We start from the raw sequence: 136,960 nt of genomic DNA on the forward strand, positions 1-136,960 counted from the left end.
AAATGATTGCAGTTTTTACACAGAAAATTGGAATTCTGCAGGAAAAGCGGCACTCTTCAAAATTGAATGCATAATGGTTCAAGAAGCTTTTTTTAGCAGTAAATGGAATGCGGAATTAGAAAACACCGCCAAAAATGAGAAAAATGTCTGGGAAATCTATGGTCAACGAGAAGTACACAAATGAATAACGTTCACGAAGAATTTTTTCTGCAGGGAACATAGGTGTCTCCCCTTTTTTCTTCTGCCCAGCACTCTCTTTACGATGTCTTCTGTAGAAGAAAGTTCCCCACATTCACACAAACACACACAGTAACGAGCAAGAAACGAGCGGGCCGAGCCACGCGGGAAAAAAGAGATAGAAAGATGGGGAAGGAGGGAGAAAGTCTCTTAAGTTTTCATTGTCTCAATTGTTAATTACCCTATCAATCACCCTCCGTTCTCTTCCGAAGAAATATACGTTGAGACACAAGAAGAATGTATTTACGGCGGATGGAAGGAAAATTGAAAAAAGCAAAGAGAATTCCGTTTATTGAAGGGGGGGGGGGAGAAATAAAGGATTGAAAAAATCAGCAGTCTCATCAGAAGTAACCAGGTATGTCAATTCCGGAGATGTGAATTTATAAACAATGTAAACAGATCGATCGAAAAGAGAACACAGTGTATCCCCGCAGAGTCATTAAAAAGCCATCCACGTATATCTGCTTCTCTACTTCTCTATTTCTATGTCGACTGTTCTTTTTGAAAAAGGACACATTCTCCCCCTGTTGGCTTAACGGAATAGCTGACACTTATTTTGGTGGTTCGTCTTTAACGAACCAAATTTATTCTTTCAAAATTCTAAAATCTATTATTTATTGTGTTTGTGTGTGTGCGAAATTAAGGTAACTTTAATTTCGCTTCGTGTGTTTCTAACGTCAAACGTTTTAGCATTTTTAACAGTAAGAAGTAAAAGAAAAATGAGAGCTTCAGTCGCAGTAAGTTAGTTTTTTGGGTCTTGCCAAAGTCTTTTTCTGGGTATTTGCAGTCTTTTTCAAGAACAACGACAATATGATGCAGAGAGTGTCAGAAAACCGGATAAATAATGGAATTTTGTATTTGATTTTACTAATTATCGACCTAATAAATTGTTGTGAATTAGATGAACTTCAAGTGTTGAATTTTGTTCCACAACTGTATCAAAACAGGATAATGCATATCTTCAAAGTTATCGATTGCTTAATTGTTGCATATCAATATATCTTGGAATGCTTCTTCTCAGAATCACCCGACCGACGATGGCCAAGTGGAATTCTGTAATACTGTTCTATGAAAAAAAGAACAGTTTTTTTCAAACTCAAAACAGTCAGAAAATTCGGATTGAAAAACATAAACAATCAGAAATTTCAAAAAAAGGCAGATTCACTTAGGCTTGGAAAAGTTTTGTGAGAGAAAATAATAGAAAAATAGAGTAAAAGTACATGAAAATAATTGAAATGTCCGATCAATTAAAATTAATTTAAAATTGAAAGTTTCATGAACTTTTTTAAAATTTGAACAGATAGTTCAAATTAATTAACCATTCTCTCAAAACGTTTGTTTGAGTAAAGTACGCGGCTGTGGCCGTGGCCTAGTATTCTTTCCCGAAGCAGTCCTCGTCATGTTGGCGGTGATTCAAAACGGATTGTTTATCGACTTGAGGTCTTTTTTATTGTAAACAACTTTTTCCGACTCAATTGTTTGCTGTTGAAAATTAACATTTCGATTCAAAAAGCTCAAGAACCCACATACTAGTTGCAAAAAGTAGTTGAAAAAACATATTCTCCTGGAAAACAGGTCGAATCTGTGAAAGAAGCCTAAATAACTTTGAATTTGGCTGACTTCAATTGGAAAAAGTGGTCGGAAAAACAAAGTGTAGGTCGAAAAAATATAGTGCTGGTAGAAAAAAATTGAAAAAAAAAACGCTGTTCAGCAACAATCATACTCAACTCATTGTATATATCTGTCATCATTCAGTGACATTTAATGATTGTTGGAATGCCGTGTGTTGTGATGTAAACAGAACAAAGAACAATTAATAACGGAGTAGAATCAACACCAATGAAGAGAGAGAGAAAGAAAGAACGATAAATATTATTGAGCACATGTCTGATGAGAAGAAAGAGAATGGGATGGGTGAAGAAAAAGAGACCAACAGACAATCTTGATTGAGAAAATCGGCAATTTTCTGTGCTTCCTTGTTTTTGTGTTCATTCATACCCAGATGAAACAAATCACAATTGATCTTGAAAAAGACTGCAAGACACGTCAAGTCAAGCAAAAGAGAGGAAACGAGAAAAAATAGGAGTGCTTCAACTGAGAGCAGAAAAGCAGAGATTGGAACCAATTGGAAAAAAAAACGAAAATGAAATGGCTGGAGACAAAGTGGAGAATATCTGACGTTCTGGTAATAATATAACTGTAACTGAAAAAATGGACAAACAAAAACGTGGAACTGATTGCTGTGGTCTTTTTGTGTTGGAAAACTGACTCTTTAAAACTATTTGCGCACCTCAATTTTCTGTTCACACACTTTTCCCGTTTTTATTCGTTGATTTCTTCCCACTTTTTTACCGGTGTTCTGCTGGTTAAAAACAATTAACAAATAGAAAATGATCTGTTGAACTCATACATTAAATATTTGTAATAAAAAAGAAACAGATGAAATGAGCATGAAACATCTTGAAAGGAAAATGTTTTCCCCTGTATTCGTTTACCTGAAGAACCAGTGAATATTGTTCAAAAACAGTTTGTCACTGGTTTTTCTAAGATATGAATCGGTGGAAAGACCTCCCCGAACGGGAATGTTTTCATCGGTGGGCTTTCCTGTCGCTTTCAGTTGTCCTCTTTTTCCCTCTCTATTACGTGACCGCCGCAGCCACTCGCTCTCTGCTTTTTCACCCTCTCCAAGCATGCCTTCATTCACCGCATCGGTGGTTCAGTGGTAGAATGCTCGCCTGCCACGCGGGCGGCCCGGGTTCGATTCCCGGTCGATGCAATTCTTTTTTTTTCTCAATGAGTAATTGGAAGATTTTCTTTACCTTCATATTTTAGGTAACGCAGTTCTTTTTTTTTGGCATTTGATGTTAGTCGTTCGGTAAAAGTATAGGGATTCTTTCAATGTGCTACCCATTATTCTACTAATCAAAGTTATGTAATCCAAGATGCAATCATTTTTCTTCGAATTTGAAAATTGGTATCTAGACAAAAAATACAAACCAACTGATATGTTGATGTTCAACTTAATAAAAATAGTGAAAAGTTTGAACCACAAAGATCGAAAATTCACAAGGCGTTTTGTAATCGGTACTAGGAATGAGGGTTTTGACGATCATAAATACATCTCAAGACGGCCCCGCCAAGCCTGAACCCACATCGAAAAACTCGGAAGAGATATCGATTGATGGGTTAAACATTTTTATTGAATATGCCGACTTTACAGTTGCTAGCTTCTCAACATTAACTTCTATACAATTTGTTCCAATCTTTTCAGTTGATGATTCGAGTTCACCCACCTGTCACATAATTCTATCATCATAGCTCTCAAAGAGGTTACAGACAGCGCATCTCACATCATCCATATATCATCGATCAACAACAATCTTTCACTTTCTTATTTGCAGTTGATGTCTTACATAGAAAGCATATGTTACCAATGGAATCGTGAATCTCTCATGATCACACTCAATGCTTACCTGTGTAAGATAGATGTTTATATTAACTGAGACTGGAAACAATACATCATTCATTTATTTACTTGCTCTTTAAAAATTTTAGTACTACGCATGCCAAAAAAACTGAAAAGTAAGGCTAAAATGGTGAAACAAATTCATGTGAATTCATGATCCATTAGAACAACTAACCGTATTTAATACAAAATGTGTCTAATCCTATCGGAAAATATTGATTTGATGGAAGGACTCAAAACGAGTAATTAGAAGTTCTCCTCATATTTGGGTAACAAAAACATGAAATATTCAATAAAAGTTGTTTTGACAGCTTCTATCGATACATCGTAGTCCACTTCGATTTTCCCAGGAGATACTAATGGCGTGTCCGCAGTTGTATTTGATGCTTTTCCGGTGAACGCATTTGCACAGAGTTTGGATGTTGGTTCGGCACAATAACATTTGTGTTGGTAACAGGTTGGAATACGATCAAACTGAAAAAGGTGGAATACAAGTCAGAATCAACAGGAAACACTGATTTTCGAGTTGTGGGATAACATCTATCGGATTAATCATATTATTTGTGTTAACAAAAGACACCAAAATTTTTAAATATTATTGTGATCAGCGGGGAACTCAAGTTTTGTCTCATAACACTTTAAAATTCCATCTACGAGTAAAACGAATTAAAAACTTACACGCATCAATTCAGCACACCACTCTCTGCATATTTTAGGACCTTTACATTTTATCCTCTTCCTACTCCATAAACCAGGAACGAAGATAAGAAGAAGTAGTAAGAGAATAGAAACTCGTAAAGTAACCATAGATTTCAATCAACCGGCAAAAACTGAGATGCGAAATGCGAAATTTGAAATGAACTTCCACAGAAAAATGGGAACGCAGGGAGTGTATATAACTCACGCAGTTGAAAGGTGCGGAAATTCCTGGGCAGATGTTATTTATGTATTCCAGATGTGTCCTAGAGTTTCTCGTGCAGGAACATTTTGTATGTTATGGTCGAAAATCCTAAAGTTCATAATCTTCTGAGCGCTACTGTATATTGACTTTGTGAACAATAATTTTGAAAATTAAAAACACCTGAACAACAACATATTTTTCTTCATGATGCTCATTTATTACATCTGCAAGAAAGCACGTGGAGACAATGTGCAGATTATGAAATATATTTTTTGACTCATGACCTAGGACACTATTTAGTGACAAAGTGAAACAGGTACATCTTCAAGCGCAAAATGAGACAAAAAGCTAGTTGAAGCATGGATCTTATTTGTTTTGTCGGATTCTGTCAATGAATAATCTAGTAGGAAAAGAAACAGCAGGAAATTCGCGGCTATGCCGCGATTTTCGGGATTATTTGAATTCCCTCCGAAATTCAAAACTTTTTTCAAGAAGTTTCTAGAATTTTCTGGAATTTCTGCATTCTAGAATCGGAAATATTTCTGGAAGATTCGGGAAGTTTCTAGAAAATTCAGGAAAAATCTAGAAACTTCCGAACCTTCTGGAATCTTTTGGAAGGCTCTGGAAAAGTCAGTCTGGAATTTTCTTGACGGTTCTTTTAATTTCTTAAACTTCCTAGAACTTTCAAGATGTATCTGGATGTTTTTAGAAGTTTTTAGAAGTTTCTGGAACATTCTGGAAACTTTTGGAAATTTCTGGATGTTGCGGCCAAACTGGCTCAAATTTTTCGGAGTATTGTCAATGGAAAATCTGCAAAGTGTCCCAAGGAAATGTACGGGACTATAGAGTTTACAAATTTATCAACGTACTCGCTCAGTGGGGTTCTGTACCTTCCAAGATATTCAGGTTCGACTGTAAATGTTCAAAACTCTGGAACTACCGTAATCCTACAGTAACCGGCCAAACTTTTTTTGGGTGTCATACTGAGGGGTCAAGGTTGTTACCACCTCAATCTGGTCTTCCCTCGTTCTGTTTGGAACCCTTTTTTCATTTTTTGGGTTACGGTAGCTACAGTAATCCTACAGTAATCTGACACCCAGGGTCCAAAAAATTGAAGCGCTCGGAGGTTCATGGTTATACCCCCAAACATCTTTTGAAACGGTTCAGAAAGAAAAAAGTTATTCAGGGAGAAGCGTCGGACACACACACAGAACTATTCCATTAGTAGGCAGAAGATTGTATGTGTTCGGCTTATCTGAAAAAGGTACACTGTTTACCTAAACTACTTTTTCTGCTCAATATTTTCTACAATTGTTATGAAAACGGTATCAACAACATGGCAAAGATACTAGACGCTGTTGAGGAGTACTGAGTATTTAGTTTTAAATAAAGTTTATGTGAAATAATGTTAATGATTTCACAAAAGAGTTCCTGTATTTTTTGAAAATAACAATGGGTTTCTCCATTTTTCCAAATTCCCAACGTCCATATTCTAACATCAATTAGATAGTCTCCTTCATATTTCTCCATTTTTCTATCCGTCGTTTTCTCCCTACGTGCTCTGCATTGAGATGGATATGTCTTATATTACACTGAAAAAGATAGGAAATGACTCCCGGGAAGATATTTTTAATGGGTTCCAAGGTTCGTTGGCGTCGGGGTATGAGAAGTACATTGAGATGCAGAGAGAATGAAAAGTTTTTTTGGTTTGTCTTCAATTTGGAAGCCTTTTTTCCCAGGTGAGAGACCGTACGACACTAAGAAAAAGGCAGAAAAGAGAAAAGCTGTTAAGAAAATACGTGACCAAGATGTGGATGTTTCGGAGAACAGTACAAGATATTACAGAACGTATAAATACTCTGAAAAAATAATCAAGTTTTGAACCAGGTTCTTTGAAATGTTCTTCTAAACGAAAATGCATTTGTTGGAGAGAAGAAATGTGACTGCTGAAAGAGAGTCAGCATTTAGGCGTAATGCGGGGGCATCCAATTGGGAAACGTCCACTCTATTTACTTTTCCAATTCAGAAAATTCTACAAAACGTCGGATTTAAAAAAACAGTTTTTATAAAATGGAAGACTGGACAGAAACAGAAAAAAACCTATCAGGGTATCAAAGTGCATTCAGGCAATGAAAAAGGAGGGCAAGATGTTGTTATTATACAGTTTCGTGCTTTTAAATTTTGGATTTTCGGTATTTCATTTTCAATTTTCATCTTTCTTTTCAATTTTCCTGGAAAAAACGTTAATATTTTTTAATGCGGTCTTCTGGCGATGCTCCTTCCTTCCAAAAAAAAACCTGGAACTTTTATATTTGACGCAAAACTTTTGCCGACTCTTTTGCTTGGACATTCTCTTCTGGACATCGCTTCCCGATCATATTTTTTCACGTTCCCATTTACCATTTGACGAATTTTATTGGTCCTAAACAGTTCGTCTCCGGCATCCCAACAGAGGACTTTATCCGACATTTCTCTTCTGGTTGTTTTCACGTAACCACCTTGCTTGGTTCTGCTGTCTCCACATTTTGGTTGACTTTTTTTGCAACCTGAAGGTTGAAACTCTCTCTCTCTCTTGAATCTACCAATGCTTTTTTTGTGGACCTGTTGACAAAATAAAGAGAAGTCGAAAGCCGTTCGTTTCGTTGTCTCTTCTCTATTCCCGTCACATTTTGTCTACTTTGTGTCCGCACTTTGAATATTCCCATTTTTACAGTTTCGAGATTTCGCTTTTTTCGTCGTTCTTTTTTTTTTGGTCTATTTTTACCGATTTTTCTGGTTTTCATTAGGAAAAACTTTTTCTAAACGACAATTTTCAACATTTTTGTTGTATCTTCTCTTTTTCCGTCACATTTTGTCTACTTTTGTGTAAAACCAGAAAAACCGGGGAAAATTGACGAAAAAATGACAACGTCAAAAAAAAAAACAAAATCTCGAAGCTGTAAAAATGGGAATTTTCTAAGTGTGGCCATAAAATAAAGAAAAATAAAACAGCTCATCCGCACAGTAACTGTGATACGACATAGGAACGACGGCGTAGTGGGCGGTTGGTGTTGATGTGAAAGTCATGGATCACGAAAGTGAGAGAAAAATGACATCAGCTCAACAAAAGACTATAATTCAGGAAGTTTCAAGACGTTCTACATCTTTAGCGACTTAAAATGTTGAAGAAATATGTGTTGAAACCAGTGAGAAAATTGGTTAATATTCTTTTGATTCTGGCTCAATTAGAAAGTGATCCTCCAGATCTAAAAGTATCTGAAAAAGAAGCAAAAATATAAAATAAGGACTCCGTCCGTTTATAGTACTACAATAATAATATATAGTAATATAGTAATATAGTAATACAAAGAAAACAGGTACTTTTCTTGAAATATTTATTCAAAACATTAAGTATGGAGGGGAAGGGGGGAGGGGGCAACAATCATAATGCTAGGGAGTTTCCGTACAAAAAAGTTGTCAACTACAAAAATGAAGCTCTACCTTTGTTCTGTATGGTTTATACATAATTTACTTTGTGGGACAATCAGTAATACCGTAACATTCTCTCAAAGTTAGTCATTTTTAACTATAAAGGGCAAATTGTATATCTTACTGCACGGTACTGCAGTTAGTCAGCGTATAGAACTCGCTGAGATCTACATTTTGGTATATTTTTCAGCTCATAATATTCGCACGGCATGCTTCTTACAACCGCGCTCCACCGAAATGCCCTTGAAAAATGCCTATTCTTTTTTGCGTTTCTCAGTTTCGCACACAATTTTCTTTGGTTTCGGTTGAGCGTGGTTGTAAGAAACGTGCCGTGCTAATGCGCTTATTATAGGTTCGCGAACACATGCCGGAGGTGTTAAAGGCGCATGGAGCTTTTCGGATGGCTCTCGTAGTTGGAAGCATGACAAACAGTAGTGAAAACATTCAAATTTTAACTACGAGACCCATCCGAAGAAATTCCATGCACCTTCAACACCCCAGACAAGTGTTGGCAAACCGATAACACTACCTTACTACCCTAGGCCCACCCTAGAACATTCTAGACCTAAAATAGTCCAACCTAGATGGTAGAGAAAGGAAAAGGGGGGGGGGAGGGAGTTAGGATTTAATAAAAATCAAAGTAAACATATCTAAAATTAATATTCCCGAAATGCCGGCGACAAATGACGATTTGGGCGACGAAGAAAACGTTGGAGACCAATCAGTGACGACGGAGGGCTGGAGACGGCACATGAACTTCATTACTGTAAATAATTTTTTTTTAATCAGAAAATTGAAAACAAGGAAAAACACATTCCTACAACCTTAAAAAATTGATAATCAGAAGATTTTTGCGCAGAGAACTGTATCTTTCTGCGTTTGATCCTCAGAGATGATTTCAAATCAGAATGCTCACCTTTTCTTCGATTTCTTCTCATACTTTTCACTTTCACTAACTCATTCTCAACCAATTTTTCTCCAATTTTCACATTGTCCTCAACTTTTCTCGTGGGCCAATCCCTCTCCGTTTCTGCAAATTTAAAAGATTTCGAGTTGCTCAAAATCTTTAGAACTGCTGTGCGCAGAATCAATCAGAGGAGTTTTTAGGAAGAACTGCTTCTAAAGGCTTACACGTCGTTGTGTTTCTGTCATTTTGGCCAAGTATTCAGGTCTCATCCGTTGACCAGACCAACCTCTCGAAACTCGTACCCGATTTGTCAATTTTTCAAGGCTTTATACACATGTTAAGCTTAATTGAGGTTCAGTTTCTAAGTTTTTGTCTTTTAGAACAGGAATAAAAAATTGATCATCCGTTTCTCATAAATTCAAAAAATCTGTTTTTCGACAGCTTTAATTGGAAAATGCTGAACAATTTCTTACTTCCGAACTTAATGTGAGTGAAACCACTTTTGTTGCTCACACCGCCCTATCAACTTGACTCATTGACTCGTCGCGAGCATTTCCGGTTGTTTCTCCAACATGTGTGGTCTCAAAGGTAGAATTTTTGCCTAGCTTAACCTATGACTACTGGAAAAAAATTTAACCGAAAATTGGAAAAATCGACACTTTTATGCCTAAAAACAAGGCTCAGCGATGTTTTTCTACTTTGAACTTGCTCGAACTTTTTTTTTATTAAAAATTATTTTATTGTATATGATAGTTTTGAGAGGCATTGCAAAATCAAAACACTTACTCTGTCTCCGAGTCCTTCTCCAATCTATCCAAAACTTTCAAAACTTCCACATTCATCCACTTTATCGCACACTAATTGGGAAATCTGAAAATTTTATGAGATTAATCACTGAATAAATACTTGTAAACAAAGAACATACATTAATTTTAAATATGTTGGTTGGCCTGCAATCGGCTAGCCTTTGAATATTAAAAATGGAGGGAAAAATATAATCGATACCCTTACATTTCGAAATGATTAATGAATAAAAGGGAAGAGAAGTGGAATGGGAGAAATAGTAAAAGAGACACAGGCGTGTAGAGACCAGACGTTGAGGTGAGGGAACATGATTGATTGAGAGGGTGCACTGTGAATAAGAGCCAAACGAGCACTGTCGCAGGTCATCGTGTTGATAGCGGTGTGCTGGTCGATAAAAGAGCGAGAGCAACGGGGAGCGGTTTGGGCGTGCCAAGTATTGCAAACTGAGACGTTGACAGCAGTTAGAGGATAGACGAACAAAATAATACTTTATAAAGCTAAACTATTGTCTGAACGACAATTTGAAGTCATCTGAAAAGGAAGTGAAAACAATCAAAATATGTATTATGCATAATGCCCGTTCGCATTTTCAAAAAATTATGCAGTTGTGGAACAGAACATTAATTCAAAAAAGAGAACTACTTGGAAGAAAAATGTTTTTTGTTGAGTTTCTGGTGCTAACAGTACTGCATTCAAATTTTGCTGTTTAGGAAGACCGATCTAGCGTGAAATTGAACCTAGTTTAACAGACATGAAAAAAAAAACAAAACGTCGTATTATTCGCCACCCTGTATTAAAGATTTTTGTGATGACTCGATGATCGCTGTTCGTTACGTTTTTTCTAAAAGAGTGTTCATCCGTTGTTGAAAATATGAGAAAAACGACAGAAAATAATCAAAAAAACAACGTTGTGTTCAATTTTTTACAGGAAAACCGTTTTTCCAAAAACTCATCAACATTTTTGAGCTGTGCGTGTTATGAGCTTTTGAAAAAGCACCCACAAGATTATTTTCTGTGCAATTAAAGTCTCGTGGCAATATCTACAGCACCCAGCAACCTTCGTTATTGCGGTGAGACTCTAACTGCATGAAACCTTTTCGTGATTATATTCATTTGAACCGTCCTCAAAAATTGAATTCCAAAATGACCATGAGAACGAAAAAGTGTAGATCCGTTGTTAAAAATATGAGAAAAACGACAGAAAATGATCAAAAAACAACGTTGTGTTCAACTTTTTACCGGAAAAACCGTTTTTTCCAAAAACTCATCAACATTTTTGAGCTGTACATGTTATGAGCTTTTGAAAAAGCACCCACAAGATTATTTTCTAAAACATTTTTAAAAAATGTACAGATTTTTTTTATTTATTTGCTCACTTTTGACGTTTTTTTCAAAAATTGAACCAATTTTTACCGATTCTGTTAACTTTCCCCCCCCCCCCCCCCCCCCAAGCTGGATTTCTGTTCAGAAGCGAATAAAAACTAAATTATGTTAAAAACGTGTGTTACTATAGTGTCATAGTGAACTCTGGTCACTATAAAAATGATTAATAAATATTGAAAAAATGGATTTATTCATAATATAAGAAAGCTGGAAATTGGAAATTTTTATTTTAGTTCTATCTTTTTAGAAAATTCGTAATTTTTATGTAGGAGCCCAGGAAATTCCTCAAAATGAAATTTTCAAGCAAAACTGGGAGAATCCTGGTCTGTTAGCGTTAAAAATCAAGAAAAAACTAAAAAACGAGAAAATTGCGCCTATCGTGAGATTATTTTTTAAGTTTGATTTTTTTATGTTACACATTCTTCTTTTTTTCAATCGTTCATTTATTTAAATTAAAAAAAAACATATTTTTTGTTGTACAACGGAACAGGCAGGATTGCCAGTTTTGGGGAATGTGAGAAAAAAAAAGAAAATACAAATTTTTTGTTGTACAACGGAACAGGCAGGATTGCCAGTTTTGGGGAATGTGAGAAAAAAAAAGAAAATACAATAAAAATCACGTGAACTATGAATGAAACAGGAGAAGCACGTATGCCAGAAATGAGTGAAGAATAATCCGTCCTCGTCTACTCTTTATGAACTGGTTTCTTCGGAATGTGACCCGGAGATATGCCGCTTTTCTTGAGAAATTCAATAATAGACATATGCATCTCTCCTCCGTCTGACATGCTCAAGGATGGAACTTTAGGAGAAACGCTGTTAATCCGACAAATTAGTTCTCGGAATGCTGAATAATTGAAACACGTGGGTATGAGGATGGGTTTTTAAACCTACATTGGTGTCCATATTGATCAAAAAAAAATCGGAAGTTTCTTTCATTCTGTGCAGTCATGATTCCACCTGAGAGCTTTACCAATTTCTTAATTTTTCCTTCTATTTCTGAATAGTCCGGTTTTGTGATCAGAGGATTGAAGTCGGAAGCATAAAACTCATCCTGAAATGATGAATCAGATATAATGACGCACTGGCAGGAGCGTCACCTTGAATAAATCGAAAGAGACACTCTTCCTTTCGGCTCCAATCAACTCGCCAGCGTTCATGGTCAACGATGATGCACAAGTAATTTTTCCTAGAATTGTGAAACTAAAAATTTTATTCAACAATCTGCCTACCTGTTGATGTTCGACCTATAGTTATGAATCCGTTCGAGCAAAGATTTGGAGGTTTGTGCATCAATTTAGTGATTTCAGTGAAATCAAAAATTGTAGAATCGGGCACGACTTCTCCAACAGAATCAATTTTTTCGAGAAGGAATTTACCAAATTCTGAAGTCGTGGATATATGCGAAATTGATCAAGAAATGTTACCGATTGGATCTTTAATATCTGCTCCACTAGTTGATTTTGATATTGTTCCAAAATGTGCGTCCACACTCATATGAGTGTGGCCCACACTTGGATACACCAAACAGATCTGTATATGAAAATTCATTACACATTCGTGGATTTCGACAGACCTCCTTGATGTGTTTCAGTTTTGTCAATGCGAATCCCAATCCTCCAAGAAACATGAACGATTTGTTGTTTCGTGAACTGTCCAGTATTATATACAAAATGGAAGAAATCGATCTGAACTTAGAAATACCATTAAGCAATACAGAGACATTATAATTTGAATCATGATGATAAGAGCCTTGCATCATAAAATATTCGACGTTTTTGAACTGGTGCACGCCTGAAATTCAGAATGTTTCAGTAAATTATTGTTGTTTACCTGTGTTCTCAGCCAACTGAACCGTTGTCAATGTGAGGGGAACTCTATCTAAGTCACTTATGCTTTTAGGTCTGCTTGCCAACATTGGAAATTTGGTGTAACGGTTCGCCATAGCATCTGCTAAAAGAACAGAAACATCCGTATCGGAATCCCGAGAGAGTTTTGTCAAGCATTGCACAATTACCCTCTGTTGACTGAAAATGGAAGGTGTCTTAACCATAATGTTTCATTTTTACCTGACGAGCACATGATGCATTTTGAGAGTGTTTTCAGCATCCATCTTTTCCTGTTTGTTCTTTGCCGTTGCAATCATCTCCGGAATTGTGGTGCAGCTTACGCATCGCGTAAGAGAATCTGATTTTCTTTCACGCAGTTTTAAATTCATCTTTTTTCTCAATATTGAGATAGGGACTTCTAATGATTCTTTATTGGTGTTTCTGAAAATCAATTCTGTAGTGAGAAAATAATCATTAGAAAACCTCATTGAAAATTTAGGAGGAAGCATCAACTGGTTCAGAGAGTTGAATTGCACCACTTTTGAAAGATTACAAATTGCGGATGACATTTTTTCAATGGATTTTTGATACCACGGACGAGAAGTCACGTCTACATACGGGGTCTCCAATGCATTCAACAATCTTAACATGGGTAAAAGTTGAAATTTCGAATTGTAAGACTTTGAACTAACACATTCAGAGAGAACCCAAAGATTCAACTGAGAAGTTCTCCACATATAGAAACCTCCATATTGCAGGGAGCAAACTGTAATGAGTCATTGGACACTCGTACAAGAGTGGAGATGAATAGTTGACGAGCTTTCCGCTTTCCTTCGGTTCCCATTGAATTGAAAAATTGTAAATAATGAAAACGAGAGCACAAGATGTCAACCCTACAAAACTGTAATAAAGTCAAGATGATTATTTGTTTCAGCAACCTTCTAACAAAGAATACACATTTCTTCGGGCAACACTCAGTTCCTAAGATGTCTTGTGAAGGATAAGAATGTGAAGGCATGCACAAATTCAGGAATTCCTTCTCTGCTGCTTCCAGCCTATCGAATGACTGAAATATAAAACCTGCTTTTGAACCATCAGTCCCGTACAATCTCTGTCTCCATTGATAGTGATCTCCAAAAACCGAAATTGACTCCGCGTAAAAATAGAAATGCTCTGTGTTAACCTTGTCGATCGCTTTATAGCGTGGCAACCTCGGGAAAAAGTTGTTGTCGTGTTTTCTCATGTGAACCACGTGTGAAGCACAATCATCAAAAACACTTTATTGCGAATTGTAGTGTTCTTCGAATGTTGTCCGAACTGGTACTAGGTGATGTCGTTGTGGTATGCCGTCAAGAGGCACCGGAGTATCTTTCATCTTGCTTTCGAAATGCAAAGCTGGTATTTTTGAACGATCGGGAGAAAATAAGGCTTAAAAACTACGAGCAAGTTCGTTTCCACCCAGAAATTATATCATTTTTCACACTACTTTTCAGATAAAGGTCCCTCGAAGTGAACCTATTTCTAACATTTTCCTTGATTTAGAAGACCGAAATCTTTATCTGACCAATTTCGTTTTGGATCAGAATCTTTTGGAAATCCCAGTGAAAGCTATTGCGGTTTTTGAAAATAAAATTGCGGTAATAACTGGAAACTGGCATGAGGTAATTGTGAAATTTTAACAGATTTTCATTGGGAATAAATCACTATTGTTCGATCCTGATAGATTTGGAGATGGAATTCAAGATGCTCAGTTTTTCAAAGACATTTTTCACAAAGGAAAAGTGCAAGATGTGCAGATGAACATTCAGAACAAAAGAACAACAAAAAAATATTATGAAGAATCAGCAATCACATACAGTGATTATTCCAACTCTGGAGAACTCGGAGTATTCACAATTGAAGAATATTTATCAGTCGATCGAGTTGCACAGAACTTCGAAAAAAACTTAGGATCAGACGATATAGATGGAGCCAATTCCAGTACAAACACTTCTGTTCAAAACATGCCTATTGGATTTGAGAAAGATTGTCTTAATGAAATCTACGAACCGACTGAAAACCCTGGAAAGATCGTCCCAGTCGTATGTAGAAACAGAGATGAGAACATTTATATAAGTTTTTCCAGAAGCCGATCCCAATTTCTGCACTCGACTCTAGAAAAGTTAGAGAAATCGAGATACTTCGGTACATGCAAAAAGTGGACGAACTGTTGAACGGATTGACAGTGAACCAGAAAGAAGTCATGGTTTCTGCTGATCAAATCACGTTGTCGAGAAATTTTGCTACCTCTGACAGTACCGTAAGGAAGATGAAGAATCATTTGGCTAAACATTCGGAGCTACCCCACCCAGATCCCATCATAGTTGTGAAACAGTTAGTCTTGTGTCTATTAATCTGGCCAATAAAAACTACATCAGAAACGAAAATCTTCAAGTTGTTTCGGGTAACAGAAGAGTGTCTGCATATAAAGCAATGTCTAGAAACAAGGTATTAGAAATTTAAACCTTTATAAAAAGAGAAACAGGAAGTTTCAGATTTGGGTTTCCGAGATTGATTCTGAAGACTTTTTGAAATTCCGGCTCAATAGTTATTTCGGTTCAAATGTTGATGCCGATCACGAACTCATTGTTATGGTAATGTTGTGAATCAGTCAATAAAAGGAGCAAGAACGTTTCAGAAGAATATAATCAAAGACCTACTATCATATCTGAATATTTCCAACTCAATGCTAAAAACATGGACTGCTATCGAAAAAAATAGAGTCTTCGGAAAGTTATTTCAGTCCAAGGTACATAGTTCCGTCTATTTTTAACTTTCATTTTGTGATTAGATGAAACTTCGACACCTCCTCGACATTTATCCACATGAGCGTTTGATGGAGACACTGATGAAGCTCAGTTCTGATGGGCTAAAGTTTAATGGATACTCTCTACGAGATATTGGGAGGAAATATCGGAAAAACCCAAAATCAACCAACTCTGCTCTAGAAGCCGTAACCACAGACGTAGAACTGAAAAATGTGAGTTATTCTCCTTCAGGTTGTTTTCAAACTCCAAATTTAGGCAATTTCTAAACTAAGGCCAGATGTCAAGTTTCTGCTGGAAGAGAAAAACGTTCCTGAAGACGTGGCTCAAGAATTATCTATAATTTATGAAGATGATCTGGAATTCCTCAATTTCGCCAGGTATAACAAAATGCTCTAGATAGTACAAACTACGATTCTTCCAGAAGCTCAGATCTACGATGCATCAATAGAGCGACACCATTGTCAGCGGTTACTGACAAGTTCCATGTCTTTCTCAATAAGAAAAAGACTTCTCCGCCTTGCTCAAAAACGAACTTCATTGTATCTAATATCTCCGATACTGAATTTGACATTCTATTGACAGCCAATCATGAGTTTGCACTTCAAGCGACAAAAATCAAGGAATCGATTTTTATATTATCAGTGGGATCATTACTTTCGAATTCGGATCACATTCTATTGCTACCAGATCAAATGGGAATCGAAGACTGCAACGGAAGTAAGTAAGATCCACAATTTTATCATTTACTACGCAAGTTTCAGAGCTGAATAACTATGTGTCTCTCGAGATAATAATAAAAGTGGATGGAGAAATACTTCAGGGAAGAGCAAAAACCACATTTTTATCTCGCTGTGGGATAACCAACCGAATCATTTATACCACTGATCAACTGTTCGGACTATCCCAAGAACACAAAACCTACTACATAGACTTCGGAGGACTAATTTCAGAAGGTTAGCAGACTGAATAATGAACAGTTCACTTCAAGAACAATTTCAGAGCTCGCAAAGCTACTCATTCCGCCAGATGCTACAATTGTTGTCAAGACCGCAAATCAGCAACAAAAACTCCAAAAATATTTCACCAGAAGAGTTACCGAGAGCCTTACGATTGCGCCCACCAGATAATGCAAAGATGATCCGTATCATTTTAGTTACTTGATCTCCCGAGCGTTTGCTGACACTTAATTGTTTTCGTTTAAATTATTCATAACTTCTTTCCCCAGAAATGGCAGTCTTGCCCTTTCCGCACTTGAATTTCTCTTTTTTTATTTTCCTCGTTGTATTCATCAGAAACGGCAGCATTGCTAATCATGATAATAAAAGTTCACAAATAAACTATTTAAAGGTTCACGTTTTCAATATAATTTCATAATAAACATTATAAATTAAAAGGTCAACAAACCCAGGGAATAAAAAAACCTTGCAAAATGGTAGGGAAATAATATCCTCTTCGCGAGCATGTAATTTTGCACATATTACTTCAATTCGCAGCGATACAGACTCAGAAAAACATTCAATTTTTAATAAATTAACTTTTTCTGTTAAAACCCATAAAACCTTCAAAATTTGATGAAAACACTTTTTTTTTGGGGAGCTGAACAGAATTATATAGCTTTTTTCATGTTCACAACACTTTTTAAAAACTTTCCAAATTCCAGCTTTCTTATATCTCTCCTTTGTTAGTTGCTTCAATGTTGGGACGTGTACACGTTGGAATTAGCACTGATGGATTTTAGTTTGAAAAGAAAAGTTCAGAAACGTCTCACGACCCTACTGACTGTCTCACAATAAGAACTCTGTTTTATTATACTAATCAGGAGTAGATCTCTAATTTTGTAGTAGACAACTTTTTTGTTCGAGCACTCGCTAGATATTTACAGTCAGTGAAAGCAAAGATATCAAAAATGCTATACGGATTTAGGTCTCTTTTAACAGTCGAATGATTACTGTACATTTTCCGATAATGTACATTATTTGCAGGTGAAGCCGCGGCCTCGGCTTTCTAAAATATAAACTGAAAACATGACTTGATATACTTCTGATTTTTGGTAGCAATCTGACCACCAGGGTTCAACCCCCACTGGTGCCAAAACTTTTTTTTTTGTTTTTGACTTCTGGATGCTAAAGTCCTTACTTTTCTGCGAGATTCAATTTCGAAACATCCTTCGAAAGATTCTTCGAAAATTGTATCAAAAATATCGAAGATATAATAATCCGAAATTCGACTCTCAAGGCTAATAGATGATAAAAACTGTAATATTGGTTTTGACACCAATTGGAACCGAACCCTGAATATCAGATTGGCACCAATAAGTCAAAAACAAAAAACAAAAAAGTTTTGGCACCAGTGGGGGTCGAACCCTGGTTCTCAGATTGTTACCAAAAAGTCAGTGGGAGAACCCTAGATGTCAGATTGGGAACAAAATTGAAAAACCCAAAAAATCTTTTCAAAAACAACCACGTATTTCAACATTATGAAAAGAGCCGCGGCCGGCTGTGCGACAGCGTTGCATAATGGCAGATGTTTGCGTCGGAAGCGTTGAATGAGTTCTGATAGAAAAACCTTACAAATTTCATAAAAATGATGGAAAAACTAGAGAACAGCTGCACTCAGAAAGCAAATATTGTCGATGTATTTTTTTGTTGGGTGAACACCTGCTATTTTCAGAGCCTCTTTGAATAAGAAGAAAATGGAAAAATGATCAATTAAAGGGGTGTTATGAAAAAAGAATAGAATGCTCACACATTCACCTGCAAATAATGAACATTATCGGAAAATGTACAGTAATCATCCGACTGTTAAAAGAGACCTAAATCCGTATAGCATTTTTGGTATCTTTGCTTTCACTGACTGTAAATATCTAGCGAGTGCTCGAACAAAAAGTGACCAGAGTTCACTATGACACTATAGTAATACACGTTTTTAACATAATTTAGTTTTTATCCGCTTCTGAACAGAAATCCAGCTTGGGGGGGGGGGGGGGGGAAAGTTAACAGAATCGGTAAAAATTGGTTCAATTTTTGAAAAAAACGTCAAAAGTGAGCAAATAAAAAAAATCTGGCCATTTTAGAAAAATGTTTTAGAAAATAATCTTGTGGGTGCTTTTTCAAAAGCTCATAACATACACAGCTCAAAAATGTTGATGAGTTTTTGGAAAACCGGTTTTCCGGTAAAAAATTGAACACAACGTTGTTTTTTTGATCATTTTCTGTCGTTTTTCTCATATTTTTGCCAACGGATGAACACTCTTCTAGAAAAAACGTAACGAACAGCGACCATCCAGTCATCACAAAAATCTTTAATACAGGGTGGCAAATAAGTACACGACGTTTCGTTTTTGCACTTGTTGGCACTGTGCCAAGAGACATTTTCGAAATGTTTCGAATATTTTCGAAAGTCAGAGCTTGGCAAATTTGCTCCAACCACCCGCAATGAGACCCTGGAGTTCCTATTCAACAATCAGAGTGGTGACAAGAAGAAAATTTACCAGGAGCATGATATGGTTTATGTTAGAGATTACCGTAATCTTAAAAGCCCTAACTGGGTAACAGGCATCATCACACGACGAGGCGGACACACTCTATACAAAGTGCTAATCAACGACCCCGCTAAACGTGACGAAAAGTTTATTCAGCTGTTCGGAACAGAAAAGGGTCAATAAAAAATGAGTTCTTCGAACTGGAAAATAGAACAAATAGAGCTCATTTTCATTTTCTACTCAAGAAAGAGAAATGAGAGCAAGCTGTTCTATTTTCCGGTCAATGAACTGAATTCGTGAACATTCACATAATATGGAGCATCTGGTAACCTCGAAAATTGTCCATTTTTATCATACTTGCTCATTCGTACTCCGTTACATAAACTTACCATTGAATTTCTCAAAACTACACTATCGGAAATGCCAGATTTTTGAGCAGACCACGTTTCCGAGATATTCCTAGGGGAAGTCGTACGGAAAAATTATCAACTACAGTAAGAAAGCCTTGCTTTTGATCTACAACATTGATTTAATTTTGAGCTCAAGACACAGTCACTGACAACGTGGCTCCTTCTCAAAAGTACACCAGATTCTTAACGAAAAATCACAAATGTCGCAATGTGTATGACCAGTGCTTTAGTAGTGAGAGTCCTGATTGGCGGCATACAGACTTGTCAAAAATCGGGCCGGACCGGGATTTTCCTTGACCGGGCCGAAAATTCTCTTGGCCCGGATTCAAAAATGGGTACCCATTTTTACCAATTCTTTTTTGAAATTTTTCGAAAAAAAAAAGAGTAAAAATGCTTAAATCATCATACTTATTCACATTTTGATTCAATTTTAAATGTTTATTCGAAAACTATATTTTTTTCAAAAAATTTCAAAAAATTTCCAAAAACTTCCAAAAAAAAGTTCAAAAACACAAAATGTTTTGAAAAAATGTTTCAAAACGGGCCGAGCGGGTCGGGCCGAGATTTTTCTTGATTTGGCCCGGCCTGGCCCGGCCCGGCCCGTGACAAGTCTGGCTGCATATCTTTCGTGGAGTTTTCGTCTGTAATGTTATAAAAAGATATTTAAAATTTTGCCCGGACAACCGCCACCAGTCTCTTCGAGTACAGCCTGAAAAACTTCGTGTATTCTTTTCAGCATAGTTCAACCTTTTAATGACAAATAATGAGGCTTGAAACGTCGTGACATCACAGTTTTTTGCATATTTCGGGTGAACAGAAAGAAAATGTGAAGAAAGGGACGCTTATCTTTTTAAAGGACATCGAAACTGGAAGAAGGCCAAAAACACTTAATTCAGAAAATAGATGAGTCATAAAAGTTTTATCAATTTGACAGAATCTTCACAGTCGACCGATCATACTGTAAAACATAGTTCATTGAGTATTCACTAACTCCATTCTGTTTCATAATGTTATTTAATAATATATCACTTATGAAAAACATTCTCATTCTTCATTTCACTCTAGGACCCCTCAATAGTTAATGTATTTCCCCACGGAGGATTCGGTGCCATCTACCAAAATGGCAGATGTTTGCACCTGGAGCTTTCAAAAATCTGCTAGAGAACAACAGAAAATAAATTAAAAAGTATACCAAAAACTGGAGTAAAAAAGTGAACATCTGGACTTGTGCAGTGAGGAAATGTCATCGATGTATGATGTTGTTACCACCTGCCAGTTTTGAAGCGCTCGTAGATGGACATAAACGAGAAAGAATAGTTTCTTTTGATAGGGGCGAAATGTGAAAGTGTGATGAAATTTTTTTGACAAAGAATTTCAACTCCGACAAATGGATAGTCTCCGTCAGAAGACGTTTAAAGGAAGAAAACATTGTTCATCAAAAAATGACTGAAAATTATTCAGTCGTTTGAAACACACGTTTACTTCATTCCCGCTGAATCCACTTTTTCGACGTGAGGAGATCTGACAAAAGAAATCTTTTTTGATCAAAATTTGAACATTTCATATATTAGTTGATACAGTAACCCAAGAACAAACAAGTGTTTGACTTTTCACACGATTTCAAATCCTTTCAATTATATGCAACTGATATGAATCGAAAATCCGTACTTCGCTGAAAATACATATTCTTGACGTTTTTTTTTTAAATTTTCTCCCATCCATTCGACAACATCTGAATAATTTGGAACAGTTGGATTCGGTTCGATTCACCATAATGCAAGGCTGTCAGAAATTGCGGCCGGAATAATTTTGTTTTTGAGCTCAAGACACAGTCACTGACAAGGTGGCTCCTTCTCAAAAGTACACCAGATTCTTAACGAAAAATCACAAATGTCGCAATGTGTATGACCAGTGCTTTAGTAGTGAGAGTCCTGATTGGCTGCATACAGACTTGTCAAAAATCGGGCCGGGCCGAGATTTTCCTTGACCGGGCCGGGCCGGGACGGGCCGAAAATTCTCTTGGCCCGGTAAAAAAAAATTCAAAAACACAAAATGTTTCAAAACGGGCCGAGACGGGCCCGGCCGGGCCGAGGTTTTTTCTGATTTTGGCCCGGCCCGGCCCGGCCCGTGAGAAGTCTGGCTGCATATCTTTGGTGGAGTTTTTGTCTTTAATGTTATAAAAAGATATTTAGAATTTTGCTGTAGATCAAAAGCAAGGCTTTCTTACTGTAGTTGATAATTATTTAGTACGACTTTCCCCTAGGAATATCTCGGAAACGTGGTCTGCTCAAAAATCTGGCATTTCCGATAGTGTAGTTTTGAGAAATTCAATGGTAAGTTTATGTAACGGAGTACGAATGAGCAAGTATGATAAAAATGGACAATTTTCGAGGTTACCAGATGCTCCATATTATGTGAATGTTCACGAATTCAGTTCATTGACCGGAAAATAGAACAGCTTGCTCTCATTTCTCTTTCTTGAGTAGAAAATGAAAATGAGCTCTATTTGTTCTATTTTCCAGTTCGAAGAACTCATTTTTTATTGACCCTTTTCTGTTCCGAACAGCTGAATAAACTTTTCGTTACGTTTAGCGGGGTCGTTGATTAGCACTTTGTATAGAGTGTGTCCGACTCGTCGTGTGATGATGCCTGTTACCCAGGTAGGGCTTTTTAGATTACGGTACTCTCTAACATAAACCATATCATGCTCCTGGTAAATCTTTTCCTTGTCACCATTCTGATTGTTGAACAGGAACTCCAGGGTCACATTGCGGGTGGTTGGAGCAAATTTGCCAAGCTCTGAGTCTTTGTTCACTTGTTTTGGCCAGTTGGATCTGATAAAACTTGGGAAATGCTTGAATCCTTTTGTGATGAGGCGATGACCGTTTCGACTGTTATGGGGTAGAAATGAAGTTGGGAATTACATCAACTTTTACATGAGCAATCCCTTGATTCTTGATTTTTTTATGCTGGCTTTGCTTGGCTATGACAAAGTCGTTGGTGTACTCAAGGGAGAAATTCTAGTTGAGCAGAATAGTAGCCCATCCTTGTAACCTATTGCATTGAAAATTGGAATTCCTTTCTTTTCTCCGAAAATGGATATCAGCGGTTTGTAATCCGTTCGGAGAGTAAAGTGACGCTCATGGATGCAGCGGGGGTGTTTGGTGACGGCAGTTATCAGACCAAATGTTTTTCATCAATCAGATTGTAGTTTCTTTGAAATAATGAATCAGCTACATTACCTCACAATCTCGCGATCATAGACTCCATAACTTGTTGAAAGATAGCAGTTGCTGTTTAACACCAAATGGAGGACGATTAAACTAATTAAGACCGCAGTGGGTGTCGAACTCTATTTGGATTGCGACTTAAAACCACTGAAACAAGTATCTGCGAAGTATATCAGTAAAATTATTTGGAATGACAACTCATCATTTTCCGAAAGATTCAAACAGGGATCACCAGATACTTCAAAGCAGAGAGTGCTGAAACGTGATGTGCATTACGATATCCAGATGAACCAGAGACACTACGTATCTGCAAAAATGGTTCCTCCTATCCAGCACGCTGGCATGAAGGGGCCTTAGTTTATCAAGCAAACGTCTCTAACGCGATCGGTCAGCTAGAAATACTGCAACCTTCCACAAACGGACGGACCCGTGTGTTCAAAGAAAAACTTATTGAACTGGAAAATAGTACATTTGCTTATTTCTCATCATTTTGTAAATAGTTGGACAGAACAGCTGGAATTCAATTCGTTTCTTACTCTTCAATGACAAATGTGAGCAAGCTGCTCCGTTTTCCGGTCGATGAGTCGAACGCATTACATTTTACAAATCTGGAAGGAAATTTGAGAATTTTGAAATGTATGAACTAGTCGGTTGACGCAGCTTACTGCTGTTCAATCTCCTTCCCTACACCACACTTCTCAGTTTTTCAGCGCCTGCGGGGCTTCACTAATGGTTCAAACAATTGAATTTTAAATGTTGACTGATCGGCGGCGATACCGCCTCCCTCCTCTGATCATGGACCATGTTTTAACAATTTCTCATTCTTGACTTTATTACTTTTTTGTAAATCACAGAGCTACGATGAAGTTCCTTATTGACAAATCACCATTACGTTTTGAGTAGTGTTCTTTCATTCATTATACTCCTAAAAAGCTTCTGTGTGTAACTTCTGTGCGGCGGTGACATCCGAGGTTTCAAAATTAAATGTACTAAATGCAGGTGAAGTCTATTTTGGCTTATGACTGAGGAAACCATTTCCGAAGGCATTTTCTTTTAATTAACATCTTTCCACGTAAATCGACGAGGGGGCTTTGGCGGAGTGTCGCTGCGTATTTTTGTGTTGGCAACAGGGTTATGGGGTACCAGTGTTGCGCGGAATTCCGACTTCCTACTTCCGGTCTGTTTTTTCACTTCCGACTTCCGGCTTCCGACTTCCATCATTTTATAACGGTGGAATTTAGGAAAAGTAAACTTTGCAGAAATACAAGGAAATATGGTCTAAAAAGACAGAAAATAATTTTTACTAATTTTTTTCACTAATTTTTACGAATTTTATAACCTTTTCTTTAGGAGTTTTGGATCTTTGTGAAAAAAATCTACTTCCGACCTCCGACTTCCTACTTCCGTTTTCAAAATTTTGCTTCCGACTTCCGTTTTAGAGAAAATCACAGCCGCGCAACTCTGGGGGGTACCATGCTACTTCCAACTATATTATAGTTTTCCACATCGTACGATAAATCAATGTGTACTAAAGTTCATCCGAATTTGTTCGGTCAAGCGAGTATGATGAAAATGGAAAATGATCAACTGTTATGCTTTCCGGTTCATCAATCAAGAAACTTTACAAATTTGCGAACAGCTGGATTAGCAATTTTTCGTCTGACTCGTTAGTTATTCTTCTTCCAATTCGCTCACTTGAAAGTTTCTCTGTTTTCTATTCCTGCCCATTTTATTGTTGTAGATCAAAAGCAAGGCATACGTTCTCTGTGATGTCTCGTACCTCTTCTCTACAGTCTCTCGATGGCAACAGGTGCCGAGCATCTGCACTTTCTCCTCCCTAAACTAGTTCTACTCTGTATTGGCTCCACCCACCAAATTATCCTCAATTTATTCATTTTCAACTTGCATTTCATTGCCTTTCTTGTACATGCAATTTTCATCTTTATTATTTTATCATTTTTATTTTCAGCAGGATGAAGGTGGTTATTTTGCTTCTCTCGCTGCCAATCTTCGTCTCATCATATTATATATGTGGTCATTTCGACCCAAACAGTATTAAAACTCTATGGAATGTCGGTGTCGGGGAAACTCTCCAGATCACGGGAGGATTCTTTGAACAAAGAAACTGCTACAAGCTGCCCAAATTTATAACGACCGCAAATGGAACATGGTATGCATCTCCCCAAGAAGGAGAGGCGCAAGACTACTATTTGTTGGTAAGTGGGTGATTCTAGATTTTATGAGATCAGGGTTAGGGACAAAATTTTAGTGACACCCCTAGTGAAATTCTGAGGGTAAGGGGTTCGATTCCGGTTGCAATCAAAGTTGTTATTTCCTTTTTGGTTAGTTTAGTCTTAAGGGTCACGATATCGATTAGAGAACCAGTCGAACCATTTTTGACACTATGGAAAAGTCCTAACCAGATTGCAGCCCTGGTACTGACATTCTGAAAACACAGATTATTAGAATATTAATATTCAGTTTGTGGTCAGTTTGTTTTGCATTCGGACGGTCTACAACGGAATTTTTTGGAAAAAAGACGTTTAGCATCGGCCTGCTGAAAACTGGTAATTTCGGAATGTTGAAAGTTTAGTTTATCTAGAAAATTTTAGCACTATCAAAGGTCAAACGTTGGTTCTAAGATTAAAATGAATTAGAAAGACTTTTTTAGTATCCAAATATCGCAAACTGAATTTCCGGATCACCACATTGATCCTCAAAACTATGAGCTTAATTTCCGCAATCTTAAAATTTTCTTTTTTGAGTTTCGATAAGTTAGAGAGAGAGAGAGAGAGAGTTAAAATAATTTAAGGAGAGAACGACACTCACTGTTACCATTTCAGTGGCAGAGAGATATATATAATAGATCTGGATTATTTCGTATGAAGGTGCATAATATTTCGAATGAAACCACGTTTAACGCGGGAGTCGGACAGAAGAACACATCGATTGTTTCGTTGGATGAAGACCCGATCATTTCACTACTGAACAACACAACTGTGCGAACCGAGATTCTTGAGACAGAGACTCCAGAGACTCCAGGTAACCATTGCCGAGGATTTAAAACTCAAAGTAAAAATCTTTTTCAGAACTATTCGAAATGCCACCAATCGAGTCTGACGAGGAAGTGGATCTTCTTCAAGAACTCAATCTCTTCGTGGAAACTCCTGAAACCACTTCACCTCTGGAAACCCCGGCAACTCCAAAGATTCAGCCTTCAACTACCACCAAAGGTCGAATGGCAGCCGTACTCCTTGCATTGATTTTCGTGGTGGTTATTCTCATCGCTCTTGGTTACTACGGATGTGAAAAAACAAAGAAGAAAGGTTAGTTGGATGAGCGTAGTGGTGATGGGATGGTTAGATGAAAAAAAACATCAGAGAGCAATAGTGAACTCAAAAATATCTTTTACATTTCAGCTACATCCGAAAAAGTTCACATGGGCTCAGTTCTTCAGGAAAAAGTATAAATTTGGATTTCAATTCGATGCAATTTTCAGTAGGGATTCGGATACTAATACCTGAAGTTAATATTTTTTCAGCTGTGTTCTAACTATTCGCCTACAATGTTTTCAATCAAGAACTAATACGCCAGGATTACTCTACAAATACGCTTCTTCTTACACCGAAACTTCGGAATCGTCGTCTAATTTCTTTAATATCGCTGCTCATAACATTCAAGAAAGCGCTAACACAATAAAATTCTAAACTAGAAAAGTGCACATTTATAAACACGACCTCACAGCTGAAGAGAACCGTCGAAAGGCGAACAATGAAAAGGGAAAAAGATGGGGAAGACTTTTTTCGTTTTTTGTGTGACTATGTTCTCCAGAAATCGTATGTATTTTATTTTCTTTGGAGAAAGAGACACAGAAAAGTTGGGACAGCCGATTGCGTCAAAGTGTCGAAAACTGCCATTAGGCGACGCAAACCAATGGGCACAGCAAAATAACGAGTGAGAGAGCGCGTGTCAAGAGAAAAAAAGAATAGTACTGATTGGTGTTGAACAGTTGTTTTTTTTTTTTTGCTTCACACCTCAAGATAAAAAAGGAACTCTTCGTAACAAAAACTTTTGGTCAGTCAAGGCAGTCACGTGAAAAATAATTCAGTGAGAAATAGATGAATTCGAATTTCCAAATATCCACAACTGAGACGGTATTTATTGTATGTTGGATGTTTCAAATTAAAAATAATCAACTTTGAAAACTTTGCCACCTCCCTTCTTTAATGTGCTTTTCCAAGATCCCTTCATTCTGGTGTACAGTGTATTATAAGAATAAGACACATTCTCTGTGAAGCCCAGATACCGCCAGAGAAGTAATATGACACCGGCACTATTTTAGGGTTACCAAATCGGCCTTGCAGTGCCAAAAATGCCTCAGTTTGTTTATGCGATAGGATGTTTATTTCCGGCCAATTCTCGGCCCGTCCTTATCAAAAACGGCCCGCATCAAAGGAGGGTGCAGACATAAACCAGGCGGTTCTTTCCTCTTCTATTCCCTCTCCCTATAAACAATACAGAGAAGGGGGCACAACGAGTGGCGTGAAGGAAAGAACCACGGAGACTTAGAGAAAGAAAGAAACAAAAAAACAAGCAGAACTAGTACCCCGCCCACTTTTTTTGTGGTCTTCGCCATTCCGACTTGAGACGGCCTACGAGTATGGCTGTCAAACTAATTCTTCTGATTTTATTTGAGTTCTAATGGTCTTATTGTTTGTTTGTAGATATTTGGAAGGTGAGAGTCGTGTCTATATAGTTATAAAATTTTTGAGTTTTTATGAAATTTACTGAGTATTTTGATAAGCTTTTTATTCGTGAAACTTTCTGTGTTTTCAGATGGAATCCACCGACAAAGATGGACACGTTGATGACCTGCCGCTCTTCCCGACGTCTCATCGTCTTGCACATCATGCCAATGATTATGTAAGTTGTTGACTCCTATTAAATCTGCTAGACAACATGCCAAAATGTACGATTGCCTGTTCACCTGCTAGAGGATTTCTAACATTCAGGCCCCCAGGGATATTTTTTCGTTGAGCCTCAATGTCTATCCATGGGCCTAGTTGATGGATCTATTATCTGTCTCCCCTTGTCAATCTGAAATCAAGTTTGAAATTTTTGTGTTTTCCAGGGCACAGAGAAGGACATCTAACGCCTCCTTCTGGAAACGGTGAGTTCCCCTTCCTGTAATCGGCTTGTTACCGTGCAGAAATTCCTGCTAAGATTCTTGAATAATCAATGTTTTTCCAGGCACAAGACGCTCAAGATGATGGACTCCAGGAGAGAAAAGGAAAGGAGCAGAGATTCACGGAAAATGATGCTGTAAGTCATTGTCTCTCTATCTGTCAGTTGGTACGTAAAGGCGTGAGGCCCGCAGCAAACAGATTTTACCGTAAAATTAGAATTTGGCACTCAACTACGTCTTTTTTGCCACAGTGATAACCGTTGTGCGACGGAGCGCGTTTTCGCCACCTTACGCTTTACATATGATATTATATAAGTATCCCGATGTCCATTCATTTACGTAATCAAGTTAATTTTCAGATGACCGATGAAGTATACCGGGTGTTTCTTCATAATTTGGCGTTGGGGGAATTGAAGAAGAGAAGTCCTCTTCGTTACGGATTGCTCACATTGAGCAATCCTGAGCCAACTTCTCAGCCTTCCCCGGTTCCAGCACGTCATCCATGGTCTCCCTCCCCGCCGAATCCCGAGGTAATCAAAACATTATTCAAAACATATTTCCTAGTTAAAAACTTTTTTCAGCAGCCATCCACATCAGGCTACACTGAGGAGAACGCAAGACGAGCAAGTGAGCGATTTGAAGAGGAGATGTTTCAAGCCATCGAGGAGAGCAAAAACAGAAAGAGAAAGAGGACAGGGAAATAAAAGTGAGTAAAGAGAAAGGGATGGGTATGAAAAGGGTAAAAAAGTAGTTACAAATAAAGACCGGATGATAGCAAAATCACTCGGTGAACTGATATTAATGAGGAAATTGGGCCAGACCTAGACAACTACAAAAAAAAACAAAACGGGCACGCTACAACGGAAAACATGAACATATAAAAACCGATAGCTGAAAAATGTGATCATTTTAGCGACCAGAAAAAAAAAGAAATAAAACAAACTACTCAAAGAAGCTTAGAGTCACGTCACTATTCGAATAACGAGTCAATTTTCAGTCTCTACGCCTGCTGCTTCCTACTCATCAACGTCTGAGTGCTTCTAAATTTTAAAATGTTATTAAATGTATTTTCCGGTGTTTCTAGATTATAATTTATTGATTGTCTAATTTATTTTACTTCAAAAATAAAATTCGTAGTTCAACCCTGTCATACTGAAATCTTGTTAGCCATTTTTCCTCTCCCATGTGCCCTGTGGTTGCGCAAGATGGGAGGCGCACAGTTGTGTTCTCAGAGTGATGATGTAACAGAGCTAATTTCGGAAAAAAGTCATGAGAAAGGTCTCTAGCCTCGCAAGGAAACCTGGAGTTTCCCTATCCGTCGAGTGTTTTTTGTGCTCATTCGTGATATGCTTGATGACAAATCGAATGAAAATACTCAAAACACATTGTTTGCAAGAATTTCTCCAAAAATTCTTATTTTAGCATGTTAGACAAAAAAAATTTACGAAAATGACGTTTTCGGTAGAAATTTCTATTTTTTCACTTTTTACTTCATAAAACGTCGAAGATATTGATCCGGAAATCCCAATTATTCATCCGGAATACCCCGAAAACCGATTTTGAAAAATTGCGACAACTATGCCCCAGGCCACCTCAAGCCCTCTCACTGATTCGAAGGTCCTACAATTCATTTCAAACAGGACAATAGAAAACAGAGAAACGCCGTTTTGATCAGTTTGAGAACGATGATTGGTGGACGGAAAGCAAAGTCTTTGACGTTTAGACACTAGAAAAATACAAAAACAAAAAATGAAAATCCAATCTAAACATTAAAAAAAACTGCAATTTTTGCTTCAAAAACTAGCATCTTCCTCCATAATTTAATAAGTTGGGTTAACTCAAAACATTTTTATTCCCGTGTCGGAGAACATGTAAATCCATTGTGAATCCAATTTTTGACAAAAGAATCTCAAACCATCTTGTTTTTATGAACAATTAATTTCAAAAATGACAAGTCTTTTGAGTCAGATTTATGCATCAAGTGTTGAGAGAAACTTCATATCTGGAAATATCTGAAAAGCGAAGCAAAGATATAAAACAAGGACTTTGTCCATTTACAGTAATAAAAAAAACGAGGTATTTGTATTAAATAATTTATACAAAACATCAGGAGAAATTACTTTGTCGATATGTAACTTGCTAGGGAGTGTCTGTACAAAAAAGTTGTCAACTACAAAAATGTAGCTCTACTCTATTTATGCTCTGTTCAGCCCATACAAAATTTAGTATATCGGACAATCAGGTGACACCGAAATACACTGTCAAAGTTGGTCATTTTCCACTGAAAACAGCCAAAGTTGATAACCTTTTGAGCGGTACTGTAGGCCAAGATCTACATTTTGGTATATTTTTCAGCTTATAATATTAGCAAGGCATGCTTCTTACACCCGCACTCTACCGAAACCGATGAAAATTGTGAACGAATTTGAGAGACTCAGAAAAAAGAGACATTTTCAAGGGCATTTCGGTGGAGCGCAGTTGTAAGAACTGTGCTGAGCTAATATTATGAGCTGAAACACATACCAAAATGTAGATCTCAGCGAGTTCTATGTCGCTGACCTACTGCAGTACCGTGCAGTAAGATATACAATTTGGCTTTTTTAGTGAAAAACGACTAACTTTGAGAGGGTGTTACGGTATCACTGACTATACTATTACCTAACCAGACTCATTCCTATACCTAGCCTAAAAGGTCTGAACCTATGGGGGGGGGGGGGGGGGGGGGGAGGGGAATTAGGATTCAATAAAAATATTAAAATGAAAAACATATCTAAAATTGATATTTTCCAAATTGCGGTGACGTTCTCGACGACGACGGCGATGGTGGCGACGAAGACGTCGACGGCTCAACAGCTCCTACTGTAAATGCTTGTTTTATCAATTTAGTAGCTCGAAAACAAGAAAATATACTCCAACACTTGTTGAATGCAATAGCAAAATTCACAATCAATTTTAGAATTGATATGGGCAAAACTCATCAAGATTTTCAGTAAAAAACTGCTGTACAGCAAAACACGCAGTTTGTTTGGCATTTTTATCTGGTCTTCATGCTTGAGCCTCTGAACCACACCAAAGTCATCCAATTCAAACACAATATGCCGATTTTCAAAAGTTTCATGTTAATTTTTTCTAATTATAATCCAGTTTCTCAGTTTTCATCTTTCTGGGCGATGAATTGGCATCTGGAGCTGATTTGCTACAAGTTTTATCCACGTCGTTTTATAAATTCAAAGGATCGGGCACTGGCCAGCTCTGATTTGCAAACTAGAAAACAATTACTCATTATAGTAGGGGGGTTGAAGGCTTGGCCTGCCTGAGAAACTAGCTTAACAAAACTCATTCGAAAAATGAAGAAATTATCATGAAAATAAGAGCTCAACGATGTTTGTACGTTGAAATTTCCAGGCCCCCGACTTGCCTGACTAACTAGCTCGGCCAAATTTATCCTGAAATTTGAGAAATCGTCATTTTTATTCTTAAAAATAAGACCTCAGCAATGTTTGTACGTCGAGATTTTCTCGAATTTCCGCATGAGAATATTTATCAATATCTATGATAGTTTTGAGATGTTTTGCAAAATCAAAACACTTACTCTGTCTCCGTGTGTTTGCATCATTCTTCAATCTATCCAAAATTTTCGAAACTCCAGCATCCATTCACTTAGTCGTCCACCAATTGGAAAATCTGGAAATTTCATGAGATTAAACACTGAATATCAGTATTTGTAAACAGAGAACTTACATTAATTTTAATTATGTTGGTTGGCCTTGCAATCGGCTGGCCTGGAATATTAGAAAATGGAGGGAAAAATATAATCGATTCCCTCACATTTCGAAATGATGAATCAAAAGGGGAAAAAAGGAAAAAAAGAAAAAGAGGCACAGATGTGGAGGTGAGAGAGCATGGATGTCAGAGAGAGTGCAGAGTGAATCAGAGCCAAGCACTGTCGGAGGTCAACTTGTTGATTGCGGCTTGCTTCTCAGTGAGAGAGCGAGGGCAGGTGTGTGTTTCGGTGGGACGTGCCATCTGTGGTAACTTGTGACATGGACGACAGATAGAGGGAGAAAAAAAGAGCAAGATGCAGTTGAAGTGCTCTTTGAACGACAGTTCGGTCCCTGACACCATCAAAAGTATGTATCGTTGTCGAAAAAGTTGTTGCCGAACAAATCTGATGAAAAAAAAAAATAGCGATAAAACGAGATGTGCGTGTCTAAATATTGCTATTAGTTGGGATACTCTGGAGAAGCCATACCCGTGTGGGACATTATTTGATTTTAAGTTCATTTCCGATGGTTCCGAACTGGAAATAGTGGTTTTCGTAGGGTATGTATGACAATCAGATTTTCGATTTTTTAATTGAATTCGAATTTCATTAAAAAGAAACTGAAAACCAGGTGATGTCCGATATTTCTGAAAAAAATCGATGTTTTCTTGGAATTCCATCGGAAAAGAACTGAAAATCAGATGATGTCTGGAGTTTCTGAAATATTTTGATTTTTCTTCGGTCAAGGATCTGGAGCGGCTACACTTGATGCGCTAACTGGTAATCTCATAACATAGTAATACTAACATACTGATACATACCAATCTGACAATCACACTACAAGTTTTATTTCGGAGCTCCCACTCTTACTCATCTGACCACTTATTACTCTCATGAGTCTTCTACCAGCAGCAAAAATGTTGATTGCACGCAACTACAACACTTCGCAACTGCGACGTTTCGCAACTACGTCATTTCGCAACCGAATTGTCGCGGAGCCAAAAATAAAGGCTTTAGAGTCAGCTCTATGCCTCAAGTGTTAAGAGGAACTCCACATCTGAAAATATCTGAAAAGAGAAGCAACGATATAAAATAAGGACTCTGTCCGTTATGAGGAATACACAAAAGGTACTTTAGTTGAATTATTTATTCAAAATATTATATATGGGAGGGAAGGGGGTAAAGGGAACAATCCTAATGCTAGGGAGTGTCCGTACAAAAAAGTTGTCAACTACAAAAATGTAGCTCTACCTATGTATATTTGGAATCAGCGTTTTCTCAGCTTTCCAATGATATATGTCACGTTCTATAACTCTTCGGTCTCGCTGAGATCTACATTTTGGTATATTTTTCAGCTCATAATATTAGCTCAGCACACTTCATACAATTGCGCTCCACCGAAATGCCCTTGAAAAATGTCTCTTTTTCTCTGTGTTTCTTAACTTCGTACTCAATTTTCTTTGGTTTCGGTAGAGCTCGGTTGTAAGAAGCTTGCCTTGCTAATAGTAAATAATTTTAACAATAAAATCTTACAGTTCTATTGCCTAAGCAAAGTCATTCCTAGACCTAACCTAAGAAATGCTAAACCTAGTCTAATTGTGAGGGCGGGGAGTTTGGATTCAATAAAAATAGTAAAATGAATAAAAACATATCTAAAATTGATATTTTCCCAATATCGGCGACGATTGCGACGACGACGACAATGGCGATGGTGGCGACAAAGACGACTACGGGCGCCTGGAGACGGCACAGCAATTACATTTCTGAAAATGCTTCGTTTTTTAATTCAATAAGTCAAAAACTGGAAAAATGCATATCCACGCTCGTTGAATGCAATAAAAAGATTGATAAACAGAGAAATTTTGAGCAGTGAGAGTGTATTTTTCTGTTTTTGATGCTGAGAGACAGTTTAAAATTTGAATGCTCACCTCTACTTTCAATTCTTCCTTCTTACTGCCCACATTTGCTCCTTCTTCTACTTCCAACCCTTCTCCAACTCTCAAATTGTCCTTGCCTTCGTTCTGGGGACATTTGATCACCGAATCTGCAAATTTGAAAGATATTTGAATGTTCAGTGACTTCAGAATTGATACGTGCAGAAATATCAAGAGAATTTTCAGTAAAAACTGATGTACAGCAATATTTTTTTTTGTTATTTTGCTTTAGTTTTTATAGCTGGGCTTTTGAATTACACCAACCTCTTCTATTTCAAACAAAAAAGGCCGATTTTTCAAGGCTTATTGTTTATTTTGTCTAATTGAGGTAACTTGATATGTCGGGTTGATCTGCTACAAAATTTCTTAACGTCTTTTCATAATTTCGGAGAATTAAGTTTTGGGTAGCTTGGATTTGGAAACTAGAAAACAATTCCTTATTATAGTTGCTTGGCTTGCTCAGCCTGGAGGCCTGGCCTGCCTGAAAAACTAGCTTAACAAAATACATTCGAAAAATGAAGAAATTATCATTCTTATTCCTGAAAATAAGAGCTCAACGATGTTTGTACGTTGAAATTTCCAGGTGCCCCGACTTGCCGGACTAACTAGCTCAGCCAAATTTATCCTGAAATTTGAGAAATTGTCACTTTTATTTCTAAAAATAAGACCTCAGCAATGTTTGTACGTCGAAATTTTCTCGAATTTCCTCTTCAGAATTTTTATCAATATCTATGGTAGTTTTGAGATGTTTTGCGAAATCAAAACACTTACTATGTTTCCGTGGGGTTCTATCATCTTTCATTCTATCCAAAACTTTCAAAACTTCCATTCATCTTCCATTGAAACATCTATTTAATCGTCCACCAATCGGAAAATCTGGAAGTTTCATGAGAATAAACACTGAATATAAATACCTGTAAACTGAGAACTTACATTAATTTTAAATATGCTGGTCGGCCCTGCAATCGGCTGGCCTTGGAATTCTAGAAAATGGAGAGAAAAGTACAATTGATAGTACTTTCCCTCACATAATTTCGAAAAAAATGATGAATCGAAAGGAAAAGAAAGAGAAGGAGAGAAAGAGAAAAAGAGACACAGATATGGAGGTGAGAGAACATGGATGTCAGAGAGAGTTCAGAGTGAATCAGAGCCAAGCACTGTCGGAGGTCAACTTGTTGATAGCTTCTCCAAGAGAGAGCGAGGGCAGGTGTGTGTTTCGGTGGGGTGTGCCATCTGTGGTAAGATGTGACTTGGACGACAGATAGTGGGAGAAAAAAGGCTACATGCTGTTGAAGTGTTTTCTGAACAACAGTTTGGTGCCTGAATCTGAAAATCAACTGATAACAATCAGAAGTATCTATATTTTATTATCTATGTCCATGTTCCCAAAAAAAAAGTGCAGTCGTGGGAACACAAACTTTATTCAAACAATTTCCCAGACCATGTCCATTTTCCCAAAAAATAATGCGGTAAAAATAATACATACAGTTTAACATTATTAAAATTGAAAATCTGGATTTTCAGACACTTTTTATTGAATTTTTTCTCTCAAAAACTTTAGTTGCCAACTAAAAATAACATCCCACTAGAATTTTTGAGACTGGAATTCATCCCACTCGAAAAGCCTTTGATCTTCACTACAATCGCACATAGAAAAGCAAAAATACTGTTTTTTGCCTCCGGTATCATATCGCTTTAATGGTTTCAGAGAAGTTTTTGTCGCATATACACCCACACTCGTAAAATTCCGAGCGACAACGCCCCCGAACTCTCGTTGTTAATCGTCCGGGAGGAAAGTGTACAAAACGGGAGCTTGACAGCAGAGAAGTCACAAATTGATCCAGTCGACACCGACAGACAACCAACAATGATCTTCGAGGTTCCAACAAAATACTTTCCACCGACGACTGATGCAGCCAAAGAAGTCAAGAAGACTGCCTACGTTAGTCCATTCGAAAAGTTCTTGAGAACTGAGATGGCTTCGATGAATAAATTTCTCGGAGGATCGTATAATGGTATGTACATTAAACCAGCAAACTACAGTACTCTAACAAACAATTTTTCCAGGAACGAAATCTTCTCTCTCTGACACCATTAAGTCCACCATCTTGTCATCATCCAAAGTCTTCAACTTTTCTTCTGGCATCGGGTTGACCTCGGCATTAGCGGAGAAGATGACTAACATCTTATCGGATTTGACGGCTTGTTTCAAATTGACCTTGTGAACCTCTGGAAAACTTGGCGCGAGATTCCGTGCATTTCAATGAATTTTTGAATATTCCGAGTTGTTGATTTCCGTCGATATTACGCCTGTGTATGTACAAAAACCGACAGACGAGTCGTTTCTCATAAAAATATGCAAAAGTTGAGAAAAAAACAAATTTATTGAGACACAAAGCTGAAGATCTAAGAAAATTAACACTTTTGATGATTCTGGTCTAGCGGCATATTCAGAATTGTCCTGAGAAATAATCATGCTATCAAAAAACAGTATCAAATGAATTGAACACAACAAATAATCAAGACAAAGGATTATGCAGATTCGTTTCACAGTAAATAAAAAATGCTTTGACTTTTCAGTCCTCCTACAGTATCTCAACCTCACTACAAATGGTGATTGCACTGTTGTTAGCTTTCTCTATTAACAGTAATCAAAACGAATCTTTATGGTGAAACAAACTGTTAGAATTATCAGAAAATTAGTAAACTTTTCGAAGAATTTAAAACAAATGTTTTGTGAAAGTACAACTAAATCTGTTTCGGCCACTATCTTGGACAGTCAAGTCTAAATAAGTTTTCCAAAATGAAAGAGGGGCTGGCCTCGTCAGCAAGATACCCTTCTTTCAGTAAAATGGTGCTGACGCATTTCAATAAAACTAGTTTCTAATTTCTGTTTTAAATTTAAGACAAAGGTTAAAGAGTATTCTCACGGATATTTAGTTCTAGTTAAGGAAAACGTACCCTTACACTGACCAAACAATGTTGAGAACTTGAACAAATTCATGGTAACAACGACAGCTGGTAATCGACTGAAGTTTGAGTCATCTTCTCATTTCACCGTGTTTTCCAGCAATTTCAGCAACGAGGGTATCTAGAAGAACATGAGAGAAGCCGGTTCGTCTGAAAATTGATATGTCAAGTTTACGGAGAGGCATTACCAAGAAAAAAGGAAGGTCTATGCTTCTAGCAGAAACTAAAGTAATCCTGAATTGGGAAAAAAAGTCAGATCGGTGCTACTCAAAGTGGGATTCTGCTTTTCGTAGCGCCGAAACTTGTAACAAATACTTACATTTTGAGTTTGCCATTGTTGGTTCCTTCTTCCGACACCTGAGGTCAGGAACCGTATCGTATCCATAAATACTAGATTGGAAAAAACGACATCTACGCAGGGCCAACTTAACAGCTGAGGTAGGATTCCTTTTTTAGCTTGATGATGGTGTAGACAAGAAGATGTGCTCGCCTGAAAAATGTGAGTGATCAAATATCCAGATCTCATATTCACATTTGTATCATCACGTAAGCCACCATTATCCCTTTCCCCCGTTTTGCTGTTCATTACTCACCAATTCTCCATCGTTTACCATCGTCTCTTCCTTTGATTGTCATTCATTCGATATAGTTTTTAAGTCTTCTTTTCCGTCTCCGCCGTTTGCAACACCACCTCATTCACATGATCCTCCAGACAACCAATCACATTAATATCGACGCTTTCGCAAGCTTCAGAAGCCCTTAGCCATAGAATTTGACGGTCTTTGGGGGCGTACTTGTTGGTAGTGCACGCCGGATTATGACCTCTCAACGATTCTAGAGACACGACGAGCACTGTATCCGTATGAGGGAGCATTCAATAGTTGCGATAGAATATATCGGTTCCAAGGGGGAAATATCAAATTTGGAGATTGGCTTTGTGGATTTTCTGGTTGATATTTTGAGCCTCCTGATGCACTCTACAATTCGTCTATTTTTTTGTTGAAATGTCATCTACTTCTTTTGCTCCGTTAGTACTTCACACTGACCAAGTCCCGGGGTGAACTTCCGAAGCTGGACATTACCCGAAATATTGGGAGAAGCAGTTCTGGCAACTGGCGCCGCGCTATTCTTTTCAGGAGTCACTGGCCTTGTCGGTGGCTCCGAATCAATCTCCAGATGTTGTTCCTCTTTCACTACAGCCACCACCTTCTCATCGTTCTTCTTCTTACTCCTGGCAGATCGAAGCGCTCTTGTTTTTGCTTCTCTCATATATTTCTCTCCTTTTAGCATCGAAATTTCCTCGAGATTCTTTTCAATCTCCATGACAACGCTACGAGAGCATACTAGTTCATAACAGCGGAATATGAGACCTGAGACTTTCTGTTCACCGGCTAAGGCGAGGAAATTAGAGAATTGAAGTGGTTGGGAGACTTCGATTTCTCGTTTTTCCAGCAATAGATGCATCACTTCGGTGGAGTTCTCACGGTCGAAACCCATTTTTCCGCCGCCTTGACCGGATCTGGAAAATATGCGAAATTTATATTAAATGGGTACAGTAACCTAAACGCGCCAATCACATAAATGCCATTGTCTTAGCGTAAAGACAGTGAAAGCGCACTAAAAAAACCACAAAAAAGATACTCAAGTACAGTAACCCAAACTACAGTATCCTCAATACTGAGTGTATCAATTTTGTTAAAGATACGCACAGTAATTAAAATTTAAGCTACAGTAACCTACACGTTTGTGAACTGAAATGTCGCAATAAGATCTAAATCATCTTGGCAGTAATGACTTACGCTAAGGTAGACTAAGCTACAGTAACCTTAACCATTGTATCTCAGATTCTACTATGATTCTTGACTACAGTAACCCTAAAATTCTTTAAACTACAGTAACCCCTATCTCTACAGTACTCCCGCTTACTTTGATATTTGATATTTTTATTTAACTATTTAAATATACAGAAAAAGTCACTTCATTTCCCGTTCCGGAAAACTCTAACGCTCTTTTATCTCAATAGTTGCCTAGTCCACTGCAAAAACACGCCGGCCTTCTCACGATCGCTCACAACGCTTCCAGTTTTGGTGTCTTTTCGAAGTATGGAATATTCAAAGTGTTTGATTTTACTGATGTTCAGCGTAAACTCACCAATTCTTAAAAAATCTTCCAAAGCTTTGCATGAATTCGTGAAACATCAGAGCGCCGACGAATACTTGCGCTTTCTGACACTGATTAGTTCTCCCCCAGAATTCGGGTACGTGTCTCACTTCGTTAAAGTTGACCAACAAGGCGTCACCCTTTCGCTTCCTCTCACTTCACACTTATCCAGTTCATTCGACATTATCTGACTATGCACAAGCTCCTCCCCGAAGTCATCGTGGAGCTCCACATTGTCTACTGGCTCATCCGACTCTTCGACTTTTGGTGGTGAAGATGAGGTTTTCTTGCGTGATGTGGTGGAGAGCCAATTTTGTCAGGTACTGAAAGATTGAAATATTTGGAATGAGAAAATTATGTCTGTCCGGGTGGCCAGAATCCTAATTTTTTGATTTTCAGATACTACAAAAGTTGGTTAATTAAAATTTCGAAATTTCAGGAAATTGATAAAAAAATAAAAATTGAAGACGCTATCTTTATGTTTTCCTAGATCTTCAGAATTCTATAAGTCTATTTTTGATTTTGGGCTTTTTCGAATATTTTGCCTGTCTCTCTGTCTGTGTGTCTGTCGGTTAGGGCGTTTGTCCGGTTATCCGGATGTCCACATTTATACTGTTGAAATTTTTCACATCGTCGGAAATTTTGTGCTTCGAAAATTTCAGATTTAGCAGAGTTCCATGTTCTTGATTTTGTACGATTTGAAGATTTCAACCTGTCTGTCCGTGTGTCTGTTTATACGGTGTCCAGATGTACACATTTCTACAATTTTTGTTTCATGATATATTAATAAGGAAATTATGAAATTTCCTGATACATGAATGCATGTATTTGTCTGTGTGTCTATATTCCCAGATGTCCGCAAAAGGGACATCTGCAAACGGACACATGGACCGGCGCTGACATAAAAAAGTTTCTCCGATTTTTCTGTCTTCCTGTAAATCTCGATGCCCAGACTACAATTTTTTCTAATTTTTTCAATACCAACTCACCCTGACAACCTTCAAATAAGTGCTCAACTTCCTTCCATCCGGTGCAAAATAGGAGACATCTTTCTTGACTTCAGAAGCAGTGACACCCCGAGCACATGTCTGACGTTTCCTTCCCATCTAGAGAGGCAGTCGAAGCATAGCCTCATCGTCCATTTCCCCTCCTCGGGATCCTGTAATTTGAGTGTCACCTCGTGTGCTGCAGGGACATTTTGCAGCGAGTGCCGCCTGCTCTTCTTGCTTTTTTTGGTTCGTTTTCCACTAACTCATCCATGAGAACATTGTCTTTCCATAGTTTGTGGAAAATTTTGTTGTGACTGATTCAGGCACGACCAACATCAGAGTGGTCAGTGTTGACTTGACGGCAATTGGCAAACATCAACTCGACGTCGTCGGCAATGTCTTCTGGAGAGAGTATCTGGAAATAGGGATGTGATCAATTGAAATCTTCGAAAATGGAATTTTGGCGGAGTCAAGATACCCAGAAACTGTGAAACATGCCTCTCTACAAGTTCTAAATCTCCTGGCTTCAAAGTTTGTCAGCCTGAACGTTCAGATGTAGAGATGTTATGTTTTCAAAATGTTCTAAGACGCTATTTTCATGTTTTGCTGAATATTCAGAATTCAAAAAGTATCTTTTTGATCTCGAGTTTTTTAGAATATTGTCTGTCTCTCTGTCTATGTGTTTGTCGCTCCTGAAGTCCAAAAAAAGAACATCCGGACAAACGGACACATGGCCAGACAATGACATAAAAAGCGTATTTTGATTTTTTTGTCTTCCCGTAAATCGGGATGACCAGACTAGGGTTTTTCATTACTTTTATAATGCCAACTCACCCTGACAACCTTCAAATAAGTGCTCAACTTCTTTCCATCCTGTGCAAAATAGGAGAAATTTCCCTTGACTTCAGAAACAATGGTACTCCGAACACAAAGCTGACGTCTCCATCCCATCTGAAGAGGCAGTCAAAGCATAGCCTCCGTCGTCCCTCTCTCTTCGGGATCTTCTGATTTGAGTGCCGCCTTGTGTGCTTCAATGACTTTGCAGCAAGTCCCGCCTGCTCTTCTTGTTTCTTTGGATGCATTTTCTACCAACTCATCCATGTAAACGTCGTTTTTCCATCGATTGTGAAAGAACTTGTTTAGACTGATTCAGGCACGACCGATATCCGCGTGATCGATGGCAATTGGCAAACATCAGCTCGACGTTTTCGGTAAAATCTTTTGGAGAGTCGTATCTGAAAACGGGCGATTTTGAAAAAAAAATGGTCGAGCCAAGATGTCCAAAAGCTGTGAAACATGTCTTTCAAGGGTTCTAGATCTTCGGTTAATGGTTTTTTCACAAAAAAGTTTTGTCTGTGAGTCTGTGAGTCCGGATATCCAGTTTTCCAAGTGTTTGACTGTCTGTCCGTCAGTTTCTTTGAATATCCGGATGTCGGGGTTTGAAAACATCTAAATTAATACCGACTGGGTATTGTTATAGTAAGGCTCCATCATTCAACTTCTATCTGTCCACTTGTTTGTCAAAATACCGGTTTGTCCGAATATCTAGGTGTTCATGTCCAAATATGAATGTCCAAATATCTAGTGTCAATACTTTGATCCCTCTTGTCAAGAATTTTACGAGTTTGTTTGTCTGTCTGTGTGCCCCACTGTCCAGGTAACCGATTTTCCAAGTATCTGTCTTTCTGTGAGTATTTCCAAATTTTCGTATGACCCGGTTTTAAAAAATATACATAGATTGCCAAAAATTGAAGCTATTGTTTCAAAAAGTATATATTTTTTATACTTCTGTTTGTTCAGATGTCCGAATGTCCCACCTTTTGTCGACTCAGGCAGGGATTTTGAACTCCTCCTCTTTCCTAGACTCCGCCCGCATACACCTCAAAACCAAAAATTCACGTAAATTCATCATTCATCTGCCCCGTCTTCAAGTCCATCGGCTTCAAAATCGGTTTGGGTGCATCTTACTTTGACTTCGCCACGTCAGACATTTTCAGATGACTTGGATGACCCAAATTCATCGATCCCACCTTTGTCTATCAATCAGTTCCAAGTCGGGAAGTCTCCGACTTTGTCCAAAGTGAGGATTCCCAACTTGATGTCGTGAAGGACCCATTATTTAGTGAAAGTCGGTGAAGAGCTCGTTTGCGGATTCCGCGCTTGAGCATACAGGAGCAGAGAGATTCGATGGAGTTTCTGGAAAAAAGAACATTTACATTTGTATCATCACGAAAGCCAACATTAAATTTCTTCCCGTTTTGATGGTCATCATTCTCCAAAACATTAGTTTTTGGAAACTGTGAGTATTCTCCGTTCTGTGTTTCTTGTATTTAATACATTTCGAATACTTTTTCTATTTTTCAATGCCCTGTTTACATGGAACAAACTTATTCTTGTTTTAAATGTTTTTTTCTCGAATTTTTTCAAAAATAGTTCTTTTTAGATGAGAACAGGAACTTGAACACATGAAAAGCTCTAACAAGGGTTCAATAACAATAAGGGTTTTCTATGAGGAACTGTGTTTTTTTAAATCAATAAATCTGAGTTGACTAGAGTTTTTGGAGACAAATCTTGTTCAAAGAGCCGTTTTTATATTTAAAGAAAAGATTTTTATGTGCTTTTTAATTTTCAGAGCAGATGATTAATCCGAATCATTCAAAATGTTTTATTTTGTCCAAATTGAAAAATTTCACTCGTTGGCATTGCATGTTCCTGGTCAAAATAAAGAAAGCATACCCTTTTTTACATTTCCTTCTTCCTTGTCGCATCGAAAAACTGAAAAACACCGTCGATATTAGTGAATATTGCAAATCCATAGTGACTTGATAATATCATTTTTTTCTTGTACATTTGTCGTGCCGAGACCTAGATTTGCAGGTGCGACGCGGTTGCAACGCGGTCTTGTGTTGGCAAAAGAGGGCAGAAAATGCGCACATAGAGATGAGAGGGATGCGATAAGCCGTAGAGACGCAGAGAAACGGGAGAAAATGGCAGGACGGTCTTGGGGCGGTGTGCGATGGGTGGGGAAGAAGAGGGGGATGAAGAGGAGGGGAATAAAGAAATGAAGAAAAGGAAAATAAGACAATAATAAGGAGGTTTGAAGTTGATGTGGAAAGTTTTTGATATTAAACTGCGGGTGCTTAGGATGGTACCGTTTCTGGAAGGAATCCGATGAGATGAACAAAAATCATTTATTGTCTGGTGCTAAAAATTTGATGTAATGGTTTCCTCTGAATAACAAAAAAGCAGTCTGTAGTGTCAAGATTTTTTTTAAATCTCTGTGAGCTTTGAATGAAATTCCATAAGTATGAAAAGATCCACAATAACCGCTCAACCACAGGATGCCCTATGGGTTTTCAGGAATTTAGTAGTAGAGATGGTTTTCGATTTGATTTTGAAAAAGACACGTTTTACTCGGAAAAGTAAAGACAGTGTTAAAACCTTCAAAGAACCTTCATCAAGTCACGTCATCTTTCAAACCTGAATAAATGAGAAAATTGTCGCAATTTTCACAAAAATGAAAATTGACAGTCATAGAAGATTTTGTTGAAATACACTTTCCTCAAATGGGAAATAATAATGAAAATATCGGCAGAATAGCATCGCTAAGTGGTCTGGAAGACGGTAGTCTTTCAAGCTATTGAGTAGCGATTCATCTTAAGTTGCATTGAAATGATCCGAAGCTAGAATTCAAAAGGCCATCATATGTGCTTCTTTTGAGCCATAAATTTCATTATTAACATTTGAACAGAGAATTGCAATCACTGAGGAACTGGTCAACAAAAAAGTTGATGACTCATAATTTTTTCCCAAAACAGATACATTTCATTAAACTTTTCATTGAATTTAATATATGTGGATTCTAAACGAATTGCAGAAGCGACTATGTTTTTCGACATTATCCACTTTTCGCTTTTTAAATCAATAGTTGAATTTTTTCTCTACAGCTTCAACCACGACATCTTTCCTTTTCAGCACGAACAGAAAGCGTTTGTTGGTGTCTTTGACCTCAATTATAAGATCTTGATCAGAAAAATAGATATCAATGTTTGTGAATAACATTCATTCACGCGACATACAATTATCTTCTACTTTTTTTCTTCTTCCACCTAATCACCTGGAAAATTATACATCATTTCTAAGAGATGACGTTTTGGTCAGTTCCGAGTCTATTTATTTAAATGAAAGCCATGTAAAGAGAAGAAAGTCAGAAGAAAATTTAAATATAAAGAGTAGTGTTGTAGGTTTTTTGAAAACATAGAGGTAAATAATTTGAGAAAAATTTGAAACTACATTGGAACATGTTATTAAGGTATTTGGTTATCGGAGTTCAAATGAGATAAGTCTTGAAATCGTTTCCTGACGTCTTCTTGGCCGCTGATGAATCAGTTGCAATTCGCTGAAAAAATTGATAGACTTTTGAATTCTAGATATTTGTAATGTTTTTACTTGGTTTGAATGGAGTAGCGGGTGATCAAACTCATCAGAAAGCTTGAAAACAATTTGAAAACAATTTTGCGTTAGGAAAGAACCAAAAAGGAGACGTAACCCAGTTATTATATTTTTCAAAGTGAAAGTGGTATTAAGCGTATCAAGTTATACGAGGAACTTCAAGATATGACATGACCACCTAAACTTTTCATGGGTCCGAGCTATTTTACGGAAATCAAAACGCACACACACAGTCTTAATTATTACTTGAAGCAGATTACTGTACCTTGTCCTCCTTTGGAGTCGCCGGCGCCCTGTGTTTCGGCGGTACCTCCTCCTGAAATTATTTTTTTGAAAATGTCAACACTTTTTTTGTATTACGTTGGTCACATCTTCCTGGACCACAGAATTCTGGGGAGTTCGTGGACTCTTTTTGGTGCTGATTGCGCTGCCCATCGCGCCTATTTCTAAATTCAATATTAGTTGGAAAGAAGAGAGAAAACAAAAAACTTGATAACAGTGAAAAACTGAGAAAAATGAACAAACAATATTTTCTGCATTCCAAGTTCTTTCAGGTCGACATAATTACAGCATTGGCGAACCGCCCATTTTTGTAGTACTACAGCTGGTTTTGAAATTGAGATGTTGTTTTCAAGATCTAAAGATCTCCGAAACCGCGACTCATTAATGAGAAATTAAAAAAAAAACATAATGATTGCTTAAAGAGTATTCTCAATTTTATCAAACTGCTTTAACTGAATAGTGGACTTGAAAATATACTGAAAGTATATTTTCGTGTTTTCTCAGTATTCATGAATTGTGGAGATTCGCCGGGCTCTAAGACAAGCTCTTAATATCCCCAATGCATCGAGTTTTTAAAACATATCGAAACTAGAAAATCTGAAATTAGATAAAAAGAATGCGCAAATAAAAAGACTCACATTTTTTGCTACAGTTGATTGTGAATTGTATGATAGGTTCACGCATTCAATATGATATTATTTTGCGTAGGATGTCTTGGTTTTTTTTTTAAACTACATAATAAAGAACAAGCACTATCCATGTTTAAGATTATGATCAGTATTGGTAGATGTGATTGATATTCAACATCAAATCGGCATACACCTGGAAAAACATTTTTGTAAATCAGTCATTCATTTGCTTGTACCTAAAACGGTTTTGCGGTAGTACATCCTCGTGTTTCTCTGGCGACCAATGTTCTCATCATTCATTTTGTGTTGATGTTCAATTCCGTCATGAGCATACATTCTAATTCGAGAAGGTTGGTCTATTTCAAAGAATTGGAGAATCAAATGACAGAAAAATACATTTTCATTTGTAATTATATAGAACTTTATGCTCACTGACGCACGTGGATGATGATTGAACAGTAATTACAGACTTTGAGTTTTGTTTACCTCATGCTCTAAGACAAGAATAGATTTCGAAAATGTTTTTAGTTTATGCGAACAAAACCAAATAAACAAGAAATCTGCAATAGGACATGGTCAGATTAAAAATGTGTAAACCCAGAGAAATTTTCGAATGTCTAAAAGTTCGATTTCAGACGGTGAACATTATGCTTGCCAAAAGAATGTACGAAAATGTTGACTGACAAAACATGGTCTGATATTTATGGAAGATTTTTCAGAGTATATTCTAATTCTAATAGATGCTTGAAAAGTTTACTTTTTTTTAATTCGAAAAAAATTGAACTTTGGCACCAAGTACCCGGGCCGGGCCTTAACCAGTATGGATTCAAAGATGCGGAAAGCGAACTCTGGCTCGTAGCACGTGTACATTAGGAAGGAAGAGTCAAACTTGCTGTGTGAATGCTTTGAAATTCTGCATCAGTGAGTGAAATTTAGAATTAAGATTCAGCAAATTTCCAACAACTGTATTACAGGACAAGGACATCATAGCCAAAACAGAAGCAAAAAAAGAGGAATTCAAGAAATTGACAAAGCTAATTGGGGATTGCAACACTTTTTTTTAATTCTATCTTATGTTTCAATAATTCGGTATTACCTCTGACAGCCTTTATATTTTCAAATTTTCAAGATTGACACCATCTTATCAAACTTTAAACCCATGAAGTTACGTTATTTTTTTTACCCCATTTGCTTTCCTCATCCAAGTTTGAAACTCCCCACATAACTTCTATCACTAGTTTTCAAAATTCCTTTTTAAAACCATTTTGTGTTCCCCTTTCCGCGATTTTTCTTCTTTCTATACTATTTCCCATGCCAATTACACATCTTCTTCAGGTTATCAACCCTTTCTCAATTTTTTTGTATTTACTCCGTGTATATAAGTCCATCTCGTGATGGGTTGTATTTTGACTTCCCTTGTCATGTGTTTCATAATTTAATTCTACTTTTGTCAATAAAAATACATACGTGTAATAAAAATTTTTAGTTCATTACAAAGTTACGACGTTAAGAAGTGGACATTATAATCTTGGAATGATACAATAAAATGATACAATTAATAATACGATAAACAAGCAGTTTTATGCGATAAAGTCTTCAAAATAAAGCAGTTTTTTGTATCACTTTACATGTTAATGTTGAAATTGCACGGTAATAAGTATAACCGCTCGAATTTCTTCAAGTTGTCCATATTTGACAGAATTTAAGAAAAGTGGTGATTAACTAGCGGTTACAACAACTGAGAGGCTTATGAAAATTGCAGATATTTTTAATTCAATATAGAACTTGCAAAATAGAAGGAACAAAAAGTGAAGTTGTTTAGTGAGTGTGAAAAACAGAAAAGGTTAGAAAATAATTAAAAAATTATGTAAGAAATCTCTGGAGATTTATTCTAGTTACAAAAATTTAAAGCCAAAAAACAGCAAATGGATTTTTGCAAGTGAAATATGGAAAAAACATTTGTTAAAAATTTTGAAAGAAGTTCTGAGTCAAGCTGAATATTTTGAAAACTATGAGAGATAAAAAATACAGATGTCCTTTCTCTTTCATTTGAATGCATGGTTTGGTTGTTTCCTAAAAATTTGACATCTGTCCTATATCTGTTGCATGTATAATGACGCGTCAAAAGTGTGCCAGAAACTTTGGAAAACATTAAAAATAAGCACTTTGACGGAATTTTTATATCATTTTGTGCTTTTCACTTGTCGAAACGTCAAAAACTGCGGTATCACAAATTTTGAGTCAAAACATTTATAGAAATGGTCAAACTTGAATTTTTCAGCCATTGTGGAAAAACGCGTCAATGTACGTAAGACAATGCTCAAAAACGGTAGACTTGGACAGTTTTTTTTCTGGTGGAAACACCAGTTTCATAAGAATCAGTTCAAAAATTTGAGAAAATCACCATGTTTGGTCGAAAACCAACAAAATCTGTAGACATCAACCTATTTTGAAAACGCGTTAACCAATCGTAGTGCTTTCTGGGGTGTAGTTGGCGCGTTTTTGAATACTCAAAATAAAATTTTTGAGAATCCCAATGAACAACTGATGAAAACCGCAGCTTTCGACGTTTTGAGAAAGCAGGTGTTCAATAATTTGTAAAATGCTTTGTTCATCCTCTGTTTCTGTCACACAAACACTTATTGCAAGCTAGAAAAATTTATTTACTCAAATTAAAAAGGGTAGATCTTCTGGTCATCGAATCGAAGTGTCCCTCATTGTCGCTCACTTCCATCTAAAAATAAGTTTTATCAACAAAGACCGTTCAATTTATATTACCGGTGTGTTCAGGCAGAGTAAGATCGGCGCTTGTGGAATTTTGTGTTCCGGCTGAAACATTATTTTGTAAACATATCTTCTCCCAGCTTCTTACCTCTTCATATCCTTCATCAATAGAGTTTCTTTGTTGTGGTGCAAATTGAACGTCCTAAAATGTAGAATATTGTAAAGAATTGGTTTTTTTTTGAATTCACCATCAAAACGTCCTTGTGATCCACCACGAAATCTTCTGATGAAAGTGAAAATTCATCCATCGGGAAGTGGCTCCTGTGCAGCTGGAATGGTGTCGACGACTGGTGTGGTTGCTGGAGTAGCTTCTGAGACAGTTGGTTGGTTCGAAATGCCTGCAAAATTAACTTGTTTGCAAATCAATTCCTCTTAAAAACTCACGATTTCTCAGCATGATGATTTCCGCGTAGACCAAGGCACCTTGCTCTCTGATGTATTTTCTCGCACTATCGACATTTTCAGCAGGCACATTTCCATATCTCATCTTCTTCTCCTGTTCCTCTATCTTCTTCCTGACCTTTTCGATCTCCTCATCAACTTGTTTCTCCTGTTTTCCTTCTTCGTCTTCAACCATTCCTCTCTGACAACTCTTCTCATCTCTTTTGCACTGTCTTTCGAGTGAACACAGTTCGTCGTATGAGACCGTCCTCATCTCCAATTTTATAGCGTTGAACTCTGAAAAGTGATGAATTTTAAAGCATTTGGGTGGGAATTTCGGCCCGGCGCGGCCCGTTGCAACTCTGTTTTTTTCAAAAAGATGCTACAGAACAGAAGGGAGGAAACTCGATAATCTGATCAGGTGGAAGTCTCACTACAGGTTCTTAAACTTACATAAACCTTATTTTCTCCAAAACTGACATGGTAGCCAAAATCGAGCCGACGAACTGCTGTTGACGGTGCTTGCAGTGGTGGAAGGGGTGGTACTGTAGCGCCTAAAGAGCAAACATAAATAAGCTCAAAAGCACGCGTTCGGGTATCATGACGTTTATGAAGGTGCAAGGCGGTAGTCTGTTAGTTTCTGTCTGCATATGTACCAGTGCACCCGATCTTTTGAATACTATTGTGGGAACAAGCCAGTAATCTTTTTATCCTGCCCCTTGCATTTGGAACTCCACATAGTTCTATTAGGTTGGTTCATAATTTTCTGCAATTTTCGAGCTTGCCGGTTGTCGTTTTGTTTTCTCGGCACAGGAGTAGTTTTTCGATGTGGTTGTTTTTGTGTTTGGTAGAACTACTCAAGTACTTGTTACAGTGTCAAAGTTTTACTCCTCGCTTTTTTTCTCGCCGAGAACGGAGCTTTGATTTACACGCAACTTTTTGCGTTTTTAAAACGTCGTTTTGTTTTCAATCGTTTCTGGTCTAAAAATTATTTCATTCAAAAGGAAGTTGCTGGTGTATGTTAACAGAGGTCTCTTTGTTTCAACGCAAATAAATTTTAATTCCAAAGATTTGACAAAAGAAACTTGGATCTGACTGAAAAAATTCGTCTCTTTCAGCAGTCAGTGCTAGATTTGGAGTTATTGCAGGGAATCGTAGAAGCGGATCTGTATCAAACCACCCGTAGGTTGTTAACTTCTTTAAGGGTGACTCATGTAACTGTAGTTCATGGATGGAAACCATATATCGGAATGAGAAAATACGTCGTTACATACCACACGTTTTGAATCAATATGAGATGGCACATGACATGGACCTAAGTTGGTTCTTAGTACTCTTCCACCCAACACACGTATGGTCAAGCAGTTTATTTATTAGAAATAAATAGTTGAGTTGTTACTCTAACGATGTGAGGAAAGTACAGTGTGTGGACTAAGATTTGCGCGTTCTGGATGTTCTCAAACCGAAAAAAGTGGTTTTTTAAATCTGGTACTCAGTACTCTGGGTGGAGTAGTGGGAACTCCTGAACGAAGACAGGGAAGTAACATCAGATGTTTACGTTTCTTATTTTGATAAATTTAAAATCATGCGACTTCAGCACGGGGAGATATAACAAAACGGCGTTTTCAGTATGACAAAGCTTTTTCATGTGTTGGGAAAGTAACCCACAACAAACTGTTTCCATCTGGCTGGACAATATTTTTTTATTCATCGTATTAATCCAACCTTCTTCTCTTTAATTACAAACATTTTGCCTGACTTCAACGATATTTTAATAGTAAAGAATCCAAATAAAAAGGGGATATCAAAAAGAAGCAATTTTCCATTTCCAGTGATCTCAAATAGATGGTATACGCAGAGAGAATCAGTAAGCTACCAAAATCTTGTCAGAAGACTACCAATGCTGATAAACAGTATTTTGAATTTTAAAAATCTTTCTGGGTTTGAAAAAATAAAATCAAAGTTTTATCGAAAAATTGCAGAAAATTATTTACCAACCTAATACGTGTAGCAACAACCAAATAAGTCAGTAATTTAGGATAAGAATTTTAGGTTTAGCCCTGATGTTGACTCACAGTCTTGGTAAATCCCGTAGTCCGACACGTCGGATTGATTGTTGTCTTCGTTGTGTTGTTCATTCATAATGACAATCTGAAATATCATACACTCAACAACTACAATAAAAATAAAAGTTTTATAACTGAGGATTGACTCTCTCACCTTCCAAATGTCCACAATCAAACAATAAAAACCATTAGAATTAAAAAAAAATCAGAAGAATTAGTTTGACAGCCATACTCGTAGGCCGTCTCAAGTCGATATGGCGAAGCATACAAAAAAGTGGGCGGGGTACTAGTTCTGCTTGTTTTTTGTTTCTTTCTTTCTCTAAGTCTCCGTAATTCTCTCATCCACGTTACTCGTTGCGCCTCCTTCTCTGTACTGTTTATCGAATGAGGGAATAGAAGAGGCAAGAACTGTTCGGTTTATTTTTACATCCTTCTTTGATGCGGGCCATTGTTAATGCTCATCTTTCACTCGTTCCACCGGCACTTTCAAAAAACAGTGTACCGACGTCCAGCCGGAGATAAACAGACGCATGAACAAACTGAGACAGTTTGGCACAGCGAGCCCGATTGAGTCCTAAAAATAGTGTCGGTGTCATATTACTTTTCTGGCGGTATCTGGGAGATTTCCATCAGAGCTGAAGACCTATAAGAATACACTGTAAACCAGAGTGAAGAGACTTACTTCAACGTGTTGGGAGAGAGCAAGACATTGAAGTTTGCACTAGAATAACGTATTCCTAGTAAAAAGTATATGATTTTTAATGCCATTAAAGTGGTTTGTATCGCTTGACAACACTATAGAAAATGTTTTTCAGAAATTGTTTATTATTGAAAAATGTTATCATCGGAATCAGAAATGACTTTGAATAGTCGTATTGGCTTAAAGTCAACACTGTTTATCGCTCTCTTTTCTCCAAACCAATCTTCCATTTGAAGTGATTGTATTCCGCAAGAAGATATTTTCGCCCGTTTTTTCGTTCTCGTTTGTTTCCCACCTCCACAATCTGTTTGCTTTTAGAATCTCAAATAATATTTTTCGAGAGATTTTTTGGATTCGAAAGAAATTGAAGTGTTTGTTTCAGAATGTTAACGGGTTCCCAGAATTTTTTTTTAATACCAACAGAAGCGCAATGGGAACGGGTCAGCAACGTTCTTGCATTTGCAAAATGAAAATGTTACTGTGTATTATTATGAAATACTGAAACTCATTCTAATCGTTTTTGGCTGTCCCTTACTTTCTATATCTCCTTCTCTCTTTTTAACTGTCAGATTTTTAGTGGTTATTTTTCTCCACTCTCTTTTTCCATTATGTGAAATGTGAAAAAGGAATCCCTCTTACTTTGGAGGACGAAAGTGTTCGTTTGACGGAGAATATTTTTGAAGGACGAAAACTTCTTGTGTTGGCAATGTCCTTTGTTTCTAGTCTGTGACTAAGATAAAGTATCAACTCTGCAAATCCCAGAGTACCAGATTCCACAGAACCTTTGAAGCAAAATGTATAGGAGTAAAAGCTTATCGTCGTGTGAGTTGCCAGAAAACACTCAGATTCTGTAAAAAACAAATAACGTCTTGAAGAGGAAATGACATTTCTTTCTTTCTCTAATTCTCCGTGGTTCTCTTTTCCACGTCACTCGTTGCACCTCCTTCTCTGTATTGTTCATCAAAAGAGGGACCGTTTTGATGTTCTCTTTCTCTCATTCCACCGACATCTTTGAAAACAGTGTGCCGACGTCCAGCCGGAGATAAACAGTTTATCGCATAAACAAATTGACTCATTTTTTGCATAGCGAGACCGATTGAGTTACCCTAGAATAGTATCGGTGTCACATTACTTTTTGGCGGTAAGGGAGATTTTTTGACGAGAGCTAAAGCCTTTTTAGGATTTACTGTTAACCAGTATGTAGGAATCTTGGGAGAGAGCAGCACATTGAAAAATGAAGAGGGTTCGCACTATAATTTCGACAAACTTCCATTTGAAATAGTCTTTTTCAGCAAGAAGAGGTGTTCGTTCGTCCGACAATTTAGTTTTGTCTCTTTCCCACTTTCACAATCCGCTTGCTTTCAGCATCCCAAATAACACTCTACTCTGGATCCGAGAGAAATGGAAAAAACAGAAACGGCTATGAAGAAACAACTTCAAAAACATTTCCAACAAATTCAGTTTATTGCGAGAATAAAACTGTATTCTTTGCTTTAAATTATTATTTTTGTTTTAAACTCTTCACAGCTATCTGTATAATAGATGGTTCGAATTGCACAATTTCCCATCTGCTAATAATTACTCCTTTGGGGGACAGTAGAAAAGAGAGCTGGATACATTTATTCTACGGTATCTTAGTCCTATTATTGTGGGTTTTTTAAGTGACAGATGGGTTAGCTGTTCCAAAAAAGACGTTTTACTATAATAAATTTGCCAATGATCATTCAAATGTTGTGAATCTTGAGATCTTTCGGATATTCTATTTTAGATTACACTACAAGACATTTATCAACTATACGAATGCACAAATCCCAAATCTCCCTTTCCCTCACTTTTCCCGCTTTACTAATCACACCTTCTTTCTAATCCTAATGCGTCTTCTCCCTCCCGCGCAATGCTTTTCCACTAATCTAATCCACATGAGTGCACTCCAAGAAATTCCAAATGTGTATTATCCTAATTTTGTAATGTTTGAAAGGTTGGCTTGGTGATTATCAAGTATAAACTCCGACTCCGCCTTTCTATGAAAAACGGGCTCCGGGACATTTCGACACCAGACATTTTGACACCATTGAAAAACGAGTAAATTTGTCTCAAGAAGAAGGTGGTTTTACGGTTCGAAGGGTCAGGGGTTCAACATCGGGTGCTTGGGAAAGTGTTTTATTTTATTTTTGACTTCTTAATACCAATTTGACCACCAGGGTTCGACACCCACGATTGTTACTTTTTTATATATGTTTTTGACATTTTGGTACTATTATGACGTCAGAGGTTCGACTCTTGATGCTGGCCAATCTTTTTTGCATTTGATTTCTGATTTTTTTTTCATTCAAGCTAGACAAGTGTGTTATTGCGATGAAGGAATTTGGCTACCAAGAGTACGCGCCGTCTTTCTTTTTCCCTTTTTCTTTTTCATCTATATAGTGTGCGTCGGACGCGACCCAGACTGAAGAACTTTGGGGGATTCTCGGGTATTTTGAAATTTTAAATGGATATGCTAGAATGCTCAGTCTGGTGCGTCTTCGGCGCAAACAGATGGTTTATCCAAACTTTGAATTGTGGTATCTCAACAATGGGCGGAGCTATCAAACAATTGTTCTACAAAAATGTAGCTCTGGTTTTGATCTACAAGATAAATTTGAATTTTACTTGACACGGTGCCAAGTTTTACTAATTTTTTACTACATCACTCATTGACACCGTTATCTATGTATTTACATATCGCCGCCGCTCTACTATTCTCTCAACATAAAAAATTGCGATTTTTGTATTTTTTCAATGACAGACATCCAAAAAAAACATTTTTTATTGATTTTTCAAAAATTTTTCAGTAAAAGACATTCAAAAACAACATTTTTTATCACGGATCCATCAATTTTGCATAACTTTCGTCAAAAATTCCATCTGAAAATCCTTTCTATTTTCCTCTTCCTTTGTGTTTCTCGTCCACGGCCCCCACCCTTTTTTTTTTAAATTTTATTTTTTATTTCTTCTTTCGTCATAAAATACACCAAAATATATAGGTTTTCGTCTTTTTTTTTGCAAAATATATAAAAAAATCGACACTTTTTCCAAAAATTCAACTATTTCAGCCATAAAATGGACTTCGACCGCAATTATTGCTCGGGTTTCTTCCTCGGTCTTCTTCCCGACAAACCAAATGGGAATAATCTGATTAAAGTAGCATGCTTCGCGACGGGAACTAATTTTCGACGTGTTTTGGACCGTTAAACGGAAAGCGAGTGCAAATTTGCTTATGGAGAAATTATTCATTTCATAACACAGTGAGTTTTTGGTTTTTCATCGATAAAAAAATAAATTTTAGCTGAAAATATTCATTTTTCTTACAGAACCGATCGTTTGGGACCAAAATCGGTTATTATGTTGCAAAAAACTGATCTTCAAATGTATCATCACGATAAAAGTATCATTCATGAGGTTCTGGTAAGTACATGGTTAATTTTGAGGCAAAATCAATTTAAAATCATCAAAAATAGCAGAAAAAACAGTAAAAATTGAAGAAAATCAATAATTTTCCGCAGGAAAATGCGAAATACGTGGTTTTAGATGTTTTTGGGACTTGAAAAACAGAAAACAAACGATTTTCAAACGGAAAACAGAGAAAATCGATAAATTTTACCCCGAAGACTGATCAAGGACTAAATATATTCAAAACAGACAGAAACTATGCCCAAGTTAACAATGAAAACAAGTTCTGAGAAAGTGTGCGGGTTTATCTGCATTGAAAGAGATTTTACTAATTTTAGGTTGATTTTTACTCTAAAACCTATTTTTCCACCGATTTACTCCTAATTTTCCCAATTTTCTTTTCCAGCACACGATCAAAAATCTCTACGTCGACGCTATCAACCTCCCCGCATCCGGAAATTTCAACCATCCGGATTTCGGTGAAATGATCGACACGACGTCGATAATGACGGTCGGATCATACGTGTTCATTACCTTCATACTTGTCCTACATGAGAGAGACGACTCATTTGATCTTCAAATACTTGGAGGTCAGACGATGGAGGAAAGCCAAGAGAATGTTCGGAGAAATGAGGAGACTAAACAGTTTTTGAATGACATACATGAAGTCATTGCTATTGAGCATGATAAGAATAAGGAGGTGAGTGAAAACGAGCTCTTTTGAGACAACGAGCTGGAAATGGGGAGATTCCAAGCTAAAACTCGTGAAAAATGAGTTTTTCAGCGCGGATTCTAGTCTCAGGCAAAAATGCAATGTTTGAAATTCTAGACTAGATTTTGCACATTTAGAAAAACGCATTTCTCACGAATTTTATCTCGAAAATTTCTCATTTTCTGGAATTCTATTTCTCTTCAAGCTCCGCCCCATCATCATCATCATTATATTACAGTCAGAAACCGCCGCGTGGGAGGCCATCGGATTGTTCGTTCTGAAGGGATACAACGACAAAGAAGTGACGTCAGGACTCCGCCCAGTTATGGAATTAATGGACAAATCGAAACTTCTGTTGTTCTTAAAACGAAAAGAGAGTACGTATAAAATAAGCGGAGCCCACTTCGCCCCTCCCTCCACATTCTTTCCCCATTCTATCTCCCATAATCCCATAATTTGCTCAAAAATTACCAAGGAGAAAAAGAAGCTTTAAACTCCGCCCATTTTTCACATATTTGGTCGACAAATAAAATTCACCCACTTTCGTGTCTTTGTCGATTACAAAATCGGAAATTCGAAGTGAGGGGGGTTTCAAAGTTTTCGAAGATCCTAGTTGACGAATCTTTGTACATTCAAATCTGTCGAAAATCAGAAAAATGTAGGCGCAGCCTCCAGATTAGACTCAGTCATACTTGTCACGGGCCGGGCCGGGCCGATTTCCAAATTTTCGCCGGCCCGGCCCTGCCCGGCCCTGGCCCGGCCCGGTCGGCCCGGGTGAAGCGACTTTTTTTTGAAAAACATGTTTTTTTCAGCAGTAATTTTTGAAAAAGTGATTTTTGGGGCATTTTCTGCAAAAATTCGACTGAATTGGCGATTTTTATTAGTTCTACAGTGAACTTAGTGATAAAAACGCACTTGAAAATTATTTTTGGGGTGCAAAAATTTAAAAAAAATTTTCCACCCGGGCCGGCCCGTCAAATGATAAGTATGGACTCTTTTTTTCAATTGATTTGCCCTATTATGTATTTAAATTTTTTTTGTATAAGGAAAACCAGGCCCCTCGCGGTCACGCCTACTCCCATTGTAGCGCTGCGTTCAAGTTTTGATCACTGCCGCTATGAAGAAAGAGCAAATTCCGCCACTTTCAGAAATGAACGTGTCTCTTGATTATGTCACGCCCATTTTCCAACGATTCAGAGTCCGTCGGCTTTAATCATTCGGTTTTGTAACTGGCAAAGACTCAAAAGTGGGCGGAGTCTTATCGATGGCCGAATATAGGAAAAAATGGACGAAGCTTAGAACTTTCTCTTATTCCAATTCTCAATTTTATGTTTGTTGTAAACTTTGTGCAAATTATGGAATTATATTGAGATTAGACTCCACCCACTCTTTCTTATCACTCTTAATTAAACTCGAAATAATAATTTTCAGCCGCTCCAATTGTAATGATCAAACAAAAAGAAATGGATGGAGTCTGGGTGGATGATGATGATGAGAACCGAGGACAACCACAATACGGATCTCTCTTCCCCAGAATCAAAGTGGACGCAACGAAAAAGAAGCGTCCTATTTCGGGAAAACCGCAAAAAGCGCAAGAAAATGTGGACGACGTGCGTTTTGACTTTGGGCAAAAATTACTTCATAAAGCGAATTTTTGAGCTGAATTAGCTCAAAATTGTCATTTTTTGGCCTGAAACCTTCGAAAGTTGCATTCCTAGACAAGAAATCGCATTGTCGAAATAAAAATGAAGTATTTTATAGACGGAAGTGAGAGTTTTGAGTAAAAATATGGGATTTCGGCCCACAAATTCTCAAAAATCGTGGTTATGAGCTAAAAATCGGATTTTTGGGCTCAAAAACTTCCAGAAAATGGATTTGTTAGCTGAACATTGAAATTTCAGACCCAAACCCTCTCAAAAATTTCACTTTTGCTCTGAACATCGACTCGTTCTGTCCAAAACCTGCCTAAAGTGGAATTTTTGAAAGAAAGTCATGTCTTTGTACGGTAGCAACTTTCAAAACTAATACTGCATTTTGCAAATCTTTTGATAGTACTTTAAAATCTAAACCACTCCAGTCAGTCAAAAAATTTCTCATTCATCAGCTCAAAACTCAATCAGTCTGCCCATCCCTTCAATATGTTTTCTACTCCTATCTCTTCTGCTGTCTTCTTTGTCACAACAATGGTCTCCCATTCTAAGGTCGATAAATCTCTCCGTCACTCATTTCTACGTACTCTTTTCATTGATAAACATCATCCCTCTCGGTTGGCACTCCGCACATTCATCGTCTCTTCTCCTCTGCCTTACTCTTTTCGCACTGTATCCCTCACAATGAATGCCGGCCACCTCTTTTTCTCTTCCACCATTTCTCTTCCATTTGCTTAGAGAATGTTCTCGAAGCTTTTTTTAAATGTGCGCTTTCAGTTTTCTTATGAAAATGTTTTGAAAAAATTTTAGATCATAAAATATTAGATTTTTTTGCGGTTAAAATGAGACCCAATTCATCAAAATCCACCCGATTAATCTCTCACCATATCATGAAATGGAATTTTTGCATGTTTCTGACTGTCAAAAATTCAATTTACAGGTATTTGATGCTTTTCTATGACCAAAAGTAGGTCATATCAATAAGGAAACTACCGGAAATGAGGCGATCCCTAGAAAATGATGTAACGATGGAGTATTGGGAGTTTTGATGAATTCACTCAAGAAGAGGACAGCTATTCCAAAGAGAAAGTAAGTTGTTCTTTTATTTAATAAATAAACTACTATTTCAGTTCTGTGACTCTGTTGGAAACAGGATAACTGGAATAATGCTGGCCCAAGCGACTTATGAGAAAACTTCGAAGAACATCCAACTATTGAACCAAAGGGGAAACAGACCAAATGTTAGATTGCATATAATACTGTGATCCGAGGCAAGTTATTTTCAAACAAACACCCTTTTTTTCAGAACATCTCCAGGTCCGGTTACAAAGCAACCAGGAGTTTTGCGCAACTTGGGAAACATACAAAAACTGGTGTGTTCTTCAAACAGTGGTGAACTACCGGGTTGAAAAAACTAAATGTTCACCAAGATGATGACCAGCCAATCATCATCTCTAAAGAAAAGTCGAAACAACTAAGAGAGCATCTACAAATCAACTACATCGTTCCCAAAACTTGCTACCCAACTGGTCTGACAGATGAGATGCGAAAGGGCTCCAGTACGATGAAAACAATCGCGCAGCACACTCGAATGTCGCCACAGCAGCGCTTGGAAAAAACGTGAAAGTTGATCACCGAGTTCCACAGCTACGAAATCGTGGAGCCTCAACTACTGGAAAATTTGTTTTTCGGAAAATCTTGGCAACGTCGATTCTCGAGTTATCAAGTCGGAGCCGTTGCACGCTGAATGAACTAAATGTAAGAAGTATGAAGGAAGAAACGCGAAGTGGTCTCGTGGAGTCAAGGAAAGCGGTGTCTATCGTGGATTAGACATTACTAATTGGATGGTTATTGGACCGAATACTGGAAAATCTGGAGTGCTCATTCAGAAGTTCATTGCAGAGTCTGGTAGTCTTGACAATTTGTTCAATTAGGAGATCCCTTGCGTGTTCCGATACAAGAAGTTTCTCCAAACAACCACAGGGAGGGTGTCAAGAATGCAGTTCATCAAGACGCTGGTGCTGATTTTCACATGCTCGTTGTGATGCTTGTCGATGACAACAAGAGGCGCTGCAATTTTTTAAAGTAATATCTCTGTGCCGACTCCCCAACACCCAATCAAAGCATCTATCTTCGTACTCTTGCCGGAAAAGCAAGCGATGGTGGAGAGAACAAAACTTTCGGATCTATTGTGTTGAGTATCTTTCTTTATATGGATCGCAAAACTGGCGAGATAGCTGTCTAGTCAAAGCTGCCGAGTCTCAGAAAATCGATATCACTGAAGTTTAAAAAGTGAGTATTTCTATTTGAAACCTAAAATGAGAAGTTGTTCTTTATTGAGCTTTTAGAGAGAAAAAAACATTCATAGAAAATCATTTGTTAGATATTTAGCAAACCTTAGTTCAGCATCAAAAACATTATTCTCAGAGAAGTCGCAGCTTGCTGACGAGACCAACGACTTCTCTTTTTTTAATCAGTGGTAGTTGATACTGTCCAAGCATTAAATGGTCGAAACAGTCTTAGAATCAGATATATCTTTTTGAAAGTTAAACAATATTGATTTCCCGCAGTTCATTGATGTATTTCGAGTGTCCCCAAAATGTCAATTGAGAAGATTACGATGAGGAAGCCGGAATGATTATTCAACTGTTGAATAATTAGGTAAATTAACATATTCTTAATCTATAACACTGTGTTGAAATCATAACATACATATTTGGTTGAGAAAATCCTTCCTCAATTCATTTTGAAACTTGACGTGACTTTTCGCAACTGACCAGAATTTAGGATTCTTAAAAAAGTTGGGTGACTTTCGTCTGTAGCGTTTTATTTTTGAGCTAAACACGTGAATGCTATGAACTGGACAGTATTAATGATTGAGCTTTCAAACGTGAAAGCATTTACTGGGTGAGATTTCAATGTACAAATTCAAAAGACATATCTACAGAAAAAGCCAAGTCGTCACTGAATCTAATACTATCGTCATCGAATAGATGTTGTCTGCCGGTGACGTCGGTTTTATATAGCCAGTGACGTTTTTATCAGTTTGAGATTTATTTTGGCTCCCAGCCGGGGTTGAATATTTCAGTTTTTACGTATTTCTATAGTTTTGTGTTCTTCAACCGCCTGTTCTGTCTGTATCGAGTTTTCGAATAAAATTTTCCATAGAACACTTTTACTGAATTCCAGTCGGCTATTGTCAGTGGGAGATGTCCTGTGAGAAAGCATTCTACATATTAACCTGCAACAGTTAAGCAATTGATAACTTCAGAGGTAGGTATTATCATGTACTGTTGTGAATAAACAATCAACGCTTGAACAATTCAATTAATTTATGATAATTTATTAGATAAAAATTAGAACAATTAAATTAAAAATTCCATTATTTATCCGGTTTTCTGATACTCTCTGGAACTTGTTGTCGTAGTTTCTGCGAAAAAACTACACATACACTGGAAAATGCTTTTGGAAAGACCCAAAAAATAAAACTTACAGCAAATAAAGCTTTCATCAGATGCTTATAGTTGGCGAGTGGTTTTTCCAACTTGCCAAAATGCTGAAATCTTTGGGTTAGGAACACACAAAGCGGAAATTAGGTTAACTTCACACACTAATACAATAAATAATAAATACTAGAATTTCAAAAGAATCAAATCGTTTCGTGAAAGACAAACCACCAAAATAGGTGTCAGCCATTCCGTTAAGCCAACGGGGAGAGAATGATTCCATTTTCAAAAAAAACTTGGCATGAGAAAAAAAGACGCAAAAAAGCAGATATACGTAGATGATTTTTTTATTACTCTGCGGGAACTAACATCGGTTTTCTGTGTTCTCTCTTCGATCGATCTGTTTACATTGTTAAGGAATTCACACTTTCAAGAATTGATCAAGATATGTGGTTGCTTTTGATACGCGAAATCTTTCAAATCGTTTTTTTCGCTTCTAATAAACAGCAATCTTTTTGTTTATTTAGTTTCTTTTTACACGTCACATATACCTTCTTCTTGAGTTTCCAAGTATGTTTCTTTGGAGCAGAATGGATGGTGATTGATAGGTAAATGAATAAATGAACAGTTGAGACAGCGCAAACTAGAGGAACTTCCCCCCCCCCCCTTTCTCTATTTCTTTATTTTTTTCCGCTCGTTTCTTTCTTGTTTCGTGTGTATTTGTATGGTTGTCGGGAACTTTTTGCTACAGCGGGACATGTATGAACCGAGAGTGCCGAGCAAGAGAAAAAAAGGGGCGCATGTTTCATGCAGAAAAACTTTGTCGACGAAACGCGCTTGTCTTCTCCTCTCTGACATTAGATATTCCAGTTTTTTCTTTGTTTTTGGCGGGTTTTTCTACCTCCGCATTCCATTTACTGCTCAAAAAGCTTCTAGAACCATTATTCATTGAATGTTGAAGAGTGCCTCTTTTGCTGCTAAAGCCCGATTTTCTGTTTCAAAACTTTTTTTATTTTTCAGATCGTCACATTTGTCAATGTGAAGTAAGAAACCATATGACATTTTGAATCAATGATTCAGAAGTATGTTTTTTCACTATTATAATTGAGGGAGATTGTGAGTAACAGTAATTTCAGCCCTCACGGCGAAAAATGTGTTTTTTTAGTGACTAAAATATTTGAATGCCGAATCTACGTTATGTTTTCAGATAATCTGCCCAGCTGACCAACATATTGATAAACATCGGTACCCACCAGCCAGATAAACGATGTGTTGGCAACATATGCTGAAAATAAGAAATGACAACTTGAGACGAAAGAATTCTGGAGTGTGTCGCGGTTAGTGAGGATGACGAAACTGTCGTTTTCCTCTCCGCCAAAGTTTGGTCTATAGGAGGAGAGTTGACGATTGGGCCTGATGCTAAGAATAACTGAAAAGTATTTGGATAGTTAAGTTATCATTACTGACCATTCAAAAACTTCTAAGAATTGTAATGAGGTGCTCGTAGTAATGATCTGCCCTTTTAAGACTGTTTCTTCTTTTTGAAATAAAATGAATGCAAAGTCAACTATTATCATAATTGCTTTTTTTTCTTTTAAAAAAGCAAGCAAGAGTTCAGAAATATTTCAAAGAGTTCTTTCTGAACTATGAACTGTAACATGTCAAGAAGTAAGTATACAAGCAAAAATAACATTTCAACTGGAAGTCTTCTGCAGCCATCAATTAACTCCACCGTATTCACTTTTTCAGTATTCAAATCTCTGAACCATTTGCTGAAATGATCTGGAATAATTATCCATACTCCGTGATCCTGTAACACAATTTTTGCCAGATAGAAACACTGCAGTTTCCTTATCCCAAATAACCGCAAGGCATTTATGTGTTCCTTTTTCCTGTTGTGTTGACTTTGTTTCTATCCGATACCACTCAATGAAGTGGGATTTTGTTCTGAAATAAATAACGTTAAAAATTTGAAATTAGTGAGTTTTTTTGGTATTGATGCTAGAGTTTCCGACGACGACGGTGTTATTTTTTCTATTACTTACTAGATAAGGCAGTCAAATGCCTTTCATAAACATACACGCGTGGAAAACAAAATGAGCAGAAATATGAAAAAAACATTTGTTTGTTTACGAAAGCAGACAAAATCGCGAAAAATTGTGAAAAAAAAATACTATCTAGAATTTCTCTATCACTGTATCCGCTAGAAAAAGCTCAAAACTCAATGCGAAATCTTTCATAAAATGCTGTCTTACGGTGTGCAACCTGACTGGAAAAGCTTGATGTGAACCGCTATAAACAAACGGGGGAAATTCAGGAAAATTTGAAACCAATTCACTGGGAATTAATGAAATATATTTTGCTTGTTCAAAGTATAAGTCGATATGTACGTTCCCCTTTCGTCTCCTCTCTCGGTCATTTTCTCTTCAACACATTGTTGGCAGGAGGAGGTCACCGCTAGCTGTACACACTAACACACATAAACCGATCGAGTAAGAGAAACCACAGATAGGAAAAATAGATAGTGATGAGAATGTCTGTTGCTCTCAGTTTTGCATTATCTCTATCGGTAGTTCACTGACCGCCACTTGTTCTTTCTAAAGAAACGTATACGGAGACACGCGGAGATAGCGTAAGTATGGCAAAAAAAGATGGAGGGAAACGGACGGAGAATAAGTATTGCCGTTTCGTAAGGAGGCAAATTGAGAAAAAAGATAGGGAGGAAAAAGGTTCAGCAAAATTTCTCATTATTTTTGGAATGATTGTATGTGTATTCGATATAGGTTCCGTTAGATGTGAAATGCAAATAACACATCTACTCTACATCACATCTATGTATATCTGTCATAGTTGTACGGAATAAGATTTTTTTATTTCCGAAATCCGGAGACCGGATTCCGGACAACTATGATATCTAAATGTATCTAAAAATTTATTGACTTCAACTACCTAATAACACCACCTTCGGGTTAAAAAGTTTCAGAAAGTTGAAAAAAGCGTTCATATTGCTAGATGAGTACCAACAACTTTTGAATCAACAGAAAAGACATTGCCGAATGTAAAAAAAAAAACGCTACAAAATCCATGAGAGCTTTTCGACAATGTCTGAAGATGTTTAGCAAAGTTTTAGTTACTGACATTGGTAATATTAGTCAATATAAAGTTTAAGACGATGTATCTTTTACTTTCCATCATCTACATGATTCGAAAAGATTTTTATCAATTTTTAAAGTGTTTGGAATAAAAACTCGCCATAGTTTTAAAATCGTGAGCATCATTGTCATTGAGGCATTTGTTGTTTTTCTAGATTGCTTCCATATCATGAATCTGCCTCCAACTGTTATCATCTATAACTTCTGGCTTGAAAATGCTCGATTTTTAACAGGTTGGTCGTCCATGGAGTACCAGGGTTTAATTTTTGCAAATATCTCATCTGAAATCTCAATTTTTAGTAAACTTAATACTTAAAGTATGTTGAAATTGCGGAAATTCAATTAAAAAATGCAAATTCCTCTGAAAATTTAGTGAGAATCACCTGTAATAGTTGAAAATACAAAACTCGCAAATTTTTTGTAAATTCTCGAGCTGGAATTTCAACTCTAATAAAAATGAAAAGATGTGAACATAAATTTCTTCAAAGTTTTCACATGAAAACAGGTGAAATAGATCAGAAATTGAACAAAAATACGAAAAAATAACTTCTACCCTGGAGAATTTTACGTTGCGGCTGGCCTAATTCACCACCTCGGCCAGCCGAGTCATTTTGGTGGGAATTCAAAATGGACTGTTTGCTGACTCGCTTTCTTGCAAGTTTTGAAAGAATTTTAGTATTAATTTCACAGTTTTGCTTTTGAAAAAGATAACGGTAAATATACGTGGTAATCCACATGAAAGTTTCCTGAATAATCGGTAGTGCATATTTTGTGCGAAAAATAAAGGAAACTTATTGAAACTGTAAAAGGGCAAATCTGATACAAGAAAAAGCTTCGATTAAAAAAAATTCTTTAACTTTTGTATAGATGCTGGTAGTAGATGGTATATTAAAACTGGGTGTGGGTAAAGACAAAACGTTTTGAGATGTGTACTGGTTATGTCGATTTCTGAAAAGTACCAACAATAGTTCAACTTCAGATACGGACTCTAACTCGAAACAAAATCACTGAATTAACGAGTAATATACTTTACTTGTTAGAGGTATTCAATAATTGATAAGAGACTATTTGTTGAGGTGCAAGCACAATGAAAAATTATGTGGAAGTGAGAGAAGAAAACACTAGTAGAAAGGAAGAAACGGCGATAAGAATCTATTAGGGAGACCAGCCAAGAAACTGAAGAATGAAATGAATGAGCGAGGTAATCAGGACGACAAATGAAGTTTTAAAACACCATTATTTTATTTGACTAATGTATAATGAACGTCTATAAAAATTTTAAAAATTATAAAAGTTATATGTGTTGAACGCATTTCGTTTCTTCTTAAAAATTCAATTCAACGACTAATTGACTTTGTTTTTCCTTTGACGAGTCATATTTGCATACAACTTCTTTAAAAAACTGTGAAGAAAAATAGTATTCATCACAAATTCACGGTCTGCTGTCGGAGAGTGTTAAAAGCGGATCTAAATTATTTGAAAATTCACGGAATGGTCTCGTAGTTGAAAAATACCAAATACAGTATTTTTGAGCTTTGCAGGTTTCAAAAGAACTGCAAATCATGTTGTCCGCTTCGAGACAATTTAGAAAACATTAGATGAGTCCGGTGGCACACTGTGAATTTATAATTATAAGTTAACGGTTTTTGACTATTATTTATTTTCAGTTTACCCCTCTTTTTTAATTCTAGTATGTCTCTTTGTTTGGGCTTTCAAGAAATTACTTTCCGTACCAAACTTTTTTTTTCGCTATTTTGAGAGTGCATATTTGTGCTATTGACTGTTTCCAAAAGGTCGCTTCTGCGTGAACTGTGGATCGAACCTAGAGCTTCCCTTACGTCGTGGACAACGTTTTGTACAAAATCATCTGTTACAAATTATACACACGCTCGGTGTCCAAACATTTGCTGCCACGACCGCAGTTTCAGATTTTAGTTTATCGGAGTCCGGTGCGTCAAATATTTCTGTGTCTGACCCTTATAGACGAGTTGATACCCTTATATGTAGACGAGTTGATGCATAAAGAAAAGTGGGTTGGCAGAATTAAAAGTCAGATAAGAACTAGTCGGAATTTCTGATATATTGCTTACCGTTTTCGGGAAATACACTATATTATGTACAACATTGTCTTATATTTTATTGAAACTACATTAAAAACCTGATCTTGATAAGAAGTTACATCGGCTGATTGTACTGATCTTAGTTGTTATCATATGCTAATTTCGTATTTTTGCGATATAAACTTTATTGATTTTAAAGAAAAAAAAACACGATAAAATACGAGCTCATTCAAAAACGAGGTCATCGAAGGTGCCTTCGGAAGAGTTCTTGGATTCATACACTTTTTTCCCGTTATTCAACAAATTGAGATGAGATCTGTAAATAATTATTGAATAAATTGCTTGGAAAAATTGTCAACATACTTGGTTGTCGAACGAAGGTTTTTGTATACCCTCAAAATTTGTCCGTTGGATGTACAGTTGTGCACTGAAACTAATGATATGACATCGCTCTGAAAAATGAAATATTTTCATACAATTTGAAAACATTTATCTTACATTCTGGAGTGATTGGTCGCATTCAATGCGAGAAGATAAGGTAATGGTTCTTAAGGTGCAACTGAAAGGGATTTTTTGTAGTTCCTCATCAGCCTTTCTGAAAAAGTTGAGTATTTTTAAATATCTCAAACATTTTTAAAACTTACAGCTCTTCCTCAAGTAAAATTGCGCCAGCAAAACAAAATGTTTTCTCAAGATGACAGTTTATATCAATTTCAAAAGAAATCTGGTCAGAAGTGCCACAGGTCACCAGAACGGTGAAAATAAGAACAATTTCAGCAAACGTCATGAGAACTTTGTTAGGAGGAACTAATCTGATTTGTTCGACCGAATTTTTATCACAAATTTTGAAGGGGCGGATCCAATTCGATTCGTTGTCGGAAAACTAGACAAGTACTGATAATAAGAAATAGATATGCCTGATACGAGCAAAGTCCACTAAACAAACCACGCTGAGAAGAGAAATCGGCTAACACATAAGTTGTTTTTTCTTTTCTGAAAAAAAAGAATTTAGGAAGAATTTAGCAGAGAAATTTTGTGAAACTGATGGCATGGGAGAAATTCTTGTAAATAAAATTTAAAAAACTTGAGAATTTCTTCAAAAAAACATTTGATTGATATACTATAAAAACGCAATTACCCTGTAGCAGTTCTCTCAATTTCTGTTAGAATTGATGTTTATAGAAGAAATGCAACCCTCAGCTTTTTTGTTCAGTTCCTGTTTGTGAACCTAATGAGAATCTAAATGTGCAACTGTCGACTATCTCAAATTTTCATAGTTTCGAATGTTTTATGGCTAGTTTCAAATGTTTTATGGCTAGTTTCTAATGTTTTATGGCTATCTGTTAAAATTTCAATTACCTAGATAAGAAAAAAATTTGAATTTTAGATGTCACTATGAACTATCTAAACGTTTTACGACCATATTCGAGTACGAGACGACAATTTGTTTCAATACAATACAAGTTAGAAAATTGAACAGTATTGTGGTGTCATTGAATTAGTCCTACATATATGAAAAAACTATTTCACGGTTTTCAAACTGTCAGCATAATAAATCAACACAATTTTTAGTTCACTGTATCTTATCAGAACTAGACAATGCGTTTTCTGGGTCTAAAATACCTTTCATATCAGTAACATTCTTATACAGTTCAACTTGTTATTTTTTCTAAACAACATTATATCATTGACCTTTTTTCATCTTTCAACTTGTAATCACCCTCCATACATCACATTCATTTTGGAATTTCCTGGAGCCAAACTGCGTATAAACTGCACGTAACAACGACTGCTTCTTGCACAAAATGTCAAGAAATTATATTTTTATCGCCTTCCGCCTTGTTGTTTCTTCAGCACCGGTCGAAAAGTTTATGGTTCCGGCTGTTTTCAAAGGAAAACAGCCAATTACATCGCTTCTCATTGCAGACCAAATTGTAGACTGAAACTTCTCAACGTGAAGTATATGTAGTAGTAGTGTATTTAACTGATCACAGATGTTTTGACTATTAGAGGATTATCAAGCAGCAATAGTTAGTAGACGCAACTATCAAAAACGGTTGTCTAATAAATAGTGAATTAGCATATAAACAAGAAAAAGTTTTCACTTTTCTAGAAGTTTTGTTAGTACTCCTTTTTAACACATCTGTTAGGTTTCACTAGCAATCATTCGATTTGAAAAAACCAGTCTGCTGTTTCTTAAAAAAAAACAATATATTCAATCATTAGATTCATCTTTATTTCTCCAATAATGTGAATCGTTATCAGTTTTGTGCTCAATTTAAAAAAAAATTTCGATTGTGAGATCAAAAAGTCGCGGGACAGAAGAATAGGGAAATTTATTGACAAAAAAAGAACGCCATCAAAATGTTCATATTGTTTTTTTATAACATAATACATATATTTTTGGACCAAAACTGAAAAAGACTGGTCGTCTTCTGTAGTTTTGTTTTGTTTTTTCTAGCTTTGTCGAACTTATTGGTGCTAATCTTTTTCCACCTAACTGCATGACAACTTCTAAATCTGAACTTCTTCTTCTCTGGTAGCAAAATGAAGTAATATAGATGTATCCCCCCATTCCTCCAGTCGTAAAAATCGTTATCTATTCAGAACCCATGTCAAATGACTCCGACGTCAATATTAAAACTGTGAAATTGGGCAGTCATAAAACTGTGGCAAAAGGTTTTGATTGACATGTCACGAACAAATTATGATCAACAATTTCTGGAAATCTACGCATCAATTGAAGCAGAAGTAGTATTTTTCCGATTGACACGTCAACAGTGAAGGAATGAACACGAATGTGAGCAGAAAATGATGTGGAAATTTTTTTATTCCAGATCTCAAGAGTTTTTTTTTTCAGTTCCAATTTCGACATCACTGAAATTTCAATTAGTTGATGTTATCAAACTGAACCATTGCTTTGGTTGCTTCCAGTTTGTTATTTTATCATCAGAAGATGGCTAGCATGTAGCGTGAAACAAAAAAACCGTCCTGGTCCTAAAAATGTATGTAAATTGCCACCGAATTGGTTACCAATCATGTCATATCCTGAAATACGTTGTTCTCTGAGGAAAGTGTGATGAAATGCAAAATTTTTATATTTTCCTGTTTATTTTTGACACTTTTTGTGTTTAAACGTTGAGATAATCAGCGACTTACTATCAAAAACGAACTGTAATGTGATATGGGTGAATTGTTCTGTTTTTTCGGTTCTTACGGCAAAACGAATATTTTGTGAGTTTGAAAAGTGTTATAAATTTTAACAAGAGCTTCAATGTTAGCTACACTAGAGCAATAATAGTCCAAATACCTCTATCGTGTTCAAAAAGATTAGGAGTCATCAAAACACACGTCGGGTCTAAAAAATGTGGACCTCGTTATTTTTAAACAAGTTTTACAATTTTTGGATGCCACCAGACAACAAAGAAACAAGGCAGAAGACCCCACAATGGGGTATTTGTGCGATTGATGGTCCAAACGTGATGGTGTGTATTTATCTGTGTCTATTCAATAGTAGTCATATTTCATGGTACGTCCTCAACGTTTTCAGAAAGCAAATCGACGTCCAAAGCACTCAGCATCTTCATCGCAACATATGTAGAAGACACAGCTTCTCTTTGTTTCGCATTAAAAATACTCTCAACACGGTTTGTGACTCAAGGTGAAGAAATGACTGAATTTCAGAAAGAGTGTAATCCCATGGTTTTCCCGTGTTTTGTCTAGGAGAAGTTCTGTAAAAATGTAAAACCTTACATTTTTGCGTGTTAAATCAACACGCCAAAAAAAGTTTTCTACATGATTGATCCCGCAATTGATTCGTCACCCTGATATATGGAAAATTTGTCCATACTACCAATTGAACTGTGCTTCCTGACAAGGTTGTGCAAAAGCTGGTTCTGTGAGTAAAGTTTCGAAGCAAAAGAAGATTTCGGAGATAAGATGCGTTTACAGAAATCTTTCAACGGGAATAGATAAAACAAAAAATACAATTTACAGTGACACGAATTTTGTGTTGATATTTGTTCTGTCTGCTGATTAGAGACGTTGACAAGCTTCCGTAGCACTTTTTCAAAAACAAATTCTGTTACACAGGAAGCTCCCAGACGATACATTTTCTGAAAATGAATCGTTTAAGACAACGTATCCAAAGAATCAAAACATTCCAAGAGATGTCCTGTTTTAAAAAAGACATTGTGATAATATGGTAAAAAAATTTTTTGACCGGTTTATTCCGCCAAGTAGCTGTAAAATGAATAAGATTACTTCAATTAGTACTTTCAAAACAAATTTAACTAAAACGGACGGTAAATATTGAAAAAAGAAACATTCTAGCTAATAAATTAGTTGAAATTTGCCATGACAGAGTTAACTAATTTTCTCGATACCACATTCTAGCTACAAACAGTAAAAACATGAAATCCATCAATATTTTATTCCAAACACTTCCGAAATCAGCGGATAAAACATAAATTGTCAAACGTTTGGGAGAACTTTGTCGGAAATTGATTATATGCGAGGTATAATAGCTCATTCGATTCAGAAAAATCTCTAGGTTTTGTTTTTTCAGAAAACTTTCGGAAAAAAGAAACGTAGAGAACGTTTTCAGGTGAAAAAGTGACGTGGCCAAGAAATAAACCTCATTTCGGCCACCATGTGAGAAATACAACAGTAAATTAAGAGGGGCAAGAATAGTGAGACAAACACGAGAGAGTGTGTGATTGGAAGAGGGTTACACAAACATTTCCACTCATCGAACTAACTCGAACACATGCATACACACTCATTCAACGCTCGGACCACGTTCTCATTCGCTCAGCACACGGAGTGACCAACGTACACAGGGATTTGACGGCCTTTCGGTACTATTACACACAAACGCGCATAATCAATAATTTTTCACTATTTTATTCATTGCTCTTTAACTTTCCGCGATGACATCCCGATTAACCCCAACCCTTAACTATGATGAAACTTAGGTGTTCACAATTACTCTTAACTTGGTTTCCTATTTAAAGTTATCCGAGAAATACCCATTTTATAGCTAAATTCATTTTTTCAATTTTCTCGACACAACTGATGTCAAGAGATTATGTTTTTGGCACTTTCTCTGAGACAAGTTTGGAAGTCAGTATTATTGCCTTTCGACTAAAAACAAAATCATTAAGGTAGCACGAAAACTCAAAAATTTGGGAATTGTCGAAGAGGAGACATCTAACCTCTATAAAATTTTCAAAAAAAAATTGTGTAACTCCCCGAAACCTCAGAGAGCGACGCTATTATTTTGAGTTTTTTAAAGTTACGCCAGACACTACTTGTGTACAAAATATGGAAAGATTTCATTGGGGCACGACGGGTAATTCCCGTGCATGGCTGAATTGTTGTGAGGTCACACACTGATCAATCTTCGCTGTAATCTCACTGCTAATCTTAATCGTAATGTTTTAGTGTTGAGCACGAAGTCAGAATCCGTTAAAAAAACAAGAGATCTTGAAACGGATGGCCTAGATTTATTTCGTGTGGCTAAGAAAATGTTGAAGCTAATAGTAAAAAGATATGCTCAGCTTTTATCTCACAAGGGAATGACCCTGAGTGTCCCCCGAGTTCCTCAACGATGTTTTCACCAAAGATAGGTCTCACCGAGACTAGAACAAAACTATATGTTTTAGGTGCAACAAACTCGTTTCCAGCGAATGGCAAACATTTTTTATTTTTTTCAAAATTTTTTGGTCGAGTCACTTTGAGACACTGTAGCTTTGTTCATTTTGAAGTTTTTCATAAAATTCAAAGTGTTATAAAAAGCTGAAGGTGTCAGCTACAAAAAAGCTAGCAGGAACATTTTACCAAAACTTAAACCTGAAAAGATACAAAACAAAACGTAAAAATTGACAGTACTCATGAAATCAGAAAGTGCCCATTTTCGAAAAAAAGGTCTCGGGGGACCATGTCTATTCGATTCCCCGTGTTGAGTGAGGTACACATACATGTACAAATATATGGCTCACCTTTCATTTTGGAGACTTATTTTCAATTTTTCAACTTTCAAGTCGATTTCTACGTATCCCTACACGAATATCGAAAAAAATTAATAGTTGAATTCGTTTTATCTGCGATCATAGAGTTATCAGAACATGATATTGGTTTTCAAAAACCGTGTCTTAGCATGTTTCAACAACATTCCACCATGAACTGTGTTTTTGCGTTTTCAGTTGAAAACTCGAACGTATAGGGATACGTAGAAATCGACTTGAAAGTTGAAAAATTGAAAATAAGTCTCCAAAATGAAAGGTGAGCCATATATTTGTACATGTATGTGTACCTCACTCAACACGGGGAATCGAATAGACATGGTCCCCCGAGACCTTTTTTTCGAAAATGGGCACTTTCTGATTTCATGAGTACTGTCAATTTTTACGTTTTGTTTTGTATCTTTTCAGGTTTAAGTTGTGGTAAAATGTTCCTGTTGGCTTTTTTGTAGCTGACACCTTCAGCTTTTTATAACACTTTGAATTTTATGAAAAACTTCAAAATGAACAAAGTTACAGTGTCTCAAAGTGACTCGACCAAAAAATTTTGAAAAAAATAAAAAATGTTTGCCATTCGCTGGAAATGAGTTTGTTGCACCTAAAACATATAGTGTTGTTCTAGTCTCGGTGAGACCTATCTTTGGTGAAAACATCGTTGACAAACTCGGGGGACACTCAGGGTCATTCCCTTGTCAGCTGAAACGTGTCTGGTTGTATAATAATATATTTGATGGATTCGACTTTTTCTAAGCCACATGATGTAATTCCAGGCCATCTTTTAAAATAGATTTCGCGTTGGTGTAGATTTTCGGATTTTGACCCCCCTGAAATCGAGGTTCACTCGGAGGGTGACTAACCAGAGCGACGTCAACAACAAAAATTGAGATAAGCAATGAGATAACATCAAAGATTGATGAGAGTGTGACCTCACAGCATACATATCTCCCTTAGATCAGTACAATGTGAGACAAAACCTTTTCTCTTCATCCAGAACGCATACCATCGGTTTTGCATTATTTGGAATACAGATTTGTCTCTCTACAAAATGCATTTATTGTGTGACCTACCATATGTCGCTGCCAAGAAACTGTTCCATTTTATTGATTATGATACAAGGTAAGCATTTTATAAATAATCAACTTCCATTAGACACATATTATTGCAGATTATCACTACGGACTTGTTCCAAACGAACCAAAATTTGGATTGATACTCTACCTATTTATATTTATGGTTTGAAAATATCAACTGATCCGTTCTACATTAAATTCAGTGATGTTCATGATGGAGTACTAGCTCATTCTGATATGGGTAATCTTCTTTATGGCATCTTGCGAGAGACATTCTTGAGTTTATTCAACGTAATAGATGAGACAACTATCGAAAATACCGTGGATAAACTGAAAATGATACTGCGGAACAAGAATATCAGGATAAAATACTTTAAGGTGTCATGTGAGTTTGAAGTAAAATGAATTCATTGTCATGATTCTTAAGTCTGAAAACGCTAAATATTTAAAGAAAAATTTAAACACTGTTTCCTGAATTTGAAAACCTCAGTTTTCTGTGTTCAAAACCCCGAATACTTAGGTTTTACTTCGAACTTTTGTACACGAATGTCTCAAATCTCAAAATAGTCAACAAACACGAAAAAAACTTAAGATTTTAAATCAGGAGCCATTGTTCACGAAAAACTCACCCAAGTCTCGAATTACAGTAGTTTGCAACTCTCCTGGTTATGAAGAAGTGACCAGTGAACAGGTATATCTCGTCACGAATTTGATGAAAGTTATGTTGGCATCACTGGGTCACTCCATTCGGGTCGAAAATTTTTGGATCATCTACAATGGAGACCAACAAGAAGTACTCTGTTTTTTGCCATTTTTCAAACCGGGTTAGTTGAATTTAATTATTGAAAAACTGTACATATATACTGTTCTAGGAACGTTGAAAACAATCAGACTTGATAATGTCGAATCTGAGAAAGTGTATTTTGATCAAGTTCTAATTCTTCCTCAAGTGGTCCAATCAAACACGGTTTGGTTTCGTCGAATGCCAGAAAATAAATTGTCTCTGGAATCATTTTGGAATATTCCACTTGTTCGTTTTGACAATGCCGTCTTGGATTTTCATGAAATAAATCAACTCATTCAGGTATGTGAATTTATTCTTCTAATGTCATCACATAATGTTTACATTGTCATTCAGCACTACTTTCAAAACGATACGTTCAAGTACTTTCTCATAATTGGCGTGAGCGAACAATGGTTTCCTGATAACTCCCAACCTTTCGTTGATGAGAAGAATAACAAGGCAATGATAGTGGAAGGACCAAAATTCGCAATTAAAATCATCCATAATTTGGAATATAGAGCTATTGTTCTGGACAAAATTCCTTTGAAATCATAAAACTTGTGTTGTTGCTCTTGCTCTAGAGCTCGTGTTTTGTTTGAATAAACTTTTGAAACAAAAAAAAAGAATTGACATTGAAGTTTTTCACAAATTGCTGAGATTCTGAGAGACCACTCAGTTGAGTGTATTTTCTGAATTCAAAACTATTGGGTTCACCGATGTAATCTTTTTTGAGAGGTCATCCTGGTGAGAAGAGGCAGTGCATGCCACACGGTTAGTGGGTAAGGTAATTCATCAATCTGTGATCGTAGCGATAGGTTTACCGATGTAATCTTTTCAATTATACGTGTTGGTGTCTTTGAGTAAAACTGGCCCAGTTGGGGAAATATGGATGGAAGCTTATTTTTACGACATAATCAGTACCTACCTTCATATCAATGCCGCATTCCTTCTTGTTCCGTAAAGTTATCAATGCTCTTTCGATTTTACCTTTTATAATAAAGTTTTAGAAAGCAGATTTTTGAGAACTTTAGAACTTTTGTTCTCCAGCTGTTTGGAACCGATTTCATTTTTTCGGTTACAGTAGCTAGAGTAATCTCACAATAATCTGGTACTCCGTGGTCCGAAAATTGCACGCTTGCCAAGTCCCGGGTAATTGAAGTTTTAACTCGCATCAAAATTCAAATTTGATTTTTTCAAAATTTTCGAATCATTTTGAATTTTTCTCTCATAAAAGTCAAATTTTTGACAACACTCAGAACTAGAAGACATTCTGAAAAATTGAAAAAAATGCCATGAAACCAGGCCGTCTATCCTTCTAGGGCCGGGTCTTGAAAAGTATGGAAAATTGATGAGTTCGGAGGGTCATGGTTATACCATCAAACATTTCTTGAACCAGTTCAGAAAGGAAAAGATTATTTGGAGAGAAGCGTCGGACGGACACACAGAACTATTCCATTAGTAGGAAAAAATGTTTTTAAGAACATTTTCTGAAAAGTTATAACCTCGGTAAATTTATTCTCACTTCAAAACACCAAATGTTTCTTTGAATAAATGTTTCCTATGTTCCAGATTCTATTGTTCCAATATCCAACACGCAAAAAATCTACCTTTTCGATTTTGCCATTCTCTTTTCAATAGAACATTTGACAAGCAATTAAAAACAACTTCCAACAACTCCTTGATTTCACGAATAAATCTCTGAGAACATTGCCATTTTCCCCATTTTTGAGGGGAACTGCCGACTACAATTTTCACAGACAGTTTGAAATAAATACCCTTCTCTGAAACAGAAACATCATCATTCTCAAAATGAAAACTCTTCTTCTTCTTGTGTTCTTTTTTGTCTTCTCGACTATTTCTGCCGATGAACTCGACAAATTCAACAACCTTCGTAGAGGTTTTGCAAAATCTAACGCCATGCCTGATATGTGGGAGTTGGTGAGAATTTCAGATGTTTTACAGTCTGAAATCTAATAATTTCATACGTACAGCCAGGAACTGTTGCATATCGCTTCTTCCATTAAGTGCCCGACAAAACCAGGTGAAAACTGGCGTTTCTTCTACCTTGACGGAGGGAAAAACGCAAGAGATTATGATAATTTCTTGATCGAATGGTTCAAAAAGTTCGAAAAAACCAACGCATCAGTTTTCACCGCTCAAGTTAAGGAACGGGAGAAAGGAACTGCATATTTCTTGGATTACGTCAACCCAATTCAAACGAAACTTGCATGTGTTGATAAGCAATGCATTATTGAATCAACAGATCTTAATATCAAAATCAACTATAGAAGAATGTGCTTGTTTGGACGAAAGTAAGTTTTTTTGATTGTTTCTCACACTAATCTTTATCTGCTCACACTAATCTTTAAGTAATAATCTTGGAATGACTATGCCCATCGATAAGAAATCTGGAAAAGTTCCTGGATCGAAGTGTGGACCAAACGGAAAGAATAACGTCGGACTCTGTGTTCCTAAATAATTGCATGTTTTGAGTAAATGATACATTTATGGGATGTTTTTATTAAACCTTAACCAAAAATTATTCATTTGTGAAAGAGAAAAAACAATTTCAAGCTCTGGGAATGCCGCATCAAAAATACTTTCAGGGAAAAAAAAATATAAGGAAATCACATTAAAGCACCACTTGGAAGAATTTTAAAAAAACATACATTTTGGTAAAGCTGACAGGAAAGTAGGAGGGTGAAAAATGACAAAGTGAATAAAAAAGATAAAAAAAAGAACGTGACAAGGGAACTATACAAAAAATACTCTGCTGTCATCGTGGACATATAGTTCGGTTTCGTCGATCTCGACCTCTTCTCCATCAATCTCCCTTTTTGTCGGAACAACATCCGATACTGCTGCATTGTTGCCATAAACATCAGCATTAACCCAAACCGAGGTGCATGGACGGTTCTCTTGAATCGAACGAATTGTGTTGTTTCCAGAGGACAATCTGTTTTCTTGTAGTCTCTCCGTTCTGTATTGAACCCGATCGACCGCTTTCATTTTCTTCAGTTTGATGGCTTCCAGTGTTTCGGATGGCGATCCAGAATCAGATTGAACATAATCCAATTCTTCAACTGGTCCAAAAGCAACTGAGAAATCAATCTGTTGAAATTGAGTATTATAATGGACGGTGCTAAGACGGTTCTCGAATACTGTGGCTGGCTTGTTTCTTCTGAGGACGATTCGAGCACGATTTTGATGACGTCGAACGAGAAAAACACAAAGCCCAATAACAACAAGAAGACCGAAGATGGTACCGCAAACTGCAGTGAGCACAGGGAATGACTCTTTTTCAGTGGGGGAATCGAATCCAAAATGAAGTGTGCCGTTGACGGGTGTTGGAGAGGAGACAGTCAGATCGAATCTGAAATTAAAATGGATGAACTTGAATATTCAAAGTTTTATTTTTCTACAAACCTTCCCAAATTCCGGTCCAAAATACAAAACAAATTGTTCATCCTGTCCATATGCTCCAATAAATCTTGGTCGATCACCAGGGAATCCGTTGCATTCAATTGAATCTCAATCGAATTCGTCTCGCATTTGCCGAATCCGATATCAACATTTCCTGGCAACGATGAATTCAAGCGAAGAGTGAGTGATCGGTTTTGGATTGCATCTGAAATTGAAATGTGAGCTAGATATGTTTTCCCCAATATAGTTATACAACTCACCTCCAATAAGCTTTCCGAGTGCCAGATAATATACAACTGGATGCATTGAATCTTGATGAATGTTGACGATTTCCTTGGTGTTCATCCTCCCAGCGTCTTGAGTCTTGATCTTCTCTGACTTGGAAAAGCGGAAGTGTCCTGATGCCTTAATTCCACCAGTGGAGAATTTCAGAGTGAAGCTAAACAATTCAAAATTTAAAGTTTGTAATAATTTTCTCGTTTTTACTCACTTATGCACTTCCTCAACAACTTCGGTGAGACGAGTGAGATGCGGAATCCAGGGTCCAGAAAAAAAGAAGCGTTCCTATGAGAAAGGAACCGACCGGCCAATCAATTCCCTGTGTTGTTTTTCCAGATTGAAGGTCATTGGTTCCGATGATTCGATTTCCATCATCAGCATGAAGTTCGGAGCTGCAAACTATTTTACATAATTGAACTTAAAAAAAATTAGACTCACATTTTTCGAGAATTTGTCTCAAGTCGATCACAGCCTTTCCTTCTCCAATCCAATCCGAAAATCTGATTACTCCTGTTTCGTCCACGTTGATGATAGCAGGGGCCTCGGTTGTTGTTGTTGGTGGCGGTTGAGTAGTGGTGGTGCGTGGTTGGAGATTAAACGAAAGGGTGATGGCCAAACGGTGATCAGAAATCACCATAATACTCAGTCTGAAAATCAGAATCTTGATTACCAGAGTATATAATTAAAACTAACCCCGAGTTCACAGTTTCTGTACCGCAGACAGTTTGATCCAGCATTCTCATCTTCACCAATAAGTCCTTATCAACTTCATAATTTCTATTGTCATTGATTGTGATGATTTCTTCGAGCAGCAGATTGCACTTTGTCAAACAAAGTCTAATGGGTCCTCCAGATCCCATTTTGATCACCATCTGCTCTGTGTTGTTTTGCGTGAGAGCTGAAAGAATATAATAAACTTTTATAATTATGTTTATTGAATACATACCTCTGGATACAATTCCACCAATCTTAACGTTGTACAAGCCGACACGATTAGCATCTTGTCGAATTTCCACTTCCTCGAATTCACTGGTTCTGAGTCGTTACACATCCTTTGAACCGGGTCAAGTTGAATGACGCCTCGAATAAAGTGAGTGGTTGCTCTGCCGGGGTACTCACTATGATGAGCCTAAAACAAATTATCGATAGACTGATATTTTAATTTCTAATTTGCTCACTTGTTGTTTCAAGAGCATCTCTCCTCATAAACCAACTGACGGAGGTATTGAACCCAATATGGTCCAAGTGCAATTGAACTATTTGTGATTGGGGAAACTGATTCCAAGAGAAGTTTGTCACAAGAACGAAGAGTTACATGAGCTGGGAACTTATTGACGACCTCGAGAACCAGAGATTCATTGTTGTGGAAAGCTGAAATAACAAACATTATTTTTGGAAATATGACAAATTTTAGATCTACCGTAGTTCAACCAGCGTTTCCAGTCAAAATCGAATTCGAGCTCCTCACTTTCAGCACTTATTTTCTTCACAGCACGAGGATGCATAAATCCGGAAGAATTGGATTCATGGAATCGGACATCTTCAGTGATTTGAAGTAGAGACGCGTTGAGAGTAGAAACGTGGGCAGGCAGAAGAAGAAGGACAAGAAGGAAGAAACAACAAAGTATCATGAGAGGTTTCATGATTATCGTTGTTATGAAGAGAAAGGGTGTTGAAATACCTGTAAATAACAGAAATGTAGGATTATAAGACAAAAAAGAAGAATCCGAGATTCAAAGAACAACTGATGTGTGTTCAAGTGAGAATTAGATTATAAAAATACTTGGAGCCAAAGTTGAGCGGAATGCAATTTTTGAAATGACAGAAGGCGGAAAGAAAAAACGGAATAAAAAAATACTTTCAGTTCGAGTTATTTGTTTTTATACATGAATAATAATCTATCGCCGCACAAAAAGTGTACAATATTTAACTGATTTTTGTGCGCAGTGAAATAAATTTCTGAAAACCAGTCACATAAAATATTCACACTGAAATCCAAAATCGGCTTTTGTCTAAAATGCTTCCTCATTGAAACTCGTGTTTTTAGAATGACTCAGAAAGTGCTATGTGTTTCGAATTTCTCAATTTTGATTAATTGATCTGAAGTAGTGAAAGAAAATTCTGGAAAAACAATTTTCATTGCGAAATAGTGGCGAAAAAAACTGAAGTAAGCAAACAGACAGTGACAATGTGATGACTAATTCTAAAAGAAAAAAGTATTGAGCAAGACAGTGTCGACTGATGCGCTAAAGGCCATCTGGGATCTGAAGGCTTTTAAATCTTAACGTGAGACTATTTTGATGTATGAAGGAGTTTAAACTTGAAAAATGACTCTATTGTCTTGTGTCTGGAAATTGACTTAAAATAAAAGCACTTTTTTGGTTTCTCGATTTCTACATTCAAATCAAGTCTCATGAGATGGATGTTAAAACCATACCAAAAATCAAAAAGAAAACAAAATGAAAAAAGCAGACAGTCAATCCCAAAATTCAAAAATTTACTCGACCGGTAGTTCAAGGATTCAGTTTCCAAAGTTGTTTTTTGAAGTGGTTTTGAGATACGTAACGGTCCAGAAACCAAGAACACTAAATGATGCTTATATAGAAGCCATTATAAGCAGATTTTGAGCGGTCCTGATTCAAAGAATTCTGATTCTCCAGCACCAGGAAAGTGACTAAACTCAAAACGCTTTCTGATTATCAGCCAAAACTCGAATGACTAGCAAAAAATCTTGATTTTTGTTACATTGTTGTACCATAGTGGGTACGAGTAAAAGACCACAAAGCGCACACTACGGTCTGACCGATAGCGTCTTGAATTGCGATTCTGCTGTAAAAAATTAAATTTCTAAAAATGAAGAAGCAAATATTTCAGATCAAAACCCAATAAATTCTGCAAATTGGTAAATTTCAAAATTAACTTTCTCTAGACATTTTTCATCTGTTAAGTGCCGTAAGAAAATTGAGTCTATTTTATCATATCTACATTTTTTAGACACCTGTGTTGTCTTTAATAGTGCTCAGACTATACCAGGGTCCACAAAATCATTCAGGCACAAAGATCGAACACAAATTTATTCGAAAAAGTATGATAAATCAAAGACTTCCTTCAACATGTAAAGACTCAGCATCCCTCGCGAATAAATTAAATTCCATTAGTCAGACGTATGTTGTCGACTTTAAAATATAAACTGCACTTTTCTTCAGCTTCTTCCAAGAAATGATTCCAATGATCTTTTCTCGAACCTGAAAAAGAAATTGACGCTTGTTTGAGCTTACAAAAAGTTTAATCTTACAACATGACTAAAGGCCAAAAGCAGCCACGGTTGCACCAGACTCAACCCGTCACTGATCAACGGGATAAACGTGGCTAACATCATTGCAGCGTCGGTTTCAACTAACTTGACTCTGACTACACTTAACACAGTCCCACAGAGTTGAACGAGACAAGTGATACATGTGATCATGATGAAGTTGGATTCTACTTTGTAGCGAATCTGGGTTTGCAGGTTTCGGACAACTATGACACTGATGAAGTTGATGACGACGGAGAGGACTGTGGAAATAATCATGAAGGGAATGCAGATGGAGAAGACTTCATCGATCGGCTGGAATGAGAACAGGATAGGGATGACCGAAACGGGTCGAAACTAGTTAGCGGGTAACTCGCTTCAGACTGAACATGTACCGCAAGTTGGGATAAAGTGTAAAAAACGGGAAACTTTTGAAAAAAGCGATCCAGCTCTCTTTATCACTTACCATATTTGTTGTTATTGAATAAGTGTCCGTTATATTCAAGTAGGCCAATTGAGTATCGTAGTGTAAGACGACTTCAGTATTCAACAATGGAACAAAACATATCAAAACGATAGCGATCCAGGTGTACTTCCGCCAGAGCTAAATAACAGAATTTTTCAAATAATTTATCTGTCATCCAACTTACCGGCTCAAAAGTAGTGTACTTGAGCATAACGGACAAACGATTCAACGAAACCAAAGTAGTAATTGCATACTGAACATAAGCCATGTGGAAATTCATCAGCATAGTGAAGTCTAGCAGGATCGTGTCAGCTGGAATTTATATTAACTTTACTGACATTGAAATTTAAAATCTGAAATTACCAATAATTCTATAGAATGCACCGATGAAGCTGTTGTATCCAGTGATTCCGGGGATTCGAGTTTTGAAATAATTATTAAGAAACGTGAAGAGGTTCAAGGCGCCATCGAACAAGTAGAGATGGAAAAAAGATGAGTGAAAAGTCTTACGGTAGCGGAGTATAATATAGAAGGTTAGGATGTAGAGGATAAATGACGGGACACCATAGAACAGGTAGATACAGAAAGTGAGCCAAGCTGGGAGCATGTTGGAAAGAACTGAAAATTTGGAATTGAGCACCCTTCAACTTAAATGCGAAATTTTGACGGAAACGAGAAAAATATGCAAATTTATTTTCAAAACTAGAACGAAGTGAGTCTGTGAGTAAAATAATTCTGAGAAGAGTGAAAGAGAAATATGCTGATAAGTTAATGAGAAGGAGAGAAGGTTCAAGCGACCAACTTACTCCCCCGGGAAGATTCAGACGAGAATAACAAGAATTTGGGGAGGTGGAGAGTTCACGAGTTTAGTGATCGAAGAAATGTGGTGTTTTAGAAGGATTTTGGAGAGGAATGGGGATGAAGACAGTACGGGAACCAAGTCATAAGAGTTTCAAAGGCACAATTTAAAAGTCGTGAGATCAAAAAAAGATGGTAGTCAGAATTTAAAATATGAAGGTGTCTTGAGAAAATGTGTTAACTGGTCATCGATCAAACCACCAGAATCTGTGTATTATGGCATCCAAACATCTGTCTAATCTTTCCACAATCTGAAAACCTCCGCAAATTCCCAATTGATCTACCACGTCTTCCAACTTACCGTGTGACTGAAAAAGACGAGAAGCCATGGTTGGACCAAAGTCAACCCATCACTGATGAATGGGAGAATACCCGCAAGAGTCACTGCTAGCGGGTCAGTAGAAAGTGCAACACGAGCGACACTGAGAGCACATCCAAAGAATTGAACGAAGCACGTGATGGACATGATTATGACAAAGTTGAATTCTGCCTTGCTCCGTTTTTGGGTGCCGATGGTTCGGACAGTCATAAGACTGGTGGCATTGGTACCGATGGAGAGGATGGTGATAGCGATCATGGCGGGGTTTAGGAAGAAAAAATTGTCGTTGATGGGCTGGAAGAGAAATGTTGAGGCGCATATCTCAAAAGCTAGCAAAGCTATAAACAAGTTGTCAAGGTCAAAACTGTACTTAAAACAAGGCTCTTCATTTTTTTAGTTAACAACTTTTTCATAGCTCTCCTAGCTTTTGAGATATGTGCTTTCAAAGATCGACGGCAATACGTGTAAAAGGAGGAGGTGAGAGAGCTCAGACTGTCAAACACTCTAGCTTCTCTTCGTGCACTCTCTCCCTCTCTCCTCTTGACTACAAAGATTCATATCTCAAAGCCTAGCAAAGCTATCAAAATATTGCCAATTACAATAATATACTACTAATTCGGTTCTCCATTTTGGTGGTTGACTACTTTTTGATAGCTCTTCTAGCTTTTGAGATACACCGTCTTGAAGATCGGAGGCAGTCATTGACAGTGGAGAGGGGGGAAGAGAGCGTAGACAGTGAGACATTCTAGTTTCTCTGCGCGCACTCTCTCCTTTATTTCTCTCAAAACGCATATCTCAATACCCTTAAAATAAATAAAGCTACTTGAAATTTTCCAACTACAAAAATAATCCGCCGAGACTTTCTCTAGTTCCCTCTGAAAAACTCTCACCATTGGTGTCTTCAATGAATAGCTCTCCGACTCCTTATCATAAACAATCTCGGTTCTATAATAAAAACATATATGAGTGTCCACAAATGATACAGCAAAGACGATAAGGATGATCAGCCAGGTGTATTTTTTCCAGATCTGGAAAAAGAAAAATTAATTGGGGCGTCGCCAATTGGGTCCTACTGCCTCGGCAGTCTGGTAGTTCCGAAGAACACTGAGCCGATTGAAAGAGATAAGGGCGGTAGTGGCATACTGAACGTAAGCCATATGGTAGCTCATAGAGGTGAGAAAGTTCATCGGGAAGTAGTTGTCTGGAAACATGCTTTTATGTAACAAAACTTCTCAGTAGAGCGCACTCCAATTTCTGAATAAAACCTAGGGAAACTCCTGCTCAGAATTTTTGAGGTCTTGAGTCCCTTTTGTTACCCTAACCAAGTTATAAAGAATCCCCACTTACGCATATTCCGGTATATAAACGCGAATGAACAAGTGTCACAAGTCATAGTATTCAACCGCATCATGTAGTATCCCACGACCCAGGTGAATAGGTTCATGGCTCCTTCGTACAAGTATAGCGTGAAGAAAGAGGAATCGAAGGTTTTCCGGTATCGGAAGATGATGTAGAAGGTGAGGAGGTACATTAGGATAGATGGCCATCAAAAATGTTCAAATTTTCGATGAAAAATTTCAAAAATTTCAAAAAGAATTGGTTCATTTTTTGGAAGCCGGGCCGGGCCGGGCCTTGACAAATATGTAGAAAGATTTTTCTCGCAAGAAACTAGACTGTGACTTGAGTCTTTTCAACCAGCTTATCAGCCGCCTCCTTGATACCGTCCAACTTCATTTTTACGGTTTGAATTCGATTCTTGTGCCAATCTGTTTGTAGGCATTCCAGGGGTTCGAGGTGCTCTGTGAGACAATCATGTGCTTACCGTCAATGGGTTCTGTTACTCATTCATGTACTTTCCGTTTATATGTTCAGTGAGACAGTCATGTGTTTACCGTCTATGGGTTTTGTTTTTCATTTCTATACTTACCGTCTATGGGTTCTCTTACTCATTCATGTACTTACTCACAGGGTCAAATTTTGTATATATGAATTCAAATAATTTTCCCGCGAAACCGGAAGCTCAGTGAAGCGCGTTTGCACACGACTTGGCAGATTGCCAATTGAGTCGCCGATCAGCATAATGCGGCCCTCATGCGGGACTTTTGACGTGGGCACAGTAAGACGAACGATAGAGAGAGAAATTTTTCGAATGAAGCTGACTTTTCTTCCATTTTTCTCGCTATTTTCGTGAAAACTTCGCACAAAAAATATCGAATTCATCAAAAAAGAGAAAAATACAAATTTTTAATACACAAAAAACATTTTTAAAGATAAATTTTTTGAATTTCGCGCTAATTTTTACCCTAATGTTTTTGAAGCGCAGTTGCTTCATATGGACATTTTATGACTCTGTGCACCGAGTCATTAGTATTAGGTTGACATTTTGAGCTTTCTACCACCTTGTCGGGACACACCTTTCTCAACGCTTTTTACTGTTGAAATCGGTATCGTCTCCAGATGACGTCAAATTTGATATTTTAGAGAAAAGAAAAGTTCGGGCATCATCAAAGCGCAATTTCCTATCTATCTATCCAGGCTTCATAAAAATCGGTCCACTACGGACGGAGTTATGATCGGCGACAAATAAACAGACAAACGGAATCTGTTGAATATTATTAGTACAGAGAAGATTGCTCGATGAAAGTGAATACCATTCTTTAATTGCACCACATTAGTTTTTTAATATTGTGATTTATTTTCCAAAGAATACATACAGTGAATGTGATTGTCTCGCTATCTATTTATTCTCAATGATTAGTTGTTATGGACTTTAATTAAACTATTGTACTAATTATTGCATTAATCATAATCTCCTAAAAACTTTTTTTACAAGTTCAAATAGTGATGTATACAACTATTTTAGGATTTAAATCAAAAAACATGCAAATTATCCACTTTCTCTTGTACTTATCGGCAAATTAACGCCTCAACGGCGTAAAACAATAGTGTCGATTACTCTAAAATACACAATAGTTTTTCATCTAGTTGTCTAACAATTCTGTATCGGTTCCAGTTAGACACGATCAGCTACACTGCGTGAGGTCTATGCTTATCCAGGCGGTTTACTCACGTTAAACGCGGGTTTGAATCCTCCCGGTCTAGAATATATAAGAATTTTTTAAAGTATTAAAAATGGGATAATTTCTTTTTAATTAACTTCCCCCGAAATATTTTTTCTGGTTTTCAATCATTATTTTTTTAAATTCGTGAAAAAAACAGAATAATACCCAATTTTTTCGATCAAAGTACTGCAAATTTTGGGGTTTTCGTGTAACTTTCTTAGAGAAAATGTTGAATTGGTTGTAATTTGAAGACTTGAGAGTTTAAAAAAAAGTCAAGCGGACAGGTTGAAAAATAGAAGCTCCCCTCTATTAGAGGCGCTCCTGTAATAGAGGCGCACTTTCAGAAGGGGTTTGAAAAATAGAGGCGCATGCGCCTATAATACAGTTTTTACAGTATGTTTGATGCTGATTACTTTGGAACCAGCCTATCTGCCCTCCTCTTCGGCGCTTCAGCCGGCTGGTATCTCCTCATTTACGTGGCCACCTCTTTTGAAATGTGCCCACATGGCCGAGTGGTCTAAAACGGCAGTCGTTGTCCAAGGCTGGTTCGGTTTTGCCCGCTGGCTCAGTTTCTCTTCTCTTTCCAAAAACCGTTGTCGACAGTGCCTCAGACAACGCCCAATTGTCTTTGATATATAAGAATGATATCTTCAAAATTTGAGCTATTTTTACAATAAAAAGTGGATAAATAAATGCTTAATTCTTTTAAAAAAGAATCACAGAACATTTTATTTTGAAGATCTGAAATTTTTTAAACTAAAATAAAAATAAAAATTTTCTAAAACAAAAATTTTTTGTAAATTTTTTAGTTTTTTTTTTATTCTTTCACATATATTTCACATATTAATTATCTCTTATAATTCTTATTCTTTATCAACTGTGTTTCAATCATTTTTTTCCTCTTGCTCTGCGTGTCCAGGGTGCCTGCACAGGCCGGAGCCCTCCGGATTCTCCTCTGTTTCCTCGTCGATCGGAGCCATTGTCCTCGCCGGCATCGATGGGCGCCTGGCATGGCCACAGTGCTTGCACAGGCCTCCGGTGCCTCCTCAAAGCGTATTGAACAAATTGTTTTTCGATCTCCGGTGATTTCGGCCATTTGAGGGTCAGGAGGGATCGAACCCCTGACCCTCCGATTTGTGGCCGGCGGTGTTCCCAGTTGAGCCATGCCGGCCACAATGAACGGAGGAGGAGGAGGCGTATATGGAATGTCGGCGAAACAGCTCCTGCTTATCCGTGGAGGCGCCAGTGGAGGCAAACAGACAGACAGACAGACAGACAGACAGACAGACAGACAGACAGACAGACAGACAGACAGACAGACAGACAGACAGACAGACAGACAGACAGACAGACAGACAGACAGACAGACAGACAGACAGACAGACAGACAGACAGACAGACAGACAGACAGACAGACAGACAGACAGACAGACAGACAGACGACAGACAGACAGACAGACAGACAGACAGACAGACAGACAGACAGACAGACAGACAGACAGACAGACAGACAGACAGACAGACAGACAGACAGACAGACAGACAGACAGACAGACAGACAGACAGACAGACAGACAGACAGACAGACAGACAGACAGACAGACGACAGACAGACAGACAGACAGACAGACAGACAGAAGACAGACAGACAGACAGACAGACAGACAGACAGACAGACAGACAGACAGACAGACAGACAGACAGACAGACAGACAGACAGACAGACAGACAGACAGACAGACAGACAGACAGACAGACAGACAGACAGACAGACAGACAGACAGACAGACAGACAGACAGACAGACAGACAGACAGACAGACAGACAGACAGACAGACAGACAGACAGACAGACAGACAGACAGACAGACAGACAGACAGACAGACAGACACAGACAGACAGACAGACAGACAGACAGACAGACAGACAGACAGACAGACAGACAGACAGACAGACAGACAGACAGACAGACAGACAGACAGACAGACAGACAGACAGACAGACAGACAGACAGACAGACAGACAGACAGACAGACAGACAGACAGACAGACAGACAGACAGACAGACAGACAGACAGACAGACAGACAGACAGACAGACAGACAGACAGACAGACAGACAGACAGACAGACAGACAGACAGACTCAAATTTGATATTTTTGAAAAAAGAAAAATTTGGGCATCAACTAAGTCAAATTTCCAATCTATCTATCCTTGCTTGATCTACAAAAAAGGGTTTCTGAAAATCAAGCGCATCAATAATAGAGCGTGTTATCAGATTTTGATGCTGAAAACGCTGGAGACCAAAATAGAAGCTGTAGTTTTGGTGTGCGGAGCACTGTGAAAGCGATCAATGCTTATTATAAACCAAGAAAAAACAAAGTTTGAAAGCATGTTAGCCCGAAAATTATAATCTCATCAATCAAAATTTCGAAATTTATTTCTTTAATCTTATATGGCTCAGTAACATTTTTTGTTTTTTTTGTTGTTTGAACTTCTGTGGAACATTATTTTCACAGTTTCCAATAAATTTGGATAATATATCTTTTTTCAATAAACGAGCTAATTTCTCATTCATGGTCTTCTGACAATTACTTAAATCAACCTCTCTTTCCTCATTCTACTTTGACCTACAGTGTGAGTCAAGCCTGACTCAATCATTCGTATGTTTCATTGGTCTCGTTTCATAATGCCACAACTCCTCCATCATTGTGGGGGGGGGGGGGGGGGCGACATTGAGAAAACATATATCAGTATGTTTTCTTTGTGTTTCTCAATTTCTCATCTTTCTCACTAGTCAGTCCCTGAACCTCTCAATACTAACATATTTCCCGTCCCCTTGTACCTTTCTCGGCTTTTCACTATTTATAATCACAAAAATTTTTACTTTTTATCATTTCTGTCCTAATTTTGTATTTTTCTCTACTTTAACTTTGGATGCTAACTGGTTTTGTAAAGTTTTAAGTTACTATAAAACTGGTTTTAGTTCCAACTTGAAAAATTAGAGATATTCATTAAAATTATCAAACTTTTCATGAAAAAACTTTGGATAAACTAAAATCCTTTTTTCTAATTGTATCGGACTGGAAATGCTTCACACATTCATCACAACATTTGCATACGTTTTTTTGAGTGACTCTAGTCTCCAGACACTGTTCATTTGTCTGCGTCTCCTTTCTCTCGTACCGTTCAGAGAAAGGGGCGCCACACGGCCCATTCTTTTTTCTATCAGCCGGAGGTTCAGCCCAATTGATTGTTTCTCTTGTCGATCCCCCCCCCCCTCATCCTTTATCGGTTTGTTTAAAAAAAAATCCTTTCAGGCAACATGAACCAATCGAACTACATTACTAGGAAAAAACCAGATACAAAATCAACAACTTATGACCGAGAAGGTTAGTTTGAATGCAAACTGAAGATTGTGGTTTTAAATATAATCAATTTTGGCGCATTCTTATCTATAATTCATATGCTTTAATTTTCTACCTTAAATTCACAAGTTTCCGAACTTCTTGGTATGAATATATTTGAATTTACCGGTGGGGGGAACCAAGGAGGGGGTTCCCCCACCGGTAAATGGTGACTGCGGGCGGCCAGTCTTCGACTCGCCGAGAAGCAGGGAAGGTCGTCTGCTCGAACCAGACAAAATGGGAGACTGCAAACAAAATCTGAGGGATATTATTTTTGTACATATTTTGATTATATAATACAGTTTAATTGAAATTTTGAATAAGGAAACAAACATTCCAATAGCATGATGTTTTCTCTGAAAGACGGGACGCTTTTTAACTTAAAATTGATAATGTTTGTTTTACGGTTTTCGCATCAGTTTGAGAATGTTCAACAAGATGGCGACGATAGAGTGTCCGCGCCGCGGAAGTGAACGTATAATGTTGGGGCGGGCACTTTCAACTTTCTCATTCATTCTGGCGACAGTTTGAATAAACTGAACAAAAATGAATATTTCAGTAATAGTCGTAACCAGCAGAAAATTCGCGGCTACGCCGCGATTTTCGCTGGATTTAATTTGACTCGACTATTAAAAAAGCTTTAAGTGAAGACCAAAAAACAATACAACTTTTTCACAAAACGAAACATTTCCATATGAATAACCCTTTTACTTTATTTGACTTTCTCCAACACTACAGTCACGCAAATACCCAAACTTTTCAAAAAAGGCATTTTGGATGTTCCCTCGAAAGTTCGACTCTTTTTTTCAACTTTATTGACTGTTTCTTCATGATTTCGTCTTGGTTGAGCCGCATAGCATACGATATACTTTTATGCTGTAAATCAGGCCTCGATCTTCTTTGGTCGGCCCTATGACAGCTTCACAAATATGGCGGTCACACCTCAAAACTTCAAAAGAATTATTCTCGACGTTCCGGGGTTCTCAGGGAAAACTTTATATTCCCTCTACATACCCGTTGTCAAAAAACCAAAACTAAAGCGTCTAGAAACATCTTTTTGACGTACTTGATATAAAGTTGCAGCGACGCTGCTGAAAATTCAAAAGTGAGACGGTTTTGGGACGTCTATTAAATTTCTTTACATTTATTCGAAAGAGTTGCTCTTCTAATCAGCTTTGTTGGTTGATTCTCTATATTCCATTTTCCGATGAAGGTCTTTTGTCTCTATCCCAGTTTAGATGTCCTTAAAAAAAAGAAATGTCCCTTGAAACACTTACCCGTCCTTTCAATTGTTTAAGCGTTCCAAAAAACATTCAGAAGTCCCAAAAAACGTTTGAAAGCCCGCCAAAATATAAAAGTTTTTCTGGAAGTTTCTGGATGTTTTCGGCACATTTGAACTATTGCCAAAACCGAAAAATTCGAATTCCTGACGAAATTCAAAAGTTTTCTAGAAGTTTCTAGAAAATTCCAGAATGTTTGAATTCCCGCCGAAATTTAAAAATTTTCTAGAAGTTTCTAGAAAATTCCAGAATATTTGAATTCCCGGCGAAATTCAAAACTTTGATTTTCCGCCTAAAATTAAGTTTTTCTAAAAATTTCTGGAAGATTCCCTTATATTTATATTTTAAAATCGGAAGAATTTCTGAAGTTTCCGGAAGTTTCTAGATAATTCTGGAAAAATCTGGATAGCTCCGGATCCTCTGGAAGCCTTCGGAATTTTCTCGAATTTTCTGGAAGATTCTGGAAGGCTATGGGGAAGTATGGAATTTTCAGGACATGTCTATAAACTTCTAAAACTTTCTGAAAGTTTCCAGATGTTACTGGAAGTTTCTAGAAGTTTCTGGAACTACACTACTCCACAAAAGTATCGTTCCACCCCTTTTTTTTTGAAAACCAGTTCTCACGTTAATTTTTATAATAAGGTGTCCACATGAAAAATACTTCATATCCAAACAGAATTCGGATCCAGGTGTTTTTATTTCTACACCGTGACCCAGATTTGAGAAAATCTAAAAATTCGATTTTGACGATTCCACAAAAGTATCGTTCCACTTGGAAGAACTTTTTTTTGGGTCAAAGTCTTACAAATTCATTTCAAAATGGTTTCAAAAACGTTTTTAGTCAGTCTGACCTCGTTTCCCTGACATTTCCTAAATAGCTCTTGGCACCCAACCAACTTAAACGGGGTCCGGTGCCAATTCTTCCCTAAAAAAGTCTTCTGGTTGAGAATTTTTTTAGAGCAGTTGTGTTCATCTGTACCTAAGCACATGATTCGTTCGAACAAGAGCAGGAGCGTTCTCATTGAAGCAAGTTTACAATTATTCGCACCACAAACTGTCGTTTGGAACAACCAGATGGGGTACCGTTCATACTGGCACAATCTCCAAAAAAAGAACTTGAGATTCTCTCGTCGTAACCTCAAGGGTGGCGAGGTGATGGTCTGGGCGGCCATCGCCTCTACGGGACGATTCAAGTCATGATTTGTGTCAAAAACTGAATGGAACCGATTATCGAATTGTTATTCGTCAAGGATTGGTGCCGTTTTGGCGTAGAAACCGGAACGGAATCGTTTCTTCTGTTCAGCAATTCGGTAGATTTTCTTGCTCTGTTTACTGCAACTCCGTCATGTTGAAAGATAACGTTTCCGTTCCGGTTTCTACGCCAAAACGGCACCAATCCTCGACGAATAACAATTCGATAATCGGCTCCATTCAGTTTTTTGACACAAATCATGACTTGAATCGTGCCGTAGATGCGATGACCGCCCAGACCATCACCTCGCCACCTTTGAGGTTACGAAGAGAGAATCTCAAGTTCTTTTTTTGGAGATTGTGCCAGAAGGAACGGTACCCCATCTGGTCCATCTGTTCCAAACGACAGTTTGTGGTGTGAAGAATTGTAAAACCGTGTCAATGAAAACGCTCCTGCTCTTGTTCGACCTAATCATGTTCTTGAGTACAGATGAACACAATTGCTCTGAAACAATTCTTAACCAGAAGGCGTTTTTATGGAAGAATTGGCACCGGAAGCCGTTTCAGGTGGTTGGGTGCCAAGAGCCACTCAACGTACAGTCGACCAACAATTTTTCTGGAAATGTCAGGGAAACGAAGTCAGACTGACTAAACACGTTTTTTGCAACCATTTCGAAATGAATTTGCAAGACGTTGACCCAAAAAACTGTTTCTTCGAAGTGGAACGATACTTTTGTGGAATCGTCAAAATCGAATTTTTCGATTTTCTCAAATCTGGGTCACGGTGTAGGAATAAAAACATCCGGACCCGAATTCTGTTTGAATATAAAGTATTTTTCATGTGGACACCTTTTTATAAAAATTAACGTGAGGACTGGTTTTCGAAAAAAAGAGGGGTGGAACGATACTTTTCTGGAGTAGTTTATCTGGAATCTTTTGGAAATTTCTGGAGGTTGCGGCCAAACTGGCTCAATTTTTTTTTGAAGTATTGTCTTAAGGTGCCAAGGGTGTCACTGCCAAAGTCTGGACCCAGTGTTTTCAGTTTGAACCCCCTTTCCCGATTCAAGTTTGACTGTTAATGTTCAAATCTCTGTAACTACCGTAATCCTACAGTAACACGCCCAATTTTTTTTCGGGTGTCATACTGAGCGGTCCAGGATATTACCACCTCAGTATGGTCTCCCCTCGTTCTGTTTGGAACCAATTTTCATTTTTTGGGTTACGGTAGCTACAATAATCCTACAGTAATCTGATGCCCTGGGTCCGAAAAATTGAAGCGCTCGGAGGTTCATATGTATACCCCAAACATCTCTTGAAACGGTTCAGAGAGAAAAAAGTTATTTAGTGAAAATCGTCGGACGGACAGACAGAACTATTCCATTAGTAGGAAGAAGATTGCGAATAAAAGACTGATCAAATAAGACATTTTTCAGTTTCTTCTCATACCAATGAAATTAGTCCAGTAGGAGTCTCAAAACCTATTGTTCCGAATATTTTATTGCCTGGACCATCTCCCCAACAGCTTGATCGTTCCAGTTTGAGAGTAGCAATGTGTGTACCACAACCGTCAGGTTAGTTTATTGAAAGTTTTTTGGTTCATTTTTCTAGAAAAAGGTGATCCTCATGATTCGTTGGCGTGTATGTTTACATCTTCTTTGATTTTGATATTTAGAATCTTATACCTATTTTATCACATTACTTCTTCTGTTTTTCTTCCCGTAGACTCATAATGCTGATTCTCAAGTATAACGGTTGCCCTTTCAACCTTTCAGTGTCTCTCCAGAAAGAGGTGGTTTCAATTTGATTTTTTCGCTGAAAATGACTTTTCATTTTTCAAACTCACATTATCTCCCCTGTACTTCTAGTCGCATTTTTATTTTATCCAAAACATGACTTAAAAAACTTGGAGCAAAATGAGAAAAGTCACTGTGAGCACTCTGTCTATCAAACAGATTACGGTACTTCAAAAATTTGATCATTTCATCGTCACTGCATCCACAAGTTGAAATCTAATAGTTCGAAGAATGAGCATAATTTGTTTTAAGCTGCTAGCTAATAATTGCAACATTTGAAAATAAGGCCAATATAAGCTAGTAGTAAACACATTCGTGTCTCATTCCTGTCCGTGTTCTGAGAATTGTCAAAAGTGGTTTACTGCTATTAAGCATGGTACATTCAAAGTATGATATTCCAGCACACGAGAAGACCGTGCGCTACTCTGATACTGTATACGGAAAAATATACTGTGCAATTCGGAAATTGGCTGACGACGTACCAAAGTTTGCACGTTTCTCTAATATTTTGGTTGTACTCCTTGAAGATTTCGACATACCTGTGAACCATCAAACTTACCGTTTTTTGGTTTCACCAACAGGCTAGTACAACTTATTTTTTTACAATAAAATTGCAGAATATTACAGCACATTTGGAGAAGACGAAAGAAGACTTTTGCTCAGTAGTGACAAAATGTTACTGCAAATTAGTAATTCATTGGTTGCTGATGAAGCCAGGTTAGTGATGTTAGACAGTTGTGTACTGCAAATTTGAAAAATTCAGCTCTCAAGTTCAAAGATTTATTGGACTTTGTGAACGGAGATACAATATGCAAAGAACTTCGACTGTTCCTAATTCAACACAATGCGATGAAACAATCTAGTGAACCTCTTGTAAAACGTGTGAAACGTGTTTGCAGGCAAGAAGTTTTCTTCGAAGGTGCCATAGAGGATTACCAAAATTTTACAAGTATGCAATCGTTATGATTTTTTATTCAGAAATCAGTATGAGAAAACGTCGAGTCAAATTATTACTTTTCGAAATTGTGTTGCGTTTTTTTTCTTTCGAACCATCATCATTAAAATGGAAGAAAAATTGCGGTTTTTTCTGATTCAAATTTTCAGAATAGTTGAGTATCGGTGAGCATATTTGAATTGCCGTCATCTGATTTAATTACACAAAAACACAGTTTTTAGACTTTAAAGTCAATTGCACTGAGGTAACACAATAAAATCATTCAGACGTTCTGAAAACCATGAATGAGAATACTTGCCAATAACGAAATCTGCATTAAATGAATAAAATTTCAGCGCACGAAAGAAACCATTTGCTACACGGATATTTACTCAACAATTCTAAAATTGGCTGCCAATAAGCAAAAGTTTGCAAACTTCTCAGCTCTGCTGGCTGTGTTCCTTGAAAATTTTGAAGTTTCAGTCAGCAGTGAAACATATCGACATCTCGCGTCACCAATAGGTAAATCAACTTTTTTTAATAGCGATACGAGTAACAAAATACTGCAGAACATTTGGAGAAAGCTCGAGAAAGCACATGTGTTGTTTTGACACAATGTTATTGCAAATTGGTGAAATATTGGCTGCAGATTAAACCAGGTTAGAAATTTTTATGCAAAACTATGCTTACAATTCAAATTTTCCAGACCTACCACGACAATTCTTGATTCAACACGATGGCATGAAAAAATTGAGTAAACCATCTTCAAATTTTGTTAGCGATCAAGAAACTTCCATTGAAACCGATACGGAGGATAACATGAGTTTCAAAAGTATGCAATAGTTTACGATTTGTTGTTTTGAAAAAAAATTGAGAATACTTCTGTTTTTTTTAATATGGCAGGAAAATATTTTTCCAAAAGTAATAGATGCTGATTAAGATCCAATTTTAGAGCTAATTAATCCCGAAAATAGTCAACCGACAATGTTGCAATGGTCAGAAAAAACTAAGCTGGATGAGAAGAAGAATAGGGATGGTGAACTCGTGAGCGATTACTCACAGGCGATTAGAAACTGTAAGGGAAAATTAAAAGGTTAGCAAAGTTTTAAAAATCTGTTTGATAGAATTTTAGAATTTCAATTTTCAGTTTCTTCTCCAAACTCATCAACTGACATGAACAGAGCAACAGTTCTATCAGTGTCTAAGGCTCCAATCCAACATCTAGCATTGTCAGTATTGCCGGAAGATGAGGATAACTTTCAATACTCAAACGTTGCACCTAAAAATGGCAATAATGATGTTTCATGCTCTCGTGATGTCGAAAATTTGGAACAGCAGCTTGGACAAATGCCTATCAAAAAACCAGATAATCTGCCATCGACATCTTTGTTCAACCGGGAAATGCAAGCAAGGAGAGAAGGCATTTACAGTTACACTAAACATATTGAGAATCGCGCACAAAGATTGGAAGGTGCGTAAAGTATTGAATTCAAAACGAAGTAAACGTCAAAAATACGACTTTCTAAAAACTTTGCACACGTGAATTTCACATTACTCGGATAGGTGCAAAGCAACCTCAGCTGAAAAAAGACTTTCAGAAAATTCAAATATTGTTATTTTTATAATTTTTGAATATGATTTCAAATCAGTTTTATGAAAGTCTTACCACCTTTTGACATATTTATTGACTTATTCTCAGAGAACGGTCTTATTCTTGTTCCAATACATGAAAACCAAGAAAAGTGTCTGATGAGCGGTCACTCAATTTCAACATCCACGCCTATGCAATGTTTTGGAACCACTATAATCAACGACGCAATGGAAAAACCCAAGTCACTGAGAGCTATTAACGCCATTCAAAATAGTGAGCAGCCAACATCATCATGCGGATCAGTAGACCATGAGCAAGTGTGGGAAGAATATAGGAAAGATGACGACAACACAGGTAAATACATCATACACGATGAAAAAATGCCAGAATGCAAAAAGATTCTTGAGTAGAAAACTGAATATATACAACAATGTTCCGACAATGTTTCAAGCATTGAAATATTTCAAAACGAACTACTGTAATAACTTTATCAGAATTTGAACCTTTGACATTTGTATGACGCAAATACTTTCAGATTTATTCAATGCAAAATTATGGAACTCTTCGGAACATCAAGAGACGAATCGACAAGCTTCTCAAGCTTTTTATCAACACCAATATGGTGTTCAAACCCAAGCGATACTATGGGAAAGCAGCCCAATGGATTGGCAACATCAACAAGAATCTTCTTACAATAATCAAATGGACTATTCGAATGGGTACACTAGTTCTCAGAATCATAATGAAGGTGAGCCAAAGTCGTAATAGAATTTGAGAAAATCTTTTGAAATAATGACTTTAATCAATTTAATACATTACAGTTACCGATGCCATTCCACCAAATGATTCTCAACAATTCCCACCACTCGCCCCATACTCACACAATTTGGGGATTTTGAGCCAACAATCGATACAGCCAACATTCTTTGCTCCCGGTCTCCAGTTGGGCATGATACAACAACTTTCACAGCCCCACTTGTTTCCAACTCTCCCATCAAACATAATGCAACATCAAGATCAGCCTAGCCGAACACCAATAAAACAGGAAAACTTTCGTGAGTAAAGGTTATCAAATGTGATTCCTCCAATTATTTAACGTTCAGCTCTAACGGACATAACCGAGATTATTAAGTTCCAAGGATTTTTGGGCGAAGAGAAATTAATTTTAAATGACTACCTAACTATGCTTCCAAATTGGTTTTCGACGCGGATGGTACGTTTTGCCGTTGCTAAAATAATGGAAACGGTTGTTCAGTAAGTTTAGGGTGTTTTCATCAACTGTGTAATAATCATATTGTTCGTTCAGACCAGAAAGAATTCAATGGTTAGACTCGATTTTTGAAGCAATTGGAAGCAAGATTTTTGAAGATTACAGGAAGGAAAAACTGTGTCAAATCGAAGCTAGAATTCAAGATAAATGTTGGACACTGCTCGACCACAGACCAACATTAAAGAGAAGAAACTTATTCAATAAAGAATTATTGATTGGTTCTTTTATTTACGAGAAGCATTTCATGCTTTTTGCAATAAGAAATCCGAATGGCGCGATAACGGAGGAGAGCGAAACAGAAAACTCCCCATCACCGATGTGTTCAGTCTATTTCCTGGACCCTATGGGCGATTTTATTGGATACCGAAATAGAAGAGCTCTGCTGATGGTTTCAATATTCATGGAATGTCACTTCACAGCTCTGAAAAAAAACAAAATACTTCCTGAAGCTACAGTTTTTCATAAAACACGAGTTGTTTTGAAAAGAATTGCAAATCTTCCACTTCAATCAAATTTCTGTGATTGCGGACCTTCAGTAGTTTCTTATGTAGAAACTCTATTGGATAACCGTTGGGGATTGTTGCAATTAAACGTGAGTTTAGAATTATCACAGTAAGACAAAAACAATCAAAACAATTCCAGATTGATGGAGAAGTAGATTGGCACCAAATGGATCAAAACGGTGAAAATTCAATTGATATGAGCCGTCGCAAAGTTCGTTCGATGATGAAACTTTATATCTTGCCGCAGTATCGTCGAGGCGTGTTGGAGCTGGAGAAACTTCAAGAACGTAGACAAATGAAAGTCACAGCTTCGTCTTCCCGACGATCGCGAAGTTTGGAACGAAAAACGCAAAGGCCAATTATCAATCGTTCTTTTTCTTTTGATTTCTGGAAAATTTCAAATCCTAGAGAAGTTCAAAGATACGTCAATTTGAGATTGGCACGAGAAGAAGATGAGAAAGCTAACTTCAAGCCAAGATGTCTCGCAAAATATTTAAAATATCATTGATTTTGAACATTTAATAATTTCAAAATTTATTCTAATAGTTCTATCTAAAATACATGTTTGAAAGCGTTTATAAATGTAACTTATAATAAATACAAGTACTCCGATGAATCGGTGGTCAAAACTATCACATTTGTTTTAATAACACAGAACTGAAAACAAACAGACAAACTCCTCCCATTCTCTTTAAAAAATTGCTTCCGCAGTGCCACAGACCAGCAGCGCCAATTTGTTATTGATAGTAGTTGTAAAAGGTATGCACCTTCCATCACTGCATGTTTTCATTGCGGAACTCTCTTTTAAATTGAACCTGTTTGTTTTTCATCATGGGGTATATACGCCACAACGACATTCTGTTCTCTCAACTACCATCCCTCAAGCTGAGTCATAAATTTCCACCGGGAGGCACCTCCATCTGTCAAGCGGCAGATAGATCTTATAATCATCAGTTTGAAAAGGAATCATGTTGTTGGTGGTACAAAAAAAAAGATAGCTTCCAAAAAAACATTGAAAAAATCTGGAAAAAAAAGAAAAAATTGGTGAAGGGCATCGAACCAGCGCAAAAATTCCCTCCGCCTAGACGAAAACCACCTGCGCCATTCGATCACGTTTTAATAGTGTCGCCGCAATTAATTATGAACGTGATAGGATTAGAGGGAGGCGAGAGCGCGACATGCAGCAAATCAATGGTAAAAATGGTCAATTTTCAGATCGCAATTTCAGACACTTACAGGTCACGTAAGCAACTTTTGAAAGTTGATTTATAGGTTTTGAAACACCCTCTTTCACCCTGTATAAGTCATTTTTGATGGCATTAGGGACCACTTAAAAGGTTCCCTTGTGAGAAGCCACAAAACGCAAATAACTTTTTTCTCAGAATAATTTCGCAAAATTGGAGTACAGATTTGAAATCAGCGCAAAATTTTCCGTTTTAGTGATGTATATCTCGACCTGAAACTCCATCTCGACTCGGGATCCTTCCCTAGTTAGGGCAACAACAATGTGTGTGAGAGAGAGAGAGAATGAGAGAGAGAGAGAGAGAGAGAGAGAGAGAGAGAGAGAGAGAGAGAGAGAGAGAGAGAGAGAGAGAGAGAAGAGAGAGAAGAGAGAGAGAGAAAAGAGAGTGCAGAGAAAGGGACAACAATACATTCGCCTGCGGGAGAAGACTCCCGCGCATTCTCGTACACACGCACCGTCCGCTACTCTATTTGTTTTTCTTCACACCGCGACCCTCCATTATTCGCCATCGATTTTCTGCCTTCTAATTTTTACTGGTACTATAAACTAATCAGAGGTTATTTGACACATACCGCCAACTCTTCAAATACGAAATGTAAGTTTTTTAACGCTCTCGATTTTAGAGAAATAACCAACAGATTTATTTTTCAAAAATCTCTGGCTCACCTTGAGAAAAAAATAAGTGGGGTGAGGAAAATCAGTTGTTAACAAATGTGGAAAACCTAGATTTCTTCCCTAACGCATTGCTGATTTTAATAAATTAAATTATTTTCCAGGAATTCGTCAATTAATACGCCCATCGTCATAAGAGATCGATTCGTCCTCAACAAATGCATCGGACAAGGCGCATTCGGTCAAGTGTTCTCAGCATATGATATGGAGACTGGGAATCATGCTATTGTTATGAAGTTCACGTTAGACGCCGAGTCATTTAACAATGAAAACAATTTTCTTGATGCTTGCCATGGAACTCGAGGATTTCCAAAGAAAGTTTCTGATTTCAATTTCATTCTTCGAGACCAAACCTGTTATTCCATTGGTAAGTAATGAATTATTTGATTTAGAGATAACAAATGTTTCAACAATATCAATGGTTTCAGTTCAATCGTATGAAGGATTCTCGTTCAACAAAGTGTTCGCTATGCCAAACGTCCTTCAACAGCCATCGAACGTCCTGAAAATTGGATATCGCTTGTTTCTATTGCTCGAGAAGATGCATCAGATGGGATTCGTGCATCGTGATGTCCATGCCAGTAACATCACTGTTGACAACAATTGGGAAGGGGTAAGTATAAACTTTTAAAAAGTGAAATTCAATTTAATCGTGTTCGGTTTTAGGAACTCGAAATCAGTCTTATTGACTTCGGCAGAACCCGTCCTTCGATTCCCCCACCTGAGAGTGTCGACGAAAGAGGACGTCACCTCAGTTTGAATGTTCTTCTCGGTGAACGTTACGAGCCTCACGATGATCTCATATCCATGGTTTTCTCGTTGATGACCTTTTTCCGTATAAGGACATTTACTGACGAGGAACTTGTTGCTCAGAAGCAAGCATTCGTAAGTTCACTTTTTTCATAAAGCATTTAAGAAATGTTTTCTTTCAGCACGAAGATCCGATGTCTTATTTTCCAACGGAGGACACGCAATGGGTTGGTCGTCTGTACCTGTACATCAACAGTCAACGTAACCAGCCATACGACCGCGAAGGAATTGTTGACATTTTCCGAAGCGCCATTGATGGTGTGAAACCGACGGATCCCATTTCCTTCCGTTACTTCGATCGCCTCTTCTGGATTGATTGATTACTCCTGGTCATGTTTCTCATTTTGTGTTTTTATATATTTTTGATGCTTTTTTCATATTATTTCCTTGAAACAGATATCACTTTCCTGTTCATTATTTATTTCAGTTTTCCACGGTCCCCTTTTTTCATGGGTATTGTGATAATTTACTTTCTTTTTCTTGCCTATTAAAAGTTTGCCACCCGTTGCTTCGTCTGAAAATCCCCAGTATTCTTTCCTTTATTATGTTTTTAAGTAACCGTTAACCCTACACTTCTTTTTCAATCATTAATACTCTTTTCTGATTCCACTAACGATTCCCAATTTAGTTTTCTACACTAGACATAGTGTTATTTCCAAATGACTCATTTGTATATACCTTCCTGATGTCGTTCCCTACTATTTTTACCTATTTTCATGTGTTGTCATAGCTTTTCAAAACATTTTATACCGAAAATATTAATTTCTCTCATATATTATTGGAATGAAAAGACGTATGACAGAATTGAGCTATTTTTACAATAAAAAGTGGATAAATAAATGCTTAATTCTTTTAAAAAAGAATCACAGAACATTTTATTTTGAAGATCTGAAGTTTTTTGGACTAAAATAAAAATTTTCTAAAACAAAAATTTTTTGAAAATTTTTTGTTTTTTTTTATTCTTTCACATATATTTCACATATTAATTATTTCTTATAATTCACATTCTTGATCAACTGTGTTTCAATCATTTTTTTCCTCTTGCGCTGCGTGTCCAGGGTGCCTGCACAGGCCGGAGTCGTCCGGATTCTCCTCTGTTTCCTCGGCGATCGGAGCCATTGTCCTCGCCGGCATCGATGGGCGCCTGGCATGGCCACAGTGCTTGCACAGGCCTCCGGTGCCTCCTCAAAGCGTATTGAACAAATTGTTTTTCGATCTCCGGTGATTTCGGCCATTTGAGGGTCAGGAGGGATCGAACCCCTGACCCTCCGATTTGTGGCCGGCGGTGTTCCCAGTTGAGCCATGCCGGCCACAATGAACGGAGGAGTAGGAGGAATATATGAATGTTAGCGAAACGACTCCGGCTTATCGGGGGACAGACAGACAGACAGACAGACAGACAGACAGACAGACAGACAGACAGACAGACAGACAGACAGACAGACAGACAGACGACAGACAGACAGACAGACAGACAGACAGACAGACAGACAGACAGACAGACAGACAGACAGACAGACAGACAGACAGACGACAGACAGACAGACAGACAGACAGACAGACAGACAGACAGACAGACAGACAGACAGACAGACAGACAGACAGACAGACAGACAGACAGACAGACAGACAGACAGACAGACAGACAGACGACAGACAGACAGACAGACAGACAGACAGACAGACAGACAGACAGACAGACAGACAGACAGACAGACAGACAGACAGACAGACAGACAGACAGACAGACTCTGGGATTTGAAGGTGACCCATGAAAAAGTTGAGTAGGATGAGTCCGGGGAAGTAGAGAAGCTGAAAATTGTACTATTTTAAAGTTTTTCAAGGTTCGTTGTGATATTAGTGGCGAAAACCAGATCTTGACTATTTCACTAGTTTGTCAGTGTGAATCCACTAGCTTAAGTAAAGCAGCTCCTAAAAAATCGGAAAAGTGTTCATTATTTCGTTGGGACTGCACATTTTTTGTTGCTTACCGTAATATACGCTCATGGAATTTTTTTTGAATTCGTAGTTTGGATATAGATAAAACATTCTTCTTTCCAGCAAAATCAAAGCTCTGACAAAGGAAGTTATGCTACCTTCAATTTGATTGTTCAAAACAATTTATTCGAAATTCAGATTTTTTACTATCTATCAAACAAAATCCTGATAAAGTTTAGAAACTTGTTTTTCACAATTTTTCACCTCGTCAGTCAGAAGTTTTCACGAAAAACCTCGCACACGTATAAAATTGAAAAGCATACTTGCAAACCGGGCCGGCCCGTAACTCGCTTCAAACTCAATGTTACGGGCTGAAGAATATACCAAAATGTAGATCTTGACGAGTTCTATGTCCGTGACCTATTACGTGCCGGATGGCGGATTGGTACTGCGCCGCGGGCCTCGGGCCGGGCAAGAATGGCTTCTTTTGCCATTTTGAAGTTTTTTGGCACTTTTTCCGACCGATACACATTCAGTCTAAAATAGCATAGAATATATGTCTCCTGGGGGCCACTGTATTTATACTACCCAGCAAAAAGTGGGCGTGTCTCTTATAAGGATCGGAGACTCCTCCTACACCAAGCTAATCATTTCCTAAATATCCCATTTTTTGAATTTATGGAAGGTAAAACCTGGAGGATTAAGTAATTGGTGAGGGGATTATCCTAGACGCACCCATCTGGCGGGTAGAACAGAGGTATTTAAAAAAAAGGGGATGGAATAGGAGACTGGTCGGTTCGGATTATGTAATCTCACCCTCGTGGAATTGAGCCGGTAATTGGTTGGCTCAATAGGAATATTCAAACGATACAGTATCCCATAATGATATCTGCAGTATTCCTAGCTTGTCCAAGAAGAGTCAGCAAGATAAAGGCGCGGGTATTTTGTCTCCCAATGTTAAAATTTCAAATTTTTTGAATTTTTTTCGCGAAAAAGTCAAGTTTTCGAGTAACAATTAAAATTAGAAAAAATCATGAGAAATTATCAGAAATATTCACGTTACCCTTTCGGGCCGGGTCGGGCTATCAAAATCTTCCAAGACCGTCCCGGGTCTTCGGGCCTTTCATTTTGATCCTCAACCATCTCTCGTCACACTTCCGCCTCGTTATCTCGGCAAGAACATGCATATCGAGGAGTCCTTGGCTCAACTTTGAGTGGTCCCTAAATCATTTTTCATTCAATTCAAAATTGTTCATTTTTTGTAAATTTTGAAGGTATGGAACACGGTCGAAAATTGTCCCAGAGTGCCAAATTTTTCAAAGTATGCAAATTAAATTTAGTGCTTTATTTTTGTAGTTGACACTGTTTTAATAGCTCCGCCCACTTTTGAGATATACAGCTTCGAAGATTTATTAGGACAGATTACGCAATTTAAGAAGAGGGGCCGAGAAGCGATAGAGTGTGGGATCTCTCCGTTTTCACCTAGAAATGTTTATAATCGTTAGAACCGCCTTAAATTTTTGAAACCTTAAAACTCAAATTATGAGAGTTATAGAAATTTAAATTTTCAACAAAACAAATTCAAACATTTTTTTAAATTCTCACAAACTTATTTTCCGTTTTCTTTTTTTATACTTTGCATTATTGTGTTCAAAATTGGGCACACCTTCAACGCGCAGGATGGAAGAAAAAGATGGAAAGCCTCTAGACCATGGAAAGAATATCTTTCTCTTTGTCGGTATGTCCGGATGTCTGTCTATTTGTTCGGATGTCGATTAGAATGTGATCTGCAGAAAAGAGATAACGGCTGGTGTGCCTTTGGCGCGCTCTAACAAAGGGAAAGACGGCGAAAGAATCCAGTAAATACTGAACCACATAAACTTATCAGACTTGCAACGGGCCGTGCCGGAATTAAAACTTCTCCGGACCGGCCCGGCCCGGCCCGTTTTTTTGACCCTCAGTGAGTTGTCGAGTCATAGAATGACAGTTATAATCAGGATTAGTGAAAAAAAAGGCTTAGTAAAAAAACAAAATAATCAGGATTAGTTTTAAAAAAACAATGCAGTGATATCTGAGATTTTTGAAAAATTGTTTCATATTTTAAATTTGTTGAAAAATTGTAATCTGAAATTTTATTTTAAAAAAATATTTTTAAATAAATAAATAAATAAAAACAATTCTCAAATTTTTCCGTCATTTTTGCCAATTTTTTGCAATCTCTCTTTCTCTCTCTCTCTCTCTATCTGCAAATCAATGTATGACCTCAGAGGGCCTTCGAAAAAGGCCCAAAAAAGCCTTGTCCTATTGCGAGACGCTTGACAAAGATGTTCACCGGTTGTTTACGTGAGTGGAGAAACGCAACCCTCCGAAAGGTAGAGATTCACGAAAAATATGTTTTCAATCTAGTTTTATAGGTGGTCTTTTGACGAAAAACAATGGTTCCTAGGATTAATTGATGGAAACAGTGCGCCGGACGCGTTCGTGATACATGGAACTAACAAAAATTTGCAGGTTAGTTTATACATGCAAAGTTTTAGTCGTATTATATTTTCAGCTTGTCCTCACTGACGTCAAAAGTATGGCTAATCACAAATCCAACTATTTCCACAAATATGGAGTGAAATCACCGAACCAGACAATGTTTGATATCTTGCCTGGAAACGTTCTTGCCACAGGCTGTGCCACAGGAATCATGATGCAGTCTGCTCAATTTGAGTGAGTTTCAAAGAAAAAACAGCAGAATTAACTCAATGTAACTTTCAGCGTGGATAACTGCAAAAATCACTCCGAGAAGCTGAGAGAAGCGTGCCGTAAAGCGAAGAGTCCTTCTTCCTCCTTCGCTGCCCATCCCCTCTTCCCATTTTCTCTCCTCCACTCTCTATCCTTTTCCTGCGTCTCGCGCCGCGCAGCACTATTTTTTTCCTTTCTTTGGGTGGGCCACGTTGAGATTGACCAGTTTTTGTATATGGTGGTGTTGTTGAAGTAGTGAAGAGTTCAAAAATCCTACAGAAGTTTACAAAGACTGCTTACAACAAAAATGTGTTCCTGAATCCGTTTTTCAATAGTATACGTGAAAAAGTCTAGCGCTAACCACATTTTAAGCCGGTATCAACGGTTAACGTTGCGAGAAAATAGTCAACTCACAACATTTAGCTCTAGCTTTGCTCTATGAAACAATACGAGAGCCGTCATGATTGAACAACACCAGAGTACACGCATTTAAAACCTGAAAAACATCTCCTCTGGGTTCTCCCTCAAGTCTTGGAATCCCTGTTTGTCCGTGTCTTCCTCACACGCGTAGAAAACTGCCCTCTCCACGTTTTTTTTTAGGAATTCTGTTGTACACTGGGTGTCCCTTGACTCCTGGGAACCCTGACAGAGCAGCGTCTCCTCAAAATAAATCAATAAAAAGTGTAAATAGGGAATATAGATATCAACCTTAAATCCTGGTGCTCATTTTAGTCCTGGAAGTCACTCGAATCCGTCCTTTTCGTGAAGATCAGGTGTTACTGGTGATCCGACTGGTTCTGGAACTGATTGTCCTGGTTGTCCTAGAAATACTGGTAGTTCAGATTGTTCTTTCTCTTGGCAAATTCTGAAAGATCTTCTTGTCCTCGCCGTCTTGGATATCTATATTCTCCCAGAAATATATTATTTATTTGTGTGTTACCTTCAATCCTAAGGTACCTGGATGCCCGTCATATCCAGGGAATACTAGGGATTCTTTGAGTCCTGGAAAAAACTTCCGAGATCTCCCTTCATTCCTGGAACTCTTAGGAGTCTATCACCGTCTGCAAGTCCATTTTGTCCTGGATATTCTGCTTTTCCCTTGAATCCTGGATCTCCTGGGAGTCCAGATGATTCCCCTCCTTCACGGAGATTTGGCTGACCTGTAAGACCGACTTCTTTGTTTTGTCCATCTGTAGTTGGTCCGTCTTCTTCTTTCTCTCCTGGAAATCCGTTGAATCCGCGGTATCTGATAAGGCGAGCCTGGAGTGCAATTGTGAATTTTCTCCACTCTCGGGGTTCTTCTTAGACAGCTGTCGGATCCAAGGATCTACTAGCACAAGACTGAGCTATCCGCCTGGTTCCTTGCGACCGTCCCTTCTGTCATCAACTTTGCAGTCTCAAAAAGGGGGAGCTAGTGGTCCTGGAACTCCTGGGAGTCCTGGATGTGTTTCTGGTCTTGGAAATCCTGTGTGCACCTCCTAGATTCGAACTTGTGAATCCAGACAACCCTGGTGAGGTTAAACTTTTTATTTCGACAATTTTAACAGAGAGGACGGGAAGTGACATGTTTGCCCAGAATCTCGGGTTGCCGCCAACTGTGAGTATTAATTGAAGAGAAATCAGCTTTTCTATAACTAGGATGATAACCGAAAAGCTTCTGTTCTAATGATTCTTAAGTTTCAATGTTTCAGATTTTGGAAATGCTCCAACCTTTCTATCAACAATATCTAAAGTTGGTAGGGAAGAGATTGAAAGACACCAACACACTGAGATGTCCAGACCTGACAAAGCGTACAGTAACCATTCTCTTAGGAATTTCTAGTCCTGTAGAGTCTAAACATCTGTCTTGACCATTAGCAATGAATTTAGCTATTTTTCTTGTTCATTCCTTTGTATAATAAGAGTAATGATTTGATTTTTTGTTGTCCAAGTACAAGTATTAAACGAGTTTGACCAATTCTGAATGAATCTACTCTGACTTTCGATATTCGCGTTATGAAATGTGTGCTACTGGCATTTTTTCATACAATAGGAATTAAAGTCCTGCTTGTAATGTAATATTCATTGCGAGCCAAATGTGAAAATCTAAAAAGCTTGAAACGTTTTGAAATTCTTCTCTGAACATCACCTTTACAAACTTTCTAGTGATCCTCAGGTTTCTTCCATCCTGACCTCTGTTAGAAATAACAATGAAAATTTGATGGATGAGAAATATTGGCTAATTACATCCAACTACGACTATCTAAGTCCTGATCACGCTAATTGTACTGTGGTAAGAGGGGTGTTTGTTGACATAACGGGGGAAATGAGAGAGATTTAGGGTGATTCATCAAATTCACTGTTGTTCTCTCACCTGTCACCTGTTGTGGGAAAATGAGATGATAGACTAGCAATGACTCTTTCTCCTCCGTTATTTTCGTATTTTTATTGATTTCACCGCAATTTTCCCTTCGTTATTTGAAAATTCTCCCGCTTTCCTTCATTTCTATTTTATTTCATTTTCAGACATCAACAAACTGGCATTCTTGTAACCATGTCAACCATACCTGACTTTCATGAGCTTTCAAAAACTCAATACATGCTGTTTCGGGATGCTAAACATCCGCAACTAGCGGAACAGTACCCTGATTCGACCGATGAAGAGCTTGTTGAACTCGTAGCGTCCTTTTGGGAGAAAGCGACACCGGAGAAAAAAGCATTTTATTCAAGTGAAGCAGCTCGACTCAAAGCCCTACAGAAAAAATTTTACGGGCATCTCAAGCGTCCACGTAGCGCATATACAATTTGGTCTAACGAAAATTGTATTGATTTGTTCAACCAAAACCCTACTGCAAATGCTCGTGTTATTACGAAAAAGTTAGGAATCATGTGGAATGACATGAGTGATGAAGAAAAAACTCCATATTTTCAACAAGAAGAGATGGAAAAAGCAGTGTTCGAGGCAGCTGTGGAAAGTATAAAGAACAATAACAAGACCGAAGAAAAACAGCCGATCAAAGGCCCTAAAACTTCATACAATATTTTCTATAGTTTCAAGAAAAACGAACTGGAAAAGGAAAATTTGAGCATCGAAAAAGCGAAGATGGCTGAAGAAATAAACAAAACATGGAGAAATATGTCTGATGCCGAGAAAGCGCCGTTCCGAGTTCAAGCGATGCAGTTGAAAATAGAGAATAATAAAGTGAGTTGTAATATTCTAAATCTCTGTTTTTCATATTTGAAAGATTTCAGATTTCTGCAAATCAAAACTACCAATCACTTCGAATGGCGAGGAAGAGAAAAGCTGATGTAGCTAATCAAGAGGCTATCACTCTATCGCCATCGCTTTCGACTGATTCAGAAGTTGAAAGAGAGGACAACCAAACTCCATCTGTCCGTTTGTTGGAATGCTCATTTTCCAATTTGGGAATTGATGACGGCGAATTGGAGCAGTTGGAAAACATTGAACCAACAGTCAAAATGCCTGATGATTTTCCATGGGAAAAGGTAATTGAGAGTATTCTTTAGTAAACTCTCTCTAATTTCTATGAGCGTGTTATAAGCCTATTTTTTGATTACCTACAGTAATGGTCATGATTCTAACAATTTAGCTGTCAAAGTGAAAATTTCCGACTTTGAGAGTGCGTCATATATTACTGATTGTCCCGTCAAGTAAAAATTTTATGGATAGGTAGGTCAGATCAATAGCAGAACTCGATTTTTGTAGTTGTTATCTTTTTTGTACCGTCACCCTCTAGCAAGTTATGCATCGGCAAACTAATTTCAACTTGCTAGGAAGTGGTCGTACAAGATGTGGCCAAATATCGAGTTCTACTTTTGATCTGAATAAAACATTAAAAGAAAGTTTACTTTATGCAGCAGTCAGTGATACAATAACACATTCTCAATGTTGGACATTTTTAAGTTAAAACGGCCAAAGGTGTTAGAATTATCGCTATTACTGTATCTGAAATAATTTGAAAAAAGTTCATTGATTTGCTGTTGTAACTGTTTTTTGTGTTCTCGCATATTATTTTATCAATAAAGCATTTTGAAAGGTTTTTTTTAGCTCTAGACCTCTCTAAATAATTGTGGAAAAGAAATCAGTAACATTGTTACCACAATGACCGATTGGCCAAAGCGTCAAAAGTACGAGCAAATATATTGCGATTTTTTAAGCTTCTTTTCAAGACAAAAACCGAGCTGCAGTAGATAAATACTCAAAAACTACTCTTTTTAAATTAGTGAAGTAAAAATCTGGCCATAGTAAACAAAAAACTTTCAGTCTTGATACTTCTCTTTGGGTATCTATTCAACCACAGTCTTGTTGCATATTTCAATTAATCTTGATTCTTTGTATAACTTTCTGATTTTTCAAACCAGAATCTTAAAATCATAATCACTCCGGATTACTATATCCAGAGACTTTGGCAGTTTTTTAATCGTGTTTTGAAAATCAGAAGTTTTTGTTAATCCAGATCTATGAAACAGAAAACCACTTCACGCACTGACGTTCTGTCTGTGTGTCGTTTTATCCGAATGTCTTATTTGTTCACGATAATGTCAAAACAAAGGAAAGAGAAGGTTCCACAGTCGCCGTTATCTCCGCTTGCACTGACATGCTAATTGTGTCTGTCTGTGTGTCGTTTCATCCGGATGTCCTATTTTTGGGGGAAAACCTAAACAAACTATGTTGTATAGAAATTCAGTCGCTTTGGCTCGCCTGTCTAATGTCTAATCATTGTTTTTCTTCAACCTTGACGGGTTTTCAGTGATATTTATTTGGTTGACCCAAACGGTCCTTCTTACTGTATCTTCAATGTTGTTACAATACCCAAGCAGATGTTTTCAACCTATCCTCCATGAAGAAGAAGATAATTAGTCCAGTCTCTTCCCAACGTTCCTTATTGCTTTCTATCCGACCTTTTCTACGTCATCTATTTGTACAGGAGAAATATCACACAAAACAAGGAAGCGCCAGAGAAATAGACGGCGTTCGAATGTAGGTCACAGTGAGCAAGAAGAAAAGAGACTACGTTGTGTGTGTCCAGTATCCGCTACCGACAGCGTCTTCCCTTGATGCCATAGCGATAGTGTTAGTGTACTCACGGACACACATGTGGACTTGGAGTTCGTCTCATCTTTTTCGTATCTTCATCTCGATGCGCTATTTCTAATGTCTCTCATCTGGACCACATCATTTGTGAAGAAGATAGGTAGTAGGCAGCAATTCGACGGCTTATCCTGTTCACACAGAACGAAGACACTTGTGTCAATTAGTACCACAAATAGCACTCACTTTCTGTTTTTCTTAAACAACCAGAAGATTGTCGAAAATCACACAAAGGCGACCGCTAACTCAACAAAACATAAAAATTATGATAATCAAATGTAAAAACTGGATTTTGAAAAAACATCATATCAAATTCTTCATCCAGAATTTTTTATGAGGTAGCCCATACCAGTGTTAAATATATTGCTAACTCCTCAATTCATGGCATTTCTGATTGATTTCTAGATTTTCCTATTGAATGCATAATCGACAAATAGGCATTTCTCTTTTTCTCTACGTCTCTCGTTGGCAATTCAGTGCGGCGATAGTGTGCCCGGCTTGCGTTCTGGAGGCCGCCTATATCGATGGTATTCGGAGCCAAAATTTTCATCGATTTCCGTTTCATTCTCTGATTTGTTCAAGTTTTCAAGTATAAAAATTAACTTTAAGAGTTAAAATTATTGTCTACATCATCTTCCTTGAAAACTGACTGAGGAAGCAGGGAATTGCTGGATTCAAGTCGAAAATTATTCCCCTTTGCGACTAGCACAATTGAAGATCAAACAGAAGATCTGGCCAAAAATACAATACGTCTGAAGATAAGTCATTATTCAGTTACTACCTTTTTTCAGTCAAAACTATGTGAAACTTCCGGAGTATTTGCGCCCGTGTTACGATAAGATTATTCGCTAAGCACGGATTGCGAAATACTAAAGATGATATCTATGTTTTGATAGTTCTAACTGAAAATATGTAGTATTTAATTCTGAATTTTGTTGAAAAATTGGATAATTTGCAGAAAGAAAAGAATAACCTTCAAAAATAAACAGCGTCTACTGGAAACAAAAACAGGATTTGGCTGCTCAGTTAAAAAAAGTATCTTTGAAAGCAAAGAATATATCTAAAGAAGCCGAAACAAGCACGAAATCCCTGGAATGTTGGCATGACGAGCATGTGTAGCTGACGTGAAAGTGAGATTTTCTGTGTTTTAACTTTCTCAAATCGATTTTTCAGAATTCTGATTATTGAACTTCAAGGACACCAAGAAACACAACATCTGGAATTTTGAGACGGCCTTCACTGCAACGCTCTCCTCTCCAGTTCGAGAAGTAGATGAGAACAACCAATCAAACACAGAGATTAAGAAAAAAAACAAATGTCTTGCTTGAAAAACTCACTGAAAATGCAGGAAATCGCTGAGCTCAAGTCAGCAACAAGGCTTCTTTCTCTTCTCAACTTGCACGATTGAATATCGAACAGAAGATCTGCCCAAAATACAATACGTCTGAAGATAAGTCTTTTTTTAGTTTTTGTTTTTTTTAGTCAAAATTATGTGAAACTTCTACGTGTTTGCGAACGTGTTACGATAAGATTATTCGCTAAACACGGATTCCCAAATACTAAAAATAATTTCGATGTCTTGATAGTTCCAACTGAAAATATACAGCATTTAATTCTAAATTTTGTTGAAAAATTGGATAATTTGCAGGACGAAAAGAAACACCTTCAAAAATAAACAGCGTATACTGGAAAAAAAACAGGATTTGGCTGCGTGTGTACCTCAGTTCAAAAATGTCTTTTCAAATGCAACGATTTTATCTAAAGAAACCGAACCAAGCACGAGATCCCTGGATTGTTCGCTTGACAAACATGAGTAGCTGACGTAAAAGTGAGATTATCAGTGTTTTAACTTTCTCAGCTTGATTTTTCAGAATTCGGATGATTGAATTTCAGGACACCAAGCAACACAAACTCTGGAATTTCAGGACGGCATTTACTGCAATGCTCTCCTCTCCAGTTCGAGATGAAGATGAGAGCAACCAATCAAACACAGAGATTGAGAAAAAACGAATGCACGGAGCTTAAAATGTTATCACGGTGAGATTGTTCGCTGTTTTTACTATCTCAATCTGTAAATTTTTTAGATCTCGCTAGGCCTACCTCATCCTAACGTCTCCAGGAGTCCCCCAATGCCAAATAGTGATGGAAAACGAAAAACGAATCAAATTGAAGTAGTAAACCAACAAATTCCACCCATTCCTAGCAGCAGCATATGACTGAAAATAAGTTTTTTGTATAATTTAGCAAAATTATTGAAGGCAAAGTTACGTCTCCGAAATTTTTGCGTCCATGTTACGATAAGATCATTCGCTAGACATGGAACCCAAATACTGATGAAAATTACTGTTTTTATTCAATGACTGAAAATAGTATATTTTACATTATACAGCCATAATTTAACTGGGATTACTTACAGAACAAACAAAACCGGCAAGAATGGATGGAATTGACTTGAAACCAAAAACTGAATGTCGTGAGTGCGCACTTCGATGGTTGTTAAGGATCTCTTACGAGGCAACACCGGTCATTGGAATCTAGAGAAATAGTGAAGAATCACAACTGCAATCAATGGGTCTTGTCTGCCTTCCAAGCGGTCTCAATGAACTCAACTACTGTTTCGACTTGAAAGAGAACAGCAGTTGATGTCGACTCTATCCGGACTATAACTTACTTTTATGTTCTATTGCATACTTTGTTGGGGGAGCTAATTATACCACATTCCAACAGACATTCGGAAACTTCAGTGGGGAATTCTACGGGCGGAGAACAGTTAGATCCTGAAATTTTGAGAAGAATCTTGTGCTGCTGAAAAGTGTGCTTGTGGAAACTTTTTACTTAACGTCTGGCTAGGAGAAAATGAAGCAATTTTTCAGAAACCAAATTCAGAAATTTGTAGACCAGGCTCGTCCCGTTCGGCCCGGAATTTCAGTACTGAAAAAATACAAACTTTTTTTCGAAGTTTTTTCGATTTAATTGGAAAAAATCTTCTCAAGACTTATTCTCTGTGAATCTCAAGCACACTGTTGTACACAAAAACGTCAAACTATTTTTCATTCATCTATATTGAGTAATATGAGCACCCAAAACCTTCTAAAAATAATAGTACATAATTAATTAGGCTCCGTCAACTATCGGTCAAAAGCCAGCTTGGAAAGCAAGATTTTTAAAAAGGTTTCAAAGTATTCTTCATGATCGAAGTTTTAGGTTGTCCCATAAGTTTTCGAACATTATTGAAATCAAATTTATTCAAAGCCAGAATATTACAAAAATCAAACATAGCGACCACCTAAATCCACGACTGTTTGTCATTTAGTAGGTAGAGATTCAATACCTTCCCACCAAAACTCAGGCTGCTTCGAGTCAAAGTACTTCTTCAACCATTTCTCGACCTCTGACTTTGTTTTGAAGTCCTGGCCTTCAAGAGATCGACGCATGTCGCTGAACAGATTTAAATCCAAAGGAGCGAGATCAGGGCTGTATGGAGGGTGAGCAAGGACTGTCCAGTGGAATGTAGCCAGGAGAGACTTGGTCGTCTTTGCGGTGTGTGGTCTTGCGTTGTCATGGAGGTAGTGGACTCTATGACCGTGTAGAGGGGAGGTTTTCAGTTTGGACTTCACCTTTTGTAATTGAGAAGAATAGTAGTCGGCGGTGATATTTTTCCCCTCCGGAAGCAGTTTCCAATAAAGCACTCCTTGAACAGACCACCAGACGGAGAGCACTATTTTCTTAGGGTGTAACTTCTGTTTGACGACGTCCTCTTGCTGTTTATCAGCATCAACCCACAGGGCTCTCCTGTGGTGGTTTTCGTATAAGACCCACTTTTTGTCTGACGTAGCCAACTGATCTAGCCAGTTGAAATTAGGATGGTGGGTTAGAAGATGCAGTGACATGTCCACTCGGCGCTCACAGTCAAAGTTAGACAATTTGTGTGGTATCCATCTTCCCATTTTTTTTACCTTGCCAAGAGCTCCCAGTCCTCTTTCTACCGCAGAGTGAGTAGAGCCCATTACTGTTGCCAGTTCACGAATGAAATGAAACGGGTCACTTTCCACTCCCTCCCGTAACTTGTCAATGTCGAACTCCACTGGTCTTCTAGAACGTGATTCTTCGGCCAAAGAAAAATCATTATTTTTGAAATGATGGACACAACGGCTAATTATCTGCCGTTGAGGGGCATAATCCTTATAAACTTCAACCATACGTTCTTCAATCTCAGTGATCTTGGAGTTAGATAGAAACAATAATAAAATCACATGACGAATATGAAGTCGGTCGGGGACAAAGATTGGTGCCTCGTTTATTGAGAGGAGGTAACCAGAAGAAATGAATGTTATTGTTAACACACTCGACGTCTTATATAATGGAAAACATGCACTATTTGGTTTGATTCTTGCTCTCTATCCTATAGCAGAATAACAAAAGTATGTTCGAAAACTTTTGGGACAACCTAATATTCAAATCGTTTGAGGTTTAGTCAGAATACTACACCACATGTCATTCATTCATTCCTAAAATTTCCACTCATGTCTGCAGCTTTTTGCTCGAGCTTTGCAGAAAATGGGTGTAAAGACAGATATTTTTTATTTCAGAAAAACTATGAAAAATTTGCATTAAAAGTTTTGTTAAAAAAGATTCTAGTGAAAATTGTTCAAAAATTCAAATCCGGCCCGAATGCTTCCAAGTACGAAATAAAGTGTGTGCAGCGTAATCGTTGATGGGGCCGTTAGAGATATTACTGCTTGGTTGGTTGGAATTTTCTAAAAGGGGAGCTGATTCTCGTTTGCAAGTTTCCAGATCATCGAGGATGAGAGATTATTTCTCCAAAGCTGCAGTGGTCTCGATTTTCAATCTCATCAAGTCTCTTGTGTTTCTGGTTTTTGAGAGATCAACAAGTTCATCATCTTCGAGTATCAAATAGTCGGAGTCTACAGTTATTGATACTAGTTCCGGAATAGCTCTCGTAATATCCTAAGATTTGAGATTTCGACTACTTTTATTTTCAGACTCTTTTTACCAGAAAGTTTTTTAAAAAGTTCAGCTTTTCAGCAATAAATATGGTTCGGAGTGTTGATAATCAGTAGAATCAACCACACAATCAGTGGAATGACATATCAGTCATTTCCTGCATGAAACTCTGCATATTCCTGCTGTTGAACTTTCACAATAACTTCATAAGTTTTCAAAATTGTTTGAAATAACGTTAAGTGTTGGAACTTTATTTATTCATTCTTCATTTAGCCGAAAAACCCGAATAACAAAAATATCTACATTGTCCGCGTAAAGTACACACCAGGAGTTTTCTCTGACACGAGACCACGGCCGCAAGATTATGAAAGCGGCAGTTTCAAATAGATTTCTCGATTAATGGTTGCAGACATAAAATGACATCAGACATGCGCACCTGGGTCAGCAGATTTCTAATTATCATAGATTGTCGAGGTTTTCTCAGAAAAATGAGGACACCCTGATGAACCGACACACAGACAGACACACTGAGAATTCAATAGCTAACAGAGATTTAGACGACGATACACCCCAATAGTTATCATTTACCACTCCTAATTCTTTGAATTTTTTGTTTCTAAAACCCTTCCCTAAAAGTTGTCATTTGTCATTCCAAAACTGTCATGCTATTCCTGAAAAGATGTCATTTTCCGCACTTAAAGTTGCCATTTTTCTGTTGTCGTTCTTGTTTCTACTATAGTTCTGTTCTACTATACTTTTTCTATTTCTAATTTCGAATTCAATAAACGACTAGCCAGTTTTTGCTCTCCTTTCGCTTTATAAGTAATATTTGCCCCCCCCCCCCCCCGCATGATTTGAATACTTGTTTGAATTGTTAGTGAATAACAAACATAAGAAAATTAAAATCATTCTAACAACAAAATGAACGTCTACTGAGAAATTAATAAACTTGAATATTTAAGTCCACTTCAATTAATAAACATGAAAATGATTGAACTGATCAATGCAATGAGTTTGAACCACTCCAAAATAAATAAGCGTTCGACATTCAACACTCTAGGGCATTCAGATTTCTTGTTGAGGAAGAATATTTTTCAATATGTATTTAAGAGATCAAAAACAAATAATTGAAATATTTGGTAAGTTTTTCAATAGAATATACAGATATAAAGATTCCCACCAAATATGTATAGAGAGTGAACAAAATCAAATCAAAATCGATCGTGAGACAACGTCAGGTGCTCCTCGAATCTGGGCCACACGTTTTTTGCAACGACCCCATACATCTTCCCTCACATTCTTGTCGAAAGCCAGGAGAATATAGGGAAGGGACAGTGTGAACTGAAAAATTTCAGGTTTTATATAGCCTGCTTGTTTGAAAACATTACAATGGTTGACACAATAAGAAGAAGGCATGTATTGTGTTCAATGAACCATGGTGAAAAAATATGGAAATGTGAATCAGCAGCATTCAATACACTCCAAACAACTTCTCCTATGTAGGCCAATGCGTAAACAGTCGCAGTATTTCTGAGCATTCTTTTTATACTTGCTTTTGATGTAATATCCACTGAAACATTATTTTAAAAAATTAATAAAACTGAGCTGCAACTCAAACCATAAGGTAATCTACACAACAAAATATAGTTCACCACTCCCGTTGCTATAAGTAATGCAATATAAATTATTGAGAATATAGCTGCCACATCGCCTGCAGTTCTCCTAGTCGTCGGGAACACAATGGACATTAATTTTCCATCTACGATATAGACTTCAGAGATGAACCCAGTCCAAAGAAATTTTGGTAGACCACTAACAACCCAAATTACAATGAATATGCGAAGGTAGAAACGATTCCAGAACTGAATAACGACAGATATGGAGCATGTAGAATAACTGCTGCAACAAACGTGTACTTACTGTCTGATAGCTATATGGAAATAAGATAGATGACATTCGATGAAGAGCCAGCAACTCTGCTGTCCAGAAATGAACGTGAAAGAACCAAATGCAGAAAAACTTGAGCCATTTCAAGAGACCAGGTATTGTGGTTTCAATGAACTTTACAATGAACACCAAACCAGGGTACATTTGAAATCGTATAGCAATCCAGGTGTTGATGTGACAAGCGATGTTCTGAAACGTACATAGTTCTTACAGTTTTCAAGTTTAGTTCAATGCAAATTTGTCAATTCACATTTCTTAGTATTTGTAAATAATTAAACTGACCGTTCCCAGATCCAATTGAACCAGGCGATAGAACGAATTTTTCTTGTATTTTTTCCCGAGGCAGAACAGAAGCATGAAAAAAATCATCAGACAAGTCGATATGACTCCAAATACAAATAAGGTAATTGCCACGATTGTTGTTTCAGTGTCAATCGTCACATTTTCCATGTAAACTGTGTAGTTTTCCATTTTCGTGTCAGCGACTGATGTTACTATAATAATAATGGAATAAACTAAAACAACTTGTGAGAGAAGAGAGCCATATGATCGGTTTTTCTAAGTAGGTTTTTTTCGGGTCAATAAACAAGAGAATGAGATAGACATCTTCCTTTCTACAAACAAGTCAGACATTCAAAAGCACAAGATGGAAAGTCATTCATATCAAAAAGAAACTTGTCATCGCAAAATTAATCTATTGAGAAAACATAACAGAATGTCAAGAAAATTGTATTTGTTTTCCAAATTTGGAAAAACAATGAGGCAAAAATGAATTTTGAATAAGAAGTTGCATCCAAGATAATGACAAAGATATAGACAAACACGGAATGACGGAGATAAGTTCACCAGACCGAAGAAAGGTTACTTCAATTTGTTCAAGCAATAGAGAATGTTCTATGAATTTATAAATCATCTTAGAAATGCGTCTTTGACGTAAATGGGTATTAGACGCGTTATTGAGGTCCATGACATCTTCACATACACTTTTCAAATAAGCGGTAAACATGTATTCAAATTAAAAAAGTCTGAAAAATCGAATTTCAAGCTGCGTGAATATCAAAAACAAAACAACTTTGCTTTTTTGTTTAAAACTAATGCATAAAAGTTCTAATTCGCAAGCTGTTTGAAAGGGTAGTCACGAGTTGTTGTTGTGGTTGTGGTGAGACAAAAATCTCTCTCGAGAACAATTGTCAGCTTATTCTCAAACAAAGTGGTAATATTGTAATTGAAAATACATCGAGCCCATCCGAACAACACCAGAATATATTAGGCGAGTGTCAAGTGACAAGACATTAACAAGCTTCAAAATTAGTTAACCTGCTAAACTTTGTTGATAATACACAAAGAAGAAAGGGCTCGCGTCTAGGGAAAACGCCGATGAGCCAAGCGAAAACGCTTAAAACCAAAGCTTTTACAGAAAGCAGAGTCACAACTAACGCTCTGCTAGCTTTGATAATAAGGAAATCAACAATAATCCTCAACAGCTATCCGAAAGATAGTCACGAGGAGGTTGAGCGGAGATCAAAGCCTTTTCCAGAGACACAACAAGCTTCCCCCTTCATAACAAAACCTAATCAGTGATGTGCGTGTGGATTCAGATTATTTTCTCGCTGTCTATGTCTAATTAGTCTTCAGAGACTCATGACGAGATAGACTAGTGAAAAATAAAGAGGAAAATGAGAGAGGATTGGGATAAGAGACACCGCGAGAAAAAAAAACGGATTCAGGAGTGAAATAGAAAAAAAACAGTTAGGAAAAAAAAACCGGAGGTAGAAAACAAATAGTTAAATTAAAATATTAAAAACAGGTAATAGAGGAGTTAAGAAGTGTTTCGAATTTAAACGGGGGAAGGAATTGGGGGACATTATCAATAATCGCATTCCAAATTGGAATGGTGGATGCAAAAAAATTGGGGACAGAAGGATGGCAGCAAATTAAGGTCACGGGACGTCGAAGAGATTTGAAGATTTGACATTAAAGTTGAAATGGGGGGAATTACCACTGATGAAGTTGTAAAGGAGAAGGAGTATGGATTTGAGTAGGCGGTGTCGAAGAGAGACAAGAATTTCGAGGCGGTGGGGGGGGGTAGAAGGAAAGGGCGGAGCTTGCAATCAGGAAGTAAAATCTGCTGAATAAAGTTTCGAAAGTGAATTTATAAATACATTTCTTGTAAGAATAGTGTATCAAATCAAAGAAAAATGACGGAGAGGCTGTGGGAAACGATAGCAAAGGGTTATGATTCTTTGGATTCCGAAGCCAAGTGATCCGCTTCTTCTAAAAATTGAAGTTTATTTGGGATGTGAAAGAGCAATAGTGAAGCCGTTTCATTGAGGCTTTGAAAATAAAAGCATAAGAGATCATTTAAGCCAGCTATTTCAGCGCTTGAAACAAACATACAACAGTTTTGTAGCTGTTTGCTGTCATTGAAAACCATGACAAGGCTCCAATTTAGTTTGAAGTGTATCTCTGCAGCACGATGAAAGTTTCCAGAACAGCGGTCGCAATTTCATATATTGTTATCTAGTCACAACGAAATGCATATGAGTGTGTCGTTCAGTATTGGATATGCTTCCGCGACGTGTCCACTTGCACTTTCAAAAAAAGCTATGACAAAGCAGGTAAGCAAAATATGAAACGATTTTTGGTAGGGACAAGGTTGCAAAACTGCAAGCAAGAATGTGTCTAATATGCACTTTATTTTTATAAATGTAAGAATTAGCTAACCCGCTGAACTTTGTTAATAATAAACAAAGAAGGAAATTCTCGTGGCTAGCCAAAGCCCTAACGAGCCAACCAGAGCGCAGAAAACCACGGTTCTCATTTCTAAACAAAGTGCTAATAGAGTAATGGCAAAAACATGAAAGCCCATCATAACAACACCAAAATGGACAAGAAGAGTGTCAAATGACGAGACACTCAACGAGCTTCTCTGCGTTTATAACAAAACCTAATCAGTGATGTGCGTGTGGATTCAGACTCTTTTCTCGCTGTCTACTAATTAGTCATCAGAGATTTCAGTTACCAACTGATCACACGCGTGCATTTTGACAAAACGTCACATTGCTCCGTTGTTTACTCGGATAGAATCGTCTAGAAAATCATGACGAATTTTCGAATTTTCTTTTTTCAGAACAAATTATTATGATAATTAGAACACGAGTGCGCCGAGGGAAGAGAGTTAGAAAGTGGACAGGACTACAACCAGGAAATGAAATTGTGGTCGGAAGAACAATTGTGAGAAGTCTTCAAATTTGATTTTCTTGTAGGGATCAGGGGGATCAATGGCTTGCGGCGCGAGAGAATTATAAAAACTTCCACATCTTTGGAATTCAAATCATCAACAATCGATTCAAGCTTTTCATAGTGTTTCATGCTAATAACTAAAACTCTGAGACTTGAGTTCAATGCGCCGACACAAGTTCAGATGAATACACCTCTATTGATAAAATCGTAAATTTTGCCGATTCCTCCGTTAGCGAAACTGAAAATTTCAATTATTTGGTCCACTCTAGCGCGTCCGTCTTTTTCATTTTCACAAAACGACACAAATTCAGAATAAGGAATCTCTGACAATTATTTATTAGTACTCAAAACATCAAATCGATACAAAAAATTAACAAATTCCAGAATATTGACAAATTTTCTTGCTTGCGTATGCAACAGATGATACTTGAACTCCGGAATTATAATCTCTGCGGTTGGACTTCAATACACCTATTAAGGTGTGCAGTTTCAGAGTTGTGGACATCACACTACCTCCGTTGTCGCCCTGAAATTGGAAAGTTTAGCTTATAAAGAGATACACGAACAACTACAGCTCTCTCAATCACAATTTTGCTGGAAGTAGAATTTACCAGGAAATAACGATCATCCGATTGATAGCCACGATACTGAAAGACAGACCATCTCTTGAATCTTAAAGTTTTTTATTACCACGACACGTCCTTTTCGAAGTTTTCCGATATTTTTCCGTATTTTTGATTCGTAATCGGTACTTCCATAAGAGTTGATTTCCAGTAAATCTCCAATTACAATTGGTGATACTTGTCCTAAAAACAAAAATACCATATTTGTCAACAGAAAGCTTTCCTCACGTGATACACTGCAAGCTGGATGAATTTCATTGGTGAATTGCAAGTCGTTTTCCAGTTCAATGAGAGCCATATCAAATTGTCGGTCGTCATTTTCTTTACACTTGTCAAACAGGATGATCTGAAAATACTCAAATAACAAAAGGAACACCAATCTTCAAACATACCTTACTATCCTTGATCACAATAGGTTTGGTCAATGTGATTTGCAACGAATGTCCGGAGAAGTAGATCACAAAATCGCTGAAAGAAATCATTTTGAAAATTAATTGCATTTGAAAGCTTACTCATTGATACATTTTCCCATAAAAACATCATCATCATGGTCCTTCGTCTGAGCGAGATTTGTTAGAATACAGACTCGAGATGTGAGAATATGTCTTTGGGAAATTAGTGTTCCGGAGCACACCCACCCCGGAGTATGGATCATGACAGTCCACGGTGCTTTGGTTCTGGATATAAATTCGGAGTTGGTAAGTTTTCCTGAAACAGAAGAGTGTTTACTTAAATTTTGGACTGAAATACACACTATTTACATTTTCAAAGGTTATTAAAAAATAATCCCTCAAAATTTCACATTCCTGAAAGAATAAACTTACTTTTCATACTCTTTATCATTGGTCGTGATCCACAGAATCTCTGAAGCTCTTGATTTTCTTCAGAAGTCAAGCGTCTCCACTGTTGTGGTACCCCCTCACCAAACAACGAGAAGAGAACAACCAGAATAAGAATTGTCTTCATTTTTCCCAACGCGAGAAAGTGTTGAAATGACGCTGGAGAGGCTTGAGAGAGGTTTATATGTATGTGGTGTTTTAATTCGATTAGGCACAAATGTGTGGGGACGAGTCACGAGCGAGAAAAAGATGGCAAGATTAAGAAAAAAATTTATCACATGGAAAATCGGAGAAAAACAAAGATAGTTTAAAAAATCAGAATTATTGTAAAAACAGCATTCTCTGATGCTCGACAACGTAACGGTTAAGATGTGTGCTATTGGATTTTGCAAGTTTTAGAAGCTCCGTTAACTAGATAAGTGTAGCAGACAATCACTCTGGAGATAAAATGATAATTTCAAAGTAAGTTTTCATATTTTGGCTAATAACGAACTTTCAAAAATCAGCTTGGGGTCAATTTGTATAAATTTGCTGTAAGGGCTTTTCACAAAATTACAAAAAAACTGTTTTATTTATATATATTATTAAATTTATATTTATTGACGAAAAAAAATTTAAAAAGGACTACATGAAAAGGAGAGACTAAGTATGATCCCTCACAAGATGGACTAGTAAGTATGGAAGAAATGAACAGGATTCGATTTACAAAGACAATTTGATCACAATTTCGAAATCATACCAGGAATGATCGGCAGGAATAGGGGAAAACACGTGTTTCAAAGGCGGGTCAAGAGAATGAAGTGATCTGGACAAAAAAGAAAAAAGCACCATCATGGTTTTGAGACAAAGCGAGAACATCAAAATATGGAAATTGAAGACTTTTAAAAGGTTGACAGGGAACACAAGGAAGACAAGGAAAAAAATCAATTTGTTTCTGGAAAATGATCGGATAAGACAGTATTCCATTTTTTGATGGAATACGGCTGTTTCACTCGGAAAGTGAAATCATCATTCGTCATACCTCTCTTCGAAAAGGCAAACACGACTCCATTTCTTTCCTTTGATTGTCGGACCTCATGATTGGCCACATTTCTTTCGAATATGGGCTTGAAATCTAACTTTTGTTTGACGACGACAAGGCGGTCATCATTCTTAAGCCATGCATAGGCTTCAGTCTCCATAGCTCCTGACCTGGAAAAATATAAGTTATTGATTTTGAAGATCACAATTGTATGTTACCTCAAATAAACTAGTCCAAATGCCTTTGTTTCCTTTTTTCTTTCGTCCAAGTCGAATTTCTTCAAGTCTCGTTTTTTCGGCTCTTTGAATAGTTTCTCGGCAGCCATCACTTTCTGGAAAATACGTTTTGTTTGTAACTAAAGAAATATTCTACTCACTTCTCTTTTCCCGATCTTCACATGAAGTTTTCCTTCTCTGCTCTGTTTCCGCTCCTCTGGAAACAAAGTTCCCGTGACATCTGAAATTTTAAGTTTATTTTTTTTGAATATCGAAACAAATTAACTTACAGTCATCATGAATGTCCTTGAAGCAATCAGGGCACACGATGTGTTTCTCGAACAGGTACTGAGAAACAGGAGCAAGGCCAGTGCAGAGCGAACAGATGCTCTGAAATGTATTAAAAATTTAGTTAACGAATAACCTTTAATAGAGGTGTCTTCAGCAAAGTCTTTCATATCTTTTTTCTCAGTGGGGATGTCAAAAAGTTGTCAATAGTCAAAATATAGCTGAGTATTTCTAAAATATTTCTTCAGCTGAAAAAGCTTCGATAGCTTTCAAGGCAGTTTAGATATTCTGTTCCAAACTTTTGCTACTGGGGGCACCGCTATTAGAGGTTTCACGGTATGTGAATGTTACTTTGTGCTTACAAGCGATCTATTCAGAAAGAACAATTTTTTTAGTTTATGAGGCAACTGCAAAAGTTTCATCAAAAGTTATTTATAAGAATATTTGAAAATAAACTAACAAATCCGCATCGTCTGCAATGATTTCGTTCTTCCGAAGAATTGAACTTCTCCGAACATTGCTCCATTAAGCATTCACCGGACTCCAGAACCCAGACCGGCTTCAGGAACTTCTTTTTAGCCTCCACAACTTTCAGATCGAATCCAATTCGATTTTTCATCTTCTCCTGGCTATCCAAAATAGCTTTGACCCAATCGTTCTTCAGCTTTCCATTCTTGAAAAGGAAGAAGAATCCTCTCTCTGTTGTTGAGACTTTGAGAGTTTTTTCGTATTCTCGATAGTGATCGATTTCAATCTCAATTGTGTTGAGATCAAATTCATAAAAATCTTTCTCAAACGCGCAGCCTGGGTCTTTTGAGTTGGTGAGCCGGCAGACCAACATGCAGTCGGTGAAGAGAACGATGTAACGCTCATGACGTTTCATTCCATTGTCGCTCCACACTTTCTCTTGAAGAAGAAGTTTTCGAGCTTTTTTGAACGTGTCGAACCGACCCTGAAACGTAGTGAAAACTTGAGTTTCAGAAAAGTATTTAATTTTAGAATTTTCAGTCATCAGGCTTCAAACTTTCGCTATCATCAAAGGACTTTATAATTTGCTTTTCAAAAATTTATCACATTTCGAAACTCTTCTCTTGAATATTTGAAAAGTTTTAAGCGAATTTCCTTTTTTTTCTAAATGTAAGTATACTTGACGACATCGAAAGTATGGTTCAGCAAACTTCAAAATTTTTTCACTGGAAAATAAATAGATTGTTCAAAAACGATTTCAAAAGTGTCAAAGCAAACTTTTTACCTGCAAACGTTCATGAACCTTCTTTGTTTCGTTTTCAGTGGCTGTTGACATTTCACTTTCTATGATCGTTGTGACATCTTTCAATTTCTTCACTGCTTCTTCTGATTTTTCTTTCATGTTTGATCCATCGGGGAAACATTTAGAAAATTCCTCCATGAGAAAGCCATATCTCATGACAGTTTGATGAATTCGATCTAATTGGTTCTGGAGATTCAAATGGCCTCCTTGCTTGAAATACTCTTTTTCGAACTGAAATCGTCAGAATAACGTTAATTGTCTCTAAAATTATTAGTACCTTGCTGAGAGCCGAGTCGAGATCTTTGTCATTTTTTCTGCTCAGTTTCATTTCTTCCACCAATTCTCGTTTCTCTTTTAAAAACGAAATGAAACTTTTCAGTACATCCGCATTCTCAATGACAACGGTAGGGAATTGAGGAGCGTCTTGAATATTCGAGAAATCAACCACTCCAAATTCGTCCGTGAACGCAGTGTGGAAACCTTTAATCATCTTCATCTTTTTGATGATTTGGAGCAAAATGTGATCTTCATGCTTATGCGGCACGAGAATTTTAGCCAATTTGCTTCCTTGACTCTCCAGGTAACTTGGCAATTCCTGGAAGTATAAAATAAAATATTTTATAACATAAGATTAGTGTGATACCAACCTCGGTAATTATACGAAGGAGATATGTAAGGCTTTTCAGCTGACCTTCAAACTCCTGACCTAGCCTTCTAGATTTCTCCAGTTTCCTCTCCGAATCGTCCATTTCAGAGGTACACGACGATTCAATATCATCATAATAAGAAGATTCCTCTCTTTCGTCGACGTTGAACTGACCAGAACTGCTTTCTATTTCAGTGGAGGTCGCCGACTGAACAGACAATTGTTTGGAGAACAATTGTGAGAGAGAGGGCAGTCTGAAATTTTTAAGCATTTTTAGAAGAAAGTTATGATTTTTATTTTGTAAATATATCACTTTCTGTTTTCTTTTTCTTTTCATCCTGTTCCTTTAACCTATTGCATTGGTATTAATTCTTTCTAGCGTTCAATTGCTGCTTGCACGATGTTTGTGTCCCCACTGAAGTTCAAAAGCGCCAGTCATATCTACCACTCGTCTGTCCGCGCGCCAACACAGAGTAAACAAATGCTACCATAACCGAACTACATTTTTTCCGGCGCAGCATATTCAGAAGCAGTAAGGGGGTTTACGTCTTACCTGCTCGCAATTCGATTTCTGAGTCTCATTGACATGCCGAACGTCTCATTTGTTTCCTTCATTGATGGGGATGGTGGTGCGACAGAGGAAACAGATGGAGAGAGTGAGAACGATGGAGCTTTTGAGGAGCTAACTGACATATGGCTGGAAAGAATTATTAGTTTATTAAGTAACGTTTTATTGGATTTTAGTGAGAAACTACTACAATTACCTAAGACTTATTTTAATTTTAGGAATTTAGGGTTAGGTTAATTGGTGAAAATTATGTTAATACTTTACCTGCTTCGGTGTGTCCGACTCAATGAATCTCCTTTTTCTCTGACCATCTCAACAGCGTTATCCGTTACTGGTGAAGTAACCGACGATCCAGACGAGGTATGGGAGACAGATTGATGCTTCGAGAAGTTTCCAGACATGATACTGAAAAATCAGGGAATTTGTTTACTGGTACTCATACGAAAAAGTCAATTCGTAAAGTTGTTACTCGCCACAAAGGTTTGTATCAAGAGCGATAGTTTTCAATGGAAAACAACCAATTTCGAAACGGTGTCACGATTTTACATGATTGTTGCAAAATGTAAGAATTGTATAAATTATTCAAATCAAAAATATAATGTTATTTTTGAAGTTACTAATTTTATTCTATTATAATTTGATATTTAAAATCCACACATGCAGTACCTGTCAAAAAGTTATGGACTTTTTCTGGATCGTCACAAGAAGATCCAGAATTTCTGGATTGTCACAAGAAGTATGCAACAGCCACCCCAAGCTGGCTGATTCCATTGCTTCACAAATCCCGACTTTCACATATGATCCGGACAACAAGGATACAATCGTCATAGATGGTTTCATACTTTCGGACGATGTCCGCACAAGACTAGTTCTTTCAAAGGTAAACTCAAAAAAGTAAGCACATTACCCAAATCGTCAAGACTCTGAGTGATCTGAATTTTGAGTAGACGATCCAAAAGCTACAGTGCGCGCAAAAAGGATAGGACACCCCTCGATTTCGGGCCTCCCGAACAAACGAAAAAAGTTATGAAAAATCTGAGACTGTCATTCGATTTAGCGTACAAAATAACCCCCTGGTACATATTTTCGTCATTTTACCACTTTCCATATTGCCGAACCACCAAAAAGTCACTTTTTCGGGCGTGCAAAAAGGATAGGACACCCTCGAAAATCCGATTTTCAGTTGATTTTTCGGAACTATTTTTTCACGACATTTCGAAAATCGACCTCTCTGAAATACTTATTGTTTCAGTGTTGGACGGCGTGTGCTCAGACAATCTCAGTGCTCAGACAACGTACGTGTCTGAAACTTTCAGGAAATGTGAATCAATACGTCAGGTAATAAATAATACAAAGATATCATAGAATAATAGCGATTATGGAAAGTTCCACTCAAAACTCTAGATCTCATTTTGACGAAAAATCACTATTTTCGAAAAATGTGTGCAAAACTAATATTTTTCAACTAAAATGAAGAAAATAATTTTATAACAAAACAGAAAAATACAAAAACTTTTCGCAAACAAGTTAAAACCATTTTTCAAGATTTTAAACATTTTTTTCGAAAATAGTGATTTTTCGTCGAAACGAGATCTAGAGTTTTGAGTGGAACTTTCCATAATCGCTGTCATTCTGTGAAATTTTTATATAATTTATTACCAGACGCATGATTGACATTTCCTGAAAGTTTCAGAAAAGTACGTTATCTGAGCACTAAGATACACGCCGTCAAACTTTGAAACAGTAAGTATTTCAGAGAGGTCGATTTTCGAAATGTGTCAATCATTGTCTACCACTGTTGAAATTGAGGAAAAACATTTGGAAATTTTCAAAAACGACATGAAACGTATATTTAAGTCATTCAAATCGGTTTTTCGTAAAAAAATAATTCCGAAAAGTCAACTGAAAATCGGATTTTCGAGGGTGTCCTATCCTTTTTGCACGCCCGAAAAAGTGACTTTTTGGTGGTATGGCAATATGGAAAGTGGTAAGATTATGAAAATATGTACCAGGGGGTTATTTTGTACACTGAATCGAATGGCAGTCTCAGATTTTTCACAACTTTTTTCGTTTGTTCGGGAGGCCCGAAATCGAAGGGTGGAGAGGTATCCTTTTTGTACTCACTGTAGACGACACCTATAAAGCTACCGCCTCCATCTACCAACGTCGTCAAGAGTTGTTCAGAACCAAGTAAACGGGATCAAACTTGGAGGAATACACGGGAATAGTACTTCGACGATTCGCAACTTCCCAGTTCAAAGCCATGCCTGATGACCAGTTATGCTGTATGATTCTGAATGGTCTTCGCGATTCTTCCTTAAGTGATTTCAGGACCCGTTCACTCCAAGTAATGGAATCCAAGCAAGATGTCACCATACTGCAGTTGGAAACCGAGATCAAGCATCTAATCGACATCCGTGCGGACGACAACTGTGCCGCTGGCTCCACCCCAGCAGAAACCTCCGATATCAATGCCGCTGACACACATTACAAAAGGGATGAGAAAAAAAACGAGCATTTGCCGTTCTCCGCATGTTACAGATGTGGAGGATCTCCCTGGGCCAAAATCTGCAAAGTGAAAGACGTCAGGTGTTCAAAATGCGGTAAACCCACCCGTAGTCAGAAGTTCTTTCGTTTCAAACAGAACACGAGAAGAACAAAGAATTCGCTATAAAACGAATAAGTTCAGTTATCATCGGCTCAGCAGCAACTTCTGGCTCAAACCGACGCTATAGAAACGTCATAGCTGTAGACAAACCATCCATCTAAATTAAGTCGACTAATAATCACTCAATATCAAATTATCCTCCACCTGCGGCTTCATCATCGATAAAAACTCTGCATCTGGCTCCGCCCACGTTGCAGAAACCGGGACTCTTCTTGGAATCGACTGGATTTCGACGGATCCACAACTAGGTTCCCATCAGGTCAACTCGACTGTCGCCGCAGTTGAAAAGTTGAAAGATGATCGGAAGAACCAATGCTCCAAAATTTTCGTGTCCGGTCTAGGTAAATGCACGAAAACCAAAACGTCTATCCTCCTCAAACATGAGCCAAACCCGTGTTTCGGAAAGCTCGACCCGCTCCGCATGCTGCACTCTCAACCATCACAGAAGAGCTGGATTGACGAATCCACGCCGACGTCATTACTCCATTTAATCACGTTCAATGTTCAATAGTTACTGTCCGGAAGAACAATGACTCACTCTATGTGTGCGCTGACTTCTCCACGGATCTCAACGGTACCATCCAGGATCATTAACACCAAGTATCACGGTTTTATCCATGGGCGTCATTTCACCCTTCGAACGGATCACAAACCACTCTTATCCATTTTTGGAGATAAGAAAGGTATCCCAGTTTAGAGTGCAATTAGGTTACAGAGATGGACTACTTTCCTGCTCACCTACAGTTTCTCATCGAATATGTGAATTCCATCAACTTTGGCCAAGTTGATGATTTTCCCAGGCTCATAGCCGAGCAAAGCCAATCTAAAGAAGTCGAGGATCAAGGCATTGCTAAAGTAGAAGTACATAGATGTAATCGCTAACTTTTAGTCGAAGCAATTATCGTTTCATAATTAAAGGATCCAATCTTTTCCCGAGTCATGGACCATGTCAGATCCAATTCATGGCCAAAACAAATACACAAAAACTCATAGCTCGGGAAATTAGTTAACAACTCTCACTTGTCAAGTATTGTCTCCTGCTCGGAGATCGTGCCGTCATTCCATCATCGCTGCGCTAGCGAGTACTCAAGATGCTTCACCGAGCACACTCTGGTATCGTTCGGACGAACAATGCCCGATGTTTCGTCTACTGGATAACTCTAGACAAGGACATCGAAACGATCGTCAGAAGCTGTGATCAAGAAGCTTCCGCTGCTAAGGACTCTATCAAGAACATCTTATGCTCATGGTCTTCTCCAACAGAACCGTGGACAAGGGTCCATGCCGACTACGCCGGACCAATTCAAGATCCATATTACCTCGTTATTGTAGATTCCTTCTCAAAATTTCCGGAAGTCATCGCCACTAATTCGAATTCTTCGTCATCTACAATCAAAATTTTCCGAAACATGTTTGCTGAATTTGGTAATCCAGAAGTTCTGGTCACGAAAACAGGATCCACACATCCGGTCTCCTCCCTTCCATCCGCAATCAAATGGGCAAGCTGAGCGATTTGTGGATACCCTGAAAAGGGCACTATGCAAGTTGAAGGGGTAAGGAAATAATGATTCTGCCATCCAAGATTTCCTCCAGAGCTACCGTTCAACACCGTGCGCATCCAGTCCACAAAACTCGTCACCAGCTGAGAACTTCATTGGAACAAGTATCCGTACCGCACTCAACCTTTTACTGCCATCCGAAGACACTCCAGCCACCCGCAATGAGTCCATGGAGTCCCAGTTCAACAATCAGCATGGTGCCAAAAAAAAAGATTTTTCAAGAGCATGATAAGGTTTACGTTAGAGTTCTGGAGAATTCCGAAGAATTCTGGAGAATTGAGAGAATTTCGGAGAATTTCAGAGAATTTCAGGTCACGTCAGTCGTCGAGCTACGGGATATGGACAACACATGCTCTGATCAACCTTCGGGCAATGGTTCTCCAACTCCTTCTCACGCACCACCATCAACGAGGAAAATTCCTTTATGTGTTTTTAATCTTACAATGGGATTTTATTTTCCATTTGGTTACAAAATTACATCAACTCGTCCCCAGAGTACAAATTTAGTGCGTTAGAATAGGTATTTGATCTTCATTGCTCTACCTATGTAGTTCCCTTTTCTTGATCTACAAAGGGTAAGCAACACCGCGCGCTCCTTAGTATCCTTTTCCTTTTTCTCTTATTCTAGTGACCTGTTTTCCAGTCAGTCCCTTATTCTCTCATTCTCGTTTCCGTTTTTTTTCCGTTTCTCTTTATTGTTTTCACCTTTATTAGCTCCCAATAAAGACTGTACTAAATCCTTGTCGGCCCAAAAAAAAACGTTAAAAGTTCGAAAATAAAGAGAAATATCGGATAATAAAAAGGCAGAAACAGGTCAAATGTCATTTCAATCAGAGAACAATCTAGAAAACAGAACTCATTCTTATGACTCATTCTATGAAATTTGTTTTTTCGCGGAAACATTGCTTTTGTTTACATGAGAGTCTTCCAAAACCTGGGATTCCGTTTTGATTAAAAACAGTGAATAATCAAAAAATGACTCAGTTCCACGAGAGGTCCCACATCATGATCAGGCTTGTTCGGAGTCGGAGAATCGGATTTTCGATTTCTCCGTTCTTCGACTTTTTTTGGAGAATTTCTCCGAAAGAAAGTCCGGAGAATTTCGGAGAATTTCGAAGAATTTCGGAGAATCAACGACACTCCAAACTTTGTTTTTGTTGAATTTTTACTGGTAAAAGTTTTTAATGATGAATAAACATGTTTTAAAAAGGTGCATTCTGAAAAACGCAACAAAAAAACCCGTTTTAGAAACAATTTCGGGAAAATTTTTGCATTCTCCGAAAATATCCGAAGTTCTCCGATTCTCCGACTTTTTTTCGGAAAAAATGTCAAAAATCGCACTACTTTGCACTAAAATCTGTCAATTTGAGAGATAAATTGTTTTGATACGTACCATACTAGGAAGTGCCAGTACAAAGAAGTTGCCCACTACAAAAATGGAGTTCTACTGAATAACTATGACACACTCTCAAAGTAGGACAATTTCAACTAAAACAGCCAAAGTCTATAACCTTTCGACCGGTATTGTACTTTGTTCCACTTAAAATGAGTAAAATAGTCAAGTTTGAACATACTGCTAAAAATTGATAGTATAGAAGATTACTTCAACAAAGTTTGGAAAAATCACACAAAATACAATACTTTGAAACAAATCGGGACCAGCCAGAAAACATTAGCTAAACGCAGAGTGTTCGAGAAGTAATTATAACAATCCCAGAATTTGAAAATAATGATGTATAACTTCAAAAATAACTTGAATTAGAAAAATTAAGAAGAAAAGCCAGAGAGAATTGGAAAATTCGGGAGAAGAACGTTCCCGAATCACTGGCAATCGATTTGTGGCGTGAGGGGAAGGAGACATGGTATAGCTGGTAGTGACTCATTTTTCCTTTTCTTTGTTTATGATTGAATGAACTCCGAATTTTTTTTTGTTTTTATGAATATTTTTTCGTTTAGTTTTTCAGTGTCTCTATCATTTCTGATAAATAACATACGATAAGTTCAAAAATCATTCAATTTTTGTGTCTTTATCTCCAAAACGTACATGATGAACCTCATCTAACAAGGAAAGTCTTTGGAGACGCTAGCTATGAACTTGGTTGTAGGTACTTTCGACTCCGGGAAGTCCATTCATGCCATCAAAATCGGGTAAATGTCTCGGTGATGCGAGTTATGAGCTCTCATTCTTCTCATAAGGTCAAGCTTTCTTGGAATTTTAAATCGGCCGCATATACGCCACCGCACAGTTCCATTTGTGTTCCCCAGCGGTTTACCTGCGCTTGTAGGTTGCAAAAATGAGAACATCTTTCCGTGTACCATTTGCCGATTCGGGTTTTAAAGCTCACAACTCGGCTCACAAAGACCAGGTGTTGACTGCAGAAATGGACTCCACGTAGTCGGATCTATCTATGTATACCAATGGATCGTTTGGAAGCCTGGTCTCCGAAAACTTCCCTCGTAAGAACATGTCACTTTATATTTAAAAAAAAAATTTAAGTACTTGTTTCGGCCGTTTCCCATTGGACAAGCAAAGTTTTAAAGGTTTAGAAGGGAAAGCACGGCCATCATCAGCAATGGACTTTCCCTGTTTTTCGAAACTGCAATCACAAGAAATGGTTACAAGCGACGCCTACATATTTGGTCTGTGTTAAAACCTACCATTTTGGTGACACACGTGCTTAACAGAAACGTCCAATTGTTTCCTCAATGACCTCATTGTGTTGTGAACTTCCACATTCCATGCTCTGTAAAATCATTCAACTTCAGTGTCCGTGATAAGTTTATTGGATGAAGGGCCGGAGCCACTGACACAAACAAATAAGAGAATTTGATAAAAGGTTAAATATTGTTACAATTTAAATAGAGAAATTTAGTAAAATCAAAACATATTACATTATTTTTAAAACAGAGGGCAGAAGATTTGGAGGGGAATACAGATGGGGGGGGGGGGGGGGGGGGAGACTATTCCAAACTTTAAGAGTTCTATTAGAGAAGAATTCAGCCGAAATTTTACTAAAGTTAGATAATGTGATTTATTTTATTTATTTGAAGGACTTTCACCACTTATACAAATAAGAAAAAAAGAAACAGTTATAATTTAAAAATTAGAGTGTTTAAGTATTAAAAAGGGTTCCACAAAATTAAAAGAAATATTACATCGAAATACATCGGAATTAGGAAAACTGGGGAATATATGAGGGGGGAGTTTATTCCAACAGGAGATAATCCTGTTGGTAAAAAATTGGCAAGTGTTCTTAGTGCTGTTTGATAATTTAGATTTGATATAATAGGGGTGACGGCGTAAATTATTACTAAAACGAGGAAGACTTATGTGCACGTCGTTATAAATTCTTACTTCTTTACTAACAAGAATCTTATACATAAAAACTAAATCAATAATAATGCGTCTATGTTCAAGAGAAAGAATATCACAATGTTTAATGGATTCAAAATAAGATATGTAAGGAATATTAAATTTACGAAAAACCCGAAAAATATAAGTTTTTTGGACTGACTCGATTAGCCTAACTTGTTCTTTAGATGTGGGGGAGAAAACAGTAGACCCATATTCCAAAAGGGGACGAACATAAATTTTAAAGCATTTGATGAAAATTTCGAAGTCAGCATGACGGAGAACATTGAAAAATATGTTGACTCTTTGATGGGCTTTGCGAAGTGTGACATCAAGGTGGTTTGAGAAGTTAAGATCAGAATTGAAAATGATACCCAAGTCTCGAATAATTTTTGTTTGAGGAATAATTGCGTCATTAATGGAAAAGTTCTCCTCTTGAAAAACCTTTTATCCAGAAATTTCAACAGGAAACAATTAACCCATGAAAAATTTATTTGTGATACTTATAGAAAAACCAAACTTGTATCGGGACGAACCAGGCCAAAATCGGAACTTTCTCGACCCGGCACAAACAAAGATTAAACAAATGACCTATGTCACAAAAAAAGACAAATTAGTGGAGGGAGATCGAGTTTCGTTTGACTTTTTGACGACCGGAGGGAATAGAAGCGGATTTCTATGATTTTCTGGTCCAAAGGTAGCTTTAAAAGATTAAATTCGACTGAAACTGGCACAGATGGTTTCAGATTTAACGAATGACGTATCACTCACAGATCTGTCACCAAAAAAGACAATTTAGTGGAGGGAGATCGAGTTTGGTCTGCTTTTTTGACGACTGGAGGGAGTAAAAGCGGATTTCAGTACTTTTCTGGTCCAAAACTAGCTTTAAAAGATTAAATTCGACTGAAACTGGCACAGATGGTTTCAGATTTAACTAATGACCTATCACTCACAGATCTGTCATCAAAAAAAAAAACAATTTAGTTGAGGGAGATCGAGTTTGGTTTGATTTTTTGAAGACTGGAGGGAATAAAAGCGGATTTCACTACTTTTCTTGTCCAAAACTTTATTTAAACGATTAAATTCGACTGAAACTGGCACAGACGGTTTCAGATTTAACGAATGACCTATCACTCACAGATCTGTCATCAAAAAAGACAATTTAGTGGAGGGAGATCGAGTTTGGTTTGATTTTTTGACGACTGGAGGGTGACCTATCACTCATAGGGCTATCAAGTTAGAAACTCATTTTTCTCTGAATACATATTTCTTAAGTTGTCATATATCACAGTTCTCTCACAAGGGAAAAAAACATTATATAAATGCTTTTTCTGATAAACATATTGATTTTTTTTTCAACTTTTTTTCCGAACAAATGAATTCTTCTTTTCAAACCCCTCTAAAACTCTTCACTTTGCTATGTTTCTTCCAAAACAACATCACGAATTGACCCAAACCGCGCGAAACAAAGGCGGTATGCAAACGCACTCCGTTGCACAACGCCAAGGAGGCCCTCTCTTTTTTGTCTTTATTCAGTCATTTCGTCTCATTTTTCTTTGTTTTTTTTCTGTGTTTTTGTCGCTTTTGGTTGGATTTTTTTTTGCTTGATTTCAGCTGATTTTAGTAGTTTTATCAAAAAATTGAGCAAATATTCATGTTTTCACTAGTTTTCGTCGTTTAAACAGCCCAATTTGTCATTTTCGTTCGTCTTCCTCCCTGAAATTGAAATTTTTTTTCTTTCAAGTTTAAACATCTTTCGTTTAGGTTCATCATGATGCGCTTTGTCAAAGACTACAACAAGATTGAGCAAGAGCGAAATATGGAGGTCAGTCAAAATAATGTTTTCAAATTGCTAGCGCAATGGTTTGGAATAATAGAATCACTATTTTGTGAGAGAATCTTGGATTTCTATGGCGCAACAGTCAAAATTCATGAAAAGAAAATAACAAGACACTCGATTACCCTTAAAATCAATTTTTTCAGTTCTCTCTCCTCGTCCTTCTCACTGTCGAGTTTGTGTTGTGCGTGTTCGGATACTTCATGGATTCATCACTCAACAATACAGTTGTCGAGACATTCTACACTATCTGGATTTTCAATCTCTTGGTCGCCTCCTTGCTCAACATCACCACCAAACCGGTTATCTTCTCCATCTATCGCGCGGGCTTCAGAGTGAGTTGGAATATTGAAAACATTGAAACAATTGGGTGCTCTTTCAGATGATTTATCTCGCTGCTGTTGTCTATATTTTCTGCTCGTATGGCTACATGACTGTCTCCGCGTACGTCCTGGTCTTCTGCATTGCTGATTTCGTCTATCTTGTCAATGGAGTGCCGAATGAACAGGTAATACACATTTTGTGCGGTAAACCGGTAAACCAAACCATTTTGTAATTTCAGATGACATATCCGGGCAAATGGCTTGCGTTGGTCAACCGAAAGTGGCGAATTTCTGAAAAGGAGGCTGATATTGAACATGCTCGCTTCGATTCTCCCATCAGCGACGTCGAAGAATTGAAGAATCTCGGTGACATGGAATGGGACACGTCTTGCGACTACTTCACTGCTGATGATGACGACTTCATCTTCCCACACCCTCCCATGAAATCATCTGAATCTGTCATTGTCTGAGAAAAAAGATTTTCCATGCCTAAATGCTCATATTCATTATTCCCCATTCTCGACCAATTGTGATTTACAGTGCGCGTCATAAGTATAGCGCCCCCTCGATTTTCGCGTTTCTGGACTTGCTGCAATCGACATGAGAAAATGGTTAATGCCATTCGATCCGGCGTCTCAAAAAACCTATGATGAGAAGTTTTTTCGAAAATTTCAAATCATGTCCCCTGCTCTGTCACAGGTTGTCTGAAAATCAGCCGCGTCAAAAGTATAGCGCGTTTTTGGATTTTGTGGCTCCGAGCGCTGAAAATCGAATAAAAATATGAAATTTGTTTATAATTAGTTGTCGGTGACTTATTTCTGTTATTTCCTATCAAAATTTATCCGAGAAACTAATTTTCTCCGGCTGAAACTGCTCAATTTAGCAAACCATCCCATTTGAGGCATCTCCATGATTGTTATCGATTGGTAGCTTTGTAAAACGTGGAATCTGATACTGAACACTTGTCAAAAATACATTTCTGGACTTTGTGGTTTATATTAGTAATCAATCAACCTTTTTGAAAGCCATTTTCCATCTACCCGGCTCGATCAGATTGACTCCCTGAGATCTGTTTGAGGCATCCTAGGCGAACTTTGCTTCGCAGAATCGAGAAAATCAGTTCTTCAAACTTTGTAATGATTTAGAAACACTGGTAAGAACATTGCCAGCTTATTTTTGATCAAAAAAACATTCAAACAGTATCCAGTTGTGACGGTGTAGCTCACACTGTAACAATGCACATGTTTGATTTTGGCCTGCACGAAGGCGTTTCGAGAGTAATCAAGAAACATCTTTTCCGGTGACAGGAAACATTTGATTTTGTTTGTTAATCTCATTTTCAATATTTTCACACCATTCGGAAGTTGTTCAAAGCGCATATCTTTTCTGGAGACACGGAGTGCGATAAGCAACTTTCTGGTAGTGTGTGGATATTACTACAGATCTGTTGAGGTGTTATAACTTCGGAGCGGACTGTAGGTATCACAACTTTTTGTCATGAAAGTCTTAAAAATATTGCTCACAAGCGATCCAGACTCCCTTCTGTTCCATAAAGGCATTTTTTGTTCCGCTATGAGCCAAAGTTCGCCTAGGATGCCTCAAACAGATCTCAGGGAGTCAATCTGATCGAGCCGGGTAGATGGAAAATGGCTCTCAAAAAGGTTGATTGATTACTAATATAAACCACAAAGTCCAGAAGTGTATTTTTGACAAGTGTTCAGTATCAGATTCCACGTTTTACAAAATTACCAATCGATAACAATCATGGAGATGCCTCAAATGGGATGGTTTGCTAAATTGAGCAGTTTCAGCCGGAGAAAATCAGTTTCTCGGATAAATTTTGATAGGAAATAACAGAAATAAGTCACCGACAACTAATTATAAACAAATTTCATATTTT

At 37.4% G+C, this 136,960-nt stretch overlaps 24 protein-coding genes and 1 pseudogene across 25 annotated transcripts; 11 read left to right on the plus strand and 14 right to left on the minus strand.

Annotated features, from left to right (window-relative positions):
* Positions 1-11,852: 11,852 nt before the first annotated feature.
* On the minus strand, positions 11,853-12,796 carry GCK72_022881 (uncharacterized protein; the record flags this gene model as incomplete). The annotated part of the gene is made up of 6 exons (XM_053735108.1): positions 11,853-12,013; positions 12,061-12,220; positions 12,267-12,355; positions 12,399-12,551; positions 12,594-12,699; positions 12,743-12,796. 6 exons carry the CDS (start codon positions 12,794-12,796, stop codon positions 11,853-11,855), a joined length of 723 nt encoding a protein of 240 aa, XP_053578674.1.
* A 189-nt stretch (positions 12,797-12,985) lies between these two features.
* Positions 12,986-13,312, minus strand: GCK72_022882 (uncharacterized protein; the record flags this gene model as incomplete). The annotated part of the gene is made up of 2 exons (XM_053735109.1): positions 12,986-13,193; positions 13,236-13,312. The coding sequence occupies 2 exons, from the start codon at positions 13,310-13,312 to the stop codon at positions 12,986-12,988; spliced, it is 285 nt and encodes a 94-aa protein (XP_053578675.1).
* A 988-nt stretch (positions 13,313-14,300) lies between these two features.
* Positions 14,301-16,929, plus strand: GCK72_022883 (uncharacterized protein; the record flags this gene model as incomplete). The annotated part of the gene is made up of 12 exons (XM_053735110.1): positions 14,301-14,441; positions 14,489-14,632; positions 14,678-15,076; positions 15,121-15,368; positions 15,413-15,482; positions 15,530-15,628; positions 15,673-15,783; positions 15,826-16,014; positions 16,058-16,179; positions 16,224-16,519; positions 16,564-16,755; positions 16,802-16,929. The coding sequence occupies 12 exons, from the start codon at positions 14,301-14,303 to the stop codon at positions 16,927-16,929; spliced, it is 2,139 nt and encodes a 712-aa protein (XP_053578676.1).
* A 7,967-nt stretch (positions 16,930-24,896) lies between these two features.
* Positions 24,897-26,392, plus strand: GCK72_022884 (uncharacterized protein; the record flags this gene model as incomplete). The annotated part of the gene is made up of 4 exons (XM_053735111.1): positions 24,897-25,139; positions 25,812-25,965; positions 26,013-26,249; positions 26,343-26,392. 4 exons carry the CDS (start codon positions 24,897-24,899, stop codon positions 26,390-26,392), a joined length of 684 nt encoding a protein of 227 aa, XP_053578677.1.
* A 1,367-nt stretch (positions 26,393-27,759) lies between these two features.
* GCK72_022885 (uncharacterized protein) lies at positions 27,760-28,812 on the plus strand (the record flags this gene model as incomplete). The annotated part of the gene is made up of 4 exons (XM_003102824.2): positions 27,760-27,846; positions 28,174-28,245; positions 28,468-28,638; positions 28,690-28,812. 4 exons carry the CDS (start codon positions 27,760-27,762, stop codon positions 28,810-28,812), a joined length of 453 nt encoding a protein of 150 aa, XP_003102872.2.
* A 6,860-nt stretch (positions 28,813-35,672) lies between these two features.
* On the plus strand, positions 35,673-36,030 carry GCK72_022886 (uncharacterized protein; the record flags this gene model as incomplete). Its single annotated transcript, XM_053735112.1, has 2 exons — positions 35,673-35,820; positions 35,873-36,030. 2 exons carry the CDS (start codon positions 35,673-35,675, stop codon positions 36,028-36,030), a joined length of 306 nt encoding a protein of 101 aa, XP_053578678.1.
* A 1,397-nt stretch (positions 36,031-37,427) lies between these two features.
* On the minus strand, positions 37,428-40,041 carry GCK72_022887 (uncharacterized protein; the record flags this gene model as incomplete). Its single annotated transcript, XM_053735113.1, has 4 exons — positions 37,428-37,627; positions 37,822-38,294; positions 39,046-39,221; positions 39,925-40,041. 4 exons carry the CDS (start codon positions 40,039-40,041, stop codon positions 37,428-37,430), a joined length of 966 nt encoding a protein of 321 aa, XP_053578679.1.
* Positions 40,042-40,243: 202 nt separating this feature from the next.
* Positions 40,244-40,875, minus strand: GCK72_022888 (uncharacterized protein; the record flags this gene model as incomplete). The annotated part of the gene is made up of 2 exons (XM_053735114.1): positions 40,244-40,339; positions 40,759-40,875. The coding sequence occupies 2 exons, from the start codon at positions 40,873-40,875 to the stop codon at positions 40,244-40,246; spliced, it is 213 nt and encodes a 70-aa protein (XP_053578680.1).
* Positions 40,876-48,311: 7,436 nt separating this feature from the next.
* On the minus strand, positions 48,312-50,594 carry GCK72_022889 (annotated as a pseudogene). The gene is made up of 3 exons: positions 50,528-50,594; positions 48,456-48,749; positions 48,312-48,409 (listed from the first exon to the last, which is right to left on the minus strand). Coding segments are annotated over exons 1-3 (459 nt in total).
* Positions 50,595-54,623: 4,029 nt separating this feature from the next.
* Positions 54,624-57,017, plus strand: GCK72_022890 (uncharacterized protein; the record flags this gene model as incomplete). Its single annotated transcript, XM_053735115.1, has 4 exons — positions 54,624-54,662; positions 55,054-55,347; positions 55,598-55,736; positions 56,791-57,017. The coding sequence occupies 4 exons, from the start codon at positions 54,624-54,626 to the stop codon at positions 57,015-57,017; spliced, it is 699 nt and encodes a 232-aa protein (XP_053578681.1).
* An 8,874-nt stretch (positions 57,018-65,891) lies between these two features.
* GCK72_022891 (uncharacterized protein) lies at positions 65,892-66,453 on the minus strand (the record flags this gene model as incomplete). The annotated part of the gene is made up of 4 exons (XM_003102871.2): positions 65,892-65,982; positions 66,030-66,118; positions 66,165-66,261; positions 66,311-66,453. 4 exons carry the CDS (start codon positions 66,451-66,453, stop codon positions 65,892-65,894), a joined length of 420 nt encoding a protein of 139 aa, XP_003102919.2.
* Positions 66,454-72,734: 6,281 nt separating this feature from the next.
* Positions 72,735-74,098, plus strand: GCK72_022892 (uncharacterized protein; the record flags this gene model as incomplete). The annotated part of the gene is made up of 5 exons (XM_003102827.1): positions 72,735-72,805; positions 72,855-73,144; positions 73,407-73,583; positions 73,632-73,843; positions 73,898-74,098. The coding sequence occupies 5 exons, from the start codon at positions 72,735-72,737 to the stop codon at positions 74,096-74,098; spliced, it is 951 nt and encodes a 316-aa protein (XP_003102875.1).
* A 1,254-nt stretch (positions 74,099-75,352) lies between these two features.
* On the plus strand, positions 75,353-76,022 carry GCK72_022893 (uncharacterized protein; the record flags this gene model as incomplete). Its single annotated transcript, XM_053735116.1, has 3 exons — positions 75,353-75,481; positions 75,539-75,855; positions 75,914-76,022. 3 exons carry the CDS (start codon positions 75,353-75,355, stop codon positions 76,020-76,022), a joined length of 555 nt encoding a protein of 184 aa, XP_053578682.1.
* A 275-nt stretch (positions 76,023-76,297) lies between these two features.
* Positions 76,298-78,888, minus strand: GCK72_022894 (uncharacterized protein; the record flags this gene model as incomplete). Its single annotated transcript, XM_053735117.1, has 9 exons — positions 76,298-76,916; positions 76,970-77,171; positions 77,227-77,405; positions 77,550-77,637; positions 77,684-77,892; positions 77,939-78,143; positions 78,192-78,280; positions 78,460-78,616; positions 78,666-78,888. 9 exons carry the CDS (start codon positions 78,886-78,888, stop codon positions 76,298-76,300), a joined length of 1,971 nt encoding a protein of 656 aa, XP_053578683.1.
* Positions 78,889-80,403: 1,515 nt separating this feature from the next.
* GCK72_022895 (uncharacterized protein) lies at positions 80,404-81,610 on the minus strand (the record flags this gene model as incomplete). Its single annotated transcript, XM_003102963.2, has 5 exons — positions 80,404-80,490; positions 80,541-80,852; positions 81,004-81,141; positions 81,188-81,315; positions 81,367-81,610. 5 exons carry the CDS (start codon positions 81,608-81,610, stop codon positions 80,404-80,406), a joined length of 909 nt encoding a protein of 302 aa, XP_003103011.2.
* A 436-nt stretch (positions 81,611-82,046) lies between these two features.
* Positions 82,047-83,624, minus strand: GCK72_022896 (uncharacterized protein; the record flags this gene model as incomplete). Its single annotated transcript, XM_003102911.2, has 5 exons — positions 82,047-82,112; positions 82,163-82,474; positions 83,071-83,208; positions 83,254-83,381; positions 83,528-83,624. The coding sequence occupies 5 exons, from the start codon at positions 83,622-83,624 to the stop codon at positions 82,047-82,049; spliced, it is 741 nt and encodes a 246-aa protein (XP_003102959.2).
* Positions 83,625-86,089: 2,465 nt separating this feature from the next.
* GCK72_022897 (uncharacterized protein) lies at positions 86,090-86,416 on the minus strand (the record flags this gene model as incomplete). Its single annotated transcript, XM_053735118.1, has 1 exon — positions 86,090-86,416. A coding segment is annotated over one exon (327 nt), but the record flags the coding sequence as incomplete, so codon positions are not given.
* A 2,151-nt stretch (positions 86,417-88,567) lies between these two features.
* On the plus strand, positions 88,568-100,256 carry GCK72_022898 (uncharacterized protein; the record flags this gene model as incomplete). Its single annotated transcript, XM_053735119.1, has 19 exons — positions 88,568-88,634; positions 92,584-92,691; positions 93,541-93,630; positions 93,677-93,786; positions 94,204-94,369; positions 94,417-94,506; positions 94,554-94,679; positions 94,800-94,940; positions 94,995-95,318; positions 95,547-95,792; positions 95,974-96,186; positions 96,260-96,493; positions 96,542-96,692; positions 96,745-97,300; positions 97,351-97,523; positions 99,231-99,493; positions 99,555-99,739; positions 99,793-100,011; positions 100,059-100,256. 19 exons carry the CDS (start codon positions 88,568-88,570, stop codon positions 100,254-100,256), a joined length of 3,660 nt encoding a protein of 1,219 aa, XP_053578685.1.
* Positions 100,257-104,131: 3,875 nt separating this feature from the next.
* On the plus strand, positions 104,132-104,593 carry GCK72_022899 (uncharacterized protein; the record flags this gene model as incomplete). The annotated part of the gene is made up of 3 exons (XM_053735120.1): positions 104,132-104,217; positions 104,289-104,385; positions 104,429-104,593. The coding sequence occupies 3 exons, from the start codon at positions 104,132-104,134 to the stop codon at positions 104,591-104,593; spliced, it is 348 nt and encodes a 115-aa protein (XP_053578686.1).
* Positions 104,594-105,345: 752 nt separating this feature from the next.
* On the minus strand, positions 105,346-107,148 carry GCK72_022900 (uncharacterized protein; the record flags this gene model as incomplete). The annotated part of the gene is made up of 3 exons (XM_053735121.1): positions 105,346-105,504; positions 105,646-105,864; positions 107,122-107,148. The coding sequence occupies 3 exons, from the start codon at positions 107,146-107,148 to the stop codon at positions 105,346-105,348; spliced, it is 405 nt and encodes a 134-aa protein (XP_053578687.1).
* GCK72_022901 (uncharacterized protein) lies at positions 107,138-108,111 on the plus strand (the record flags this gene model as incomplete). The annotated part of the gene is made up of 2 exons (XM_053735122.1): positions 107,138-107,785; positions 107,836-108,111. The coding sequence occupies 2 exons, from the start codon at positions 107,138-107,140 to the stop codon at positions 108,109-108,111; spliced, it is 924 nt and encodes a 307-aa protein (XP_053578688.1).
* A 7,756-nt stretch (positions 108,112-115,867) lies between these two features.
* GCK72_022902 (uncharacterized protein) lies at positions 115,868-116,965 on the minus strand (the record flags this gene model as incomplete). The annotated part of the gene is made up of 5 exons (XM_003102826.2): positions 115,868-116,002; positions 116,050-116,231; positions 116,280-116,523; positions 116,582-116,797; positions 116,891-116,965. The coding sequence occupies 5 exons, from the start codon at positions 116,963-116,965 to the stop codon at positions 115,868-115,870; spliced, it is 852 nt and encodes a 283-aa protein (XP_003102874.2).
* A 3,256-nt stretch (positions 116,966-120,221) lies between these two features.
* On the minus strand, positions 120,222-121,440 carry GCK72_022903 (uncharacterized protein; the record flags this gene model as incomplete). Its single annotated transcript, XM_053735123.1, has 7 exons — positions 120,222-120,377; positions 120,463-120,498; positions 120,542-120,657; positions 120,703-120,820; positions 120,867-120,942; positions 120,987-121,182; positions 121,299-121,440. The coding sequence occupies 7 exons, from the start codon at positions 121,438-121,440 to the stop codon at positions 120,222-120,224; spliced, it is 840 nt and encodes a 279-aa protein (XP_053578689.1).
* A 796-nt stretch (positions 121,441-122,236) lies between these two features.
* On the minus strand, positions 122,237-125,722 carry GCK72_022904 (uncharacterized protein; the record flags this gene model as incomplete). Its single annotated transcript, XM_003102857.2, has 10 exons — positions 122,237-122,504; positions 122,553-122,665; positions 122,711-122,790; positions 122,840-122,939; positions 123,298-123,789; positions 124,090-124,338; positions 124,385-124,702; positions 124,755-125,007; positions 125,307-125,450; positions 125,586-125,722. 10 exons carry the CDS (start codon positions 125,720-125,722, stop codon positions 122,237-122,239), a joined length of 2,154 nt encoding a protein of 717 aa, XP_003102905.2.
* An 8,949-nt stretch (positions 125,723-134,671) lies between these two features.
* On the plus strand, positions 134,672-135,530 carry GCK72_022905 (uncharacterized protein; the record flags this gene model as incomplete). The annotated part of the gene is made up of 4 exons (XM_003102840.2): positions 134,672-134,725; positions 134,884-135,072; positions 135,120-135,245; positions 135,300-135,530. 4 exons carry the CDS (start codon positions 134,672-134,674, stop codon positions 135,528-135,530), a joined length of 600 nt encoding a protein of 199 aa, XP_003102888.2.
* Positions 135,531-136,960: the final 1,430 nt, after the last annotated feature.

Source organism: Caenorhabditis remanei, chromosome X, assembly GCF_010183535.1.
Source record: "Caenorhabditis remanei strain PX506 chromosome X, whole genome shotgun sequence".
NCBI lineage: Eukaryota > Metazoa > Nematoda > Chromadorea > Rhabditida > Rhabditidae > Caenorhabditis > Caenorhabditis remanei.